The following is a 144,179-nucleotide window of genomic DNA, read 5'->3' on the forward strand; positions in this document are numbered from 1 at the left end:
TGCTTCCTGTGTAATCTTGGTCAATAAAAGGCAATAAACTTCCAGAAAGGTGGGCTTGCCTCTGTAATATTTATATTGAACAGAAATAGGATAAATATTGCACAGTTGTTTTAAATAAAAAAAATAACAGATACTAAGTCTTACAAATTATCTATAGAATTTTTTTGTCATCCAGAAGTATCATGCAATTCAAATATTTTGGAGATTAAGCAGTAAAATGTTTTTAAATAAATATTTTGTCAATATATAAATACATATGAAGGCATCATTGTGCTTATAAATATGCTAAATAATAATACGCAAGGATAATAATAGATTAAGAAAATAATACAGAATCCAACGAATTCTCCAGTAGGAAGCTTTTCAGATAATGACTTTGTATAAAATAAATCTATAACAAATATTGCATCATCCAAAAATTACTGTTTCGGTTATTTGGTCAAAATGAATGTTTTGAGAAACATTTTGTAAATTTAACTTGTAGATTTTCTAAGTAAATGTATTACTGTCCATCCATATATGCATAATATGAAGGCATACAAGTTGACTGGCAGATAATTTTTTCTAAAATATCCAGCAGTGCTCATTGAAGACTGAAATTGGGACTAAAAAGGAAAACTAATATTTTAGAAACAAACAAAAGGCAATGAAATTGTCTCATTTATTAAGTGAAGTATGACATATTAGAATTATTTGGCTCTTGATAACTCTTTTCATAATTTCTTTTTAAAAGCTCTTAAAGTTTAGAAGCCTTTCATCTTTTCAGCTATGATCTTCATCCATACCTAAAAGAACACAAAAAATATACTAAACAAACATATAACAGTGCAAGAAAATTAAAATATGTAGAGATTCATTTATAAGATACTAAATGAAACCAGTGCAAATAAATAAAACCAGTAAAATTTCAAAAAAGTATTTAAAAAAATCGAAATTAGAAATAAGACAGATTCGAACCTCTTGTCCAAAAATAGCAGCAAAATGGTATTTTTTTTCTTTGCTTTGTTTATCGATTTGTATTTTTTTTTAAAATTTCTTGGTTATATAGCAACTATAATTTACGCATTTATTTGATATTATTTTAACAGAGTAAATATAATCCAACAATGAAAATAATAAAAATATTGTCTTTAAATAATTTTTTAAAAATTATTAATATTATAAAAAATTGCACTAAAATTTTTCGAATTTTAAATTGGTGTAAAAATTCCTTTTACGAAAATAATATACTCTAAAATTATTAAAGGAACACATTAAAATTTCGATGAATTTTTTGTTAAAAAATCTGATTAAAATCCCGATAAAGAATTCTTAAATATTGATCACGTTTTGCCAAGAAGTACTACGAACTCTAAATCAAATGGTCTGAGATATGCGACATTTCTCACAAGTTTTTTCTTCATGCATGTTTCATTGCAGAATTTACAGATAATATGTCAGCCTGTGGACATTATCATGTTTAAAAAGTAAAATATCTGTAAAAGTAGCACCAAATACAACATTTAAAAAAAATTTAAAACATGATGCAATCAATAATTTTTACCGTTTTAATGTGATTTTTGGCTGAATTAATGAGTGTTTGTGCATTTAATTGAAATTAATGATACATCTCATTTTAAATCAAGAATTCGTTGGATTTTTTTTTCAAAATAGCCCTTTGTAACTAATACTAAAATACTCTGAACTAATATACTAACACTAAACTCTTAACTAATACTCTGAATCAATAGATTTTTATTTTATAATTATCAATTAAAAATAGTTTATGATTAAACAATGATATATGTTTTAATGAGGTTTAAATCTGTAGCAAACAAACTGAGCTTTTTATCTTCGCCACTTATTCAATAATAATGTTTTCAACGCTCAGTAATGTGCGTTTCGAACAGAGTTCAAAATGTAGCAGAGCTAATGTATCAGGGCTCCTAATTAATTCTTCCATAATAAGGATTTAACGTAGTGTTATGCATTTACAAATTTTCTAGATAGTATTATATTTGAACAAGTGTTATCGAAATGATGTTCTCTCACGAAAAAAAAACACACTTACATTTGGTTCGATATTTTCTGTCTGGCATACTTTTGAAAGCAATCATTTCTATCTTCAATTTCATTAAATACAAAATTAGAAGTCATTTTGACTTAAAGGTATTTATTTAACACAACCATTTTTAATTCGTATTCGATGATATTTTGAGTTTTTTTTTTTTTTTTCTAGATTTTTGAATTTCTTGTTTTGCACAATTCAAATATATCAAAAAAAGCAAAAGAAAAAAGATCTTGCTTTATCGTTGTATTCAGAATCATTTTCTTTTACTGTTCTCAGTTTTAGGCTAATGTTTTTTTTTATTAGAATGAATTATTTGAATGAATCGAACTTTTATTAAGGTCCTATCATTATTATTTCTTCTTCTTCACTGGTGCAACAGTCCGGACGGACCTTGACCTTCCTCAGAATTATATTCCATGCTATCCTGTCCTTGGCTAAGGTTTTCCGATTTGCCATTTTAATAGTTTTCAGCTCTTTTTACAGGCAGTCAACCCACCTAAGCATTGATCTCCTTTTTTCTTAGTTCTAACAAATAGTTTAACCAAAAAAAAATCTTCTTTTTGGTTCGATTATCATTGTCTTATAAAGTGTCATCAAGTCTTATCAATTTAATCCTCTGTAATTCTGCAATAAATTTAATAATGTCTTGTTCTTTATATAATATGTAAATTTTTGAGTTGGTTCCAATAGTTACTCACATTTACTGCTGTCAAATATTCCTCTTAAAATTCCTTTTTCAATGATCTCAACAGTCTCCTTATCTTTCATCATTATTATTAACTATCATAATTTTTATTGACATGGCTTCCTATTCGTCTAGTTCCAGTATATATATTTTTGTCTGCTGGATGATTTTAAAACTGCTTTGAGGAAAGTTCGTCTATCTTAAGTTTGAAAATACTTTCAAATACAAATACTTCACAGTATAATAATAAAAATATTCTTTATTATTTTGGAACGGATGATTTTTTTTTCCAAAGATCACCTTAGGTGATTTCCAACGAACACATGTCCAATTACTGCGAACCTAATCCATCCTCAAAGAGGCTAATAAGACCTTCTTATAGGGTTTGTGGTCGCTATCTGGGGAAAGAAAATAAGGACCTGCCTTATTAATGGGAAGTTGTTTGTGAAAAAAGGAAATTACAGGACGCTGGGGAAAGCAGATCGTTAAATTGAAGGTTGCAACAAGTAGGGGGCTGACCAAAAGCATCTATAAAGTGAATATCCGCTGGTAGCTGTGGATGTTACAAGCTGTAAACATGTTTTTAATCGTCTCAAGCAACAGAAGGGATCTTCAGGAGGAGTTTGCTTCTTCCATTTCTCAATTTCCGTTCTCTCCTATGTTCACATACTCTACACTGTGGTTTTTTCCTAAAAATGTTAATTATGCAGGATCTCAGAAAAATTTTAGGCTCTCTTTAAATTGAGCATAACTATATCAAGTTTTCACCCTACTGAAACTCATTAAAATCCATTTGATATAAAATTTAAGTAAAACTTTTGTGTTAGAATTTTTCTTTTGCAGAAAAGCAGTATTGATGAAATAATTCATTTTTATAATTTTTTATAGTATATTTATATCTTATAAAAATTGAAATTCCAAAAATAATATTTTTTTTTCTTTCAGTTCAATTCTCTCTCTCTCTCTCTCTCTCTCTCTATATATATATATATATATATATATATAGAATACTAATAGTAGGTAACATTTTGTTATTTTTAAGTTCTCATTTTTATTAGTCTATAAAACAGCATTTATTTTTTTTATTTTAATTAGTTTCCACTTTTTAATCTTGAAATAAAATATATCAAGCTCACTGCGAGAGGGCGCCACTGGTAAAATTAATTTCACCGGTACTTAATTCATAATAAAGTTCTGAAAATTTTTGAAAAGTGTATTTTTATTAAGAGAAGCGAATAAAATTTTAAAACTCTAGCTCATAGGAAATGAAAAGAACTGATTGTAAACTTCCAAAAAATTTTATCAAATACGAAGGGAATCAAGTTCAATAAAAATGTGCAAAATAAAACTAATTTAAACTCTAATTGCTGTTTACAATACCAAATTAAATTGAAAGAAAAGTCTATTTCAATTCATTTCAATGACTTGATAATCAAACTTTCTAGTATAGAATAAATAGAGAATTTAAAGCCAGAATAAAATAAAAAGAAATGTTTTAAAGCAAATTTAATATTTTGATATTGTTTCACTCTGGAAAAAATAAAAAGAAAAAGTAATAAAAGGAAACCAATCTAAAAGTGAATGAATAAATATGAGTTTTACTAAAGTCATATTAGTCCATATTATACCATACACACGTCCAAAATTCAAATGTCGTGTACGGAGAATAAAAATAATTAAAAAAATAAATTAATTTAAAAAATAGTAAAAAATATATTACACATAAACTAACACTGAATTAATATCCAAAGTGTCAATTCAATAAAAAAAAGGAAAATCAGTGTTTATTGCAATATAGTAGACTCTATCCAAACTGACACATATGGGACCATGGGTGTCAGATTATAGAAAGAATCCAAAATTGTAGAGAATCATATAAGCCTCACTAAATTATATGATGATTCTTTTTCTACGAGTGATGTCACATTAATAATTTGTTAAGATGATGAGTAATAGCACATTGAATAAACAAATCATATACTGAAAGAGAGAAGGTTTCAAGTTTTAATACATGTGCGACCGCACACCTGTTAGATTATAGAAAGTCCGAATTATAGAGAATCGTATAAACATCACTAACACTGAATTATGTAATAATAAATTTTTCTATGTGTAGAAAAAATGCTAACAATGTGTTAAGAAGAAAGATACTATATTAAGGCGATGAGTAGGAGCACATTAAATAAACAAATCAGGCTCTGAAAGGGGGAGGATTTCAGGTTTTAATAGGAAAAAATGACTCTTTACCAAATAGCATGTTCCAACAGGCGAGATAAACTAGTGAAAGTATCAGAATAATGAATGTTGGATTAGAAACAGCCTACTGTATTTAAAAAAATACCAGAAATTTAATGTATTGTAAAATTAAATGATATGACTATAAAAAAGAATAATATTAAAAGATCCCGTTAATTTCCCTTCATTTTGAAAATGGAAATTAGAATCATTTGAGAAAGATCAAAGCTGAAATTTAGGTATGAAATTTTTAACTTTCTTTTTTCAGCTGAGAAAAATTTTGCTTTTAGAACTTAAAACTAAAAAAACAAAAATTATTTATGTAATATAAATTAAAAATAGCGAATAAAAAAATCGAATAAAAAGCAAAAAAGTAGAAAAAAGTGCCAAAGAACATAACAAAATTTTAATCTTAAAGCTGATAAAGGCAGTGAAACAATAATTTTTATGGAACATTTAGAATGAATATTTAAAATGTGAAATGAACTTGATTGCATTTTTTTTTTTAAGGAAACGTTTTAAAACCAGATGTATTCATATCAGATTATCATGTTTAAGGGTTTAGAAATATCATAAATTATATTCCATATTTGAAAATGGAAGTCATTCTTACAAATCCAAAGTAACGATCAAGCGGTTAAAATACGTGCATTTGAATAAAAGAAATAAAATTAATTATCATTGCAAATTTTCGGAAAGATTAAATTCCCCATAAAAGATAAAAATAAGCATTTTGAATAATTAGTCATTATTCATTGTATAAATTTACTATTCTAATAATGCAATAAATGTAGAATTATTAGCAAAACTAAATTATTCCAAACATAAAATTTGGTTACATCTCTCCATTATAATCCCTTTTTATGAAAATTTAAAAACTTCGATCGAATTATTCGTTACTTTTTTTTCTTTGAGATAATTAATTTTAGTTCCTTATTTTGAGAGATAATGATTTCAAAAAAATATTTTTCAACTATTGACATTTTTATTAAATTCTTATTCTGATCGAAAATAAATTGAAGAATTCTAAAAATGCTGAAACGGATCTTTAAAACTTACTTTTTAAGTCTGGTTGGGACCACATAGTTAATTTTAATATAGAGTGAATAATTCAACATAATTTTGACCCATGTACGGAAACAAAGTTACAAAACCTCTTTAATTAGTAATTTTTTGTTATTTAGCAGATTTATCCTAATTAAATGGCTGCAATCTTAAATTATCCCCTACCTCATCATTACTAAATCCACAAGATGATAATTTCTTTTTTTTATATATGTACGCTAGGAAATAAGCCAGATAATGATAGGTTATTCAAATTTATTTCTACCCTTAAAGGCGATGATAATAAAATATAAAACAAAATCAGGTCGCAGCCCTAATCACAAAACAATATCAATAACAAAAGTGCTGGGAAAACCCATAAATCCAGACCTATAACGTAGAGGTGAAGTAAGTCGTTATCAATTAGACAACGGAAATGCTTAATGACTAACCATTAAAAATTAAACTTAATGCAGCGGAGTTTCACATTTTAAACAAATGCAGTCACAAGTGCCAATTAACTTAATTAAACAAAATCTTTACCTTCAAGTTTGCAAAGGGCAATAATTACAAGCATTTTGTTTCGTCCTCTGTTATTAAAGGACGCTAATTGGATAATGCGAAAGTTTTGTTGTTCATGATATCAAAGGGTGTATTTTCTTTAATATTTTCTGCTTTCACCAGAACATCCATTTTGAGAGTTGTGACATCCAAGCACAGGGTGAAGGTCGATGGTTTCTTGATGGAATTAGGACTGCAATTTTTCTGTAATCTTAAATGGAGTTCCTTTGTTATTTATTTATTTATTTTTAGTTGCTGAAGGGAATTAAATGATGCTAATGTGTGAAGGTATCTAAGAATTTGATTAATATGAAAATATTGTCTCCAATATAGAAATGATGATTTTATACTTCAGCTTTTAGAAAAACCTCGTCAATTTTACTGTTGTATTTTATTTGTTTCTTCGTAACAATATTACATACGTCCTTTTAGTACTCTAACTTTGATTTATATATTTGAGTTATTATTAAATATGCCTTATAAGTAAAACTTATTTTTATTTGTGATTATTTTTTATATTATTCAATTAGTAAATCTTTCCAAGTGAAAATATTTTTTTTAAATTATTGCGTGTGTTCTATTAGTAATATTTGTACATTCATGTCATTATTTTAAGAGTCTGCATAGAAGTTAAATGCATTTATTTTTTATTCGCGACAATTTTTAAAAAAAATTATGATTCATAACGTTGTTTTCTATTCGTGATAGTATTGTATCTTTTTCCTGCTGTTAATCAATGAATATTATCAAACTTAATTTCAATTCGTGATTTTTAGAAGCCCTGTTTTTGATTATTATCAATCATGGTTTTTTTTCATGATTGTACTAAAAATAGCATTGAGGCCTTAGGGAGAAATTCTCGTACCATTTTTCACACATTTTGAAGGGGGAAAAACGCAGATGAAATGCATCAATTGATGGATGATAATACTTTCTAAATTGAATTATTTTTTCTATAGTTTAAATGTGACTTCAGTACCTTGAGTAGAAACATTGTAGCAGAAATGACTGAAAGGAAACGTTCTGTATTCGTCTCATTACTTTATCCCTAGAAGTCTTTCTCGTGAAGATGATTTTTCAATAGGTTTTCAGTAGTCTCGAGCTGCAAAATTTGTTTTACAGTCGAAACTTTTTATATAAAATATTTTGATCGAAATTATACCATATCATTTACATGGATCAAAGAAGCATCGTTGGCGAATTTCTTTTATTTTCAAGAAAGGAAATTGAAAAAATAATTAATTCAAAAATGAATTATTTGATTGACTTCATCTAAAAGAAAAAAACTTTTTATGATCTTTAAAATCATTGCTCCAAGCGGAAAAAATATTTGCTGAAAGTAGATGATAAATTTAAAATATGCTACCAAAGTCATTTTTCTGTCTCACATTTACTTGAATAATCAATCAGTTCAGATTATTTGTCAGATTAAATCATATAAAAAATTTAAAAATAACAAACCAATTATCCTTTTAAGAGGTTTTTTTTTTCCTTCCAGAGATTCCAAATTTCAAAGATCATCATCAACAACTGTTTGTGGAATATTTTTGCTACGAAGAAAGTCAAAGAAACCATTAATCTAAAAAGCTTGTTTAAACTTCAGTTTTTGAAGTGAATAAACTCATTTCGAACAATTAAAAAAATTGTATCCGTTTATGACTAATTAAAAAAATTATGCAAAGACTAAAGATCTTATAACTTTGAAAGATTTAAGAAAATTCTAAATTAAAAAAAATATTGTTTTTTTTTATCTTTATGCAGTAATTGTTTAATTATAACTTTTTCATTTTCTCTTATATGAAACAAACAAGGATAATTTTTTATAATCATAAAAAAAGATGTTGAGAATTTTATGAACATAGTTGTATCTATGTTGTACATAGATATGTATCCGAGAGTGAGAAAAAGAATTTTTTTTAACTGTTTTTATCCGTTTTGTATGGATTTAGACAAACTCCAAAACATAATGAGCTAGATGAATGAAATACATTTTACGCTTTTATCACTTGAATACTTACATGAAATTTTGAGGCGAGTCCATCAGATGGCAAATTGTCTATTTACCTTTCAATTTATGTGTTTGTGAACATAATAAATCAAAAGATTTCAGCTGTTGCCAAAATTGACAAAAACTATCAAAAGATCACTATCAAATTTTGGTTTCTAATGACAAAAAAAAAGAATCAAAACCTTTTTAATTTGGGTTTTTTTTCTTCTCCCCTTCCTAATATACTATGAAATGCATTTCTCGCCAAATTGCTTAAACATACAAGAAAGCCAATGGGGGATCATCTGCACTTAACTTATTCTTCATTAATATCTATGTATCTATTATCTACGTATTACTTCATCTATGTGATTATAGTTTTAATTGTTCTTAATTCGAAGTTCAACATGATAAAGATAGAAATATTTTAGAATTTCATATTATTTCATCGAATAAATTTGTCATTCTTTATTTAGAAAACATACTACGCTGATTCATTTTTACTATTTCATAACTTATCCAACCCTTGTATAAGTAAAATCTCACAAAACTGGTATTTAAATACGAATGGTTACATGGTTTTTACAAGCGAAATCGCCATTGCTTTTAAAATCTGAACAAAAATTACCTTGTATGTGATCAAATTAAAAATTAATGAAGAATATGAAAAGCCTGTTATATGAAAGAATTTTAGGAAAAGGCATCTATAGATATTTGTGATCCATTTCAGATATTTTATTTCGAATCTTTAATTTATAACTTGTCGCTTGCCTTATGCATAACCCAGCGTTGACACTCAGGAAAAATTAACCATTTCGTTAATTGGAATTTTCTCATTTTATTTTCAACCCTAGGGACAAATAATGTGTTAGCACTAACCTCTCAAAATTGTCAAGAAGATGAATTTCAGTAGCGTGATTATGGTAACCATCAGGGTAACTTTGTCTGAATTTTTACATGCTAATTTCTTTCTCTGTTGCAACATATCTCAAATTTTAAAAAGATTTCTCCCATTTAAAAAAAAAAAAGTTCAGTCACATAATAATATTTCAAAATAGAAAAAAAAATCGCTAATAAAAAAAATTTAGCCCTAGATTTCGAGGTTTCTAACCCTTAAGATGAATTTTCTAAAAATGAAAAGGATGGCAAATATATCGGTTAGATAAAAAAAAAAATTATTTTTTTAAATACGAATGAGATTAAATAAAAAAAAAATTTGAATTTCCAATATATTCAAATTAAATCTTATTTAATTTCTTAATCTTTGAGGCAAAAGCTGGTTTGAAATATCTAACTTATTTTGCTGTAATTTAACTTTAAAAAAAATTATTCAGATGCTGTTATGCCTTAAAAGATAAAATTTGATAAAAATCTGAAATTAACATTCATTAATCATTTTTGTATTTTGATATAAAATATGGCATAGGCAATTTGAAGCATAACTTACATAAATGGTCAGTTAATTTTCTTTAATTTAATATGGAAGAGAAGAAATCTCATTCTGAAAATTATATATTATTATAATGTGCAAAAATATTTTTAAATAAATATAATGCTATAAAACATGTTTTTCTTTTACTAGTTATAATATATATATATATATATATATATATATAAATGTGTGTATGTGTGTGTGTGTAATCTGCAATAAATAAAGTATCAAATGTAGCATTTTTTCAAGATACGTGTTTTAAACTTAAAGCTTTAAAATCTCAACCTGAATACAAATGAAACAAAAATGTTAATTTCAGCTGTATTTCGTTATTTAAAATATTATAAATTGCAATAGAATGTTATAATATAAATTGAGTAAACTGTGTATTTCATGGGAATTTATAAATAATTAAACTGAATTCCAAATTATATTTGCAATTGAAATAAGTAAATGCACTGAAACTTTTGATTTTCATAGATCAGTTTAAAAGAATGATTAAAAAAGAACTTATTTTTCTATCGTCATTTACATAGCATTTGCAGATAGTTTATATATATATATATATATATATATATATATATATATATATATATATATATATATATATATATATATATATATATATACATGTATATATATATATATATATACATTATATATATACATAGCTAATTTCTTTAAAAAAAAGATTTCTCAAACTTTGTGTGGAATAGTAGTTGAATATTAGTTACATGTATTTAAAAATGACTGACTAAAAAAAATGCTACTCAAAATTCACTAAAGACCTTTTTTTAATTCTCTTAAATATCTCTAAAATTTTCAGTAAGTTATGGATGGCACTATAAATCAATTAACATCAAAAAAAATTTGGGGGAAAATGAAAAAATGCTTTTAATTACAATGTAAAAAGTTATTTATATTATAATAAATAAAGAAGGCTGTAAGCAAAATTTCACTAAATCTATTTTCTTTTATGTAAAACAAAAACAAAAGGCGAAATTTAATAACACAATTCAACGTTCATTGTTTTTTTTAAACTGCTTAATATTAACAAATACCTACTTAATGTTCTCAAAACTATAAAAAAGAACATTGTTTACATGCACTTTGTATAGATGTTACTGTTAAAGTATATAATGCAGTTATTTCATAGAATACCTAGTTATTCCATGAAATAACTGATCGCGTCCGTTAAAATGTGTAATATGTTATTAATTTGACACTTTAACTAGTTATTCTATGAAATAACTAGGTATTCTATAAATTAGCTAATGAGAGACAGTTAAAGTGTAAAATAAACAATTTATCTAATTTATGCAGCGTATAAATGGTATTTATGGAAGCGTACCATAAAATTATTTGTTAAACAAGGATTACTAAAATGACATTTGGAATTACAAAGAACATTATTTCTAAAACAAACAAACAAAAACATAAATGCATCAGGGGTGGAAGGTAAATGTCGTGCGAGATATATGATATAGATTATTTTACACTTAAACGTTCTGCAGATCGTTATTCTATGAAATAACTAGTTAAAGCATGAAATACAAGAGAGTTTTACACTTTAACAGACGCGATCAGTTATTTCATGGAATAACTAGGTATTCTATAAAATAACGGATTTCATACTTTAACGGTAACATAGATACATTTTGATTACGTAAAATATTTTTCATATTTTTCATTTATTGAAATAAATAACTCCAAAATACTTTTGTGATTTATCAGGTACATTTGTGAATGATTGTATTTCTTCATAATATATATATATATATATATATATATATATATATATATATAATGAAGAAATATCAAAAGTACATTGCTTACTCACATATACTCTTGATAAATTGCAAAAACATTTCAGGGTTATTTATTTCAATAAACATAAAAATATCAAAAACTTTTTTTGCGTAATCAAAATATTTGTTACTTTCAAATAAAATGGCATTAAATATTACGTAAATGTTTTTATTTCTTTCGATATTTTATCCTGTTGGTAAAATTTTCCTTTTTGTGTACCAATATTTCTGACCTCATTAATTTCATTTCAGCGAACAAAAGTCGGCTAAACCGCCGCAACCGCTCAACCATCGTCATCTTCGCTGAACGTAGCCGATCCGATTTAAACCGGACGCCGCTGCAAAGCAATAAACATTCGGAGTCGTTTCTTGCATATCTCCCGTCTCTCTCTCCGCTGTTTTTTATACGGATGTTGATTCTCTGAAACAGTAAGTCACACTATGTTATTCTAAAAAAATTGTTAAAAGTAAGCATTATCATAATAAAGAAATATTTAATTTGTTGCATAATACGTGAATAAAAAAAGTTTTAAAAATATTGACATTCTGTAATTTTTTTGAAAACGCCATGTATGAAATATTTTTTATTTTTTAAAAAAATAAGAATGCTACAGTGACATTTGCACATATCTTATAGGAATAAGCATTAGATTCATGACTAATATTAGGCTTAATAATGTTATAGATCAATGTAATGAAGATATCAATACAGAATGGACACATAATAATTAATTTTAATGCATAAATAATAATTAAAATATAATTTTCATTAATTTTATTAAGCAGTTGTTGATTCATTTAAAAATTCTTAAATCATAAGAATGTAATGGATTTTTCATAAGTCATTTTAAGAAATGAAATCATAAAATTATTTTGAAAGCATTCATTTCATTCATTCACAAATATATTTTCACCTACTATTTTTCAAATATGACGTATTTATGTTATACAAAAAAATATGTCACTGAACATGTGTATAAGAAATATCCTGATCATGAGTATAAGAAAAATTTAATCTTTAAGTAAGAAAATAAAGTTTAAGGAAAGTAAAATATTAATAACAGAAAACTAAGTATTGTATTTAACTTAATTATTGTATAAACTAAATATAACTGAAAATTGTATTTAAATCAGTATTATCGTAATAAATAGAAAAGCTCGCCAAGCAATCATAGTGATCTCTTTATTACATTTATATGAACTATTGCTTCGTTGAAGCAGCACACTTTTAGATAACATTTTAAATAAAAAAAAATTATTAAGTATTTGATTATTATTATGAACATGAAACATATTTTCAGTTTCAATTCCATCGATCTATATTTTGATATTAAAATCATTTAAAAAAAACCCATCAATGGAATAAATCTTTTTGAAATATTCCTCAGTATTATGCTTTTGTTATTATTTTCCTATGTTTGATATCAAATAATTCAGGTTATTATTTAGTTACATAGACATGAATATAAAGTGGGTTATCATAATAAAAAAAAATTGCGATTGTCTTTTAGATATAAAAAAACCCGCTAAAACAATTAATAATATTAATTTTTCTTTAAACTTTCACTTAAATTGCATTGCATGAATGGATGTCACCTTTTCCATTACTTATCATCCATTTTCATCAAAACATAATCGAATTTCTTTCTTTAGATTTCGAAATCCTCTTCCACCCAACTTATGCTTTATGTCTACTATGCTAAAACTACCAACGATAATAATAATAATAAAAAATATAAGAAACACAGATTAATATCTTCCTTTTTACAATCTCATTTAGAAGTTATTATTATGTAATAAAATGTTCGAGGAAAGAAAACTAATTTGTTTTGCACCGAAAGCGAGCGGCTACTTCACCGGTAGCTGTAGCTTTTTCTAATTTGCTCGGAAACCTTTCCATCTCCAGACGACGAGGGAGCGTCCGGAGTATTGTTTAAGGTGCGGTTTTTAGCAGTTGTTGAACAGTGGCGACAAAAACAGTAATTTCCGAGTGGGCTGACCGAGAAACATCAGGGGTGGAGACGACGTTTAATAGGTTTTTGCAGAAAAATCAAGAGGAAGGGAAACCAGGTAATAGAATGAATGAATTTTGTGCCCCACTTTACCGAAAAAGAAGCATATTGCGGTAAGTGAACAGTGGGAAAAGATGGAAAAGCGTTCGTATATAAGACATTTTTATCTTCGACTGGTTGAAGATGATTGATTGAATTTTATGATACGTGCGTACATAACGAACTATTTGCTATTAAAAATAATTGTATGTGTTCAATAATGTATAACATGGCAGTATTTTAAATGTAGTAACAATTATATTAAAAATTAAATTAATATTAATGATTAATAATAATAATTAAATTAATATTAATGATTAATAATAATAATTAAATTAATATTAATGATTAATAATAATAATTAAATTAATATTAATAATTAATTAAATAAATATTATAAAAAATGTAGAACAATTATATTAAAAATTTGAATTGGTGATATTTTTTTATTTAAAACACCAGTGTCCGGTGACACATTCTTGAATAAATGAGAAGTTAGATTCTTTCGAATATTTAAATGCATTGTTCAGAGTCAACTTTTTTTTCATTAATGAAATATAAAAAATTGGAAAATTGTCATTCTCCATAGTCATACTTCAGTATACTTGTCATAAAATACATTCTTTAGATTTAAAAAATGAGTTAGGCTGCCGATTATAATAAGTGAATTAATGACACCCTAAAAATCATGTAATGATTTCCTTATTTTATTTTATAAATTTGATTTTGCTCTTTTTTCTAAGGAATTCTAGATAATATAAAATATTATCTCAGTACGTATTTAAAAAAAGAAGAAAAAATGTGATAAAATGGTGCTTGAATTTATTATGATTTTAAACTTTCTGTGTCTTTCAAATATAGTCAAAATTCAAAGATAACAAACAATCTCTTTCTGCAAAACTGTGAATTTGCCCTACCTTATCAGTATATTTCAGCAGTAAAAATCAGAAGGGATGTGAAAATATGATGATGTTTTTGTTATTGGCAATTTATTGAGTGAAGACAGTTTAGTAAATGAAATTAGATTGCAGTGTGTACAAATAATATATAATAGATAAACAATAAAGGAAATAATAAATAATGCTAATAAAAGGGCATTTTCTATAAGCAATATAAGTAAGCATAAAAAACATAAAGACAAAAAATTCCTCAGAAAGCAAATAAAATATTCAGAACCATTAGCTTACATTATGCCACATAGTATAGAAATAAATAGCATATGCATTTATAGCATAGCATAGTATATGCATTAGTATATAACTATAGACCGTTATAACTCTTAAAATCTTCAAAATGCCAGAAAAATTCCTTAAGTTTTACAAAATGTTTTAAAAATTTCCTAGATTAAGACTTTTTTTTTCTTATACATTATTGTATTGTACACATTTTATCTTTTTATTATTTCTGTTTCTTTTTTTCTTTCATACACCTACATCATTGTTACCAAAAAAAAAAAATAACCAGATTATGTATATACATGAACAAAACCGATTTTAATCTTGTTATAAAAGTTGAGAAATAGCAAGTAAATAATGGTTAATGTAAAAAAGGATTTTTTTAAAAAAAGTTCAAAAAGAAAATTAGTAAAAGAAACTTCATGAAGAATTCGTAATTCTATATTACGTATTAGTACATAATGTAACATCATAGTTTTACATTATTTTTATTCCATTATATGCTTTTGATCTTTTGAATTCTTATTGTTAATTTATTAATAATTTAATTACAATTAAATAATATATTTATACTATTTACAGCCTTAAAGCTTCAATGAAGACATTCTAATTAAATGTTTTAAATGTTTATTATATGTTTAGGTATATTTAATTAAAATTCATTAATCATTCTTTTCTCTATTCTTTGTGTTAATTTATAGTGATTATTTTATAATAATAAAAACGACCCAACATTGAATCAAAAAGAAGTAACCATTGTCTAAAATGAAATAGATTTAAACAATTTGAAGATGTTTCTAAATCTTTTCACTGTTAAAAGTTAGGAGCTAACTTTTTTAAATGTAAAATAATTAACATTCTTGTTACAATTATCTAAGAAAAGCGTTCAATTTGCATCGATGATATCATCAGCAATTATAAGGAGTGTTTTAAATATTAATAACCAGTTTTATATTATGTGAATTACTTTTTGTTTCCGTCAAATCTACAACGCTTTTCACTCAAAAATATTTTATATTAGTATGTATTATTTTCATATGTATCGCTTTGTATTTTTATGCAACATTTTCATGGTTCCTTGATATATACTTGTATGAGAATCATAGAAAAAAAATAACTTTCTTCTCCAACTTTTTGAACAACTGAAAACTGTAAAGTCTTATCAAAAGGATAATTTTGTCATAAAGGATATTAATAAAATAATTTAATTTCTAGAGAAAAAAAAATTAATTCGTTTCTTGCAATATGATAAAATATAAATGAAAACCATTTGCAAACTAGTAATCTGAATGACTTGAAACAATAAATTTAATGTTACTATTCTCAAATAAAAATGATATTCTTATAACACATGAAAAATAAACACATTTAAAGTGAACTGCTTCAAAAAACGTAAATTTTTACTCTTTAATGTAAAAAGAATTCTGATAACATTAGTAAAAAGATATAATGATGACGATATTTTTTAAAAAGCATTGCTCGCATATACATCAACTTTGAAAGATTTTTTTAAAATTATTGTACTAAGATTCAGTTGGAGAAACAAATAATGAAATAATAATTCGGTAACAATTATACCTTTAAAAGAAGAATGATGAAATGTTCTTGCCTGCAAAGTAGAGTAAAGTAAGTGAGGAATTCCTTTTTTTTGTAATCTACAATTGTACAAACCGAAATAAGCAAAATTTCATCGGGAATAGTTTTATAATCAAGTCTCATTTCACATAAGTTTCATATTGATGCTGAATGATTTAAAACGATGATTTTCTATTTTAAATTGCATACATGTTTTTTCAAACCCAGTTATGCATCAAACATACTTTTTTCTTAATATATCTAGTTCTGGTAAAAAAAATTCTTATCAAAAACATTAAAAAGATAATAATAATTGCAAAAAAAAATTATTACATAAAAGCACAATAACAAACACAATTCATTTTAATATTACACTATTAGCACATAGCGGCAATTACTATTTATTATTTCTGGCAACCTGCAAGTAATGTTCTTGAAATTTATGAAATTTGTCAAAGATGTATTTTCTAAATTTTATTGAATGTTTTGATGAATTTCATATCGAAAATGGATATGTCTTCTTTCAAAGCTTCAAAAGATTCTTGTAATGTTTTGAATAATGATTGTTATAATTATTTTAGAAGAAAGCCTTATTTATTTATTTATATTTTTTGGCAATATTTTTGATAGATTTCTGCAGTGAAAGTATGATGGGTTTTAATATGAGGAAGTCATGCTTAAAGATTTTCAATTTTTTTCAAATTGAAATGGTGTAAATTATTTATAGATATGAAAATACGTACACTTATTGAAAGTTTCATTGCAAGATATTTTACATTCAGTCTTGGACGGATGGACAAAATAGCCAATTATCATAGGATGAGTGAATATGGAAATAATGCAAATGATAAACGATTTTTTTTTAATTTATAAGATTAAATATTTTAAAATATTCTATAAAAGATCAATTACTTTTATTTCCAACTTTCTTTAATTTGAAACTAAGTCTGAAACAGGTTATATGTATTGTTTTTTTTTAAACATTCTTGTTGGAGAGAAAAAAGTAAAATGATAACACGAAAATTTACATACACACATAATAAAGTTATCCATTTGTAAAAGGAGCAATTAATGCGTTATAGTTGAATTGAAAATGAACGAAATGCAATGTTGTAATGTAATGCTGAAACAACTAGAATTAATCATACACTTCTGTTACGATTAGTAATATAAAAAAGAAAAAAACACTGAATTTTAATTAATTATGAATTATAATCACAGCTATCAATTTCAATGCTGAATTACGTCTAAGCAACAAAAAAAAATATTTTGCATCGCATCTGAATTATTTGTTAAGCATTAATGAATCTTCTGATAATTATTGTTATATACTGGAACAAAAATTCATTTTCTTAAATTCCGTTTGAAATTTGAAATTCAAAAAGAGACATAAAATACACTTAAATTTGAAAATATTTTCGAAAAAATTTGAATTTCATATCTTCTTATTTTTTTTATAATTTTATAGAGAATTCCGTATTTATTTGACATTTTAAGAAATAAGTTTCTTTCTACATGAATTAATCCTCAAAAATATATTGTGCAAAATTAATATCGAATCCATTGATCTTAAAATTTTTAAAAATCTATAAAATATTATTTACCTTTAAAATATCAAATCTTTTATCTCTCTCTTGCAACAGTGTAATTAATAGATTTCTGAAAAAAGCTGCTTTCAAAATGAATACAAAATAGCAACATTATCAAAAATAATTCTTTTCGTTTTTTCAGGTGCCTAATTTGCAATTCTATATTTGTCGAAAGTACTGAAAATTTTGCATTTCTAAGACAAAATAACAGACAAAAATTATTAAAAAATATTGCTATAACAAACGAACTTTTGCCATATTTTTAAGAAATAAAGATAAGAAAAAAGAACAGAAATTGAAATTTTAAATAATTTTTTTTATGTATTAAAAACTTGATGTTATCGCATGCTCTGTTTTCTCATCCTTTTGACATTTTTTCGAATTTTAAAACTAATTTTTAGCATAATTTTTTTTTCGTTGACCATTAATATTTAGCTAAGCTATAATATAAATAGTTGAGAGACAATATGAAAATTAGAGACCGAAAAAAGGAACAGAAAATTAGGCAAAATTAATTATTAGATTCAAAATTAAAAAATGCATTTTAATTATATCAATATATCATACTCGCAAAAAGCTATATGCATACATAAAACCTAAAAATTTTTTCAATAATTCAATATAAAAGTATTGTTTTAACTCCAAAATTCAACGGAAAGGAGACAGGATCCATTAAAATTCCTATTAAGAAGATGTTCTATTGGAAATAATATGCAAAGGTAACCCGCCAAATATAAAGCACACAGACTATAATTTGAATATAATTATATCTTAATAAATTTAATTCAAATTATTTATAAAAATTTTTATAAGAATAATTGCAAAAATAGCGATTTTTTTAATTTTAATTACTTTTTGTTTTAAGTTTTTTTTATTTATAATTCACGGTTCTGAATATGAAATCAAGTTTTCTCATATTAATTAGCAGATGGCGCTACTGTTATGATATCAAAATTAAGCCATTTTGTTTTTAAACTGATAATTAACTTATTAGTGGATGATAATTACTCTATTTGTCTCTTTTCTCTATATATGTCTATTTCCTAATCAACCGTTAAAAAAAATTTTTTAATCTGATTTTTTTCAAGGCATTAAATATGTCTGTATCCAAACAATAATTTAAAAAAAACACTGATTTTTTTTTCAAGAAATGAATCAGATTTTTTTAAAATAATTCATTAGGATATAAACGTATTTAATTTTTGAAAAAAGTCAAATTTTTATTTATTTATTATTTTTTTAATGTTGATTAGGAAATAGAGAATAGAAATGATAGAGAACTGAGCCAAATAGAATAATTATCATCTACAAATAATTTAACATTTTTACCTTTTTTTTCTGCACATCCATAAAACATGAAATTTAAAAGAATATTTGATTTTTCTTATTTATAAATTATTATTTATACAGATTTGACGATCATTAGATTTTTAAGACCTTTTCTAATCATTAAGATTTACTTTTAGTTTCATTAAAAAAAAACTTCTTCATGTATATTTAAACACATTTCTTTAAAATGCTCACCTTACTTTAAAATCCAATGGAGAGGTTAGCAAAACGACGTCTGGTTTTTCGCCAGGAACTAAGCAACTGATCTATGGTACTAAAGTTCACCTGAGACTCTCAGAGAAAAAAAAATTGGGTTTATTTTCCTCAATATTCTCCCACGCTGTGGCATGTAAATTAGTATCAGCCAGCGTTGATGATAATTACCCTACTTGTGTAAGCCGTGCTGTTGTGAAGAAAATAGCCTGCAACACCTGTTTTAGGGCCTATTTTTTATTGTTATTATTTTCTTCTTCTTTTATTTTTTTCTCAAATTCTTTTTTTTAGCTCACTTTCTCCAAAAACTACAGGATGTAACTTGTGGTATCACACGCGCCGTAAAGATGATGGAATCTTTTTTTTTAATTTCTTTTTTATTTTGAGTTTTATGTTAAAAGATCAACCATTCCGTGTAAAAGAAGGTAAGAGGTTTGTAAACACTTGGAAAAAAATGGAATGATGAATATGGGAAAATCTGATAACAAAATCCGCGGTTTTTTTTTTTTTTTTGTACCACTATATGATTTAGTGAGTTATTTATTCATCATAAATGTTTTCGCCGTTTATTACAAAAAGACGTATTATAAGTTTATTATTTCGGCATGATAAAAACTGCTTCATTTTCTTTCTGCACTGTACTTTTAAAGTTTTTAAGAAGTTTCTAAAAAAGAGATACCATTTATCTCTGCTGCTTCATTTTGTAAAATTTCAATGAAAATCGAATTTTTAAAATCCATTTCAACTATCGCAACTAAAAAAAATAAATGCAAAAAAATATTTTGCAAGTTTTTTCAACTCCTTTTATTTAAAAGATATTAAAATCTATTTCTATGTATGTATATATTACGCTTTAATACGAAATAACTAGAATGATTCATTTTTAAACGAAAATAATCAATGTTCTTTTCCAATAAATCACTGAAAAATATAATCAATCGGTATTTAAAATAAATTAAAGATAATATATTTAACAATTGTTCTCAAAAATTTTAGTAAATTAAACAAAATAAATAATAAAACGATTGCTAAAAAATTACATCGAGTTAAAAATAAAATAAATTAATAAATTAAACAACAATAATCGATAGCCTTTTCTAATCAATCAAAAAAGATAACAAAAAATTTTAAATCAATGTGAAAAGTAAATCAAAATAAGAAAGCTTAGTCGTTGTTTATAAAAATTCAAAAAGATTAAGCAGCAATATATATATATATATATATATATATATATATATATATATATATATATATATATATATATATATATATATATATATATATATATATATATATATATATATATATATATATATATATATATATATATATATATAATAACAGTGGGATAACACTTTCACACATTTTATTACAGGAAAATATATGCCCTAGTTTCTATTTAAACAGAAAGAAATCTAAATTTTTTACAATTTATGCTTTATGCGCGATTATTTTCTTAAATAAGATATAATTAAATTCATTATTATAACTATTTAATATTCTTCTCAATATCCTGAAACACTATATTTTTTTAAAAAAAATATTAATAGTTCTTGAGGAACAATTTTTTTTTTTAACCTCTGTAGAGGAAAGTGCATATTCATGAGAAAACTTCCGTGAAATTGATAACTTATGATATTTTGATTCTGGTATCTCACACTTTTTAAATAATAATTTGTAATTAAAATTAAGTTAAGAGGGTTTGGCAAAATGGATAGTTAGAACACCTACAAAGCGTTTATTTTCAAACTAATAAATTTGAAAATTTCACGCGTCCTCTATCTGTATGCAAATTTACTACGAATTTTTTTTTTGACGAGTATTATTAAGAAATAAAAGTGAAATATTTATTTCCTCTTGTAATTAATGTTTTCTTAACGTGAAATGCTTAATCTATTCTGATTAGCTCAAAAATAAATTACTTTCAAATGTTTACAATTACATATTGTTTTTAATATTAATAATATTTCTTTAATTTTGCATAAGTTTTCAAATATTAAATGCATATATTAAATTAAAGAAAATTGATTGATATTTTTTTTCCACTTTTTTTTTTTTTTCCCATTCAGTTCATTTTAGTTGAGTTTCAATTCTAAATGTGAACATAAAATAATTCGCAGAGCGAAAATTGTGCTTATTGTATAAATTAATTGTTTAACAAAACATATTAGATTTTTAAAATATGTAGAAATGAAAAAAATCGTAAAAATAAGTGGTTATTTAAAGTTTGAAAATTTTCTTTTGGTTAATTCATGCTAACATTTAGTCATTTCTTTATATATATATATTTCTTCTTGAAATTGTTGTTCTCAACAAAGAAGTTTATGGAATATTTAATTCTAAGCCAATGAAAAAAGGATTTTTCTCAAATAAAAGCATGAAAAAGAATCCACTTATATGTAATTATAATTTGTATTTTCCTTTATTTGCATATATGTTTTCTCAGATGATATACTATTTCAATGTTTCCAGAGCTATATTATCAGTAAATTGTTAGTTTTAATTCAATTTTAATTCCATGAGAATGGTTTTCTATTTCGTTATGAATAAAAGAAAAATATTTTATTCATTGAAAAATTGATTTAAAAGTAAAAAAAAAAAAAAAATTATTAAAACTTTCTTGATTATTGATTTTAAGGCATTACTAAAAGAATGTTTCAAAAATTTTTTATTAAATTTATCGAATCATGATTGTATTACACTGTTAGAATTTTTTGAAATGATTTTGATATTATCAAAAATAGATTTTTAAAACAGTTTGAAAAAAGTGATGCAATCTACAATTTAACTCTATAATTTCTGAAAAATTTTTTAAGAATTTTAATCAATTTCGCCCTTTTTTTTTAATAATTTTTCTCTAATGCTCTTAATGAAATATGTTAATTTCTATAATATATGTTAGGAAAATAAATTTTAAAAAATTTCAAAGTAAGGTTTTGTTGAAAAACTTTGGATTAACAGAATGTTAAAAATTAAATAACTACAAACCCAATGTCAGATACTCCTAATCGAGTACAGTTCACAATAGTAAACCCTAAAATAGATCTAACTGAGTTTGATTTCTGATTTATAGCTGCATCTAAATGTTATTTTATTTAAAAAATAAAATGAAAAATATTTTTGTAAGTTGTAGAATTATAAAAAAGTAGAAATTCTTTAAAAATTTTCTTTTAATTATTTTCTACTTTTTAGTTCATGATTTATAATTTGTTAACATACATTTCGAAATTTTTTCAAAAATTCAGATGATGCTATTAGTAAAGAATTAAAATTAATTAATCTAATTCAATTTATACATTGATAATTATATAATAGTAACTGATAGTTGAGTTCAGAAAATAAAAACAGTGTATTGTCATTAAAAATGCAGGAGTGAAAAAATATGAATGCTCTAGCCCATAAAGTATTAAATTAAAAATCATTTATGGAAATCTATCCAAAGAAATATGAAAGAAATGTGGTAATAACTGAGTCACAAAAGAAGTAATCAAAATAAAAACCATCGGGAAAAACATTTATTATAATCATTGTTATTATCACTTAGAAGCTTCATTCTTTTTCTGCATTTCAGTTATTAAGTTTTTCTTTGGGCATTAAAAAAAATTCCGTCTTAAATAAAGACTTTAAACATGTTAAGTCTTAACATGAGATTTCGATTCGGAAGTTTAAGATCCTCTGAAAAAATATTCATCCATCAAAACATTCATTTCCAAATATTCATTCAATGGAAATGATTCATCATAGTTATCTCTACAAACAGATAACTATCAAAAAGCTCTTTTTTTCTCCACATTTGCTACATTGCTACTCAAACAGTTGCTACTCAAAAAGTTTAAGATCCATTGAAGTAAATTGGTGAAAACATATTTATCCATAACGCAATGGAAAATGAATCGTCGCAGTTGTCTCCACAGATAGATAACAACCAAAACACCCTTTTTTCTCCTCCCCGTTCGCCGCAGTGCTACCCAGGCAGTAAATGCAATCGTAGAGTTTCATCGATCTTTAGAAAATTGGGGAAGATAGCGGGCCCGACCACCCATCTGAAACCTGTGGACCGTATGAAAGTTTTGGACAGTACTGGTACAACAGAGTACACTTGACTTAAGCTGAAGAGAACCCAACAGATAACTCTAGGGCTTCTTTTGTTATAGGACTAAGTGGGTGGCGCTGAATTCGGAGCCTTAGCGGGGTTGCGTTTTTATCAGAAGTGCAGACCGACTCTGGGTTCTGTTTTCATCTGTGTTTACAATGTTGCAAATATTTTGGAGGGGGGCACTGTTTAGCAGGTGAATAGGAACCGGAATGTTGCTATTTTGGTGTGTAAAAGGGAGGCAATTTTGTGGAACGTGGGAAAATAATAATAAAAAAAAACATCAAAAATTTTTTAAAAAAAGTGTATATGTTTATTAGTATTATTATTTAGAATTCTATTAATTATTAAGTAGAATTCGAATTTTAATAATATTTTCAAAGAAAATGTTTGAAAAATAACGAAAGATTTAGAAAAAAATACTCTTTTATGCCCTTTTCGAAGAAATAAAAATCAAACAAATTTGAAGAATTTCTTTATACAAAGCTTTAAAATGTAGTTTTAAATGTTGAAAGTAGTTTCTTAAGAGGAAAGATTTCGATATTTTACCTAAAGAAATTATTTAAATAATTATAAATAAGCAAAAGTGATTTAATTATGTTCTTTCTAAAAAAGTAGTAAAAAGTTTCATTGATTTTTTTTTTCAACTGAACGCTGTATACGCATTTTCGTAAATTATTCAACACAAATAATTTATGTCAGTTGTAATGAAACAAAATACTTTATTTCTTTAAAAATGGATTATATTTTAAAATATTGGATATAAATAGGGCTTCTGCTATAAAAATATTCGAAATGAATCAGAAAAAAATATTTCCTGGAATTTCTGCAAAAAGTTTAAATTAGTTCTAATTTTTTTGTTGGCTTCAAACAAAAAATGTATAAACAAACATATATATATATATATATATATATATATATATATATATATATATATATATATATATATATATATATATATATATATATATATATATATATATATATATATATATATATATATATATATATATATATATATATATATATATATATATTGGTATCTGAACATAATTCAAAGAAAATTTTATGACAATTCTAGTTTTTCCTGATAGAAATAAAACAAATATAATTAGAATAATATAATAATGTTAATGGAATATAATATAATGGAAATGATTTTTGAAGCGATAGAAAAACTAAACAATATACAAAAAAATTGTTCTTACTTGCTATCGTTAAGTGACATGAATTATTAATTCAAAATAAATAACAAAATTAATGGCTTCGTTAAGAATGGTATCCATTAAGTCTCTTCACATTATAAAAAATATAATTATCCGAAAATCATTTTTAAATTACATATTCGTCAAATGCATGCAATGTCTGAAATATATCATTATAATTTTTAAAAATGTATTTAAAAAAACAAAAATGCGATTTATGGTTTCTTTGATTTGCAATAAAGAAGTATAAAAAAAAGTTTCACTATGATTTAACTATAGGAATTTTTAATCGTATGTAAGATAATTTCATGTCAGTTTCATGTCACCAAGTTCTCTAAAACATTAGACTATTATAATGGCAATTGTTAATTGGTGGTCTTAACTCTCATTTCGATTGCATGTGCCCCAAAATTGTTGCTGTACGTGTCCTATAAATTTGAAATGGATAAATCTCATACAACTTACACCATTTTCTGTTAAAAAATCGCATTGATCCAAAATTAGCAACATCAATGATATCTAATGCCATTCAGTATTCACTTCAATAATATATATATACACTACTTAAAATATATAAAAATATATATAAAAACAGAACGAATATACTTAACCATTTAACTATTTCGACCTCTTTGGAAAATGTTTATCTAAATTGTATCGCAAAAATTTAGCGAGGGCGAGTATACTCGTCAAACACAGAGTTTTTGTAATAAAAAATTATGTGGTAATGAAATGACTTTTTTTTTCAATAATAACATTTATTTATTTACTTAACTAACATAATTTTTTTTCATATAAAAGAAAAATATAAAAAATTAATTTATTATTTTAATTTGCTGTTAGAGAATAGTATAGAGCAAAGCATGGTACAACGCATAATAATCTTTTATCTGTTTCTTTGATTTCGATTTGGCCTCAAAATATTTTAAACGTCTTGAAATTTACGAATATGTTTTTATTAAAATTATAATTCAAACTGCAAATTGTCATTACTTATTATTCCTGAATAAACTCGTCATAAAGCAAAATGTACTTTTTCCATGAGGAGTATACTCATCAAAAACAGTTAACTGGTTAAGAATGATTCGAAAATGACATCAATGAGCAGTGCATTTTAATATTCACTTCACTTTTAAAAAAAAGGAATATACTGCAAAAGTTATAATTATTGAATTAAAAAAAAACTGTATCTTCCTCTTTTGTTCATTTTAATGACTTTTTAAAAGTGTAGCAATATTTTCCCCAACTCTACGTAATGAGTTCTAACGACTGGACGTGAATAATATTAAAGCAGCAAGATCAAGGCTGGAATTGCATTGAAGGACTTCTCACTCAAATCAAGAAATTCGTTTAAGCAGAGAATGAATTGGTATTGAGAGGTAGAGTGAATGTGCTTGTGAGATCAATCGAATCTTACCTTTCTGATGGGGGAGTTCAGGGGATAGCTGCCCGCTTTTTTTCATGCATAAAAGGGCCCCTGGGTCCCCCTCACCCAGATGTCTAGTGACTGACAAGAACCGACGAGGCGCTACGGTTCATGTCAATGCGATCACTGAGGTAGAAGATACAACCATTGATCGCGAACCAACAACCGAAAAAAATTGAAATTTTTACTATTTCACATAAAAAAAAAATCAGCGAGTTTTTTTACAACCAGTTCTATAGTAAAAGAGACTTCAACAAGTATGGAAAAAAAAGGGCTTGCCTTTCATCGAAGTGAAATGTTCGTGCTGTATTTTTTTGTGAGTGTTCTGTTCCATGCGGGTTGTTTCAATCGTTTTCGAACCCGATGAAAAAAAATAGGGAATAAATTCCGTTTTTTTTCCTTTCTTTTTCTATGTATCTATGTTTTATTCATAGGACGTGTGCACTGGGCCGAACGTCTACCAGATGGTGCGATAACTCTTCAACAAACTAAGACTTTCTATTTGTTCGGTGAAAATTTTGTAGTTGTGAAATATGCGTGCTTCAAGTGCGACCGGGTTGCCGAAAAAAACATCCCTTACGAAGCCGATTTGAATAGATAAGTGGGAGACGAAAAAAATATTTAGATGCATCCTTGAGTCGCAAAGGGATGTCTAAAACTAGTGACATTTGGAATAATTAGCATTACAGTTTCCTGGAGGGTGCTTTGACCGAATGGAAACTGCATTGTGCGGGGTGGGCGACACGAGGTTAGTGAGTATAACCTTGAAATTTCGAGTACCGGATTTATATTCCCAGAAAAAGTTACAGTTGTAGCAATGACCTAGAGCATTTAGGACTCTCAGTCACAGATGTTTAATCGCTATAACGAGTGAGTTTAAAGAAAAAGTGCAAAAGGTGTGAATAAAATGTAAGGTTTTTCAGATCTGGATTCAGGCTTGCCATATGCTGGGGAGAATTCTTGAAGGCAATGACTGCTACGTACAGTTAATAACCTTGCATTCATTTGAAAGATATCGATAATCGGAATAACTCACAATAGTGAAATGAGATTGATTTAGCAACAAAGAATCAAAATTGGGACTTCTAAAATTAAAAAGCAAGTTTTATTCAGGTTTGTTTTGATTTTTTAAAATTATTTTCTTGATCTACGAATTTAATTAACCTTCTTATTAGATGATGCATTCTATTTGGGTTATTTATTGCATTGCCATCTATATAAAATCATGAAGACATTTAAATTTTTCAGAGAATTTTGTTGTTATTACTGAATTACCTTAATAATTATTAAAACAATTTTATTAATTATAGATTTGTGATAAATATCGGTGTAATTCAATGTAAGAGACAGACATGGCTTTGTATAGAAAGTTGTTAATGAAATATTTTTCAGATTTTGGATTTTAAATAAGATCTCAAAATTTAAAAAGTAACAGCTATTTTCTTTCATTGCACTAATTGCATCAAAACATCGCAAATTAAAGTTAAAAAAAATAAGCAATAACAATGTCAAAATGCCAATCGAGTTTACAGTCAAAATAATAATTATATAAATTTCGCCTATATACAATATTGTTATAATCATTAAATACCATTAGAATATAAAAGGTTACACGAGAAATCAAGTACACCAGCCGTTGTAGTATGGAATCGTCTATTATTTCTTTAAGGTTAAAGGTGCCCAAATTTTAGATCAAGATTTAATTTTTGATGGATCGCGACAAGATATAAAATGTATATGTGTCTTTTCAAAATTTTAATGTAGGTTAAAATTTTCATCAAACCACATATTAGAAAACACATTTATAAAAATTTTATTTAATAATAAATGGATTTTCCCCCCTCATTCACAAAAGTTCCTTTTTAGCCTGTGAAACTTCTGCTTTTCGTCTGTGAAAGAATTCTGTATCTAGCAAAATGAGTCTTAATAGAATCGGTTTCTAAAGAGTGAGTCTCAGTATCTAAAAACTCAGAAAGTCCTGGTTAAAATATATTTGTCGTGATTTTATTTTCCACTTTTCCTTGTCCTTGTTGTAAATTCAACTCTCGTACAAGAAACATTCTTATGACACAGTGCAAAAACATATTCAGCCTTTCTACGACATGCCCATCTAATTCTTTTTCCATGGCATAATTACATACACAGAGTACGAATTAATAGTGCTTTAAGAAGCTCATATATGTAGTAAAAATTGGATGAATATTTAATATGAATGTCTTGTTGAATATGATCAATACGTTGACAATACTTTAAGCAGTTTCATAATAATAATATCCTGTCAATAAAATTTTTATATAAAGTAGGTTTCTTCATAAAAGAATTAAAGCAATGTCCGAAAGAATGATTGTCTGCCTATAAATAATAAAATTAATATATATACGAGACCCCTATTATCATTAGATATTAGTAATCAGTTTCTCATTTGAATACGAATACTAAAACTCGCATACGTATTCGTTCCTAAAAAAAGTTCACTCGATGATTGTAGGTGCGCCCATTTGATGACGTCACACTTGTCTTACCTGCCCGATGAAAGCTTGGTTGGAGTAATCATCATTTACTGATGCTCCGCCCATTAGGCCACACCCTAGGCCACGGTTACGGCGGGAAACTGGACTGTTTCGTGCAACTTTCTTAATAAGCGACCGCTCACTAAAATTATGTGGTTAAATAATAAAATCTACTGTGTTACGAAATTGGCCTTTTAAATCGTTGGTCTTTCAAGTATAAGCGAAAAGAAAAAGAAAAAAAAATCACCCCTTCCCCTTTTTTTCTTTCTCTTTTCGCCTACTTTGTTAATCTTCTTATTTAAGAAAACGCACATGAAAATATGATCCTTTTCTTGAAATATTGAGTAAAATAAAATTTGGATAGCTTACATTAATTTTACATTCGCAATTAACTTCCAATCAATGGTCAAATAAGAATTTTTTAAAAATATATTAATGCTTATAAGCTGACATACTATTAGTAAATTTTGGCTTGAACGATGCGAAAGGCATGATGAAAAAAACCCATTCAGGATGAATGTAGAGCAACCAAATTTGGTATGTAATTATTTTTGGATTGTAGTGAAAAATGCTTTTTAGAACTTTAATTAATCAAACTTTTAAAATCTTCTTTCAATTACTTCGGACCATATTGTTGTACAAAAGTCAATTTCACTCGTTAAAATTTAAAAAATAAAACTTCAGTGATACCAATTTTATTCCGGCAATTTCTTTCTTCAATTTTGATAATTTTTTCAAAATATTTTTTGAGGATGTTTTAAAATTAAGCTTTGCATTGTTTCATTTACTGAATTTATAATCACGCCGATTTCTGCAGAATTAAATAGATTTTTTTTATGCACACGTTGCATTTGCTGTATAATTAAAAGTAAATTTTAAAAACAGAATAGAGAAGAAAACAGCAAACATCGCGCCAGGATATTTCGAATTAGAGGTTCAAATCTCATTTTATGTACTTTAATTATTAATCACTTTTAAAATTACAAAAAAAAAAAAATCTATAAACAATGGAAATATAGTCATTTTACCGTGACAACTTATCAAAGCAGGGAAAAGAAGATAAAGCATTTATTTATCCTACTCTGTACAAAATTTTATTATTCAATGTTTTCCATAAATCTTTAGAAATGTGTAAGCAAATTTCTTAAAATAAGTTTGAAAATAACAATAAAGAATAAGTTTTAAAAAATAATTTTGAACTTTTTATTTTCTAATTAAAATTAATTATCTAAAATATAAGAAAATGTTGTTACAATTTCTCTCCTAAAAGTTTTCCCTTCATAAAATAAAAAAGTTGATAAGCAAGTAATTTTAATTAAAAATATTAAATCAATCAATTAATTAATTAAAGAATCTAAAACGGCCTTATACAGAATAATTATTAATATTTTCACATAACGTGATACTTCTCAAACAATAAAAAAAGACATTGTTTATTTATTTTAGTTTTGTTAATATTTCCTTTGAATTTACACGGAAACTAATTTTAGACGAATCACATGATTCGGAATAGTAGTCAAATGACAAGACACCTGAAATGGCAATTCTCCTCCATACAGACTTCCATACCACACCAACAGGTAGATACTTAATCTTCAATGTCAGATTTAACATGTATCCGCCCCACATTCTTGGTGGAATCGGGCTTCGATCTTAGCTCTCTCCCTCCCCCTTGTCAAGAGAAGTAAGGTCTGGAGATATAATCTCTCCCCCGAGAGATTAACGCGGCTTTATAAACTTTTCGAAAAGATCAAACTATAGATCTTAAGAATTTGTCACACGGATAAATTTTTCCATTATGAATTGTGTTTTTAAAAACCTTAATAGCAAATGTTTTTCCTAAATATTGCTAAGCAATATTAATGCAGAAAATTGGTTTGAAATATTTCACTAACATTTTGCACATAAATATCTTTAATTATTATTTTTAAAACTTATCATTAATCGATGCGTTATTTATTTATTTACGTTTCACAATTACGCCCACGTTTAGGAATACGGAAAAAGGTTTTATTTGTAGCAAAAAAAAAATAAATAAATAAATAAATAAAAATGAAGAATAATTTGATTGTCAAAATGGTGTTGTATGAGTAAAGTTAGGTAGCTTTGTCATAAATTAATATTTGAAGCCGACATAAAATTTTGTTTTTTTATGGCAGAGTTTTGGACCTCCAGACAGAGGGGAAGTGCAAGAATTTCTACAGTTCTGTTGTTAGGGAGAGAGGGGGGGATGACAGGTTTCAAGTACAGCTCTATTTCGAAGCATTCTGTAAAGAAATATTTCATGGCTGTCAAATAACAAAGCTTACGAATTTATTGCGCCCGGTCGTCAGAATCGTGATCCGAATAAACGGGCACTCCGTTAATTAGTAATTGCTAATCCGCATTTGCATATAAACGGAAATGTCATGATCTGATAAAATATGTACACCAGACATTAGAAATTTACAAAAAGTGAAAAATTAAATCTAATTTGTATTCTGAAAAGAAGGCAAGCGCTATATCAATCTGAAAATAGAAGAAGAGTTAAAAATGATCCGTTGCAGGTTATGAATACAATATCCTTAAAGTATCTTAACGCATAGAGATCTTAACTTTCCCATACAGAAATAAAATCCAAATGCAGTCATAAAACTAATAATTTTTTAGTTATTTGAATCTGTATTTAAGTTAAAGTTGCAATGTAAAAGGCAAGAAAACATTTGAACACGCTTAAATATCTTAGGCGTCTTTTCGTTCTTATTTGGGTGAAAAATAAACAATAGTTTTTTAAAAAATAAGCTGTGAAACCTGATTACGAGGTGATATAGATTCGTGGGATTATACTGACTACTTATGGGGTTAATCTATATCATATAGAAGATTTTGATTGGTACGATTAACATATCATTTTGAAGCTATGCTGTGGATTAATCTCTCAAAATTGGATGGACCCTCTTTAGTCATGTGGAAGTTTCATTACTTCGAGCTCTGAGACTCATGGGCCCGAGACTTGATTCGGCTAAATGTATGTACTCTAGGTGTAGGAATCAGATGTATCTGTCGAAGGTTAATTCTAGCATGAAAATTTGAGGAAGAGGAATTTCTGGCTCAAGTATTGGCCACGTCATCTGATAAAGTTTCAAAATTGTGAAATTCGTCACCGAATACTATAAACATATTGTTTCCAAATGGCATTAAAATAACTAAACTAACTAATGAATGATTCTGTTCAAATGCAGCATTCGCAAAAAGTTTAAATATTTTTAGAACGAATTAAACTATTATATATATATATATATATAAAGATGTAATAATGTAAAACAGTTAAATCAATGCTGTATATTAATTAACTTAATTTAAATCAACATATAACTACAAAGTCCACGAAATTGCATGGAATATAGCATTAATATCAATAATTTCATAATTTCAACGAAATTTCTGACTACCCGATGCAGGATGGAAGAAACCTCATAAGCCGATCGCTGCCAGAGAGATTTCAAAGCATTAATAATCAAGGAATAATACTCTAAGAGAAACTGCATCTATCTTCTCACATGGCGAATCTTTTATGGAATTGTGACCTAGAGATCAGAAAATATGATATATAACAGGGAATGACGTTCTCCTTCCACGTTGGATTCAAATACTATAGCATTTTTCAAAACGTTCGACAATCTTATGACGCTTTTCTTTCTTTCTTCAGCAATTTACATCTTTTGAATAACATAATTAGTTTTTCTAAAATTTTCCAAATATTTTCCCTTTTATTTTGATGATTTGTATTGATTTCTTGTAATGTACAGTCCAATTCAAGAATTAGAATATTTTGCAAGAAAATATATAATTTCTTTTAATTGTATTATATAAAAAGAATTTATCATATGCCTAAAAATTTATAATTATGAATAGAAGAATCATTTAAAAACTTTTTATCATCATCAGCGCTTTGCATCTTATGTAATAAGGAAGTATTTTTATGTGCAATATTTTTTGTCCAAAATTGATAATACCATCTGAATGTAAAGATCAGAGTTGTAAATATTGTCTATAAAATACTGCTATAAAAGCTTAAAAATGAAATGATAGTGAAATATTCAGCCTTCAAATATAAATTATTGCCAATTTGAATGCAAAATCAATCATAAATCAATGATCTTTCTTTTTTATTCAATCTTTTTCTAAAAAAATATATATATCCATGTTAATTATAGTTATGTTAATTGTAAGATATTTAATTCTCTCGCTTAATATGACAACTTCTAGCTCAAGGTTGTTTCTAATTTATTAACAACGATAAATATTTTTTGGAAAAATAAAAGAACGTTCTCCAATAATATATTCCAAGTTAAAACCCTTTTAGAAGAAAGAAAAAAAATACAATAAGCAATAATTTATTTATTCATAATGCGAACCTGTTTTACTTAACACAAGATTCCTTCGCATTAAGTGTTGATTTAGTTGCCGCTCGTTTTGACTTTTTTTTCCCCCTCCAACGAAAGCGAAAGAGAACTTCTTGTTTTACTACAGTTTGATTACGGCCACTAATGCGGGGACAATAAAATTCCGGGCGGCGGCCCTTCTAATAGGTAGTGCATATAAATATAATCGAATAGAAGGCTGAAAATCACCCCTAATGCATTTATGGACTGCATTTCGTATTAAAAGAGGCACCTCCTGTAGTAAGAATTCCACTCCCCGGGAGAGAAAGACATTCTAAGGAACCGTTCATTAGACGAAGTCTCTAATAATAATAACGAAGTTATTGTCCACCTACTTTACAGAACTCTCTCTCCCCCTTCCCCATAATAAGGCTCGACAATTTCATAAACGCGTAATCATATTTTCCGCGTCCACTGGTGATGAAGTTCATTACAAAAGAAAATACAAAATGGCTCTTTGCGCCCTCTGTGTACTACCACCACTGCTACAGACTGCTTGCTCAACTGAACCCCACCCTAGACCCCCTTCCCCTTTTCGTGGAAGGGCGACCAGCTGTTGCCATCCGAAGGAATGAAAGTATTAAGGGTAAAAGGGGTGGGGACCCGCTGAGAAACGGCGTCCAACTATTAGTACGACGGGTTTGTGTTAATTTCTAATGACCAGGATTGGAAGTCCACGGGCCTCTTTAATCTCTTCGAAATCACTTTCCAATTGTAGCAGCGGACTGCGAATGATTAATTCTTGGCACCGAAGACTGCACTTTGTTTGGGGAAAGGTGGTTCCGCCCGGTGTTCTAACTTGATTAATCCCTCCTTACGTAATCGGTTCGTATTACGGTACAGAAGACATGGACTAACATGATTTGTTATTCTCGTGCTCTTTTCGTCGCTCCATTTGGTGCGCTCCCGTTAATCTAATGTTTGCCTAATCCTTAAGGCACACGTTAAGGGGGGGTTGTTTTCCTCTGAAATATCGAGAAGAGAATCGGCCGAGAAATGCAAACGCGGGTGAAGGAGAGAGGAAGGGGGATTGGTAAGTCTTTTATTAGAAGGCAAAGGAGAAAGTGGTCGGCGATTATAAATTTCACATTGTTTTAACGTGAGAATTCGTTCCATTGTAGCTGGACGGTTATAATTGGATCTTAAACCCATGACGCTGGCCAGCGTTTTGGTGTTGACTCGAAGCGACATTTCGAGTTGACTCAGGATTCTCAGCTTTTGGATTTTGTGAAAGGTCGAAAGTGACCAGCAGACTAGGAAATAATAGTCTTGGCCTTTCAATGTGGGACAATAGGAGTGTTGTTTTAAAACGGGACGTTAATATAACTAAACTAAACTAAGCAAGACAATAGGAAAATTAGAATTTTCAGATTTTGAAAATATACACTAATTGTTAAAGAATAAAAGTTCCGATATTCTAGATGTATTGTATTATCATTTGTAGTAAATTGGGGAACTCATTTTAGGTGTATTGATTACTTAAACAAAATCATACAGAAAGAAATCCATAAAAAATTCTTTTAACGAGAGCATTCCATTAGAGTTAAAATGGCATTAGTGCTTGTAACAATCTGAAACTTATATAACACTGGACACTATTTTAATGTTATTCTCGAGTAGGCCTCGAATTACTACAGGGAAGCTGAACGAGTCCTTTCTTAAATAGGAAGATACGAGGAAAACATGCCTTCACTCTTTAAAAACAATGCATCACTTTCACAGCATGAAAGATTAGCTTCCTTAATTGGAAACTTTGTTTTCGCTTTGCAATTTTTCTACTTTCTGCATTTTTATCCACTTAATTTATTATAAACACGATCCTTTGGTTTTCGATGGTATTTATTAACTTATTGCACTAGTATTTAATAATTAACTATATGAAAAGGCTAAAAAATTATTCACTAATTTTTTTGCAAATTCCAATGAATTAATAATTACACAAGATTTAAATTTCGCAACAGATTATTTGAACAAATTAACTTTTTTATCTAGTCCTTCAGTTTTATTTTGCTAACAAATGCCTCGATTATAAATTAGTCAAAAATTATATATATATATATGGAGGGAGAGAGATCTAACATTACTACTATGTATTGTTATGTTTTTACTCTTTTTCATCATCTTTAAAAAAGATTCTATAAAGTGCTTTGACATTATACATAATAGCAAATACTTTTTACAAGAGCACACCTCATCATAATCATTACCGTTAATAATAGGCAATAATCACAGTCGTTACATCAAAGTAAATCGATTTCGCTCAGAAAGTTCACGGACACAGTGAAATAACGCAAAATCGTAAAATACAATGAATAAAATGCGTTGATACTTATAAGTTGAAATTTAGAAATGCATCACTGATGAAACTATGAAGACCATATTGCACATAATCCATATTTTCATAGACAAATAAAAAAATAAAGAAGATATATATATATATATATATATATATATATATACAAAAGTATTAGAATCAAGTTAATAGGAAAAACAAAATCAAATAAAAATTAAACCAAAAAAATTATTAAAAAATATTAAAAAAGAATCCGGAAGAATATATCTGTAGTTGTATGTAAGCATATGAAAACAAAGACCTCGACATGTTATTATTTATAATAAATTATACAGAAATCAGACTAATTTTTATCTATCATAGATATGCGCGCATTTAAGGATTTGCGTATAATAATTATGAAGTGTTAAAATGCATGCTAACGAGCCAAATCCTGCACTGCGGTTTGAGACTGCGTGTCAAGTCAGAGACACCTACAGAATGTTACACCAAAAGTCATTAATATCTGAATCATCAGTTAGGATATTAATTATCTTTAGATGAATGATATTCGATAATTATTCATAATTATCCATTAGAATTATGGTATTTTTACTTCCTCATATACAAAGTATCGAGAAAGTACTCTAAACGTGAAAAACTTCGATCTCGAGTTTCTGTCAAATCGCCACGTTTTAGATCTCCCTGAGTTCGGAAAACACATTTAAAAAAAAATGTGTGTCTGTCAGTAACAAAGATAATTAAAAATCACTTTGATTGGCCGATGAAATTTTGATATGTGGTCTTTACACCCTACTTGTAATCAAATTTTGAATAATATCTATTCAAAAGAAATTTGTATGTTCGGCTTTTCGAATATAATTTAACACGATCGCTACAAAGCAAAGAGAGCTAGCTAGATGAGATTCAGCGCACAGAGTTAACACGGATTTTCAATTGAAATAAATCCATTAACTGATAAATATTAGTTAATCGATTTATTTCATTTTTAAAAGTTTAATTGTATTGTCACCAAACGCGCATAATTAATGCATAACGTCGATTATCAATTCCTTTATTCTACTAGGGGATACCTCAGATATGGGGATGAAACGTTGTCATATAAATAAGAAGGTTCTCGCTTCCCCGTTGAGTATAATAATAATATAGGGATGAGTTGTTTCTATACCGATGCCAGGTCTTACCCCTTCATAAATAGTGGGCGTATGTATTGTAGATGGTTTCATTATTCATTTTTTTTCCGGATACTTTGGCAAGGTGGGAGCAGCTCTATTGTAGCAACCAAACTCCATTTTTAAGAACAGGTAGTAAGTCAAATCGAATGAAAATGTATATAAATTTATCCTGCACCAGATTATGAAAATTTCCGTCGACCATTTCAGTAATACGTAGCCACCAAATAGAAATTATATTAATATATTATGTAAATTTAAATTCGTTAAAAGATTATCGAAAAAGTTTCGATAAATTATTTAAAAGTGTTTTTTGCAACAAGATCTTCAAGAGTCAGTTTTTTTCCCTTTTAAATTTGTATTATTATCTGAAGAAAAGCTTCTGCAAAAAGAAGTCATTATCGTTTCTCATTTGTTTTTTGTTAACTTAAGCAAGAAAAAGAAAATTTAAATTCTGTATATTACAAAACAATATTTTTGATTAATTTAAAATAATATGGAATTCAAAAATTGGTTGCAGAATAAAATCTCTATTTTTCCTTTTATTTATTTATTTGTTACACATTTCCTTTCTGATTCGTCACTTCAGTTTTAGATTTTTAGGATAAAATTCATTAAGGTATTAGATCAACAAGTATACAACAGAACTTTGGAAACATTTGAAATCTACGCAGAAACACAAATGTAGTGCTTTCCTAGTAAATTCATGGTAAAAAATCTTTTACCAGACATTTGGGGCATTAAAAAGCAACTTAATTACATTTATTATTCTTATTTTAATTTTCAGTCATTTTAAAACTACTCTTTTTTTTTTTTTTTTTTGGAAAAAAATTCAGTCTTTCATTCAGTTTTCAGTCCTTCCCGCAAAGAAGCTTTCTTTCCTTGTCTAATCACGGATATTTTCTTCTAAATAATGTAAACAATTTTACGTAACATTCTTGTAAATGTATCATTAATTTAAATTGACATTACGATAAATATAAATATAATTATATAATCTACGATCATTCACACTTTGCTATCACATATAGCAGACCCATCTCAAAAGCTTCAATCTTTTATCTTGTCTTATTTAAGAATAAAAGTTTCCCTTTAATTTGAGAGTATAGTGGCGTGTTGTGGTTTTCTAAAGAACTGCCCGGTTTTAAATACAATATTTTAATTTCCACAAATACAGTTGCACTATAAAATTCACAAACACTTATCCACTACATACACGTAGAAAATTAGGTTAAAGAAAACAGTATGGTGGAGGGATTCCACCGTTTCCAGCAGAAAGCATTCGGTGTTAGCGCAAGGGTTGCGCATTGGGAAAACGTCGACCTCAGGATGCAGGTCTGCCATCCAACTGATTGTATTCTACAAAATGCCACAAGGGGGCGCTCTCTTCTCAAGGGAAAAAAGAGGTACTACAAGAGTAGATTTAATAAAAGCCTGTTTAAAACATACATTTACTAAGCAGTAATTTTTTTCCGATTATTTTATGCTCATTAATTTTTAATTTATATTTCATTATTACAAATATTATAGAATATTTGAAATCAATTTTTTTAAAATTCAACAACAGGTGATGTGGTTCGTAGGGCCACTCGAACTCTAATTAAATTATGCTGTTAAATAATGATTAATATTCTGGAAAAGATTAAAAAAAACTGTATTTTTTCTGAGGATACTTAATGGGCAAAATTTCAAAATTAATAATTTTGTGTAAAGTTCAAAGAATCAACTTCTATCTAGTTCAAAGAATTTGATTTATCGCGTTCATAAAATGTTTGGAAAAACTGCACATTTTTTTTTTTTACGTCAATATTAGTTATATAATCATTACATGTCAATATTAGTCATATAATCATTACATAGTAGTTATTTGATAAATAAAATATATTAATCAAAAAATTTTCAAATTATTCTTCACTACCAGAAATGCGCATTGGTCTTAAACAAAATTTCCAAAGTTATTGTATTTTCTATTATGAAGGGTCAGAATTCGTAGTTTAAGAATTCCTTGTTCAAACCGAAGGAAATAGTTCGGAATTTGGAACAATTCTAAAGTATTAAATGTATTCCAATAGTTCATAAACGAACACCTTTCTGCTTGTTTCGTATCAAACATTAAGTTGAAATTAAATTTACCTAGAAATTATTTCAAACCAGAATAATTTTCTAATCTTATCGCAGATCTGTTTCCGCTAAATTAATTTAACAGCATGTCAACAAGACGTGTGTACTTATCCATCATATCACTCAGGGGCTGATGCGAAATGCATAACAATCAAGTAATCACAGCTTGTAAACGTTTTATTACAAGAAACCTCATATAATAGACACCACTTTGTATTATGATCTTTGTCTTACGATTATCGATTTCTAAGTCACTGACTCTTCCATTTCTGAAACGAAATGCGAGATTTCAATTATGTAAAAATATAAATAAATATTTTAAACCACCTGAGATTTAAAATGCAAATTTTAAGTGTTCATTTTTATATCAAATAAATGAATACACTGTCCTCATATTACATTTATTTTATAAATGAAAAACAAATTCTGCTATTTTTATGAGTTTCATTTCTTGTTTCCGCTTTTGAGTTGAAACTCTTTGGGATATTAAATTAAGCAGTCTACTATTATTAACCTAACTTTAAAATCTTTTCATGAAACTGATTGGCAGTATTACCCACCAAATCTAAAAAATATTTTCACTCCAAAACTACATAAATGCACAAAGAGCAAGCAGTGTTAATGCTCTCCCCTCAGTATCTTCATAGACTTACGGAATAAAGCAATCTCCGCATTTCTGAGAAGAGAATGATTAATCATTTGCAATTGATCGTTGCCATTTGATCGATTGGATTCAAGTTTTGGTATAAATCTAAAATTTTGGTGGCAGTATTACCTACCAAATTTCTTTTGTTTGGCTTGTTGTGTTGACAATTTATTCTGTTCTGAAACACATGGACATACAAACAGTCAAAGAATCCTCTGATGGGTATAATCCAAAATTAGAGAACACGTATACAGTTTTGATGAAAAGATTAATAAATAAAACTTATCTACCAAGTTTATTTATTGAATTATCACATTCAGATATGCAAAAACAGATAAATCATAGATAGAATAGCCCTTTGATAGATATGGTCCAAAATTTGAAAAGATCTATAATACTGGAAATAAAATCAATTGCTTAATACCATTCGTGTAGCACAGTATGTTTTTGAGTTAGCTGGTTCAATGCTCAAGAACTTTCAGAAAACTTCCAGTTGACGAATTTAATCCAAAAATTAAAAGAAATCTGCAAATTTGAAAGAAAAGCCAAATACTAAATTTCATTTATTCAATTCATCCGTTTATGAGTTGTTAGATTCACAGACATAAAAAAAATATCACACTTTTTATTTTGTTGTTGTTGTTGGAGAGGTGGGCTTTCTGGGAGATCCAAGGCAGAGAAACCAGATCATCCAAATGGAATATGCTGGTTGATTACAAACAAAACGGGCGAAAGCCGGCATAGACAGAACCAATCTGTTAGGTACAACAGAGACTCATACTCGTCATATCTTATAATTTCAAACGATATCAATAAAATGTAATACAAAATTTACATATAATAATTGAAAATTTAGAAACTACGAAATCTACAAACCCTTAACAGAATTTTAAAGGATAAAGTATACGAAATAATGAAATGAAATGCAGTAAAACAAGCGTAAAACATGTCGATTATGCTAATTCTCGAGGTCGACTTTTTTGGCATTTACAATGCTTTTTCTCTTCGTATATTTAATGCAGGAAATAATAAAAATTAAAATGCATCCTTCTAATGCACAGACAAGCTTTAATTTGTTGTATTTGACACTTAAAAAGCCATAAATTGCAATTAATATTTTTTTTTTTTTTTTTTTTTTTTTTTTTTTTTTTTTACAATCAGTCATTTAAAAAACCCATTAATTTCTTTTCGCTTTAATCAAAACCAAAGTAAGATTTAGCTAATCAAGCTCTACACTCATGCAAAAAAGAAACATGCAACAATTTCCCCATCTTATCGCAGGTTCCACCAAATTAATTTAACACCATGTTAAACATCAGTCCTGTTAGCGTATCCGCCATCTCACTCACGGGCTAATTCGTATAGGCATTACAATAAACCCAAACACGGTTTGCAGTCAATTCACGTCCGACACTGGATAACAGCAGAGCCTGCTTAGTGCCGCGATCTAACCAGCCCACTCTTGCCGTAACATAACCACGTTTCCACTAGGAAAACTGGGCTCTACTATTAAGTTATCCTTCCCGCTCCTTCAAATTAAGTTAGGGCGGTCATGTTTTGATTTGCATAGCGCCACGCGCGTAAAGTGAATTGGCCAAGACGAGAATTGCCTTTAATGAAAGCGGCCACTAAAGGGGAGAGAGAGCCACCCTGACATCGATACACTTATCGCAAGGGTAAGGTTGTTGAAATTCCTGGAGCGATAGCTATCAACTCTCTAAGAGCACGCTCCCGTTTTGTAATAAACAGGCCTTCATCTGTTACGCTTGGCGGAGGATAACAACGGCATCGGGCAAAGGCGCCGGAATGAGGTTAGGAAAGAGAGAATTCTGCTGTTTAGGAAAACTGGTTAGGAGATATGTGTCTGTTCAGTGTTAGAGTGATTAAAATATTTCTTGAATCGTGCACGGTTGCCTAACATCGAACTTCTAATACGCATTTTCGCACTTATTCTTTTGATCGTAAGCGATTAAGCTAATAAATCATTGAGCCTTTTGATCAGATTTTAAAATTTTATTATAATTTAATTGTTGAAAACTTATTTGAATAGCAGTTTAACAAAACAGGAGTCATTTGATGAATTTTATAACTTTAAACGAGCAATTCTTGTATAAATATATATAAATTTATTTCGTTTATTTCGGAAACAGCTCTAACGATTTGGATCAAATTTTATATTTAGATAAGATTTTGCCTTTTATATAGGTATCTTTCCTGAAAAAAGCGTAATTTTACACACACACCTCCCTCTTTCTCACACACACACATAAAAAAAACATTTTTTATAACTAACCACTAGTCTTTTTTTATCTGCTCTCATGCTGAGAATGTCACATAGCGCCATCTCGTAAATTTTTGTGGTACTTGTATTGTTACCATAGGATGATAATCTATTGATACCTCAAAAATTTTGAGGGATGGAGCTATATGACATTTTACGATTACGAGTACGTTCGACTCGCATCCAATAGCAAAAATGCAATTATTGTGTTAATCAATTCAAGTAACATGTTAAACTAAATGCATTCATGATTTTTTTTTTCAGTTAAATGACCAGTTCATATGTAGATAAGATTGAAAAATATTCATATCTAATCAGTATGTGATACGTATCTAAATATTTTCTCTGAAAAAACACGATTTTGCAACAACAACAAAAAAATCTACCAAGTGAAGCTTGGTCTCCCTACTGCTAAAAGTATCAAATGAAATGTTCTTCTAATCTCTCTAATATTAAGCAAATTTAGTTTGACAAAACATTTTTTCTTTTAATGAATCTATTCGATATGATGTGACATCTCATTTAAATTTACACTTGAAGAAATGAGTACACCAACAACTTAGTCACGAGAAATGAAAAAATTCAGTGGGTAGTTCAGTTCAATTTGTTTAGCGTAACCTAAAAGCCACATGAGGGCTATTTTGTGACTAAATTTTCAACACCTTAGCTGATATACCCTTCATCAAACTTCCACACCACATCAACAAGAGTAGATATATTACTTTTTAAAGATTTAGAGTGTACTAGAATGAGAATTATATACAAAGAAGGTTTTGATGAAATATAACCATGACAATAATCCCCTAACTAACTGCATTTTATTATAATACAAAAAAAATTGTAATCTTTTCTAACAGCAGCAGCGCAAAATTTGAGTCTCGTGTACTGTTTGTATTAAATAAAATTCCAGCATCTCTAAAATAAAAAAATAAAAATTAAGTCAATGCAACTTTCTTCTTTCATTCAAACTCGCCATGGCAAGATTTTTCTCTTAAATTTCTGATGGCAAAAAATAAGTGCCCCAACAGTCTTGATATTGAGAAGTAATATAAAAAATTGCATAAAAATTTTTGCCTGTGGATTTGATGTCAAGAATGAAAAGGTGAATTTACAATATTCGTTTAGTATTTGTAAAATCGCTATGACAACGTAATTTCAACCACTTAATTACTTATATTTTTCTGTTGTCTGTTTAAATAAACTCTTCTGTTTTACGTATATCTAACGATTTTCATTCCTCTAAGCAATATTTTATGACTATATTACAGTAGGTAAAAATAACATTGATTTATTTTAACCTACGTTAAATATTACAGAAATTAAATTCACAGATATTACTAACAAATAAGATAAAAGATTTTCTACATATCTTTACAATATAAGTGACATTCCAAATATTGATCTTAATAATCCTTTGATAATATGATATTTTCATCATATTATCTTTTGACAATATGCCCATAAACAGAATAAATACACTGATATATCAAGTAATCAACATTCCCAGAAACAGTATTATATTAAGCTTATCGCCAAATAAAAATTTTCTATTCCTTTTTCTCTTTTGTTATAATATTTATTTTAATAAATATTTTAGTTAAATTGTCCTTTAAGAGAGCAGATTTATTTTTTCCCTGATATTCTTTTATGCCTCCGCGTAATGTTGCCACAATGTTTGTGGTTAAAAATAACTTTGTCTACGTGTTATGCAAACTAAAATTCTCAATTGCTATAAGCAAAAGATCATTAAAAAAAAATCCAAAATTACTTTTTCTACTCACGATTTGCTGGTGTCATTTCCTGGTTTCGTTACTTAGATATTTTCCAAGGATAATTTTTGTAAATTAATCAAAGAAGCTGATTGTTACGAGCATTTAAAGAGCTGTGCATTCAATGATTGGGATCGCTATATCCTTTTTCTTTGATCTCCAAAAATTTTTTCAAAATTGAATTTTAAGTTCTAGTCACCAAAAGTTATATATTTAATATTTTTATTTAACTTTAATATTTATTTTTAATTAATTTTGATATATTTAATTCTCTCTGGATGTAAGAAGAATGTTATTTTCACCAGATGTAAGAAGAACACAATAAGACTGAATCAAAGCTTATGTAAACAATGAAGCTAAATATAAATTTTTATTTTAAGTGGATGGTGGTTTTCATCATAAAAATCTTTATAAATAGGTCTAATTTTTACACACTTTCATGGTATACTGAAAAAATTAAATATTTATTAAGGAATAATATATATCTTCCAAATTATGAATTTAGTCAAAAATTTGTTGCAACTCTATTATTTTTGTACTACACTACATAACAAATTTCGTTCAATTAAACAACTGCCTTATTAAGTGTAATCACATTCAAATACTTAAGGATACAATTCCAAAAACATAATTTTTTTTATTCAGGACATAATTTTAAAAATCTAATTTGTGAATTCAGGGAGGTAAGAATATCAAAGTTCAGCAAAATCTCAATCTCTTTTTTTTTATAACTCTATATCCCAATGGCATTTAAAATAGTAGCTTTAATCAACCTTATACCTTTATCTTTCAGGACATGGCCATTTTTCTTGATAGTATTCACAAGAATACAAATAAGATAGTTCAGTAGTAGACAGTAAGTAGCAGATAACGGCTGAATGAGAACATAATATTTTAACTGCTAAATAAAGAAATTAATTAATTTTTAAAAATTGACTAACCTTTCCTTAAGTTACTCTCCAGTAAGATTTATTCAGTGATGCGAAAAATAAATTTTCAAATTGGATGGTTATTTTATTTGGATAGAGTTAAAATATGGAAAAAGTGAAAAACAATATCCTTTAAAAAAAAGAAAAGAAAAGAAAGATCTTCAGGTAACGATGATTAAAAAAAGTTAAACCTTAGTTCATTTCTTACAATTATTTTCAAGAAAAAAGAGAGCACTACAGATTTTGATGACCGCGTCTTTGGAACAATATTTGAAAGGAAAAACGTTATAAGGTAGACAAAGGTTTTCATAGAGCAAGAATTAAAATCTTTCTATCAATAGATATGGGGCGAAACTTCTAGAAACATTTATAAAATAATAGTTTTGCTATTCCCTTATTCACAGTCATAAAATTTAATGAATGTAAGTTTAACAACATCATACACATTTTACCTTCGAGGTTTACAGGAAAATACATATAAATCTTGATACTTTAATATTTTGTTTTGCTATTTCATATTCACTAATGACAATAGTTTTTTTTAGGGTAAAGATTTAAATAAGGATGTAAGTTTATTTAAAATGAAGAAGGGAAAACCACTCATTGATTTCCTTTTGAAAGTCTTTTATTTCAGATCTTTTAAGTTAAGGTAAAGGGGGAAAAAACTATTTTCTGTTAATGAAATTTAAAAGAAAAAACCAAAAAAAAAAGCGAAAATTATTTAAACCGCAAGGATTCAGCTCAAAACAAAGAAACAAATTAACGAGTTTCAGAAATAAAAAAATTATTAGTGTCGTTTATATTATTTGTTATTTAATGATACAAAAGGCGATACATTATTACTTCAACTAAATATTAAGCAATGCAAAGAAATTGACAAAATTTTTGTCTCAAATAACTAAACGTTTTATGTAGAATGACTTAAGACAAGGTTGTAAATAACTTCTTATTTATAATCGAATTTTGAATAAAAATTGTCCAATGTTAACTATTATGATAAAGATTTCTTTACGACAATATGTCTAGAAACTAAAACTGCATGATCATCTAATCCCCATTGTTACTTATTTCAATGAAAGTATTGTAAAAAAAAATGAGGGAAAAAAATTTGTGTTTCTAATTCAAAAATGGTGAAAAATCTAGAGCATTTTTTTCAATAAAAGGGGTTTTTTTGTAAACTCATCTTGTATTTAAATTTCTTTATAAAAAAACACCGACTACTAAAACAGTACAATTTTTCTTAAGACACTTAATTCTAAAATATCTCCTATCATTTTTAATGAGCAGAAGTAAATTAACCGATGAACCAATAAAATCCCCTCATCAGTAAAAACAGAAAAAAAAAAACTTTTTTTTTTAATTTAAAAGAATGAGGACTTTTTTTTTTTTCTCATTCACTTCAAAAACACACACCAACTAACGAGACAAAATTAGTTATCTCGGAGAACGCTTTCCAAATGATGAACACAAAATAAATAAATTAAGAAAAACGTATTATCGTTTATTTTAAAGCTACATATATTTATATTCGCATGCAGAGTCTTTTTTCTAAACAAAAGAAAGGAAAAAATTCAGCAATCGTCCCTGCAAGAAAATGATCCGATTCATTAAAAAATTAGGCATCCGTTTGACCACGTACCCTATCATTAGAGTTAAAATTATAATTGTAATGCAGCACTCGTATGTAATAGGTCAGCTATAAATGATTCATTTCTGAAAAAGCGATGGACGTTTTTTCCTTTATAATTAATGTTTGTAGCTCTGTAATGGTTCTCAGGGGAATTCTAAGCGTAATTACAAACCAGAGACAGAGCTACCGTCTGGAATTTATTTCGAAAAGCCGCAACACCCAATGAAAGGAGAGGGGCGGATCATAAATGGATTCATCTAAAATATAGTTTTGATTTCTTTTCCGATGCAAAACAATCGGACGATCTGCATATTGTTAAGACTGAAAACTACAAAGCATAAAAAATGTGGGTTTTTTTGAAAATTTGACTAATTTGATTTTTTTAATTAGCAAAAATTACAGTTATATTGACTATGTATTATTTTCAAAGGATTTTATAAACAAATATCAAAGTTATTATTTAGCAATCAAATCAATAAGGTTATCATATGATACCTCAAGTAATAGTACGGCGATGGCAATGTGCTGTATCATCACAACATGTAAAAGGGTGGAGTTTACTTGATCCAGTTGTATCTAAAAGTAATTAATATCGTAACGATAATTCAGACTTAAAATCCAGATATCGATATTATGAGCAGTAACACTTTATATCAAAAAATGGTAGTTTTATATATATATATATATATATATATATATATATATATATATATATATATATATATATATATATATATATATATTTCTAGACAGTACACATTATGAGAATAACGACACGACAATATGGTCAGTTTGATTTCTCATCTAAAAAAATATTAATGATTTATTTTAGGACTATCTTTTCTTTTATTAATTTTTTAAATATATATTTGTTTTTCCTTGTATCTATGTTTGGACACGATAATACTGAAGCAAATATTCGGTTTTATAAATATTCTAAGAGTTAAGTGAATGAAATATATGGGAATGTAATCATTTAATAAAATATTAACATCATCTTAATATTTTATCCTTCATGCAATAGAATTCGTGTTTTTTTGCAAACATATTTATTTGACAAATAAGATACTAAATTTTTTCATCAACCTACTTACGACCTTCCTCTCAGCCCAGTGGTGCTAGGCACCTCATCTACCTAGTTGAAAATCCGCCACTGATATTCTTTCTCCATTTTTAAGCCCCTAGAATAAAGCATGTCATTCATTCACTTTTTATTCAAATAGTCCGAGGTTTACTGTATATTAACTACCCAACTGCCATTGAATGTATCATTTCAGATTCAATATCAGAATTTTATTGAGGAGTTTATCATCAAAAAATAAAATCTTTCATTTTATTTACATATGCTTTCAAGATTGATGTTAACTTTCGATTAAAATATTTCTTTTTCTTCATAATTTCATGGAATTATAGAATAATTTCCATAATTCATGGAAAGAATTTTTTTTATGAATTATATATTTCTATGACTGTTTAACAACTTTTTAAAACCCTTCAATTTGCATGCAAGCCACTATATTGTTTTAAAAAAAAGTTTTATGGAAGATATCAGTGCATAAGAGTTATTGCACTTATGAGATTGAATTTCGCAATTATTAATTATCTTCCAATAGAAAAACTAACGAAGATTTATTAATAATACGAAATCTATCGTTGCCCTAAAAATATTTGAACATTTACTAACAACTTTGATTCATGAAATATCAATCTAATGAGTATGTTAATGAGCATATAAATTTTTTGGGGAAGGAAAGAAAGATCCTTCAAATGAAAAATTATTTATTCAATCCTTGCGTCCATTTAAACGATAGATTCGTTCCATTTTGATGCTACACATTGGTGCTGTTTTGGAACAAACTTTCTTATTTTAAGTTGTAGTCAGATTACATGAAAATGCCGGAATCGGCAACCCATACACCAAAAGGATGATGTTTCACTGAGACGTATTCTGTAGAAATCTGTAGATGGTTCATCTTTTGTAATTTCTGGTTTTGAAGATGAAATTCTGTCACCAATCTACAGCAGTTCATTTTAAAAATATGGTAATGTTTATAGGCTGGCATGCCATTAGTAAATTGCGACGATAACGCACATAATTCTAAAAGTATCTGTATTTAAGAACATACAAAATGCACTTAAAGACAGAGCATTGATTGTATAGCTACTAAATTCAAACATTATTTCTTCTAGAGTAGCAATCACTCGTTTAAAAAAAAAGTTATAAAAATTTTAGTTTTTTTTTTTTTTTTTTTTCCTTCAATATCTTCTCCAGAGCATATTATAGCATAAAAATCCTTTTCACTCCACTTTAAAATTCAAAAATAATTTACATACATAAAAATAATTACAATTATAAAATTTTTACAGATACCAATTTTATTTTGGACTATTTGTTTCCTCTAATTTTAATAATTTTTTTAAACATTTTTCAATTCGCTCAAAACATGTTTCAATTAATTCACCGCAATACTTTTCGATTTTATAGTTACTGGATTTATATTCATGTGTATTGCAACGATATTCAAGATATTTTTTGCACGTTGTCTTTATTTAATAATTAAAAGTAAATTTAAAAAATAAAATAAATATAAACAAATCAAGCATAAAACAATATCATACTACAAGGTTTCAGACAAGAAATTTGAATTTCCTTAAAAAATTTCAAGGAATCAAAATATGCTTTTCAAGCTAAGATTTCTACTCTTGTATTGGAGTCTTGCTAAAAAAAAAAAAAAAAAAAAAAAAAAAGTCTATTCGATTTGGAACGAGGTAAAGTATTTACACTTACAGTAACAAAAGAGCACAATGAAAAACGTTCACTTTTTAGCTAATGTAGAAATTGGCCTAAGGGTTTTAATTTGATCAAGATAACATGTTTTAAAACCACATCATGAAATCGACATTATCAGTTTTGTCATTATCATCTTTCGGTATTCCGTCGACATTATCATCGTTTCGGTAAGCCAAGTGCGATGATATCACTTGCTTCATTTGTTTAAGTTTTAGTGCCTCTTTTTATATAATCGATGATATGTTATTTGAGGATTAAGATTTTATAAAGAACAGGTGTAAATAGCTCTCTTCCGGTTTGACAGAGGATAATTGCCCTATGATGGCCATTGCGGTCAAATGTTGTAAGCTTTTTAGATTTTCTGATTTCTTCAAACAGGTTACTGACATTTTGCTAAGGTATTAGATATGGTACAAATTACAATACTTCTGCAATCTCAGAATTATCGACTTCTTTGTTTCAAATTCTATAATTCTGAGATTACTTCATCAAATGATTCGCTTCAAAGAAGTCGATTATTCAGATGAGAATATAAAGCGAAATAATGGAATTTGTTAGTGCTATCTCAAAGAAAATGCAATAATGAATTCTCAGAGCTATTGTTTTTGTTAAACAAAAATTTCCGCATTAGCGTGTCCAAAGGCATCACACAGCAATCATTTAACTGTCAAATGTTGATTTCACAAATTATATAAATAATTAATTGAATCTCGTCTTCAAACAAAATTAAATGATGCATATCATAGAGAAAATTTTGTATTAACTTGTATATATGGTCCATATGTAATTTTGGAATACATTTTTAAGAATTGTTTTACGCTTGAAATAATATCATTAAAATTCTACAAGTAAATAAATACATTTAGTTCCGAATTTTCTCATACCAAATTCAAAATAATCTAAAAGTAATCTACTTGGATGGATCCAACTCTAGAAATCTCAATACGTATAGCGAGAGGACTTCAAATGTAATTCCAAACATGCGCTGGATGAGTTTTTGATGAATTGTTCTTTCTATTTGAAATAGATGAAATATATTAAAACTGAATTTTTTTATTGCGAAACAAACTGAAAAACAAACGAAACATTTATTGTATTGACCGTGAATCGTCATATATAAAAAGAATTTATGTAACAATAAAAAAAGGGTTAAAAATGTCAAGTATCTTAAAATGGAAATCATGTCTATATATTCTATTCAGTCATTTCTAAAAGGAAAGAAAATATCATATCAGAATGTGTTTCATCATTAATAGTGACCACGTTTTATTGCATAGGAAATAGGAATTAAATCTGTCAGCTCTAATTTCTGAATTAAATTGCATAGAAAGGGTGAAAGTCTGAAATCAATTTTCTTTAATGTTAATGAATAGGACTATACGTCTTATGAAGAAAATTTTATTATTAAATTGTTCTGAAATCATACCATCTCTCAGAGTGAGTAATTGCAAATAAATCTAATGTATGGTTTTAATGGTTTGAGGTTGTACTCTCTCTACTTTCTCTCTTTCTCTCTCTTTCTCTCTTTCTACATATATAATATATATAATTTTCATTTTGGCAAGGAAAAAGTGTGATATAGATTAAGAATTGATTTCAAATTCTGGAATAATAATAACATTCAGAAATATAATATATATGAGAATTTGCAAATAAATATGAAGAATAAGTTATTAAACAACATTACTTCTTTTTCAGAAGAGAAAAACTAGCTATTTGGCAATCTGTAATATAATTCTTTATTTCTTATTAGAACATTTATCATGAAAGATTCCCTAAATTGCAACATATTAAAGTTAATAAAACTAGTTTTTGTTGTATATGAAATTCAACACCTTCAAAAAGAATAAAAGAACCTTTCGAATTATTATTTTTTTATTTTATAAAAATGATCTTTCATCAAAAAAAATCTTTGATGAGAATTATTTTTCCTTCACTTTCTAATTTCTGACTAAATTCCATTCATTTGCACAACTTACACATTATTTAATTGCCCTGAAGATCATAACCATTCTCATTCGAAAGAATAAACCATTTTTCATATCTGAACTTTCCCCAATGCAAAAATGCTGAAAAAATAAAGAATAAAAGGCAACAGATCAAAGTGACTGGTCAGCATTACTGTAAATGATGGCCCTTTTTTGTTATTAGGAGGAGGCACCGTAGAACAATTCTTCAAATCCATGAGCGGACAAATTATACGTGTTTTTTCCTCTCCATGATTGGCCAGCCAGCTGTTCGGATTTGACGACTGGCCAAGTTCGATGCGATCCGGGCAAGGTGAAAGCTGGGAGGAGAAAGTTCAGCAACCGGATGCGAATCGCAGCGAATAGTCGGCCTCCAAACCATCAAGATTAAAAGTTATTAGATATACATTCAATACAGACACTATAAAGAGTATTGAAGTGGAGGGACCGTCTCCAAATTGAGTTCCACTGGAATCTTTCCATTCTTACTTTCGTGTTTAATTGTCTTTACAGGTATTAATAACTTCAATTGACACCAAGAGAAAAGTTAGGCACTTTAATACTGCCTTAATTAATCTAATTACATCTGAATGATTAAGTTAGATCTAATTTGATAAATAGATGTAAATATTGTTCTGACATACAAAGTATTTGGAAATTAAGTTTCTTTATTTATAGAACTAGAGAAAGAAAAGAAAAGAAAAACAGTAGTCATCAAACGCCAAATCTCAGTGGTATGCATTTCAGAGTATGGGGAAATGAAAGACGCAAAAACACTCCAAAAACAAAAAATGACGATAGAGAAGGCAAAAAGATACTTCATCTCCCTATAACTATTAAAATTCCAGTGCAACTCGGCAGGTGTGAAATGTTTGAAAAGCAGACCAATTGTCATTAATGTTGTCCTGATGAATAACAATGAGGATTTATAAATGATATAGAATGCTAATATATAACTATATAATCAAAGAAATACATCATCCATAACAAATATCATATACACTCAAATAATGCATGTAGAATATACAATGCTAATATAATAGATACTAACAAATATCCTATAAACCTAAATAATGCATGCAGGTTAAAGGATGCTAATATAATAAATACTAACAAATATCAGATACAACTAAATAATGAATTCAAGGTAAGGAAAGCTAATGTAATATATATACTAACAAATATAGCATACATCCAAATAATTCATGCATGGGTATGGAATGCTAATATAAAAGGTACTAACAAATATTGTATACACCCAAATAATGCATATAGGGTATAGAATGCTAATATAATAGATATTAACAAAAATCGTATGCACCCAAATCATATATGTAGGATATAGAATGCTAATGTAATAGATAATATCAAATTTCATGGACACCCAAATAATTCGTGCAGGTTATGGAATGCTAATATAATAGATAAAAACAAATATCATTACACCCAAATAATGTATGTAGGATAAAATAAGGTAAGAAGAAATCAATGATAATTTTTAACTGAATTTTTAAAAATTTCTGAATTTAAACTGAAATTAACTGAATTTAAAAAATTTCTGAATTTAAACTGAAATTAACTGAATTTAAAAAATTTCTGAATTTAAACTGAAATTAACTGAATTTAAAAAATTTCTGAATTTAAAAAATTTCTGAATTTAAACTGAAATTAACTGAATTTAAAAAATTCTCCTTGCAATAAAATGCATATCATTAAGATTTGGCACTCTTGCGATCATCTATAAGATAGTTTTCTTTATGAGAAGACAATCTATTGTAAAAGTCATCATGAAATTACGAGAAAATTCGTCCCTGAAGAAGTAAGCTCGTATTAAGTAGGAAAATTTTTTTGTTAAAATCGTAAGTGGACCATACAACATAAAGAGGCTGAAAATGCTGGGATTTGAAGCCTTCATTTCCCTGTAACTTCCTTACCATTGAAAACTACCACTACCTTGTACTAACTTGTACAAGTGCATACTTATATTAAATTTTCTTCCATTAATCATTAATATGGCTTCGTCACATTGTTTTGCTGCTTACATATCTAATTAGGATTTGAGAAAATTTTTATAGCTTGTAGAAGCATGAATAATATTTTCAACTGAAAACGACTTTTAACTTCAGAACTCTTATTTTATATAATTTAAGTGTAAATGAAGCATAAACGATTTTATTCCTAAAATAATTAAATCTAAAACTTTGTTTTCTGTTTTTACTGTTGCCAATCCTATTTTTAAAAAATGATGCACAGGAAATTGTCAGGTACATGTCTCTCTCTTCCCAAGAATTTTCTTTTTAAAAATTTAAGTATTTAACGATTTATGGCTAAAAACTTAATAGTAAAAACAAAATTCAACAACATTTTTTTTGATGAAATATGCAAGATGTAATTTGTCAATTTGAAATAAAAAAACTTTCTTTAAAATGTCTCTATATTCGCAAATGAAGTAAAATGTTCAATATGAATTAAAAAACTAACTGTAATTTTTTTTCAAAGAATTTTCTCAATACCTAAGCAATGTGAAAACATAAAGACTGAAGATCAATAAAGTGTTTTCCCGATTTATTTTAAGATTTAAAGTAAGAAGCATAATATTAAAAACATGTGAAAACATATCAAATGATGAAAATCAACAGTGCATTGAAAAAGTATTACTGAGAATTTTATTTCTTAAACTAGTATTTAAAATACTTTCAATTAGTCCTTAAATTTAAAAGCATATATCATTAGAAAATTCTTTTTGAAAGCATTTACCTTTATTTACTAAATATTAACTCTAATTTTCTTTGCAAATTGTAGGACTATTACTCGGTTTAACATCAAAAGAATATTCATCTCAATATAAAAAATATCAAATTCCAAAATCGCAAATTCATATATATAAGAATCATGAATTATAATTTTTTTTTTTTTTGAACTACAAGACTTTCGTTTATCAATAAAAGTTGAACATTTTCTGAATTCCGAATTTGAGAAAAATCATTTATAAATTTAATAACTAAATCCTTACTACTGATACATTCATATCTAATTTTTTTTAAATAATTTTCTACCTAAAATATAGTATCAGTACTCCAAATCTGAGATTAAAAAAAATTCTGCTCTTATCTCAGAAAGTTATAAATCTAACATTGTGTTAGTAAAGATATACGCAGGCAAATTTTATTCTGGTTTCTACGGTTTTGACTTCAAATGGAAGAATTGTTAACGGATTTAAACTTTTCTTTGATTCTAAATAATTCATAATCCTGAAAGAATTACTATTTCTCATCATTACTATCATAAAAAAATTGTTGAAATGCTGAATTTTTCCAACACAGAATTTGCTACAATTATACATAATTTTTTAATCTTATCTAGGCTCTGTTTATTTCAGTTTTATCTGAGTTGATAATTGCTTCAACGAAAATTATTAATTTTTTAAGAGTTTATTATTTATATTATTTATCATTTTTGCTGTTAGAGAGATTCCAATTAATTCCAATATTTTTATATCCATCATTTAATACCATAGCTGTTTTAGATCTAAAAATATATTTAAAATTGCTTACTTAATGTAATTGATGAATTCTTTGTTTCGTATAATCAAATTTGAAGCTAAAAATTAAGTTTTGATTAAAAGTATTTCTTAAAATTAATTGAAATCACATGAAAATAAAAATAATTCCAATGTAGTTGTGATTTATCACAATACACATCCGAAATTTTACATTTTTTTTTTCCAATTCCAAGACAGCCACTGTTTCTCTGTTATTTATGAAAGGAAATTACCTTTCGAGGAAAAAATAATGTATAATTCATTATTGCGATATTTTTTTTCTCAAACTTCTTTTTCTTGAATTAATTTTAATTAATTTCATATTCAATAAATACATCGTTTATAAACGAACCCAAAAAAGAATTACTGGACTAACTTAATACAGCTACGAGATTTTCTTCTCACCTATTAATTTGTATTTTCATATCAAACAGGAATAATGATTAATTGCAATCTCAATATCTCACACATCTTCAAATGAAAATACAAGAAGGCCCTCAGTTGTAACCTTTCCCCAAAATGATAAAAAAATCGAACTCTGTCCTACATGCTCAGAAGTATTCTTCAGCCTACCTGGAAATTACAAGACAACCCCCCCCCCCGTTAACGCATTAATATCTCATACATCATCTTAATCTTGGCATCAAAACTTTGCGACAATTTCCCCAATAATAAATCAACCGAACCTCTTTTCAGTCCATATAATTTGCCTGCGCCCAAATATTACGACGATTTAAATGCAGAAAAAAAGCGATACATCGAAAACCATTAAAACAATTTATTCGGCATTTAGCTGCACGCCGTGCCTTGACCTGAAAAAATAAATGCACAGACGATAGCTCTATATATCATTCAACGTCGAAAGATAGAAATGACATTTTTACTACGCCCTTTGGGCAGAAGGCCCTCTGATTAGCAGCAATCAGATTGCCTACTGTTTTTCTCACCTTTCTTTTCCTCCCTCCACCAATGGATTGAGCCGTTTTTAATTGTCATGACGATCACGCAAACCTATTGGAGGATTGGCATCTGACTGTCACTAGACGCACGCAACTAATAGTGACATTGTCGTGTTTTCGGACCACTGGACCTCATCTTGTCTCACGGTTTTTATTGATGGCATCCGCGCAGACCTGCCACCCTGAAAGACCACTATCTTTCACGCAGAGTGTCCATTTTCACACCAGATAAAAGACCAGGGACCACTAGCTTGTCAAACAGGTGGACTGTATATCCCAACTGGTGGGCCGATTTCTCCAGATAAAAACAATAAGGCAGGTGAGAATCAACGTCCGTATTAACATAATGGTCGCGCCAGAGTTTTTATCTTGATAGAGCCGATGTTTAATAAGAAGAGACATTGGGCAAAACCCATCATCATCGGGCATCATTGTTTGGCTTGAAGTATTGTTTCGCAATTTTGCAACTCTATCTGTTTGGTGCGAATTTTCGTGATGAATAATTCATTTCAGTGACATTCTTATCATGTAGTGAATGGTTACATGCGAATGAAGTTGTGCTACAAAGTCGCCAAATAGAAATAAACAATGTTTCAGAAAAGAACTTCTTTTGCATTTTTATGAAGTTTCCTGCAGACTTCCGTGAGAAAGATCAATTTTGGTGAAATAATTGCCCCATTATAGGTCGCCTAGCTACATTTGTAGTCAAAATTTAATAAAAAGGATTAAACATTAATAAAACAAAAGGAAACATGTTCACAAAACTATTATAAATATTAATATAAAAAACTGCATAAATAAATTCCTGTTTGCTGGGGCAATGTCTCCGTATTTAATTCGAGTAATTTAAAATATTCGCAATTTTATTTTTATATTTCATATAAAAGCAGATATGCATATAAGCTGTAAAAATTTATTTCATTCGCTATTCATATTTTATTAATAGAAATTAATTGTTTTCTTAATTATTCTCTTGAAAAACTAAATTGTTTTTAAAAACATTTTTATTATTAGAAAATCTACATGATATTAATATTAAAAAGAAAAGAATTTCATATTTTTCGTATGAATATGGAATTATAATATTTTGGCTTGGAATTTAATTCCACAAAGATGTAGTTAAATTAAATTAATGAAAAAAAGCACAGAAAACGCTTTCATTGTAATTATAGCAATCAAAGTAATTGTTTGATAATCGTAAATTCTTTGTAAAAAAGTGCAGATTTTCTTAACTCAACAAAATAGATTTCCGTTTTTATATAAATATATATTTTGATTCCAACATTGTTCTTATTTACTAGATAAATATGAAATTCTTCAAATAATGAGAATCGCCAAAATTTTCTCCAAAAAAACGCACAAAAATGGTAAAAAATATATATAAAAGACTTCTTTTTTTGTTTTCGATGCCGTTTAAAGAAAAAACTTTAAAATTGTTTTAAGCTATTCTAAAATAAGAAGTTCAGTTGTATGATTATTTTGCACTCGATTATCGAATTACAAGGATAAATACATTTTCGCCAATCAAATTTAATTATTTATATTATATTGTAGTGCGAATGCATTTTAAACATAGCGAAATGTAATAAAAATAAAAACTTTCAGAGAAATATTTATAAATTAATAGTAAGTAACAGTATAATGAAGGGTATGAATGAATTTTAGGGAATTTGTGGAAAACTGTATTTTAGAGTCAAATAAATATTAGAACAGTTGCAATTCGATAAAATTAATTAGTTTCATTAATGTAAGTAAAATTAAATACTAGAAGTAAAATATATAAAACAGATACAAGTAAATAAAAGAAAAATAAACACAAGTAAATAAATATTAACTAACCTTTATTATAAAGGCATAAATATAATTTACCATAGAATTTAGTCCAACCTAGTTACAAAACTTAAAAGATTTTAGACATTTTTCTAAATTGTTTGATGTTTCGAATTCTTTTAGGATGTTTTCAATTCTTTCGTCCAATTTTACATATGGTTTGTTATTCCAGGGCCACCTAACTCTCTGGATTTCAAATTAAAAGACACTTTTTGTGTTTCTTCTTTTAGTATTTTAACTAATAAGTGGACATTAGGCTGGTTTCTGCAAGTGATTGCATTTAATTTGGAATTCCACCTTTCAACAGAATTATTTGTCCTATGACGCTGTCCATATACATTCCATACTTTAATGGGCATATTTGGAGAAAGGCCTTCTCTCTCAAAAATATCGGCTTATCGCTACAGCAGGTGCAAAGCTCGAAACTACACAATAGATGACATATGACTGATTAGGGAAACAACACAATAGGGGCAAAAATGTCCGCTCTGCCCACCCATCTCCTCTCACGTGTCCGCTGTAGCCACTGTCCGCTCTGACTACGTCCGCTCTGGCCACGTAACCGCGTTTTTTACCACCCGATTGAAACCAAATTTGACACAGAACTATAATTACAGTCACAAAATCGCATACCTATTTTAATATATTTTAAGTCATTGCGCTTTTAAGTTTTCGCGTTTACATACTTCTGAAAGTATAGAAAGACAGACGTTCAAGACTTTGTTGGATTTAGTTCAAAATTTGGTATGTGTCTACAGTATAGATATTAAATCTATGCACCGAATTTTATCTAATTAGTTCTCTTCATTTTATAGTCATCTTGTTAAATTTTATTCGAGCAGCTGGACATACTGACTTTATCTGAATAGATTTTGCTCAAAATTTAATAGAAATTTATAAATTTCATGTAAAGACCGTATACCAAATGTCATCAGTTTATCTCAATACTGAGTCATTGTTGCCACAGAGTATGTGGTGTAAGTATAAGACAAATATAAGTAAGAGTATAAAGTAAGTAAATATAAGTAAGTATAAGGCAAAGTAACAGAGAAATAAACATTTTTCAAAAATGTGTTTTTCGAGCGCGAGAAGATCTGAAACGTGGTGATTAGTCAAAATCTCGAGTTCAAATTTTCTGACAATTCCAATACTTTCTCTTCGTATATCTTTATCTTTACTTATAACTAGTCACCTTTGTTGAGCAGCTAGTTTACCAAGAGGAAAGCTCTTTAAAATTTCCAAACGATTTATATACTTTGTTCTCTTAACTACTCCATCAGTAAATTATTTTTAAGCTTTAAATTTCGGTAGTCATAACTTAAATTATTACTGCAAATTAAACCTAGAAAAGTATAATTTCTAGCATGAGCCTGTATGAAAGTCTATATGAATATGAATATGATATTTTCTAAAAAACTGAATGAAAGAAAAAGTTTTCTTTGAAAACTTTTTTTTTAGCAACATTATTAATTCAATAACTTAGCTTTATTTCAGACATATATAATCAGTTAATATATTCGGGATATCTGCTCTAACCAAAGCCGAATAGATAATTTCTAAAATTTTATAAATTGGCTTATATGTCTGATAAGCCTGTCAAAATTAAATAAAAAATAAATATAGTAAAATTGTTAATCTGTATTTTTGCATCCGCGTAAACGTATAATTCAAAACTTTAATAACTTAGGTAAGCAAAATTTGGTTCGCAGATTTAGCATGTAAATTATAGATTATAGCATATTTTGAAATCTGTCAAACATCTGTAGTTCCGTATTTGGGTAAATGACTTCAATAAATGAAATTTTGATACGTAATCTTCTGGTTACAGTTGCAGCTCCATGTCGTTTCGATTCCAATCGGCCGGAAAATAAGTTATCCCAAATACTCAGTTAATTTTTGGATACTGGAGTTTTTCACATGCCAGTGATTATTCGCCAAAAATTGCCTACAAGACTCACGCAAAGTATAGATATTTTATCAATATTGTTTACCAGCGCCATGCAATTGATAAACAGGGACTGATTTTCTTTTTTATACTATGGAGCATACAGTTCTAAAGAGTGGGACTCTGAAAAAAAAAAAACAACTGAGTACTCGTGGTATTTACGTCTTTGCCCAAGGTCCATAATTTTATGCCGGATAGTGGAAGAGAACGCCTTTACTTAAGAGTATGCCAGGAAGTTTTGGGAAGACTAATTTGAGGCTTGTGTACAGTCAACCACCCCGCTGTCACTGAACAAAAAAGTATCGACAATGACTACTTTCAGACTTTTGGGAGAAAGTTTTGGAGTATCCTGTTAAATCCTATTTTGATTATTTATTAACGGCAGAATCTCTAATTTCGCAATCGCAAGACAGTATCTGATCTACCAAAGTAAAGACAATATCTAGCACAAAATATTGCTGATCTATTCTGCGCAGTGAGGTATGCCGCTATGTAAACTTGAGTTGAAAGTCACTCAGATATACTAATCATTTGAAAAGAAATGAAATGGTGAAAATCAAATGTAAAAAAAGGAGATTGAATGAAAATTTAATTATATGAAATATAGTTTTAATCATAGGATTAAAAGAAATACATAAATCTGAACCACTATAAAATTCGCTTACAGAATTAATTTAATTTTATATTCAGTTAAAATTCTTATTCATTTGTATTAAAATATTAACCCGAACTCAAATGTAAACACACAAAGAGTACATACACAATATGTACAAAATGCAAAAGGATACTGAAAGTTAAAAGCAATTAATAAAAAAAAATATTCAAATAGAAAAATAATCATATATAAATAACTGAAATCTTAATAAAGTAATTGATTTTCTAATCAAGTTTGAAAAGTTGATTATTGCCGAGTACATAATAACACTGAAAAGGGGATGCGGGTCATCTTCTGGGTCCAAGTTAACGGAACGACGATTTTGGATTCCTTGTATGCCAAGAGGACGATAGAATGCATTCTTCTGTGTAGTGACTGTTAAATGTTGATCCTCCACAGCTACAATCTGACGCAATAAATTTTTGAAACTATTTTTTAGAAGACCCATTATTCAGCTAATGTGTGTGAAATACGCAACGGGACTAAATAAAACTATTTGGAAATTTATATAAATGAGCTTAAAATCTCTAGAATAATTCACATAAAATATTATGAATCGAAATCAGTATAACATGATAAATTTTCATATTCCGATGTCGAAATATCGATTATCCCGTATTCAGCAGATATTAAATTTTAATTCAATTCCAATTTTTTTTATATAGATAAGTAAATAGTAGTCCAGCTCCACCTGGATATAAAATTGTACCTAAATAATCAACTTAATTATAAGATTAAAAATAAAACATAAATATAAGCTTCTATAAAATTCATTTACAGAATTAATTTGAGCAAATGCCAGTTGACATTCATCAATAAACTTTGACACTGGACATTTTTAAATAAAAGATTTTATATATTGCTTTATCAAAATGACTTTCAATAGTCAAATCACAAAAGATGATCGATTTAATGGAAGTCAAATAATAATAATTTATTTTAACTAATAAAGCACCGGTGTCTTGTCTTACGGGTAGCGCGTCTTCCCCGGGATCTGGGCGTAGGGGGTTTGAGTCTTGGTTCGGGCCTGGTTGTTCCTTACCCTGTGTTTTATCTGTGAGGTGTGTGAAAGAGCCCCCCCCCCGGAAAAAGGGGTTCTGCAAGCTACTATGTGAGTGTCATCTTCGTATGAGCTGGAAGTAAGACTTCTGCCCTTGGGTGTTCAGGGGTCTTTACCCTCAGAAGCTACTGCTCCCCTCTTCCGCTGTAAAGCGGACACGACATCATCATCATCAACTAATAAAATTATAATTACATATTCAAGCTCCAATCGAGAAAAATTGAGAGCTATTATTAAAAAAAAAAAGAGTAGTTTAGATCACTGTTTCTCAACCCGAAGAGATCTAGGTGATAAGTCGACAAGATCGAAAGTTCTGTCGAAGACCCGTATTCACACACAAAAAAAAAAAAAATCCGTGCATCCTTGTGATTCCTTGCACGCTTCGAATCCCTATTCAATCAACCGTCTTTTTACTGAAGCAGTATGAAAATTTGCAGCGGTTGGTACTAATTCACATATCGTCCTTTTCCTCTGACTGAGATTCAAACTTTCAATGTTCGCCCCAATCTAATCTTCGTTAACTTCAAAACTATATATTAATCTAACAAAACTTACTAATCTATTCCTAGGGTACCCACAGAACACAAAAAGAAGATGAATATTTTTGTAAAACTTTTTATTAAATCTATACTAATAATAATGGATATATGTGTGTGTGATAGAGAGAGACAGAGAGAGTGTTGGCGCAAACCTATAGCTACCAAATTTACCTCACATATACTTTGGAGGTCAGGAATGCATCTCAGAATGATTTTTTAAAAATTTTAATAAGAATTTTAATTAATAAAAAATAAAGCTTGGTTTTGGAATTTTTCAGTGATAATTTCCTACAATATTAGTGAACAAGAATGAATTTTGTACCATTTTAAAATATAAAAAATTGTCTTTTTAATTATATAAATTTATTAATCGTGGGAATTTTTGCAGAATTTTGACAATTTTTTTAAAAAAATACTTCGTACCTAATTTACAACAATTGATTACACAGTTTCTCTGACGTCAAACCGTTATCACTTTTTTCTACACTAACTGAATGCGGAATTTTTTTTCCATTGTTGAAAACTAAAGAAGGAAGATTTTATTTAGTAATCATATAGTTTACGACATGGATAAAAAAAAAATCAAGGTACAATGCTGTAAAATTTAGAAAATCGATGAACCGGGCATTTATGTTTTTAATAATGCTAAAATTTCATGAATTGATATCTATTTAAAAAGTTCGTGTACACATACGTAAGATAATTAAAATAACACGGCTTTAATATCTGATAATTTTCCATAATCATGAACATGATGTTATGTCTATACGATTTATATAAATTTAAGCATAACCAATATTCCTGGCGAATCAGTTGGTCACCAAAGATGACTAGATCTCCTTCATCGGTAGGAAAAGAATTCAGAACGTTACATGATCTTACACTAACAAGAACGATTTAAAAGGCGATGAAAATTAAATGGTGCATCTTATAATACTTAAACTGAAATCTTTGAAAAGATGAGTGTTTACACTGTAAGATGGTATATAAAACAGTTTTTTTACAATAATTATTTCAGGATTAGCAAGATGAAATAAAGTTAAAGTCAAGCAAAAGTACTAAAGTTTGGCATGTAATTTTGTTATATGATTAAATATTTTAAGAAATAATGAATTAAAAATAATAAATAGCAGAAATATCAGAGTTACATAGAAATGGGCCAGAATTACATATTCAAATGTCATGTCATAAATGCTTTGTAACATAAAAGTATTTTATTGAGGAAATCCTTAGGACATAGTTTCACCATAATTTCACAAGCAACCATAACCATCTGGTCGCTATAGACAGCTAATACTAAATAAGATTGGTAAATAAATATAAATAAGTAAAAATAGGCAGATATACTAAGTAAAACAAAAATACTTTGAAATCAAATATGCAAAACTTCATTAATCATTGAAAGGGGCAAAACTTAATACATATCTTTCGAAAAGACTATAAGACGCAATATGGATAATAGCTACAGAATGCTTAAAACAAAACAAAAACAAATACCAAATGTTTGTGAATTTCTACTTTATATTAATGAGTTTTCGAACATTTAGAAAGAGTGGAAATCTTAGAAAATTATACTAAAAAAGGCAACATCAGTTTTTTATTATTAGTAGTAGTAGTATTTACGCGTACGAACTACAGATATACATTTAGGGAAAATATTGCTATTATAAAAAATTAAAAAAATGCGATGACTGAAACCTTGAGATTTTGATGAATTGCAAAAGTTCAGACTACCGTGAGTACAAATAAATAACTATAAACATTATAAAATAATGTATTTATTCGTTTATCTGCTTGTTCATATACGTATGAAATGATAAGTTAAAAAATGCAACGCCCAAATTGGATGAATTTTTCTTAATATATTTACGCTATAAACGTAGATCTACATCAAATTTTGGACAGAATTCGTGAACATATATATTTTCCTACACAAAATCTCTGTTTTCTTTACTCCGTTCTCTCTGAAACTATACAAAGAAATAATACATTTAACTAACGGAAGAGCCCCCCACCCCAAACTTTCTTGCATATTCTTTCATGAAGGTATCAGCCCCTCCTCCGTCACATATATTTGTAAACTTGGGCAAGACCGTGAATGCAGCAAGTGCTCATATTTTTATTTCCAGAGTCACACACTTCAAAATTGTGTGCTTCGTAATTTAGTAAAGAAAACCAGTACTTGTGTATTAATTTCATGGCATTGTGAAAATTAATAACGAAATATTGATCTTTACTCAGAATATAGTGGGAAATCTTAGACGATTAATCGCTGAGATGCAGAAAACACAAGTATCCAAAAATAGAATAAATATTTTGGACGTTTTTTTTTTCCCTGACCAATCAAAATTTGACATTGAGTCACAATTGTAGTTAGAAGATCTAATTTCATATTCCATTTATTTAAGTTATTGCTTTTAAACATGCAGAAATACAGATCTTTGACAAATGTACAAGGGGTGTTCAAATGAAAAAGTACGCAACATCGTAACAACATAACCGTTAACATATTTGGCTATGCCGCTATGGGAGAACGTAGCGAAACATCTAGGGATGCAATTGGAGTCTCCGGCGTAGATCGAAGCATGTGCTGGCGCCCGCATACAGGAGAGAGCAGAGGCTCTTATAAAGAGCGCCGTCCAATTGACGTGGCAGTGCATGTGAAGACTGGATGGCGTTCACATTGCAAAATTCGGCGATTGAGGAGCAACGAGGCGTTATCCGATTTCTGACATCGGAAGGTGTTACACCGGCCACTATTCATCGCCGGATGGTAACCATATACGGGGAAGACTGTGTGTCAGACAAGTCAGTGAGAAAATGGAGTGCCCGTTTTTGTGCAGGCCGTGAGAGTTTGGTTGATGATCCCAGACCAGGCCAGGTAAACACAGTCGTCACGATCTATTGGGAAGTGATCAGCGTGTCGCATTGCGAATGTTGGCGGTGAAGGTGGATGTCAACGTGGACAACTGTTCACGGCAGGTTGCGCTATCGGAAGGTGTGCACGCAAGAGGTTCCGAAGCAGCTGGCCGACCAGCACAAGGAACAGCATGTGGGGCTAGCACTTCAACATCTGTTCTGTTTCGCAATAATGAAGACTCCGCTTTCCTGGAGTGGATCGTCACAGGTGATAAGAGCTGGTGCCATCACTAAGAGCCAGAGTCAAAGCGAGACAGAATGCAGTGGAAGCATACATCATCACCTCCCCCTAAAAAGTTCAAAACCATGGCGTTAGCAGGCAAGGTGTTGTTCACCGTCTTTTATCGAACGTCTAAGTTCCGGTACTTGTTGAATTCCTCGAGCACAGAAGAACCATTAAATCCTATGCGTACTGTGAGACACTCCGAAGACTTCCATCAAGAACAAATAACCGGAGCTACTCACGGAGAGTGTGGTTCTGTTCCATGATAATGCGCGTCCACACGTCTCCAGGGTCACACACGTGGAACTGGTCAAGTTCAAGTGGAGCAGTTAGACCATCCATCCTACCACCCGGACATGTCACCTTGCGATTTTCATGTGTTTGGTCTCCTGAAAAAGCATCTGAAAGGGAAGCGCTTCAACTCGGATGATGAACTCAAGGACGCCGTGAAGGACTGGGTCTCGTAACGACCACAGGAATCCTGGGAATCCTTCGGCTCGTTAATCAATGGGATCGTTGTGCTCATGCCTATGGTGTATGAATAAAGTCTTCATTTATACCCACAGTGTCGTTTCGTGCCTTTTCATTTGAACACCCTTTGTAGGTCAGAATTTGAGAAGAATATACAATTTAGACATTAAAATTGTGAACCGAATTTTATTTACCTAAATGATAAGAATTTTGAATTATCATAAATATAGTACATATATATTTATATATATATATATATATAAATTATCTTAAATATATAAATATATAATTAAAGTACAAATAGACAGATGGTGAATTCCTTAATGGATTTCATTCCAAATTTATTATAAATGTACATTCTAATTGCAAAATCTATTGTTACGGATTTCCCTCTATCACTATCAATCCGTCGGGTTCGTTTACTTGTGTGTATTTAGTGGTTGTGTATGGTATGAAGATAACACAACACAATGATCAGTCCTTTCAGTAGACAAACACACAACACGTTTATTGACACTACGACACACAGGGCAGCACAAAGACGACAACTATATACAGCATAGAGAAGACAATTATCTTCAGCCGAGACGTGCGCACAACAAGATTCTACTGCAGACAGTAGCGCACAGCTTAGTTCAGCACTAGCTTGACTCTTTCGCTGCTCTGTTAATCTCTGGAAGACCCGTTGTTTATCGTCGATTCCGACTACCACACTGGCAGCTGCAGACTGCCTCCTTTTATAGGTTTCAGGAGGCGGGCCTAGAAGCCTCTCAACCAATCAGGAACTTTCGAGGCGTATCTCGGTTCCTAATGGACGGGTCGGGAAAATTCTCGATGTTTCGGGTATAATCTATTTTGGCGTCAAAGTCACCAAATTCGTCGCCAAGTCGCCAAGCTCTGAGTTCATTGACGCTTAGCACGCACAGGACAGATCGTACATCCTGTCTTTCTTACGATGACACTAGTCGTACTGAGAAGCAAAAGTACAGGTTTGTAATACTATGTACCAAATTTTATCGATTTAGCTCTTTATGTTTTGGAGTTTTCTTTTCTACTTCAAATCGAGCAACCGGGCAGACAGGCTTACTCTGAATGGATTTTGTCCAAAATTTGATAAAAAAAACAAACATACCCTTCCATATTCGGTTTTATGTTCATGTTCCAAATTTATTCCGTTTAATTTAAAGTGTTTTTGAGTTATTGAGCTCATCGACAGACAAAGTGACTATCATAATTGCAAAATGTGTCTTTCGAAGTTAAGATCTCAAACAGAAAAAAATTGTCAAAATCTCGAGTTCGAATTTTTTGAAAATTATCAAGTAATTTTGAACAATGCGTAGCAGTATTTTTTTATGTTGAATGAAGATTTATGCGCATTTTTAATAAATACATTTAATTATCTGTTCATTATTACAAACCTTTAAAGTAAATGTGTGCATTTTTAAGTGAATACAATTATGACGTCTATCATTAAGTTTTTTGTGCTGAAATTTTATCAGTACCTGATGTAGGATTTTTTTTTTTTTTTTGCATGACTTTTTCAAGTTCCTAAAATTCAATTCTTTTATTTAAGAATTTGTTACCGTTATTGCTATTATAAGAATTTATTATCGTCATAGATTAGTTCAAACTGAGGATTGTGTATTGAAAAATTTTTTGCAAATTGTTTTAATTTTTTTTAATTGGTTATATGTTCCAATTATTATGAGGATAATTTCATTGTTATTAATATTGGAATTTGTATGATTTAAGTTTTGAAATATTTTAGAGTTTAGAGGGATTTTACTCTTACTTTCCCAGTACTTGTCTTTTGTTATCTTAATATGGAATTTTAGTTTGCCTTTATATTTTTTAAATTGGATCAAATAGGAGATCGCTATGTTTCTCGTTGCTTTTTTCCCATATATATTTTTAGAAAGCTAAAATTATCTCAAATCGCGTCCACCATTTTGGATAATCTTTACTAAGCAAAATTTTGGGGTATGCTTAATTTTGATTTCTATTTATGAATTACATTTAATTTTTTCAATGATTAGATTCCAACAAATAGTTTGAAATATTTAAATGCGATTTTTAGTTTCAACCAAGAAACGACAGTAGGTAAAGGATCGCTTTCATATCAATAAAAAAATAACAATCAATTTCGTTAAAAAAAATAAAGGGAATGTAAAGCAAGGTCTAAAACTGAATGTATGTTAATACTTATCAAGCAAATTTATTGCATTTAGCATTTATCCACAAAATTTTTGCTATGAGTCAACTAATAATTTACGCCCCATAAAGAGGGATGACTATTAAAATTCTCCAAATTCTCCAACTTGAATGAGTTTATGTACTTAATATTACATATATCATGAAATATTTTGATTAGATTTTATATTAAAACCATAGAAAAGTAAATGTTTATAATTATTCACATTTATTTTATAAATAATGATATAAATGTTTATAATTATTTTCATTGAATGTATTACTACGGCAGTAACTTCTTTCGGATCATCTTTTTTTCTGTATAATTAATAATTATCAGTATAATAAATAATTTTATCAGACATACTTTCTTAGATTCTCTAAAGTATACCGACTGATTTTTTGTGTATGTGAGTTCGAAATTTTTTTTTCTTGTCTTTAGCGTAGAAATGGCCATGACATTTCAAGCAAAATACTTGAAACGCCCAAAAACGGGATTTTGAGAATGGGGGTTGATTTAACAAAATTTGTTTATTTTTAATGTTGCGACAACTCCACGGGAGAAATAATACTGTGAATGGAGAAATTATTTCAATTAGAAAAAAAATTAAAAATAATAATTTTTTTTTTTAAAAAAAAGTGCCCGTCAAAATAATAAGGTAAATTTTTGTGGTAACAAAGAAGGACAAAAAAATTTGAAAGCGAAGCAAATCAAAGGTGAGGGAGAAGGTGGGAGGAGGATTTCATAGCACTTGAAAAAAAAAGGTAAAAAGTCCAAAAACAAAAATCGGAGAAAGCAAAATGAGATATTTTGTTTAATGGTATAGTCTCATGTTCATTCTCTTTCTCTACATCCTGATGCATTGAAGTACTCGGCATTTGATTCAGATCTTGTAGAATCTGCGTTTTACGCTTGGGAAATGTATTGGCGAGACCCCTTTGTGCAATTACTTTGCGCATACATTTTGCAAGATGCATTCAAGAGATTTAAGAAACATGCTCGCGAAAATAACGGTTCATTTTCCGAGTCTTTCGTTTATCATTTCGAATCATTCTTCCGATGATTCGAAATTTTCATTAATGTTGTTTTCCAGTAGCTGTTGGAATGATTTTCATTGTCTGACATTGAAAAAAGTTTTCGAGCTTCACCAATCGTAATATAAATGCGTCATTTCAAGAATCTTTTTTTTTTTTTTAATAAACAACGGGCATGATCTGATTTTGACACATAGTATCTACTGCCAATATTCTTAAATGACATAATTAGTGACACAAACTTTGTTTGTAATATTTTTTATACATATTACAATTGTTATGTATTTACAAAAGTCATCAAGGGATGAAAAATTAGGATTTTGAAAACGCTTCAGAAAGAAACTTTATTTTGCTATTTCAGGTCCTTCTATTGTCAAGAGTTTCTGATTCAAATAGGAATTTATGTTTTCAAATTGAAGGTATTTCTCTCGCTGAAACATTTCTTCTCCTTCCTACATGTAAAAAAGTAAACCAGTAATGATGTGAGAAACCTTCTCAAAAAAAGACTGGTCAAGATATAAATAACCATTACATTTTAAAGTTGCGGTGATTAGTTTCGATTCCCCACAAATAGTAATAAGTGCGTAAAGTTCTTTACTGTGCATTTCAAACTTACAAATATATCTGGCAACACAAGCAAGAAAAATCGAAGCGTGCGTTTGTTTTCCTTTGGTTTCGGGTGTAGTACTTAAATTTACTGAATACATTCCTTAAAATGTGCAAAAAATTGTTAGATGGAAAGCTATCAGTTCATCAAACAAATTAGACAGTGTAATTATGGGGATGTATGGCTTGTGAAATGTTTCAAAACAAGAAAAAAAGTGAGAATAACAAAATTTGGCCATAAACTATTATATTTATGAAAATCGATATTTCTTATTATACAGTATTTCTTAGTCATTAATATTTGGAGTGTCTGCTAATAGCTTCAAAATATATGTAGCATTTTTTTAAAAAAAAATTGGTGCTAGAGATGTCAAGTTAATTCGAAAAAAAAAGTATTTGTATTTTAAATATGCAACTTATTTTAATGTTTTTTCTTGTATAGTTATTTCTCATTCTTTTTAATGATTTGTTGAAAAATAATCCTTGCTTTTTTAATATAAAAATGATTGACGATTATATTATTTGTTTATATTTTCTAACGTCAAATAATATTATTCTGCTTTATTATATCCCCTTTCCCAAAGTAACTTAATGCTTGGATAAATATTTGTAAAAGTGGTGATTTAAAAAAAAAATTAACTATTTTCATTGAAAATAATGTCAATTAATTATAGTCAGTTTCAGCAAACTGATAATTATTTCTTTTGTCAAATAGGAATCATTCATCTATGTAGGGGTTGCAGCTTTTTCTCTTTAAAATTTAAAGAAATCAATATTAAACCATAGTGCTAGAACTAAGTGTTAACAGTTCGATCTATTTATATCTTCATATGTTAATTATGAAATTTGTTTTATTTCAGTATGTTTTGAAACGCATTGACTTACATCGAGCCTCAAAGAGAGATCAACGAGCAGCATATTTAGAAGCCAAGTTTTTATCAACTTTGAAACATCCTAATATTGTGACCTATTTAGATTCATTTTATAATAGCAAAGGAAATCTCTTCATAGTTATGGGTTATTGTGAATGTGGAGATTTTCACTCATTCATCAAAAATAGAAATGGTGCCTATTTTGAGGAGAAGGAAATTGTGAATTGGTTTATTCAAATATGCATGGGTTTGAAGGTATTGTTTGATTAAATATTCCATAATACGGAATAATTGAATATGTTAAACTGAATAAAAGAGGTTATTTATTTCATCATATTTCAAATAAAATTAAGATTCATATTTATTAATATTTATTGCTATTTAGTATTTTTTTTCCTTAATGATATTATTTAAAAAAAATATGATATTGCAATATCTTTTATTAATAAAATTATTTGCCTTTTCAATTCAATTAACAGTGCTTATTATTTTCAAAATTATGCTATCATACAGTATATTATCAATTCTTGTTTTGAGATCATCAATTCTTGTTTTTATATAAATGCCATTATATTGTTTCTTATATTATAATTTATTAATGTATTATTAATGTATTATTAATAAATTATAATTAAGAATGTTATGACTAATTATCTTATTAATTAAGAAGGTTATCTAATTAAGAATGTTATGACTTAATCAAAATAGATAATGTTATAAAAAATGTAATATCTCAATATTTAATGTAGGGTTAGATAGATAGATAATAGATAATATTCTGTTTTTGTGTTGGAGTTATTTTAAATTCCATATTTTCTTTCTTACTTATTTATTTGTTTTCATTTGGCTTTTTCTTTTGCTACAGTTCTTCACATAACTATGGAACTGAGCTTTTTTTTTTTTTTTTTTTTAAATTTTTTTTAAAATTTTATTAAGTATATACTAAAAGATTTCATGTATTTTACTTAGACACTCATGAGATAACTGATATTTGGAATGTAAGCTTTATTTTATTAGCATTTAGATAAAGATAGATTAAAAAATTGTCACAGTTGTATCAAAATTACTCTGATCTTATTCTGTCTATTATACAGTATACTTGTATGATATATATTTTATTTCGTTTGCTAATGCATGAATGGTTAAAACCAAAAAACTCTTTGACCTAAAACTTCAGTATTATTTCTCATAAAAATCATCTCGTTTTTATAAATTGTTTGATTCACTCCTATGATTAGGTTAAATAGTATTTAATAGAAACTAAATTTAAAGTGACAAATTTTCTCTGATTAATTATATTTTAGTTGCATTTTATATTCTAAATGTTTGTGAATGAGTTCAGTCACTCAACTTATTGATTATTAATTAATTTACACCCCAAATGTTGTTATTTCAATGTATTTCCTATTAAGTGTGAAGCAAGCATTAGGCAATAATCAATTTAATAATTATTAATATATAGATCCTAGAGGTTTGGTAAATATTTAGTGCCTTGTATTTGAGCTCATATTGACTGGCACTTGTTCCACATGATGATGATTTTTACTTTGCATTTTTCATTTGCATATTTTTAATTATAAAATGTCATTAAAAATATAACCATTCAACAACAATTGTAGTTTTGCATAGCATTTTTTTTTTCTTTCTTCTGATAGTCCTATAGTTGAATTCTCTTTTCCTTTTGTCCAATTTTGTATGATATACTTCTAAATGGTTTTATCATATCTTTTGTAGATTGTTTCAGAGTTCCCGCACTCTGAAAATTCTTTGAATTTTATTTTGATGCCTTAGGGTCCTGGAAAAAAAACTTAACTTTTAATTGGATCCTTGAAAAATTGAAAGAGTTTACATCCATTATTATTTTAAATAGAAAAGAAAACCAATCAGTTATTTGATTTTGTCTTGAAAATTCCACCAATGGGAAGAAAAAAAAGTTGATATGGAAACTTTGTCAACCATGAAATATTTTTTTTCCGTGTATATTCAAAGGAATGGAAACAAACAAGATTTCCACCACTACTATCAAAAAGTCTTCCAACAGACTGAGTAGTTATATTTTTTGAATACTTAGAGTCTGAAGTGTGTTGAAAATTATTGTTCTGTAATTAATACAAAGAGATTTCAAACTTGCTGTTAGAAATATTCTTTGATAGCAGGTTTGTCAAAATATTTTTCTGTCTGATATTCAAATATATCAAATATTCTGTCAAAATTTTCATCTGTTGCTTGCTTTGTTTCAATGATCATTGCTCTTAGGAAGTGCTCTACTAAAATGTCTGGTTTATGTATGCAGTTTCATATTTGATGCTCAGCATTCAGTAAAAGTTTGCAGACAAAAAGTTACATAAATCCAAAAAACATGGATATATGCATTTTATTTTAGAATTAAAAAAACAAAAACAACAACAAGTAGGTTGAACCAGATATGTGACTTCATCTTTCATGCATCATTCCATGGTGGAAGATATTTTAAGAGACTTTCGTGTTTCTACAAACACTACAAAAAATTCTACTTGAAGGGTTTTTATCTATATGAATGATTCTTTATCAGTAAATTGAAAGGATCTTTTTAATATTATTCAACGAATCAGTATTAAAAGAATTTTCGTTATTGTTAATAAATGTGTGTAGTTGTAATCTGCATGCTGTTAACAATTCTTTTAGACATGACCAAATAATATCCATTTGGGGTACTGAACATCCTTTTATTTTAATTTAAAAAAAAGAAAATTTTGTCATAAGAAGAGAGTGTTGCATTAAAGTTTTAGAGTGGGAGATTTCTGAAAAATCTTGCATAACGAGGTATTTCAAATATGCAGCAAATTTGTTTCTATCAATTTATATCAAAATGTGGTAAAGATATAGTCATATCCACTAAACTGAGTTTTTTTTTTCTGTTCATTTACAAAACTGTTCTAATCATTTTTAATAGTCAAGTAAGACTATCAAATTTTACCATTTCTTGTGCAGAATATGAAAAAGATGGTCACTGGCTATTTGGAAACTTTCAATGTCATAAAAAAAATTATATTCTTGAAGGTTTAATAAGTCAAAATAGTATTTCCAAGTTTGATTTTTCAAAGATTTATAAGTCATCACCAGCAATGTTTCTTTCATGTTTCTTAAAATTTCTAAAAATGTTCTTGAATTTCCTGAAATTTTTTTTTCAATAATTTTTTTTTAGCTAACATTTAAAAAAAAATTCATAGTTTTGTGTAACATTTTCAAAATGCCATATATACTCATCAAAGTGTGATATAACTTTTCTATTAATTTTCAAGTATGTTCTGTTCTTAAATCCTTTTAACAATTATTGTAAATCACCAAAATATTGACATTATATTGCCCAAACAAGAAATATATTGAGCTAATTTATCATTTTATCTGTCATATTTCTTTATCTGAATATAAAAGTATGAACTTTTATAATTTTATTTTGATTTCAAGTAAAAATTTGAATGTGAAAGAATATTTTATTGTTGGTTATGTATTCATTTCTCACAGAATTCTTAAATATTGCTATTTTGTGGTAATTTTTGTATTTTAAATATTTTCTTTTATGATTTAATGCGTTTTTCTTTTTTAGTGTTATTTTTTTTATTTATTTTTTAGTATCTTCATGACAAAGGAATTCTTCACAGGGATTTGAAAACACAAAATATATTTGTGACAAAAAATAAGATAATTAAAATAGGCGACCTCGGTATTGCACAAGTTTTAAAAACAGCTGATGAGATGGCAACTAATTTCATCAGAGCACCTTATTACATGAATCCTGAAGTCTTTAATGGCAAAGATTATAACCAAAAGGTATTTGTGAAAATAAATTATTTGTTCATAAATTGTTTGTTTTTGCTCTTCTAAAATAATATTAGCATAATTTATTTTATTAACCATTGTAATAAAAATTTCTCTTATAGCATTATTATGGATGTCTTAAGTCATCATTCAAGTTGAAGTGAAATAAATAATGCCTAAGTCATTATAAATGTTTGTCTTGTGCATCTTCTTTCATATGTTTGTCTGTGATACTTCATATATACAAAAGTAATTTAGTTTTATGATATACTTCGAGATCGATACTTTGGTCCTGCTGTCCCTGATCCCTTCTCTTCTCTTCATTTCTGTTGTATTATATATATATATATAAGCTTTTTAACTGAAAAGAAAATTATATCCAAACTTATATTATATCATTCAGAGCAAAATCTGGAGCATATAAAATACAATTTAGGTAAAATGTGGACTCACAAATTATACAGTATCCTTTTTTTATATACAGTGTTCTTTTAGAACATTCAGTTGTATTATTCTGTCAAAACATGCTTATGAATATAACTTTATTTTCACTATATTTTCTAATGCTTTTCACCTAAGTATGCCTAATAAGTATCTGATAACAGGGTCGACATAATCTTAATAATCATCAATGCACTTATGGATATCATTCAATTACAAATACATTTTGCTACTAATTAAATAAATAATTTCTTATAGATAAACAAAATTATTAATATGTTGAGGAAATTAATTTTTCAATTTTTAAAATAAAATTTTTAATATATATATATAGTTTTGTTTTAGTCTAGTTGTTCCCTAGGCTTTATGAACTGGAGTACTGCTTCAGATATCCCAATGATAATTACAGGGCTGCAAAAATTGCTTCAAAACAGCCTAAGAAAATTGTGCTACATTTTTCTGGCTTTTAATCATATTTCTTAAGAGGTTAAAAAAATAACTATGTAATCTTTTGTTGCATTTCATCTCTCATTAAACTATTTTTCAATTAATATCTAATGTTCTGGCATTGCTTGAAGAATAAATGGTATTATAAACCATCAAATCTCAAAAATCCATTTTTCACTGAGTTTCAACAGTTTTCACCATTAATGTATTAATTCATATTGTTGTTTAATCATCAAATTCCCATTGATATTTCATTTATCAGATATAATAGAAGTTTTTTGATCATTTTGATATTAGTATATTTTGTGACATTTTATTCATAATAATTTTGTTTTAGACTGATGTTTGGGCTCTTGGATGTTGCATGTATGAAATTGCAGCACTGGAATCTGCATTCGTAGCTCAAGATATGCACACATTTATGAAGAAAGTTGTTAAAGGAAAGGTAAATTAAAATTTATTCAAAACATAAATTTCTTCAGTTATCTTATTCTTTTGAAAATTTGTGAATAGTTACTGTTAAGCTTTTTGTATTTTATGTGCTTGTTATTTTTATAAATTTGCTGGCATTCTTAAATCATAAGATATTTATTTCACATTTACTTGATGTTTTTTGCAATAAAATATATATTGACAAATATAATCATTATATCTATGATGAACTTTTTAATAACATGACAAAATAGAAAATTTTCTTTAAAGATGCATGTTTAACTATATAAATATATTCTGGCTTTCCTCATTATTTTTATAGATATTGTCTTTTGTAATATAAATATTACAAAATAATTATATATGAGAAATGAAATACTGATAACTATATCAAAGTGTTATTTTTTTCTCTTTGGTTGCATAACAAAGAGCAGTACTAGTTGATCTTTATAAGCTTTGTATATTACATTTTTATTACTGTTCATGGAAGAGAAATAATATGATATAACATTTCAATGAAAGGCTATGCATAATTTGTAATAATAATAATTTTTTTTCTATTATTTTCCTCAATTATTTTATTTTTATATAATATACTTTCGTAATTATTTGTTTACTACTCTTTCCCCACACATTTAATTCCAGTAAAAATTAATTTAGCTTTAGACAAAAAAAAAAAAAAAAAAAATCAATAGAATTTTAATGTAAATAAATTTTTTTAATCCACCAAGTAAAATTCAAATTCTGAGATATATTATTAGTTTATTAAATGTCAAACAAAGACCTTCTTTTTTCTAAATAAAAATCTTATTATGTGTATATCTTATATTTAATTACTGAAAAAGTTTGTTTTGAGCATTAAACTATTTAAAAATAAATCAGATCCCACATAATGATGATAATAAATAAAAATCCAAGCAAAATATTTCAGTAAAATCTTTTTCTACTTTGATTTATTATCTTATATACTTGTATGTTTATGAAACTTATACTATTATGTTTGGTATTTAATTTTCTTGATATTTTGATCAGACTGCAAAATTATTTAAACAAAAGATTAGAAAGCCATCCGACAATTATGACTGATTTAGAATTCATATCTTGGAGCCAATAGCATTTAAGAGTAAATTGTGCATTAGGCATAGTATTATTTTTTTCTCTTCATTACATTTTATATTAAAAGTAAAGTAAAAGCACTAATATTTGCTTTCATGGTGTGTCCTAAGAGTAGGCTACACTTTTCCTTTTTTCTTGATTTGAACTTTCATTCCTCTATTTTCACAACATGTAAAACCCCTCTCCTATCCCTCATATTTTCAATTTGAGCTCAACTTGTGCAGCAACATTCTTTGCGATTATTAAAAAAATATATATTTTTTAAAACTTTATCTGGCATTTTCTTTTTGTAATTTAAATATACATTTAAAATAAAACATTTGTTAATTACAGTCTATAACTTTGATTTGGGTCCTTTGATTCATTTAGAATCAAAATAGTAGTTAGTAAATTCTCAAAGCAGCACAAAATTTCTTCAAAAAATAGATTAATATTCTTGACCAAATGATATATTATTTGGGTAAAATAGCTCTATTGGCACTATAAAGCAAATCAGAGTATCCTTATAGATAGGGAAATTCTAAAATTAACACATTTCCAATCTTTTCTAGTCTCCTAGTTTTCTTTGGTTTTATTTTGTAACCATTTTCTCCCTGCTGAGTATTATTTAAGCATTTTTATTTAATATATTCTAAATTAAGTATTCAATTTACACAATTATTCTCTAAATTGAGATATTATAATTATTTTGAATGCTTTTTACTCTCACGTATATGAAGTATAGAGAAAGTATTGTATCATCAAAAAATCTGAACTTGAGATTTTGACGAATCTCCAAGTTCCTAAGTTTTTCCATCCTAAGTTCAAAAAATGCATTTTTGGAATTATCTTTGTCACAGACAGATAGATATAACTCAAAAATGCTTTGAGCTGGACAGATGAAATTTTATATATGTGTTTCACCAAATTTATAGTTTTTTATCAATTTTGGAGCAAAATTTTTTCAGAGGGATGTCTATTTGTGTGAATGTAAGTACTAAACTAAAGTACTTACCAGTCAACCTAGTGAGTACTAAACAATCAAACATAAGTAAATAAAATTTGACACACTATTTAATATCTGTCAAATTTAAAACAAAATCTGTCGAGGGATTGACATCCTATTGATCCCTTTTACAAGCTTGTAAATGCTTAACTAAAAATGCAATGATTTAAATATATGAAATTTGATGATTTTGTGAATCTGATCAAATTTTGATTTCAATTGGTTAAAAGAAGGTAATTAAAATATAAATTATATTTTCAAGTACTATTAACAGCATGCCAGGAATTAATCATCAAGAATCACACACCTTTAGGCAGGGATCATAGTTTTAGAAAAAATAATAAATTCACAGCAAAGATCAATGTTTTATAATTTTTGTTTGACATTTTCACGCGAGGCATTCCCAGCTGTACCTATGGTTCACAATTTTATGCAGGGTAACGAGGGAAATGCATTTAGAATATACAATACAGTTTGTGGGAAACATCTTCTACTGATTTCAACCAGTACTTTTATAATAAGTGGAATGTAATAAATTACACTGATATTAAAAACCTTATTTAATTCTAAAATGCTAAAAAATTAACATCTAAAGGGCAATTAAAAATAATTTTGCAACACTCTCATTTCTAAATCAACCACCCATCTTCGAATTTCTAGAACTTAGGAGTAAAATATAAGCATGTTTTTTTATTAGTGCATTATAAAAATCTGCATGCAAAAATTTATCTCTAAATATTTTTTTAATATTTTCTTTCTTATCGTATTTTTAGATACCTTCAATTCCAGCCATTTACTCCTCAGAGTTTTTCAAAATCATTTCATCTATGCTCAATCCAGATCCTGATAAAAGGCCAAGCATCACAGAACTGTTGTTAAATGAATTTGTAAGGAAATTCATCATACTTTCTCTCAATGAATTACCGCCTACGTAAGTCAGTTCTCTATTTAATTGTTTTATGTACTTTAACTTTTTAGAATTGATTTTTTTTTAAATGGAAGAATGGTAATTTTCTTAGTATGAACATTTGAGTTTTCAGTTGAAAAACTCCAGCTTCACAGTAAGGTAATTTGGAAGCTCACCACAAGCATTTCGGGAATTGCCCCCTATTTTCTTATTTCAGAAAGCAGATCCTAGAATCTTAAACCTGGTGTGCATGCTTGCTTTTCAGTATTAGATTTCATAGAAGAATTTGTGCAAATAGGTGTGTGTGTGTTTAAATTTAAAAATGTTATTTTTTTAGGTCATAAATAATTTTTATTTTTAGTAATATAATTTTTTGTGCTATGAATAAATAATAGTTTCAAATATTTCATTTTTTCAATTTTAAAATAGAATAATTCCTAAATCTTTTAAACTTCATGCGTCATGTATTTTTAAATGTGAAATTTATGTGAAAGCAGTTTTGTATTTAATGTATTGTACTTTTATACAATTGATATTTTCTGTAGCATAAATGTAATTTTCTTTTCTTTCTAATAAGAAAAAATTCCTCTGAGCCTTCAAAGCTCTAAATGTGCACTCAAATAAGATAAGGAATGCACAGCTTCATGAGCTAAAGTTGTGTAAAATTTTATATATAATTACATAGTTTTATTATATTCTTCTGTTTAGATATAGCCCATTTTAACAATCAAACAGCAATTTTTGTTTTATGAAGAGCATGAATGAAATATGAAAATATGCTGGCTCAGTCATTTGATAAAATACGTTAATTTAGTTTTGCTTTGTGTAAAACTTAAATTACTATTTGGTCATAAAACAATATCTATATTGACATAAATTCACCTGTCTCAGTACATTCCTCATTCCTATATCTTATAATAGCAGTTATTCAGTGATGGCATTAGAAAAAATTATTGTTGACTTTTCAGATATTGTTTTCAAAATTAATCTCAATATCATCTTTGTAATCTATTTTTGTATTGCTTTTTCATATTTCTAAACAGATATGAAAAGTTTTTGTAATGTTGTATTTTAAATGTTATCCTTTAGAAACATTATAAGATAAAGCAAGAAACTTAATAAATTATCATTTTATACACAATGTAATTATAGTAAGCAACTTATTATTTTCAAAGGTGCTGTTTTTATATCATTAAAAAAAAATCGCAGTTGCAAATAGAATTGATATGCAAATCATAGAAGGAATTTAATTGAAGACCTTGGCAAAAAGGCCTTTAATAACTGAAGTGAAATTAATTATCTGTATTATTTCGAAGGCACTATATTCAGCATAATAAATAAGTATATTTTAAGGTTCAATTATCTTATAAGAAATAAACAAGTAATAAATATATAGGACCATCTAGTTTTTAAAACACTTTCTATATTTTGATGTACATATTTTAAATATATGCCAACTTTGACTGTATAAAGAATATAGTGTGAGCTTCACATGTTTAAGTTCAGAGAGTCGTTCTGTTTAAAATGGTGGATGGTAATGATAATAAAAAAAGTTTCTACCCAGGGAGTATGATAATGCACACAGCTCTCCCCTCCCATATTCCAGTTTAATAATTCAGCATATAACATATATCAGCATAAACTTAAATTTCCTTAATTATTTCAGCACCTACAAGAATTGTCTCGTTCAGACATTTTCCTAAGTGCTTAATCAGCAAATTAGATTCACTGATGTATTTGACATAAATGAAAATATTCTTTTTACTAGGTGCAAGAATTTATTTTTCTACTACATCAATCAATTGTAGATCTTCAAACTAATTTTATTCAATATAAAGAAAAAAAATTATAAATATTTTGTGATTGATGAGATTCCAAAAAGAGATAATTGTGACTGTTTATTATCAATAAGTATAATTAATTCTGTCTTAAATTTCATTTTTTGATTTCAAAATGCACTCATCAAGCAGAATGGTGACAGAACCAAGCAATCAGGGAATTTTATCAATTTGAAAAAATTAGAAGAAATACCAATGACGGAATTTCGTACTAAGCGTGCACGGGATCAGCAATCATTGGATCATTTTTTTTACCTGCATTTTTATTTTACATTAAATATCTGGCTACTATTAACTGAAATTTGTTTTCAATTTTAGGCTCAATTCTTCAAGTAGAGCCTGTAGTAGAAGTACTCCAAGTTTAGCAGATGGACATAGACCCTTAAGTAGACTATTTGATGCAGGAAACAATAATTCAACACAAAAAGTTTGCAAAATAAAAGGAAACTTAACAAATGCAGCCACAATCAGAACTGTTCCTGATTCAAATGGAAATGGTGATGGAAATGATAACAGTCAGTATCATGCAAATCATATACCAGTGTTGAATGCTAACAAAAATTCTGAAAGCAAAATATCTATTTCTAATTCAAACATTAAAGGTGCAAATGGCAATGTTGTAGTTAAGAAACAAATTGCTGATCATCATTGCGATTTAAAAGAGAACAATCAATCAGAAATCATTTCTGTTACTTCATCTAATAGTTCTAGAAGCACTCCAAATAGCAACATTCAGAAACTACGTAATGAAAAATCATTTACTCTGCTCAATAATCTTTGTTATACTATCAGACAATCAAGGCTTCAAAACTGGCAAGACACAAGAAATGAATTTTTTCCTGCCCTACCAAAAGTCAAACATTCATATGGTGATAGTCCACCTAAGTCTGCTGAAGAATTGTATTTTCATTCTAATAGAAATGAATTATTAAAAAGATGTTCTCTAAGTGCATTTGAAATTCACTCACATAAAAGATTTGAGAATACTGACAAACTACCTCAGATTACAGCTGATGAACTTCAGATGTCTTCATTGTCTGCTGTTGTAGTAGATAAAATAAATCTTCCTATCCTAGAAAATTCTAATCTGCCATCTCATAATAATAATAATGATGATGATGGTGAAACCATACCATGGGAATGCACCACTAAGGATGATCATTTTGATAGATTATTGATACAGAATATCATGGAATGTAATGATGCAAAACAGGTATCTTTTCTTTATTTATTTTAAAACTTTATAGATACTTCAATTTTAGAATAGAATGTCTTTGTTTCATAGTGAATATAATTTTAAGATGAGATTTGAATCATATATCAATTAAATGGATTAAGTTAAGAAAAATTGATAGTTATTCAGATGATATTTTAAGTTTACCTTGAATGAAAAACAAATGTCTGTCAATCATAAGAGAACAATATTTTTTAAATCTATTCATAAAAAAATTCAGAAAATATTTTATGACACATTTCCTAGTTTCTATGATAAAAATTTTTATATATAATAAAAGAATTTAAAGCATTTTTTTTTTTTTTTGAAATGCCATAATTTCTTTAGATTTTAAGTGTTCATTTTTTTTCTCTCCCGAATTAAAAAAAAAGAACTGATTTACTGTTTTTGCTTCTGTTGTAGTACCACATCAAATTATTCACCAAATTGTAATTTCTTTTCAAAAGGAAATAAGACTGTTAACTTTTCTATCTCTTTTTACGTAAAAAAATGAAGAGAGGAAGAGAAAAGTGATAAAAGAAAGAATGTTGATTTCAATCAAATGCAATGCAATTCCTTTATATGTACAACAGTTTTTCTTTTTTTTTTGGGGGGGGGAGGGAATTTATTAAATATAATATTTAAAGCAACAGATAATATTTCTAAAACTTAAATTGTTTTCACATACTTATACATTTTAAACATATGTGCTATTTCTGATAGACATTTTAGTTTTTTATGCATTGAACATGAGATTAATTTTAAGAAGCATTATTTCTTCACTATTTTAAATTCTGGATATATATATTTAATTTTTAGGATGGTTTTGCAAAGTCTACAGGACATCAGCTCAGAAGAGAGATATTAAAGTTGAATGAAATTTCAAATTCAACATCTATAGTATGAGATTTCACAATCTGAGAGTCAGAGATTGTCATCATAGCAATATTTATAGTCCAGGTCATCAAGTAAATTTCATTGTTTATTTTCTTTCTAGTCATTATAAATGTACAAATTTATTCAGAAGGAATACTTTTTTCTTTGTATACAATTTTTAAGATCATGTTGATGTGTATTTTCTCATGTTTAAAAATTGTTTCTTCATCATTAGAATTTTTTTTTAAATACCTTTCTTTCTGTGATATTTTAGATTATTTATTTGAATTTGCACAATCTTCCATTATTTAGACTTTAGTGTTATATTTGAAATTGCTAGAATAAATTTAAAATTGAATCTGCAGTTGCGAATTTTTTTTCATGTAACTGACTCACTTTGCATTTGGAAAAAAAAGGTATAATTAATAATTTTTGCTTAGAAAATAGTTTAACAACATCAGTTTGAAATCTTAAATGTCATGTTTATCAAATAAATTACTTTGACCAAGAAATATTGCATTATAACAAAATCAACGATTTGAAGTTGGGATTAGCTTTTTTAAAAACTATTTTTGATAAAGATTTTTATAAGATTTATTTTGTGCCTGCATTACTCTTAAACAAATATTGCTTGTGTTCTAAGATGCAATAATAATTAATAAAGTATAAATTGAAAGCAATTTATAATAAATTGTGGTAAATTTCTTATCAGAGTTAATACAAACACAGCTATCAATAATTTTTAAACTTACTAAGATTTCCTTAATATAAAGCTAACTTTAAAAAGTATTCATTTTAGCTGTACTTCTATTGTGTATATTTATCAGCTTCAAAAGTTTTCATCCTGGAACCATATAAATGGAATTTGAATTGTACTTTTACATAATACTAAGTCGTGTAATTTTTCATATTACAGTTTTCCAAGTCAAAAAGAAAATTGGTAGTATATTTGATTCTAGTTCATAAATGAAAATAATTATAATAGGTATCATATTTTAGAATGAACTTTTATCTCTCCATATTCATGTTCTTACATCAAATTGTATGTGTCTTAATCTTGGATGAAATCTGCCGAAAGTAGCAATTACTTTCTGAACTAGTGACTAAATTTGATTCATTGTATTATCCAATTACAAAAAAAGTACTATATATATATAATGAAGATAACAATGTATTAAGCTTATAAGGAACTTATGTTGAAGTCTCTCTTTAACTCTTCATAATTAAAGAAGTATTTAATTTTCTTTATTATTATCATTTTTAATTCAAATATTTTTTTCTTGTGTTGGAATGATTTAAACTATATCAAGAAGCAGTTAATCAGATATTTTATACATATTATGCCAAAATTTAAAACACTTAAAAGTTCATGCCTTTGATTTAGAAATATATATTGTTTATACATAAAAAATTTAATTACAATCCAAATATTTTTTTTTATTTATTCAAAAAATATGTCTTTGAATGAAAATAAAAATCCTAGATGATTAATGGAAATTAACAAAAATGATTTGAAATTAAAATATCAATTAAAACTACGTTAAGAAAGGAAGTTTTATCTGCTGAAGGGAAGGAATAAAATCAAGAGCATTAGGATTCTTCCACAAAATGCCTGCCATTGCAACAGAAATAGCAGTCACTCCAACAGAAATTAATATCATTTGTTTCTTCCTGCTACATGTTGGTATGGTTTCTACTATTACATCAGCTGGAATATAATGTCCTTGATCTTGAACCTAAATTATAAAGAACAGAATAAGAAATTAATTAAAAAAACTGTTTCATAAATATTATGCCTTTTCTTTTACTAAGAAATATTATATCTACATAATTAACACTATATAACAATGTTACATATAACCTTTTTAGACTTTAACCTTCTTTTTGTCTTGATCTAAATTCATTTCTATTCTTTTTAATGTTTACAAATATTCTAATGCTGACAATACATCAATTGAAATCACTGTAATAATTTTTTCTTGGTTATAAATTAAATTCATAGTGGCATAATTAAAATCAAACATCACATTATCTAGAATTTTTCTTGAAAAAAAAAAAAGGCCAAAGATTAATGAAAATTACATTTTTTTTAATGTTTTGAAATCAAAATTTTAAAAAAGAAGAGTATTTATTATAGTAACGAAAAGGTTTACCTGATTTTATAACCATAATAAAATGGCTACTAAATGTCATCAAAACATAGATCTCTATTTAAAGTAGTTTATTAAGATTTAACATGCCAATTTAGAGCAATTCTTTGATGATGTACTTAAAAGTTTTATTGTATTTGGATTTAACTACAATTCAATTTATTTTTAATGTATAACTGTTACTCTGATAATAGATACAATATTAAAAGAAACTGAATGAAAAATTTCCATTTAAAATTATTACTAGAAGTTATGAAATGCTCTTACACACATTAAATATAAAAATATTTTACATAAACAAGAAATGGTTTAAAAACAGCATATAAAAACAACAAAAAATTTAGTTTTTCATTTGTTTGTATGAAAAATATTTAATGAATATGTCAAATAAGCGACATCAGTTTTTAGTAAAAATTAGAAATACCTGTAATTAAATTTCTTACCTTTTCTAAATGCATCTTTAAAAACCGCAGTTCTTCTATTAATTGTTGCTGAGCATTGACTAAACTAACATCAGTTTCTTGTATCAAATCATAAACATTTCCAGCATCCTAAAAATTAATATTGGTCCTAGATAAATTACCAGCTATATCAATATTTTCCTTTATTACTATGAATTCATAATATTATCATTTTTAAATTTTATCCTTTCTCTCTATAGATAGTGTTATTTGAGACACAATCACTTCTACCATTTTTTTCAGTTTTGTGTAATTTAATAACTGATCAATAAATTATTTTACTGATTACTTAAAAAAAATACTGTCAATTTTCTTTTCTTACAATTTGTTCAATTCCTGTATATAGCCTCTGATGAGGTGGGGGAGGAGTGAAGTTGACTTTTTACACTGCTTTTAAAAGAATAAAAATCTCGTAAGTACATTTTATTAAATAAACATGAGGATTAACAAAGCACTCTTATGGCAATCTTTTTCTTGAGTGCTTTAATTACTAATTTTTAAATTATTTTTCCTAACAATAGTATGATTGTCAGTGAAGTTTTTGAAGATAATTGCATTATTTTAAAACTGTTCTTTATGGAAATCTTTATTTATTGTAAAAGGAAATACTATGGACATACATATAAAAAAAGGTATATTTCTTTTTGTGGCCAAAATTTTATCAGAAAATTCTGATCCATGATAAACACACCTGAAGTTAAAAGTCTGAATCACACTCAAAGCAATTTTATTTGTCTAATACTGCCTCCAAGTATTCAAAAATGACAAATATCCCTTGAAATTAATTTTGTAGTTTCTGCAAAAACAGATTTTTGATAGACAGATTCTAATCAGTACTAAATTAAAAATATAAGAGTCGATTTAATGAATGTTTATAACATTGTTTGAAAAATACTATATTCAAGAAGAAAATGGCATTAAATATTTACAAACTTGGCTGTAAATAAAGAAATACTGCAGCTTAACAATGCATTCAACATGGTTTTTCACTGCTACAAAAGCTCTTTAAAAAATATATATATATATTTACCTTTTTTTTTATTCTGATTTTAAAATTCTTAGTAAAATATATTTTGCAAAAGAACATGACTAAATAAGTGATATTTCCTTAGAAAATAAGAGCATCATTGCCTTAAATTTCCTTCACTTTTAAATCTAAGTTTTATAAAGCAAATGCAATTTTTTGTTTCTCTTTCAGCATTACAAAATTAAAATAAATTATGCAACATAGTCAAAGTCAAGTAAATAATTTCAAGTATTTTTAATTAAACCTCAAATATTTCTATATAATTAGAACCTTTAATTGTGCTAGGAAACAAGATCATGTTTGATTGCATAAAACTAAAGGAAATCAGTTTTATAATTTTTTTCAACAAAAACATTTAACATTTACATACAGCATTTTAATTAATACAAACTAATCACTGATTATTAAGAATTATAATAAAATATACTGACTTGTGAAAGCTCAAGAATTCTGGGTTGGGCTTGAATTTGTAAACGTATATATTTAACAGATGTAGAAATATATTTAAGATGTTTTGCTATATTTGCCATCATTCCTACAGCATCTGGACAACTATAAAAAAAAACCCAACCAAATGTTAAATTTCAGAAGCAATAAACAAAAAGAAATATTTAAATTGTTCATTCTACATACCTAATGTATTGTTTTTCTTTTAAATTAGGCAAACTAGATTGTTTCCATTCTGCTTTATGAACAGATTTACAAGCTTCTAATAATTTATTTCGTACTCCAACTTGAGTGATACCAATCTGAAGTGAGAAAATATGAAAGTAATGAATACTATTTATGCAAAGATATAAATTAGCCACAAAAAAAATAGTAAATAATGAATATCATCATAACAATAATATATATATATATATACTACTAAATAATGTACTGGTCTTATATATATCTATTTTACAATTTGTATTGCTTTGTAGTTTATTTTTATTTTATATGATTAACTTTAAAGACTTTATTACACAGCCGGCGTACTAATATAGAAACATAACTTCATAAATGGGTTTGACCAGCTAAATGCAGAATCAGATTTTCAACTGAAAGACAAATATGTGAATTGTGGCATGTATAAATTTCTGTATCGCAATAAGGATCAAGCATCCTTTTACTAGTGGAATACTACTACAAACATTCTTGTTTTTTTGGCAACATTCATCCTACAACATCAAATTCTAACAGCCCTCATGTGGCTTTGAAAAAAAGCCATTAATCCAAAAAATAAATGAAACCATTTGTAATACAAATTTATACTGGAAAGTTGCAAATAAGCTAAAAAAATTCCATTTATATCTATTGTGATACATGTAAAGCATTTAGGGTCAATTCAAATTAGGATTCCTTAGTAAAATTTTTTGCTGCTTGTCATATCAAGAACATTTTTTTGTTTCAAGCAATTGTTTTGTTACAAATTTGAATAATATTAATAAAGAAATATTACATTAGAGCTTAATTTTTTAATTCATTCTTAAGCACTAAATGAATAAATCATTAATATATAAAATATTACAGAGATATTATTTTCTGTTAACCTTAACAAACAATTTTGCTTGTATTACTATGACAAGTCTAACCTTAATTTCTTAAAAATAATTACTATTAAATTGTTTTTAAATAAAATATTTGGTTAATTTTACATTAATCGCATATAAGAGATATATTGAAACCTAATATGTGCCATAGTATACAGGAAAGACCTTAATGCCTAAAAAAAACACTATGATAGTTTTCAAATTTCCATTAAGAATTTTTACAGTCAATGCTTTAAATAATATAGAATTGGTATGTCAAATTTTAAAAAAGCATTTTCATACAATTTTTTTCCCCTTTTCATTTTAAGAATTAAAAGTCAAATATATTATAAAATTTTTCTGTAAAGAAAGTGTACACGAAAAGTAAACACAACAAAGCAAGTAAAGTTACAGGTGCATGCACATTGTATCATACAGTGCAACGTTTAGTTATACACTAATGTATGTCATTGAGTTAGTTCTGCAATAATTATGTCACATGAATAGACCATACTACAACTAGAGAGGATTCAAATTAATCAACTTTTCTATGTGTTAAAGTGCCATTTTATTCAAATTAGGCCATAAAAGAGCTTTCTATAATGTTGAAAAAAATAGGAAGTAAAATCAAAATATTTTGCATTCTTGATCACACGTAATGACTTAAACAGTGTTAAGAGTATGCTGCGAACCCAGAAATCTGCTCAATTGTAATATTTCACTAATCAATGAAGATTTACAAATATTAAGTTAAAAGTATCCTAGTTAAATAATTATTGATGAAACCAGATATGAAAATATAACTTTACTGATATAATCTACTGATTTCTTTTTATACAATCTTAATATTACTAAATTTTTGTGTCTAATTGAAAAAAATCAAGTCTACATGTTTAAAAAAATAACTAAATCCCTAGACTTTGTAAAAACAACAACAAGAGAAGTTGTTAATTGAGAATTAAAGAAAAACAGTTTAAAACACATAAAAAATTACAATGTGCAGCAAATTTACACAATCACATTTTCAACAAATTCTAATTCATTTTCATAAACTCATTACATTAAAAAAGTTATATATAATTTTAGGTTTAGAAATTATTTTAAACTTTTTTTTTTATCTTATCCTATACATAAAAATTTAAATTGTCATCTTGTTTGTCATAAATGATTTTAACAATCATTAATCATTTAGCAATTATACTTATTGGAAAAATATATTTAATATAACGCAGTTACCTTTTCAAGTTCAGTATCATCCATAATAAGAAGGTCATCAAAACTTAATTGATGCTCTAAAAATATAGGAATAAGTTCTCCACAGCCTACACCATTTAAAAATAATTCTAACCTTCCAACTGTTGCAAATTTCTTTGAATCTGCTTCTCTATGAATAAAGATAAATGCATATTATATATATATATATCTTTATTTTGTAAAATTTGAAAGTATATCATATTCAACAATGCTCAATTTTCTAATCAAATATAAAAACAAATTAATGCCTTACTTTGATATATCAAGTGCAGAAAGTCCCTTTTTTACTATTAAATCTTTACAGCTTTCTGTGGATGAATCTTCTTTTATAAAATGTCCGTTCTGAAGTAATGACACTATCTGAAACATGCATATTAGAGACTTACTTAAAAAGGAAAAACAATATACTGAAGACATAAAACATCATAATCATCTATCCAAAATCTTGATTTAACTTTACCTCATTCAACTTCAATATCTGTAGGCACTATCAGTTTCTGGCATAGACATTCCTAAAGACAAAAGTCCCCACACAAGTCTGACAATATCTACAAATTACATCTCAGTCAATTACGAATTTGAAGGAACTACCCCATAAATATTTGATTTTGGTAGCCAGCACAGTAGTTAGAGCTCTTAAATCATATTCCTGAAAACCTGTGCACACAATTTTGGTTTTTTTGGGGAAAAGCAGATTTCCATAAAACTGGTTCAGAGTAGCATTCAAGTAGTCAGCAGTTCTCATAGTGCTGCTCACAACTACATTATTCTAGGGCTGACTAAATGAATATCTTCTACAGAATAACTGCACCTTCACAGCCTAAACTGGTTTGTGGTTGGTCAATTAATCCAAGAACTGTTTCCTTCCTATTGATAAATTCTGACTCTTGTCACTAATGTGAAGTAAGAAAAATACCATCCACTGATATGAGAAATAATTTGACTAGGAAATAGTTTTTCCATGTACAAGACTTCAATGACAATGCTCACAATCACTGAATAAATAATGGTAATGCCAAGTAACTAGGAGGCTATTTTCTCAAAACATTCTAAAGTTCTCTCAAATAAAAGTGTTATTCCTCTCTTCCATAAAAAATTGTGGATCTTGGGTAAGTGCCATTCAAAGGAAAGAAATGCCTTGCATGGCATTTGTGCACAATAATTACAAAATATTGATCTTTGGCATGAATTTAACATTTTTATTGAATCTATCAAGCAATCCTTGGCGAGATTTTTGGTGAAAGATCCCTAGCTTGCGGTTATTAGAACCTGAAAATTGAATTTGTTTTTTAGACGCATTTTTCCAATCGACAGAAACCAAAATTTGAGACAGAACTACAATTGTAGTTAAAAAAAAAAAAAATAAGTCTTTGCATTTTGAATTATTGCATTTACAAGCTTTTGAAAGTACTGATTGATAGATTATCAAATCCATTGACAGATTTATTTCAAAATTTGATACAAATCTATATTTTTGGTGATAAATTATATTAAATTTTATACATCTAGCTCTCTATGTATTTGTTGTGTTATTTCATAATCAAAGAAGCAGATAGGCAGATTCTCTCTGAATGGATTTTGTTCAAAATCTGACAGAAATTTACAGATTTGGTGTAAAGAATATATAATGAATTTCTTCCTCACTCAACGCAATTTTTAAACACCTTCATCACAGATAGACAGACATTTTCCAAACTCATGGAAATGTGGAAACTTATCAAAATCTCAAATTTCGATTTTTTGAGTATTACAAACTTTTTTTGTACTTGCCATACAAGAAAATAAAAGTGGATTCTTAGAACATGTGCAGTCTCATATCCAATATTGTCTGCAAAAACTATGCCAAGTTCTAATTTCAAGACCACATATGACAGCAATAGGATTTGGAATAAAATCACAATTATGGTTGACTAATTCTATCAGGAAATATTAGAATTGCAATTACAATTAAATTGGTAAAAAAAATCACGAAAATCATGTACAGAACTCAGTTATGCCAGCAGAAAACAAACAGGCTTGAATAAATATATACTTAAGAATTCCAGACTAAAGTACCTCTAATCAACCATGAAGATAAGGAGAAAGGAACTAAGTTTTGAGTTTTTTACTTAACTATAGTCAAAGGCAGTGCTTCAATTGTGAGTGATTTTGAAGAACTAATCTTTACTATCAAAAGTTAGGAAAACTGTACTTATATGATATAGGAACCACAGAATATATGCAAAATAAAAACCAAGTTCTACAAAAATTCTTCAGGCTTTTTAAAGTACTGCAAATTTTATAATTAGCTCCTCCCCCCTTTTTTCCCTGCACTCTTCATGATCGGCTTGGATTATGATGAAAAGCAAGTTGACTAAAATTAGTCACAGGTTTCTTTTTGTTTTTTTATAATAATAATCCCTTTTTATTTCAATAAACTTATACTATTTTTTTTCCTAATCCTTAGTGTTTTTCTAACAAATAGTAAATTTTGCATGTCAAATATATTACATGTATCATGTCATAAACCTTTAATTATAGCTCACAACTGTAAACGAAAGACCATCGAGTTTAAATGTGTTCCAAGACTCCCATCCTCATTGATTTTCACAAGATAGTGAGTTGAAATGAACTTATTCACATACCACAGTACGAGAATAAGTTGACTATCTTTGATGTTTTCAAAATGTTAATTTTCTGTCATTAATGCCATGACAATCTGCTTTTTGGTACACACTTAAATCACAATCATTTACCATGATAAGAGTAAAAACAAACATTCTGATGAAGCTGATTATCATCCTAAAATTATTTATATTTCTATGATTGGCACATGTATTTTTGGACTACCAGATTTCTAATGATAAGGAAGATTTCTCCCATGGAAAAGGATCATAAGGTATTGTTCTCTTCAATGTAAATTTTAATGTGAATAATGAATACTTAACTAAAGACTAAACTATTATAATGAGTATACATAAAGTATGTAAAATTAAATTAGCTTTTTTCTTCTTCCCAGTATTGAATCCTGTGCACTCCACAAAAGGAAATTCAGATTTTTGAAGCATTAAATTAAGCATCTATGTTTTAAAATGAATAGCTTGTAATTTTTTGAACTAAAATAAATTTTTATATTCGATTTTCACCAAAAATTTAAATTAGCAGTACACAGAACTAATGCATTTTAATAGAGTTTTTACTTTTTAAATGATGTTGAAAGTTTGAAAATTATTAAAACATTTTTATGCTATTGAACTGATTTAAAATTATGTAAATTCTATCACAACTATTTGAAAATTTCTATTACTCTAAAACTATTATAATGAATGATAATCCAGAATCAATCAACCAAGAATGACAATCAATCAATCAATCAAAATGCAAAAAATCCTAATTACTTAAAAAGAAAAACTTGAATGATTAACTTATTCTTTTTTTCACAGCAGTCAAATTTTGCAAAATACAACACTAACCAAAATTAAAATGTTCAAATTCAAAAACAAAACAAAATCTTCAAAATTATTTTAAATAAGCTGCTATATATACATTTCAACAGAATTTATATTTCTTTCTCTCTTTTTTTCAGTAACTACTTAAAATTTTCTCTCTCATTCTCAATCCAAAACCAAATTTCGAACAAAAAATGTTTTTTAAAAACAATGCAAAAAAAAGGGGGGGGGGGAGAAATAGTACTGAATGCCATTTTAATGGAGACATTCTTTTTAAGCAGATCAATAGTACAGGCATCAGATACTCAAAGATAACAAAATTTAAGGTAAATACAATAAAAAAAAAGTGCCAAACTGACCTCATTGTGACCGTTTTCATAAGCTAGATCAACAGGTGATTGTCCCATATTATTACATATATTTACATCAGCACCTTTCTCAACTAAAAGTCTTGCTATTTGGCCATATCCACTAGATGCTGCCCAAGCTAAAGCCTATAAAAATGACAGGAATACTAAATAATTAAATAATTCCTTAACTAACTTGGAGTATCATTATAATTTTAATTGCAAATTTCTGACTAATATAAAAAAAAATATTACTGTAAAAACTAGCCTCAAGTTTACATAATTTACAAAAATAGAACAATTTAGACAATTATATATAAAAAAACATTTAATTTCTTGTCATTTAAAAATTACAGTTCATAATATTTTTGTTAATTCTTAATTAATTAATTAATAATTTTATAATGTAATGTAAAAATATTTAGTAAAAGACATTTAGTATACATTTAAATAAAGTTTTAAATATACCAGAATTCAGGTAAAATGCAATAAAACAAAAAAAATATTAGTTCAAAATCAAATTTTAAAATTAATTAATCAAATCTTGAAACTTCATGTTTTAAATACTCTAGAAGACAATGCAATATTTTATTTTACACCTAAGAGCAATTAATTAATTAATTCTTTCATATCAATACAAATATTTGTAAATATTTTTAGAGAGTGAAACAAAATTTAAAACATTAATATATATATTTTTTTTATTTCAAGAGGCAATACAGTAAACAGATCAAAATCTTTTTATTGGAATGAAGTTTTCCCTATTTCAATACATTCTGAGAATTTCCTTACATTCTGAGAATTAGAATATGATGTATGTTAAAACATCATATCCTAATCCATCATGATTTGAATGAAAAAGTAAAATGCAATAATTTACTCACAGTATTTCCACGACTATCTCGCAAATTTGGATCTGCATTTTGATTAAGAAGCTCTTTGACAAGAAATGAATGCCCTTCTCTTACAGCAAACATTAATGGTGTTGTTAAATGTCTGAAAAACAGTGACACAGCTATATCAACTATACAGTATAATAAAAGAAAAAGTTATTAATTTACTAATAAAATTCATATTAAGGAATAAAAAATCTGCCTCATACAGAGTGGAGGCCTGATTTGAGTATGCCTCATAGGTAGTGACATACTCAAATTATGAAAATATTCATGAAGAAAATATTTTTTATTTAAATTTTAACATTGTATTAAACCAAAACAACACAGGCAATATTTTAACATCATATTAACAAAAAAGGGGACAAAATTTTAATTTAATTTTTGAATAAGCCAAATCATACAGTATACAATAAAAAATATTAAAACAGAATATGATTATCCGAAATCTAAAGGTAGGTTTGAAATTGAGCTTCCGATTAATTAACAACTAAAGCAGAAAATTCAAAAAATAGTTTATGCATTTTTAACAATACAAATAGTATTGCTTTCAAAACTTAATTCCAAAACAAAATTTCTCAATTATTATTAATACTTTCATATTTTCAATAATTTTATTTTACTAGAATGATTGAATATATATTATCAAAGTTATATTAGCTACTATGAAGAAAGTGGCATAATTTTATGTCACAACTACAATGAAATTATTGTGGAAATGAGGCTTGTTGCGTTTATCTCCCCCCCCCTCCTACTAAATGGCAATTAAAATTCTATCTTGATGATATATGATTCTGCACATTTTTAAAGAAATACTTTTTTTTAACTTATTTTATTCTAAAGGAAGCAATTAATAAAATCTTTTCTTTTTGGATGGCTTTTATGAACATAATATCAATGTAACAAAAGAACAAAATGTTAGTTTTTACATTGCCAATAATTACCGTTCATGTGCATTAACTTTGGCTCCATGCTGCAAAAGTATAGAACAACACTTCACTAAATCTTCTTCAGGTTTCTTTGCTGCACATACAGCCATTAAAGGAGTAAACATATCTATGAATATCATAAAAGAATTATTTACATAAATTATCACCAGCAGACTAAAACAAGATAATCACCAACGAGATCTTAATAAAAAAATCTCTATTTAAAATTTTTTAACCCACAGCAGTAATATATACTAGCTTACTAAAAAGAAATGGTTATTTGTTTCTCAGTTGAAAAATCTATCTCAGTTAAAGTATCTCTATTTCACAATGAAAAATTATCATAGTTCACTAAGTAACAGATAAAATAATAAGCCCATTTAAACTGTTTCAAATATCTGTTTCTCATTTGAGCTGGACAATTACCAGATTTCAGCATTAAAATGTTTTAGAAAAATTAAATTAACTTTCATCAATGTGTTGCAATTTCATTTTTTATTGATTTTTAACAGTAAATTTACTTTTCAAACACTGATGATATGAAATTGATTCAATTCACTGATGATTAGAAATTGATTTCAATGAAAAACTAATCCAAGGATTAAATAGCTTAATTTGAATTTAATACATTAAAAATATTTCATTCTTTTTCCACTGTTTAAAAAGAATTTTTTAAAAAGTGTTAATTATCTCTTCAATAAAGAGAGAAGCAATGTCAAATTTGGAATGGTATTTCATTTAAGAAAAACAACATTACACAATACATCTTAATATTCAAATACTTTAATCATTCCTTCACAAAAGTTTTTTTTTATTTTATTTATTTATTTAAAGATGTAACTCGAACTTTTGCAGAGTTAGATTAGTTGATTACAATCAAAAAGGCTTGAATATTAAAAGCCATAGACCTGAAAGGAGATTGAAAAACAGCAACTGAGGAATATGTAAATAATTAAGACCAATTCAGATTTTAATGTATAATAAAGTCCCCAAAGAGATGCCAATAATAGCTCTTCAGGATTCCGGTGTAACATTTCCCTTTCATTAGTTTTCAGTTTTTACTTTTTTTTTTTTTTAAACTTAAGATTTTACCTGTTGATTTCTTAAAATAACTTATGAACAGTAAAATCTTGATACAAAATAAGTAATACATCTGGTATACCAATGTTGTAATGCACCTTTAAATGACTTGAAGTTAATTTTTTTACTAGCAATTAAACATTTCTCCCTCATTAAGAAAATGAAAAAATTTGATTTAGAATTCATCAATTCAAATCACAGTAATTCATATAAATATTCCCAAAAATATATTTTAGAAATTTGATGGAAGAAGTTATACAGTATTATGTGATTTTTTTTTTCTTTAAAGATTATTAAAATACCTTTATGATAATTAGGATCAGCCTTATTTTCTAGAAGGTAAGCAACAACTTCTGCTTGACCAGAACTACAGGCATACATAAGACTAGTCCATCCAGCCTTGAGAATAGTATCGACACAAATTCCTAATTGGGAAGAAAGTCAAACAATTGTGCATTTATCACAAAATATTAAAAACACTAATAAATACTGCACTTTAATAAAAAAATTAATTTCATTATAAATATAAGAATACATAAAGAAACAAATATTCAGAATTTATCAAATGTTTCCATTGATTTTTGGTAACAAAAATATACCTATGATTTAATTAGTTATCATTAACTTTTTTTAAAAAAATTAAAAATAATAGTGACATTTTTAGGGACTATAATGAAAAATATAATGTTTAGACCAATAAAAATTTTATATTTAAAAACAAATTAGATGAACATTACAATTATTTTATTATATATTAATGAAATGCACACAAAAATCAATCAAATTAAACTGACTTTAAAAGAAAAGAGACAAAGTGTACATTCAACTTTTATTATAAAGTGTATTATATAAGTCAAACAACAATCAAAAATATTGCAATTTTGTGGGTCAATGTGTCCCCCTCCTAGTACAGCAAATATCTAAGTTACAAATACAAATGAAAATAGCATTAAGTAGAAAATTACAAGTAACTAAATCACAAGAGAAGAATGAAACAGAAAGTTTCTGAAATGAAACAACTTTTATTTTAAACAGTTTCAATGCATAGAATATTGAAGTTAAATTTCAATCAATTATTTCACTTTTTAAATATGTTAGGATCATATGTGAATTATTTATACAGAATGATATATCCAATAACTTTGAATATACTGCCAATTAGAATTCCCACAGTCTATAGAATTCTATATTAAGTTATAACTTAGATTTAAAAAAGCAGGAAATCACAGTTACTGTAGACATTTTCTTAAGTACCTAAATTTATGAAATAAAAAATTAAATAAAAATAACTGAAATTAAATTAAAGAAAGAAAAAATGTTAGTAAAAAATTATTCACTGAATGTTTCATAAGCAAAATAAAATGTTTTACTCCAAACAACATTGTTTTATGTCTACATGCATTTTATGAATCCTATTATTCAGTTAAGGAATTTTAAAGATCAAAATAAACTGAAAACTTATAATATTATTAAATAAAAAATAGCAAAATAAAGATAATATACAAACCAACTATTAAAACTCTCAGAACCATAGTTTAAAATATCCTTTTTTTAAATAAAAATAATAAATATGAAGTTAAAAAGATATTTGAAGAAAAGTGTTTATAATTTTTTAAACAAGGAAGACAAATACAAATAATTGAAAAAAAAAAAAAAAGAATGAATCAATAAGTACCAAAACTTAATTTTTTTTAAATTATAGAATATCGATAAATATATAACACAGTAAAGCAAAGTCTGCTTTAGCATAAGCCATATGGTAAAAGCCCAAAACTATATGGTATCCCACTAAAGATGTTGATAAATATAAAAAGATACTAATCACTTAAAAGACTTAAGCATCATACAGTTTATATGTTTAGACTTTCTTCAAAATAAAATTATAAAAACTGAGAAGCATGATGAAAATTTGATTTAAATTGGAGTTTATTAGGAAAACAGTTTTTTCATAATTTATATAATTTTATAATTAAATGTACTTAATTTATAATAAATTGAAATCAACAATTTTTAGAAACATTGAAAAACTAAGGAATTTGTAAACGACCAAATATTGAAAGTTCAAGAGAAATTTATGGTAAATTCATAGAATTAAGTCAAAAGATACGTTTAAACTAGAGAATAAAGTTCTATGGATTATAAAAACAGAAAAAGGTAGGAGCATAGTGCAATTTAATAAACAAAAACCTTTTAAAATATCAATTTATACCAAACAATAACAAAAAAAAAATACACTATAAGAAGATAAAGAAATAATTACAGTTTTCAGATTAATCACTGAATTACTGTCAGTATGAACCAAATAAGACATAATTAAAGAAAAACTTCTTTTATCTAGATTGAAATTCATTTCTGAAGAAGCTGAGAAAGATGTCATTAAAAGAAAATGATTTCATCAGAAAACAGACCTTTAGATAAGATATTTTTTATAGTATCCAAGTTTCCTTGCATTACAGCATAGCGTAAATCATCTAATATTTGAGAGGTTTCATAATCAAGGCACTGTCGTCGAGTTTGTTGATATCTGTTTCTATAATGTGGACGAAATTTAGAGGATCCTCTGTAGTTATTGTTGTTGTACCTGTTTTCATATTTACCAAAGTTATTACTATTGTGGTTCTTCTGAAAAAAAAATAGAAAATTATAATTTTAATATAAAAATACATAAAATAAACCAAAATAATTAGAATAAATTTAAAAAACAAAATTGAATTAGAATTACAACAAAATCAATACAAGACTAATGTACATTTATTATCCCACTATTAACTAACTCCATTATTTCTCTTTTAACTATCAAAGGCATTTGAAAAATTATACAGAATAATTACATGTTTCAATTCTAACAGCATATAAATATCAACATCCAAAGCTGATTCATCAATAATTTAAATATATATCATCAATAAACATTTGCAAAGATTTTGTACCTTCACATAGCATACATACTCATTCATATCATCATTAAAACTCAAGTGTTTGAGTGACTCATTTAAAAAGCATAAGATTTCATAAAATAAACACAAAGAAACATTCACAAAAATTGAAGTGAGAGGAAGATAAAGAGGTAAGGGATGTTAGAGAGAGGAAAGAGTTTTGATTTAACTAGAATAGATAATAAACATAGCATAAATCAAAATTATATCAAAAATATTGTATGAAACTTTTAACTGCTCAATGTACATTATAATTTCGGAGTTTGAAAAACAAGGTGTCTAATGAAGCCCTTTCTCATGTCCTTAATTTTTGAACACTAGCAGCTATAACTGTAAAAATGATGTGCAGGTAACTGGCTTTATTAAGTCATAAGTATGGTAAAGCCTTTTTTATTACAGTGATCTACTTTGGATATAACATTTTCAAGTAGTTACAGACAGATCTGAGAGAAAATTTAAAAGACAAATACTTTTTGACAGTTTCTTGGAACAATGATTTTAACATTTTTAATTCTTATATAGAACTACAGAATTACTATATTACTACAGAAGCTACATAATACTACTATATTACTACAGAAGCTATCAGTGACATAGGTAGGGTGAATAATGGCTGCTCGAAGTGCATCAAATTAAAATTAAGATTATAAACTAAAAATATTAGCCCCCATTCAGTGATATTTTTATTTTTTAAAAAGGTGGAATTTATTATTATAAATTTGCATTAATCCTTTTTGCTATAACTCTGAAAAAAAATGAACAAATTAAACTATTTCATCTTTGTTCATTGTTATGTTATACAATACAAAATTCAAACAAAATGATGCTATAACAAAAGTAAAAAGAAATTGTCTGCTCACTGATCTCAATAGCTTCTCCTCTCTTGTAAAAAAAAGTCCTCCTTCCAAGTCTCATAAATAAACAAATAAAATATTTTAGGCACGCACTACTTAAAGAGACCAGTTATTAAAAGAGCTGTCACCAGGTGTTTTTCTTCCAATTTTTTTTTTTTTTTTTTTTTTCACAGTAGCAACCTTTTCTTTACTGATCTCTAATGGAAACAAAAAATAATAAGAGCGTTGGGAGTTCTATATTAAGAGCTCTCATAGGGTAGGAGAGCACCTATGTATTGACGCGTGACTTCGAAAAGAATAGGCCGCATAACGAAACGTCTAGTGTGACGAGTATTAAATATAGCTGTATTTCTTGTCGTTTAGAATACATTCCAAGTCCATTTACAGTCCAGCGGGGAGCTTTAGACAACAAGCTTTATTTCCGCATTGTATATCAATAAAATATCATTCGAAAGCGATCAACATACTCTTGTTGATTTTTGAGTAAAAATGTCATGTAGGATCATCCGTATATTGAAATAAAAACAAACTTCAAAATTTCCACTGTAAAAGCCCAATTTTTCTTACGAAATTTGAAAATTATATCACAAACTATGCTGGAAAACCAAATTTCATTACTTTAGATTATTCGTTTCGAAACTATGAACTAAAAAAACTTGCAATTCTAATGATAAAATAAAAATTTGGATTTTTATCCATACTTTGAACAATAATATAGTTATTGATCTGAAATATTTTGTAATAGAAATGTGATATATTCTACAAACAAAAATGTTTATAACTGAAAAGTAATTTTTAACGTACAATACAATATTTCAAAATTAAAAAGTAAAAATTTTTGAATGGCAACACACCAACATTTTAGGCATAAATCAATGAACAGGCCATTTTATGTGGAATGCAAAAGTTCAGTTCATTTCTATAAGTAGTTCGTCCGTTAGATTAAGTTTTCAGTATTGTCTATAAAATGATGCCTCTAGAAGCGCATTCAAAAATTTTAAATTGTTAACAACTTTTTATTTGGCATTCAAATGCATTTCGTAATCAAGTATTTTTTTTTTTTTTGTATCAATTATTATTTTCCATTTTGTAATGTCACCAAAAATATGAAATAAAAAAAATATTTTCCTACGCCATAATATCTTGTTATTAGTCATATATAATTTTTTTGATAAGCAAAAATATTTTTTTTATAAAATAATACACAAAATTTCTAATAAAAATTATTATTTTTTTAAATATGAGAAGACTATGTTATAAATGACTTTTAGAATATTTGCGGTAATTCTTTATTTCCATTATATTTTAAATCGTGATTTATTAAATAGTTATGTTCAAGCGAATTAAAACACTGTTTTTGTATGCTATTGAAAAAAATTTTAGACTTTTAAGAATAAATGCAAAAATAAAATTTATATTTCTTCTCAAACTTCTAAAAATAATTATGTATGTTAATATTGATAAACGGTGTTTAGATGTATTATCACACTTTATAACTTTTTTTATTACTTCATTTAATATATTTTGACCGATAAACGATATAATTATTTTATGCCAATTTAAATGAATTCATTTTGTTGCTTTGAATCAAAAAAGACTAACACAAATTTTTGATTAATAAGTTGGGTACTTCTTCAAGAATCCTACAGAATAATTATTCTCAAGATTATACTTAATGATTATTCATTATAATGATATAATTCAATAAAATTGCTTGACATGACAAAATTAATGGTATTAATATACGGAGCGAAACGCTGGTTCGCTGAAGGCAGCTAGTTCAATAACTTTAAAATAAGAAATATTTAAAGAAACAATAACATGTTATTTTTACAGAGGGGATATGGTTCGTGTAAGCCATTTTTTTTAGTAATTGTGATAAAATGAAAATATAATGCAGGAGGAGATTGTTCACCTTATAAATATGAATTTCGCAAAAACTGAATAAACAAAATTAGTAAACTCAAATCGGATTTTCAAAAAAAAAAAAAAAAAAAAAAAGTATACATACTTTGAATAACTATTAAATAAATAATTTGTATCAAAATTTTATGAGTCACAATAATTTATACAACAGTACAATCTTATCGTTTATTTATTGGAAATGTTCTAATTGCCGAACGATATTACCGCTTCTGATAAAACAGTTCGACAACATGACAAAGAAATGCTAACTGACATTTGCTGACAAGTATGCTAAATGGCATTTGGACGCATTCTGCTTAGAAAGTTATTTTAATGCTCATGTTTCATATCTTATATTTCCTTTCTAGAAAGAAATAAATAAAAAATTATTAATAGGGCGAAATCCGGCGAGTTTATAACAGAGTACAATGCTGCCTCTTCATCTTAATCATTAGTTTGTCAGAACTTCATCAATTTACATCTTCATGTCTGGACGATAACGACGAGGTGGCCAATTTCGTAGAAAATATTATTCCATATTCCCAAACATCTATTGAATGCTATATATTCCTTTCCTTCTACTTCTAATCATGTACTTTTTAACAACTAACACTGATTTAACGGGTTAAAGCAAAATGTCATAAAATCAGTGACAGTACTTTCACTTCAAACTATTTTACATAGTTAAAATAAAGAAGCAATAAAGATTAATCATTTTTCATTCTTATAATTAAAATGGCTCAATAAAACCAACTGCACAACTAAAAAAAAATTTTTTTTAAGGGAATCGTACGTAATCTAATATCGTACATAATCTAATACATCGTACAAAGCATCGTAGCATAAAAATGTATTAGATTGGATTCGACTGTCTTTATGTTACTTTAGAAAAATATATTCTAAATTATAAAAAAGTATTTTAATATTGAAGAAATGTGCATAGGTTTATATATAGTTACAAAAACAATGAAAAGTATGATAGTAAACTGTAGCTGGAACATTAAAAAAAATTTATTAAAAAAATATTTGGAAGTAAAATTTATATCATTGAAAAGCTCACTTTTTTGCATTTTCAAGAGATGTAAAAATGTTCTTTTTCGTGCAATAAATTCCTAAATTATCAAAGAGAAACGATAATATTCCGATTTTATTTGAAAATCTATTTTGAAAAACCGTATCTTAGTCAACATCTCTTACTCAAAAAATAACAATGCATCAAATTTGATATTTTCATGTCCAATAGTCTGATCTGTAGGGCGTTTTGAACATTCGAAATGTATCATGCATGTATCAATTTACAGAGATAATGCCAACCTGTAACTATCACTATGTTAGAAATTTGTTCTCTTAATCTAATGTTAATACTCTAGGTATACAGTTTAAAAATGGTCATGTAAAAATGGCCCCCCCCCCCCAATTTTCTCGCATACTCATTAATAAATGTGTTATCCTCCACCCCTTCAAGACGTTCGCTTTAAATTTCAGTTATGTTTCGAAGCTCTTGGGCTAATATGCTCACAAATTTCTATTACATATCTACTCCCCAGCTAAAAATAAGGTAATAATTTAATTCTGAATTGATTTTTTTTATATAAATAATATAAATAAAAGATAAAACCTTAAGAGTCAAATGCAAAGTAAACAAGCGATTTATTGCAGGACAAGAATAAAAATCATCAGAGATATGGAATCTACGAAATAACACATATATATGCCTTACAAATAAACTTTTTTTATCTGAACAAACTGTCGTTAAAATCAGAAGAAAGAAAACTGAATAAATAAATAAAACAGGTGTATTTTGATCAAACAAGTGAAATTTCAAGACACAAAGTTGAAACTACTCATCGTGGCACTTGGATAATTCCCAACTTTTACTCAAAATATCCTCCACTAGATACACAGTAGATTGTGCCACTGAAGAATCAATTATAAAAAATATGACCTGAATATAAATAAGATGAAAAATAGAAGAATACATTTTATATAATTCATTGTATATTTATGTGGCTTAGAAATTACTAACTGAATAAAAACAATCATAGCATTTAGAAAGATCAACCTGATGATAATTAAGTTATAGAGTGAATGGCCTGTATGTTTAAAAACGCTCATTAATCATTAAAAAAAAACATGAATTTAGAAAACTTAAAAATTGTACAGGTATTTAGAATTGCTTGAGTATCTTTTCAAAGGTATAGAGATTAAACAGAACCGCCCAAAGAATTTTACAAAAAAAAAAAAAAAAAAAAGTTAGGATACACAGCCATGTTTTAAACAGGTCATCCTCTCCTTCGTCCTTCCCTTCTGAAAAATTTGATCTGGCATTTTTATTTCGATATAAATATATTTATTTATATGCATGAATTTTAAAATTTATACTCAAAAATCAAGTACACTGTTGTTTTTTTAATATCAACTTTTGATATTAGGTCAACATTTTTCATCACCAGATCTAAGATTTCTATTTCATTTTCTTCGACTATGATCAGTAAAAAGTTTTTATAAAAAAAATGAGTTAATGGGGATTATATCAAACTATTTGTAGCAATATTTGTTTTTAAAGAGGTTTTTTTTTATTTTTTTACATAATCAATTTGTTCTATAGTCATTTCGTTTCTAGAAAAGATATCACTATTCTTAATACCATTGTTTTAAGCAGTTCTTCAATTAATTTAATTTTTTTTCTCTTTCTCTCTCTCTCTCGTTTAATTTTTACGGATTAACATTATTTTTCCATTCTGATCTGACAACTATGATTTTGAGATCTTTAGATGAGTGTTTCATGAAATTAAAAATGGGATAGGAACCTTCTATAGGACATGGATTCCCAAAATATAGATCGCGACCCACTGGTGAGTAGATAATCAATTTTTAATGGTTCGCTACAAGAGTTTGAATGTATAATGTATCTTTCCACAATTTCCAAAAATATTCAGCAAGCCACACAACAGAAATATTGCTTCTATGACTGAAATTATATTTAATAAATTTTTTTTTCTTTTTTCTTTTGCCCATAAAGTCGCTATAGATTCAGTTTTTAATACGCGGATCACAATCTTTAGAAGTTTGGAAATCCCTGCTCTAAACATTGAAGAGGCCCCTCCCTCCTTTTTTTAAAGGATTAAATTTTTTATTCTTTCAAAAAAGATCATATAACTTGACTTAATAAGTTATTATGACCTATAATGATTTGAAACGAAACTTATGGAGAAAACAGGATTTCTATAAATTGTCAACGCTGCATCCTGCATTAAGAATCTTTTGGAGAGATTTTATTGGCACTGTATCTATTTACTGATAACTGCGATACATTATTTGTATAGATGTCATGTAAGTTTATATTTGAAGTTACAGATATAGAAATAACGAAAGAAACATAAAAAAATAGTCGCAAAAAATAGAAAGAAATTTATTTCCATTTTTTCATATCAAAACAGATATGTTAGATAATTTTAAAATAAGTCTTATAATTACGAATATTATTACTTCTAAATTCCTTATCATACCTGAACAAACATTATTATAAATAATTTAGATGTGATATTTTTATTAGGATGTTTATTATTTCGTTATCAAGCGCTTTTAACATCATTATAACTGCAGTAACATCTGAGCAAATGTATAGAAAAGAATAGAAAAGTAAAATAGCACACAGAAATAAATAATCTGCACACGTCATTTCTTTGAAGGATAATGTAAAAGCACAAGCGCAATTACAATAAAAGTTAAAAGAAAAGAAAAAGAAACAGCGGCAACAACAAAAGCATACCTTACGACTGTCGCTCTACCTGGAGAGATCTTGTTATTTTTAAAGAACATTAGAGAGGAATTATAGGGATACGCGATTTCATTCATGCCTCAACACGATTTAGACGAAGCCCAACGAGTTGTTGGCAAAAGGAAACATCACCCTTGCCAACAATTGCCGTCAGGATTTTGTTTCTTTAAAAAATACGACACGTGTATAACCATACCCAACACTGAGACAAAAGCAATAAAAGAAACAATTCTTTAGAATAATAATAATAAAAAAAAAATTAAAAAAAAACGTTAATAGTAAGAGGCGAAATATTTGCTCTTTAATTTACTAATCCGATAAGATAAAACTTCAAACAAAAATGAGTCAGGCGACAATCTAATCAGGAATTTTGAAAAATATGTAAACCAATTCGGAAAACTGAAAAAGAAGCATGGAGTTGAATATAAATGCATGCAATTTTTTTTCTCGTTTAATGCAGGGTTGCTTAACCCCTTAACTGCGGTTCCGAGTCCAGTTCGTGCATCCAATAGCCATATTTTTCAAGTTAAATTGAGTCATTCATAGGCGTTTTAATCCGATACATAAATTACATGGAATGCACAAGCATCCCACGAAACTATTAGTTGAAATAATACAATAAAACCTACCCAAAACTGAAGGCGTCTCCTAATAGCACAGAATTGAGTTGCGGATTAGTTTTACTTACATTTCGTTTCAAAACAACAATAAAGCTATATTGGAAAGAACCTCGCAGTGTAAATAAAAAAAAGTTAAATATATGATCAGTGTACCAATTCAATTCACTCTTATATTAAATACGGATCCAAGAGATGATGATAATATAACAACATATTTGATGCCGAATAAAACAGTGACTTTTGCGAAATGTTAATTTCTGGAAAGCAAACAAAATGTAATTTACATCAGTGTAACTTATCCTGATCATAAAAGAAAAAGAATCATGAATTGATGATAAATGGAATGAAATTTAAAACAATTAATCGCAGAATACATTTCAATGAAATAGTTTACATCAATAGAATTTTCTTAATTGGTTTTCAAATATTAAATATTCTTGACGAAAGATTCCTCTATTACAAGTTTAAAAGCCCTTCTTTAAACCAACATTTAATAATTTCAAGCCCAAAGAAATTTTTCAGTGTAAATAAAATTTGACACTTTAATTAGGTAGATTATCTTCTTGTCGCCTATTGCATATCCAGGAAGTTAATAGAGTTTAATACATGGATTTTTTTTTTTTTTTTTAAATCTACAAACGAATTTATCTTATCTTTTAACGTGTATAAAATAAAGCTTCGACTGAACCGCACTCAGTATTCATATTTTCAATATAAGATAGTCACACTAATAATAACAATCTGTACGTTTTCTTTTGGTAATTATTTTTGTCGTAACAGAAAGAGAATATACATCTGTCTTTATTACTTGACATTAAATTACTATAATGAGCCGTGAAATAAATTACCTGAATCTGAAACGTGATTTGTATTACAGTTTGACTTAAAAATAATAATAAAACATTTTCTACCTTCCATTAGTTGTAACGCTGATGTAAGAATTTTATCTGTTCGTTTGCAAATAATTAAATGTTTAAGTAATAATTATTTTTCAAAGATCCAATCACTACAACAATCCACACAATGGGTTTTAAAATTTTTAAATCAATTTATTAAAAAATTATATAGAAAGGAAAAATTGAAGAAATATCATCAGAAATAGAAATGCCAATATAACGTAACATTTTTTTTTTTAATAAAATGATTCTATACTGTACTTTAATGAACAGTAAATAATAAAGGAATTGAAAACTATAACGCCGCATATATATATATTTTCGCTCATTGATTTCGTTTTTTTTTTTTTTTTTTTTTTTTTTTTCCCTTTTCCTATATTCTACCAGCGTCTTAAAAGTTCTTGAAACGTTAGGGCATTTTGAGAAAATTTTTGAAATTTGAAATAAATAAAAATAGCTTAGAAAGAATATATCGCGAGAAGAAAAGCTCAAAATGACTCACAAAGGTCTGAAAGAAACGAAAAATTCTAATTGGAAAATTTTCTTTATCTTGTACGCCCAGTAATTAAATAATTTAGCAAAAGAAACTTTAAAAAGTAACGAAATTAGCTTCAAATTTGTTAAAAGACAAAAACTGTGTTAATAATACGTAAGTTTAAATGCCAAAAATCTTATTCGTCGATTTAAAAATATTTCGAAGTTTCCGAAATTATAACTATATTGCCCCACACACTACATACTTACTTGAACGGCAAAACAGGCACCCATGAAATTTGAGGTCCAAAACTTTACCAAAGGAAATTTTAAAATACTCTTTTTTAGTCGTTTCGAAAAATTCGCCGGAAAAATCTTTTTCTTCATCTGATAAAATTATTTTTTTTAAACTAATAAGTATTAAATATATCGAAAATTCAAATCAAAACCCAACAGACTGCTGAAAAGCGTATCGCCACCAGGCATAGAAAGCCAGTATCGAATGACAATGAAATTCGATTCCAAAGATATGATTTGCTTATTAACTGAAATATATAACGGAGCTGAAGTTTTTTGTTTATAATTTTGTCCTTCTCCTCCTTGACCTTTATTAAAAATAGCATTCATTCATAATCCAACAAGGAGCCGCCAGACATGATTTGTAGCTGGCAGGGGAACAAGAGCGTCGAGCCAAGTGTTACTGCGTAACGACGACAAGCGTTCTCAGGGAGACAGAGGAAGCCGGAAGAGACCCAAAACAAATGAGGATATGAAATATATCTTTAATCTTCAATTATATTAATTAAGGAATTAGCACTGTGACTGTAACAATATTAGCTCAAAATTTTGTTAGAAAAAAGAGAAAACAAATTCAAAAGCTAGCAGATTTTATAGACATCAATTGCACTGCAGATTATCAATAACAATATAAAAATATCCGAATGAAAAATACTCCATAAATCTTCCCGTTCAATTATTTTAATTGACAAGTTTATTTGATTATATAAAGATCTGTTGTTAATAATAGAAAAACAAAGTTAGGATTTGGAAATGTTTTTCAAAAATAAAGATTAAAGGATTCCTGATGAGTCTTTTTCTCAATTATTATTCTAATTTAAAATGTGTTTTTTGAATTCGGAGACGTTTGAAATGTGGAGACTCGTCAAACTTTCGAGTTCGAATTTTTTTTCGATTACTATACTTTCTCTGTATTACGTATACGAGAAAGTAAAAATTGAAAAGTTATTGTTTAATATAACAAAATGTAAACTTTGTTGAATTCCTTTTCACTTAATTAGCTTAAAAAGAATAGCATTTTAATAAGAACAGTCTTATTCCTAAAATGAAAATTAACACTTTACCGACCGGCCGTCGATTAATCGACCTTTTGTTCTCAGCGCTTACCAACCGGCCGTCGATTAATCGACGTTTTGTTCTCAGCGCTTACCAACCGGCCGTCGATTAATCGACGTTTTGTTCTCAGCGCTTACCAACCGGTCGTCGATTATTCGACGTTTGCTCCCCAGCGCTTACCGACCGGTCGTCGATTAATCGACTTTTGACCGATCTGTGGTGACTACGTTTTCCACCAATTCAGCATGCCCTGAAAAAAATTCAGCTGTCGTTTTCAAAAATTCAGCTGAGCGGGCGGTGAAATGGCATAGTATGTTCGAACCGCTACCGGTCGGTAAAGTGTTAAATAAACATGCAAAGCATCTGGTTTTACGAATTAATTTCCAAAGCCTTAAGGACAACATTTTTTTTTCGAACACTTTTGTTTTTATGCAGATTGGCAATAAGTAAGAGATTCTTCCGACTAGGCAACACCGAATTTTTCAACAACAATCATTTTAATTCCAAATGCCATATAAGCCGTAAGTACAGGAGCCATAATTCCAAATGCCATAAGTACAGGAATTTTAATTCCAAATGCAATAAGTACAGGAGAATTCCTGTACTTATATAATTTTTGACAATTGATTTGACAAGTGATTTGCAAAAAATGTTTCATTGCCAAGAATCAGCTTAACATTTTTCTTGTTTGTAAAACAAGCAGGTTATATCACAAAAACTAAAAGCGAGATAAAGTGTTATTTTTTTTTTCTTTCTTTTTTCCAAGTATGAGAATATTTGAAATTGAAAGTAGAGAATTCCAGTGAGTTTCCTTTTCATGATTTCAGGGAAAGGGGAAAAAAAAAAAAAATGTCTGCAAGTGGTGAAGCCGATGCTGTTACTATGTTGAGATAGATGTCTTCTTTTAGTGCAGTGCATTATGGTCTACTGCAATAATTGTACAGGTAAAAGTCAATCGATATTGTAATGTCTTGATCTAGACTGATCAAATAACGAAGCAGAATTTCCAGACAATTCTTTATTTTACAGCCCTATATATACAAAGAACAAATTTTCTAATCTTGGTTAAATAAATAGTTATTTACACCTGTAGTAGGAGATACAACAGTCAAAGTCGAACGGTTTCTTGAAACTCAGTTGTTTCACGGACTCCGAACTCATGGGCGTAGCCAAACAGTCTCCTACAATTCGTTTCTTCCCTCCCCTCTAAAAAAAATCTCCGCACTTTCCTCTTAATTTACATTGGTCATTTGAGCTCTCTTTCGGCCAATCGGGGTTCAGCAATATGCTCTCTCAGCGGCGCCAGTGGGTCTTGGGAAGGTCCTTTCACAAAGAGAAACCTCTAGCATCCAGATGTTTGGACACCCCTTTCTCTTTGAAGGTACTATCAATACCTCTTGGACGAGGAATTCCAAATGTGGTCTTTCATTGTAGTCGCTAATGAACAGATGCGATACCACCCAGGTGAAAAGATCCACCATCTGGATATCTCGAGGAGTTTAGTAAGTAACAGCGACGACACAGCTGGCTGTAAATGTCTTATCAGTATTGGGAAAGGGGAATGTTACAATATCCTTCTTAATTAAATAGCTCCCGTTTATAAGTTCAACACTCGTCATAATTATAAAACAAATATCCTCCATTGTTACACATGTTCGCGAGGAATTGCGCTACAAATATAATCATTATCCTCAACTTATTGAACATAAATCTGGTATTGAGCACTTCCAGTGTACTGTCTCTTCGCAAGTCTAAGCTTTGCATCTGACTTATTAAGGTGCAGGAAGAATCCACTAAATATAAGTGCAATAAGTAATGCATTTTGTCAATTACTGAAGGTGAATAAGTCGCGAAAAATATATTTAGAATTTTTTTTTCTCGTGGCACATTTATTGAAGAATAATAAAGGATAAGATGCTAGTTGGTACGCAAAGAAACCATGCAATTCAATATCTAATTTCTCCAGGAGGACGACTCTGCGGGGAAAAAAAAAAAAAATCTAGATTAAGAAGAATTATGCATTTTCAATTTCAGTCTTTGGTGTGACGACATTCGTTTGTTATCTTAAGTTTTTCGTACGTATGCTAACTTATTTTGTACATATTCAATATGCAATTATAATTCGTAAATGCAAAATTTCATGCACTGCAACTCTTTGTTTCATTCTTTCTTTTATTTTACTGTTCAAATGGAAAAGCGGTATCAAATTTGATAAGTTTATTTCACTAGTTTATTGTAATTAATATGCAGTTTAAAAACTATATTGTAACTATTCTGGTACTCACCTCATAGTTTTGAACAGTAATTAAACAAATACGTCAAATAATTAGCAAAAACTTTCTTTAAAATTTTTCAACCACACTAATTTCTCGTATTGGTGCATCAATTTCCAAAAATCATATATTCTTAATAATTCAGAATAAATATTTTTGCGTATTATCTTTATTTAGCCATTTTTTTTGCCGCTTCTTGAAAAAAAAATTGTAAAATTCGGAATTTTAATAAAAGCTAGTATTCGAACTTTTGAAGCAAAATACACAATTTTGGTATTCATTTTACGCAGTTTTCATGCTGAAAGTTTTTATTGTAACCATTCATTCACCTCACTTTTTTTTTTTTTTTTTTTTTTTTCATTTTGTCGAAGGAGGGATAGTTTGAACGCAACAGAACGACTAGATCCAGGAAGATAAGATACAATTTCAACCCCCCCCCCTTCAAAACAATGTAATGTCAGATTTTCATTCAGATTTACAATGGTTTAAATAAAGTGGCGACATGGGGGGGGGAAATGGCTTACAATTATTCGGATGAAACAACCATTTTTTGACTAAAGTTTCGCTCGACTAATAATCACAGCACAGAATCATCCTACTGAAAAGGCGAAAATAAAGTTCAGGTTAAAGTTTCCAGGAAGGCTTATTACTTATTGAGAACACACACATAAGTTCCATTTAAAAATGTAGCTATATCTTACTTGGGCTGAGAAGGAATCGAGAATTTAACATATTAAAAAAGAATATACAGCAACTGAAGAAATGAAATGTTATTAAGTTTAACATTTATTAACATAAAATTTTCGAAAGGGTATAAAAAATATTAATCTAGATATTTATAATTATCTCAGGCTTCCAAGTTGTATGTGCTTCAGTGTAAATAATAAACAGCACTTAGTGATTTTAATTCTGAGCACTAAATTGAGTAATTACTCACGTACATTTCAGTATTATATATAATTATTCTGTGTAAATTACAATTTTACTTGTTTTCCCGATTTATTTCTTTATCTTCTTACATACAGCAGATTCGTACTTCAGAAACATACGGATTGTGATTTTTAAAACATTCACCAAGTACCAACATCACGAGGTTTCAAATGTTTAATAAATACAATAGCAATAATGCTATGATTCAAGAAGAAAATTGGTCACTTCAAAACTTTCTCCTATGTTTTCTATAAAGGCTCCATCTCCCACAAGAAATTACGAACCTTGGGTAAGGCATAAAATGATTGCTTGGCATGGCACTGGGGTACAATAAATAATTACGAAATATTAACCTTTGACATGAATTTACTGAATCTATTGTGTCATCCTAGGCAAGGTGTGTGCGTGCAAGTAATCTCTGACAGAGGTTATTAGTACACGAAATTCGAGTCTGCGTTTTAGATGCGTTTTTCCCATCCGATCGAAACCGAACTTTGACACATAACTAACTACAACTGTAGTCACTAAGTCACATGCCAAATTTCATATATTTAAGTCATTGCGTTTTCGAGTTATCGCGTTTAAATGCTTGTGAAAGTACAAACCGACAAGTTTTCAACCTTTGGTTGGATTTAGCTTAAAATTTGAGAGGTATCTACACTGTAGATGTTAAATCTATGAACTGAATGTTATCCATTTAGCTCACTTCATTTCGTAGTGATCTTGTTAGCTTATATTCGTTAGCTTGTTAGCTTATTTTCAAGGTTGAATTTCTTCTTTTAAAATATATAACCGGATCATTAAATGATTTCTTTTTTTAAAATTCTTATCAGCATCTAATAGTACACCTATGTCTTACTTATGCAATCACAATATCTCAGAATATTACGATACATTCAATAAATTAATAGCATTGACTTTGCATTAAAATTTTTCCAAAATAAAAATTGTCAGAATTAGGTAGTTTAAATTATCACTGTCAATAATTTTGACATAACAAAATGAAAATGCCAAAGCCATTTCAAGGTTGAATGAAGTTTAAACAGTCAAAAGAAGCGGAAACGTTTTGTCTTCGTATCATGGCATATTTCCTAGGGCAATTACGGCATTTAATCTGGATTCAACAAGGATTTAACTACGCTTCAACAGTCAGATGACTTACTCGCTTTGTCACAGAACATTCCAATCGAAATTCAAAAATAAAGGAAAAGTTACTGATAAATGACTTGTTTTCTATTCAGTAAAACAATTTTTGAAATATACCAGCTCTAAAATAAAATCTGAAAACTGTAATCAAAATTGTAAAATTTTATATTCTGCAAATATGTGACTATTTAAATTATATGTTCTATTTTTATTTATATAATCAGTAATAATCCACATTTTAGAATTCATTATCTCAAAGTATTTTCTTGTTAGAAAAAAAAAAAAAAACAATTTATGTTCTGGGAAATGATCACGTATATTTTGCTAAATGATGCAATAAATTCACACATTTTTTAAAAATAATTTTTCCCCAATTTCGTCTGATGTATATGCATAATTCTATGTATTTGGCCTGAAATAATTTAATACGGAAGAATATCTAGATTTCAAATTATTTGGCTTTCCGTTTTATAGTTGACATCGTTTCTGAATTAATCAAAACTCATAAATCAAAGAAATTATTCCGCAATTTTTACTATTATATTGTTTGTCTATTGATCTATGGCTACTACCTTTGGAAATGAATAAAGATGTTAATGCATTTAATGACTCAATTTATTCTGGTGGAACTAAAAATTGTTGCAGGTGAGAAAACTTCGTAAATTTAATTTTGTAATTTTAAACCCCTTAATAATATTCGCTATTTCAATACTTTGCTCTTCATTTTATTAAATATACGAATTTTAGATAAAACAGGATTAGTATTTACATTTAAGTTTATAAAGTTCATAAGAAACAGTACTTTTATTCCTTATTCATAAAATTTCAGTTTAAAGCCAACATTCGCGGAATTCTTACACTTAGTGCGCAGAATTAATCGCCATAAGGGATAAAACAAATATACTATTTAGAGAAATGATCTTTTTTAAGTAAATTGGTTGGACATAAAAAAAAACTGATCGAACTTAATACTTAATGAATACTGAAAATTAGTTATTTTCTATCACAAAACTCTCATAGATGCGATGCATTCCCTACTCCCCTCTATTTTTTTTTTTTTTTCACCCTTCTGTCATCTGATATCGGTGATCTCCTATAACTGAGACTCCATTGTGCTTTAATAATGATTCATTAAAATTTCTTTATTTTAAAAGATGTCCATAAAACATTAAATGAATTCCAAATGCTTAATATGTTTATTATTAAGGCAATCATAATACATTTCCATTGTACCTAAAAACATCTCAAGTGAAAGCAGTTAAATGTTTGTGCTATAAATACGCATTGATATTTATTTCTATATTTTTGTAATATAAATTACACAAATATAGAATTTATATTAAGAAATTTAAGATATAGATTCAAAATAACATCTATAAGAATCATTAATAAAAGTCATATCAATCATGATTTTAAAATAAATCAAACCAAATAATTTTGATGATCCCTTACATTTATTAAGATTACTTCTATCTACTTTTCTATGTATATATACAATTACAGTCAAGGGAAAAGAAGTTTGGATGAGAATATCATAATAAAAGAGGACAGGTTGAGAGTTGTGAGATTAAAAAAAAAATGATTTTTCTATCTAAACTATAATATATAAAATGAGCACACTTTTGAAATTTAAAAAGTAAAGTAGGTTTCATTTTACATCTTCAAAGGTTTCACTCAGTATCTTATTTTATTTTAAATACAACAAGAAAAGCATATAAATGAAATATGATTAGTTTCTCATAAAAGTAACATATGTAATGTTAAATATAATAAATACTGAATAACATTTTCATACAATTAAAATGCTATGAAAGCAAGAAGGAAAGCTATTCAGCATACTTATAAATACAAATTTATATTTTTATTGCATAAGAGGAATATGATATTAATATCTAAATAGTTATCTAGTAATACTCACAAATTTACTTTTGATCTACTCAATGTTATAGAATATCATACAAATTTTGGAACTGTTAGTTAATATTTTCCAACTCTATATTACATATGAGGGATAAGTAAAATAAATAAATAAATAAAATTATTAATTTGTTGTTAGAAAAAAAAATCAAGACATAATCTAACAATAAAAAATTATTTTTGTATTTTAATGAATAAAAAATTATATTACAGCAAAATGTCTTTAAAAAAATTATATTACAAATATATTTATGTTGATTTTAAGCTTCCAGTAACTTGCCATTTGAAGAAAGGATCTAAAGAAAATTTATTCATAATGTACGTTATCGTTAGGTATTATTCCATATATAAATAAAGTCGCAATTACATAATTGTGTCCACCTTTATAATTTGCAAAAAGATTTTTTTTAAAAAGTGCATATTCTAATCTGTGCATTAAAGAAGCTAAATCTCCCAACCTAGTTCAACTGTTTAACACTAATTTTAAGAAATAATTAATGATCATAAATACTAACATAATTACAGACTATCATAATAAATATTACAGATTAATTAAATAAAATAATTTAATAAAAATAATACAAATAAAGGCATTCTAAAGGTTATAATAAGATTATTAAAGGTGTATCAGGGGATTGCTTTTTGCTCCTCTGTCCATATAGCAGTGAAGAGAAGTCAAAGTAACACGATCATCAGAATATGATCCAGTCTCAAGCATACATAAGCTCGCAGCTCAGAAAAGGAACATACAATTTTAATAAAAGAAAGGAAGTGAAAATTCACATTGATTTCCAGCAATAATATACAGCTGATGATAGCATTGTTTCAAACATTCCAAAAATTATCATGGTGAAATATAAATATACATATTTTCAAAAAATAGTATTAGAAAAGCAAAAAATTCATTGTTTATTCAATTTATTGTTTTATTCATAATTTAAAGAATTACAATAATTATAACACTATGTTTGACCTTTGACCACAACATTTCACAATTTTACAGTTTATCCCGAGCTTTTAAAAGATAATTGCTAATTTAAGTTTGTTTTTCTTGAAAGATAAGAGAGGAATTCAAATTTTAAGTATTGGAGTACTTGTTATTAATTCTGCTAGGAAGTAAAAATTCAATGTTACTACCCAGACACTTTAAAATAAACACTCTTCATTTAACCCTTCAAATATTTTGTTAGAAAGTGAAGTATACATATTAACAGGTATGAAGCTGCCAAGGAAAAATACAGCTTTCAGAATATAAAAAAATTCAGTAAGCTACTTATTCAATAAATTGTCACTCAATCTCTAATTTTAGGAGGGGTTTTCTGACCCAAACTATTACATATATTTTTGATCAAAGTAAATATTTCACAGTTTGCACAAAATTATACTACAGATATCCTTTTTATAGGAAATCTATCTAATTAATTAATCAAGATTTAATAAATTTAATTTCAGTACAAAGTATTTCTGTTTTCCATTCTTTTGCCTGAATACTTATCTCAAATGTTCACGATATGGTCCTTTTATGTTTTTATATGTATATTTATATATATATTTTATGTTTTTATAGATAAATGGCTGCTAATTTTTTTATGGCTTATGGCCCCATAATTTAACAAAAAAATTCTACATGTTCAAAAGATCATCATGCAGAGTATCATTCAATCTCATCAATTCAATAAAAATAATTGTAGTATATTGTAATATATAAAAGGGTATATTACATATACCCTTTTATATGATTCAACTTCATTAAGACACATTTTTAGGTATAAACACCACAATTAATATATGCCTATTTCAATATATATATATATATATATATTAGCAAATGCGTGGCCAAATGGAAGAAACTTTAGAATTTTAGAACTTCGATTTATTTTAGCACAAGATGCATAACTTATATTCAAAGAATAAGTGGTAAGAAATATGTTCAATCTATATTGTGACACAAGAGCAAAAAATGAAATGTTCCCTCCAGTGGTTTTTACAGTGAGATTTTGATAGGGATTTCTTTGACATGTGTAGATTTAGGATAGGGAAATTCAGATATCTTTAAAAGAATGTGGTAAACATTCAGGATTTTCCTCCTTCACTCAGAGTGTGAGAACCTGCATAGATTTGCAGTTTTATAGAGCATGTAAAGAGTTAATTAAATAAAAAAATGGAATTGGATCAGAAAATAAGAAAACATTTTAGAATGAAATTAATATGGATTAAATTAAGATAAAAATTAGGAAATTAATTAAGATTTAAATTAGATTTAGAGATATTACACACACACACACACAAGTGCTTACATATTGTATACACCTTCTTGCTTTATGTGTGTGTGTGTGTAAATATATAGTACAAAAAAATTATGTAATTTTTAATTTTTGCCTCATAAATTTACTAAGAAATAAAATTTAGAAACACACTAAGTCTACATTTTACAAATATAAAAATTCCAAATTTAAGAATGGGAGGGGGGTCCTTGCAATACAGATTATAATCTCTTCTGGCATTAAATAATAATAGTATTAAATATAAAAAATAATATTGAACTAAAAACTATAATTTTTTTAAAAATGCATTTGAATAATCAATCAATATTTATTTTCTTTATAATTTCAAGCAAACATTTCTCTTACTTTCACAGTATAAATATTATCTTACAAGAATCATAAAGTAGGAATAAAAAGTCACTGGTAAAATATTTCAGCATCTCAAGATTGATGATACTTTTTTAGATAAAAGTACGTTATTTTGATATTAGCATTTGCTAAAGAAATGACATTTAAATGTGGATGTTAACTTCAGGATGTATATGATTTTCAAAGTAGTCTTATTATAAATTATTTATTCATGCAATAATGCACAAGGAAATAAAATGGGGAAAAATGCTTATTGAAGTAATAAAAAACAGCTGAAAATATTCAAAGACACAAATACTTCTAATAAATATATACATTAATTTTAAAAAAATTAAAGTAAAATAAGTTCGGAAAATAGAATTTGGAATTTTTATATACAATACTGAAATGCAAAAAGTTCCTTACATCAAAAATAAAACTATACTAAAATGCACATAAATTTTATAATTTTCATTACTTATAAAATATAAGCTAAGCTAAACATTTTTAAGTTCAATGAACAACAATTCTAATTGTATCTCATAACCATTAGATACTATAAACACATATATTTTCATTTTTTTTATAATTAATTATCTCACAACTGTGTTTTATTCATTTGTTACATAGAACAACACAGCTGCTGATTTTTCTAAATGTTTAAACATTCTAAAATATTCTAGAACTACAAATTGCAACTCATAAACAACCATGAAATTATGATTCCATATTTCTAATTCTTTTTCTACCACACAAAATAAATAAATAGTAATGTAAAGTTTAACATATTCCATTTACGGATAAAAGCACCTTCGAATTGCAAAGTTAATTGGGAATTAATTATATAAATAATACCATTTTTCTCTAATTTATTGCATCTATGTATCAGCACACTTGGCGAGAAAAAAGAAATGCATACTTTAAAGTATTAAAAATATCAAAAGAATATCTTAAGTGTTAGAAATAATTAGTTACAAATATCGGAAATGAAATTCTCCTTATCATAATATTTTATGTTTGTAAATGTAAAACATTAAGTAAAAAAATCAGCATGATGACATAGATTTGTGTCCAAATTTTCTAGCAAGTCATCCCGGTTTCAAACATATAAACTCTTAAACAAATAAAAAGGCAACCTCATAATTTAAAGGATTACTTATACTTACATAATAACCATTTGGTGTAAATTTTTTCTCTGGTTGAGCAGATGAAATTCTGTTTTTTGGCTTAGAATCTACATGACTAGAATATATAATTTCACTCTCTGAATCTGAGGAATCAGATTCCATTCCTCCAGGTACAGCCGACATTATGCTACTTGAAAACTAATAAGACTTAATAATTTCTTTTTCGGTCGTAATAAGACAACGTTCGAACTACAATGTTATTCGCTTTTTCACATTTAATACAACCACTTGTCTAAATCTCCACCACATTCACTACACACGCTCTGTAGCGTAAAAATAGAGCATAAACAAAACAAACTGGAGGTTGTAATGGTTACAGTTTACAATCACAAGAAACAATTTTTCTTTCTTCACTTGATTTCAAATAATTTTTGAGATCCTTATTATCAAAATTAAAAATATATATATACTGATTTCACAAAGATACAGATGAACACACAAAGTAGTTAACAAAACAGTACTTTACAAATTCTTCCCCAAAATTTTATTTTCTGTTCCAAAAATATTTTAATATAACCTCTATTAGTTTTATCCAAGGCATGATTCTAGCTATTCAAAGAATTTAGCTTGAATCAAAAGTTCTATTTTGTTCGCTAATTTGGAATCATTATTTCACAAAAACAACGGATTCAATTCTACGCTCAATCTCATTCGAAATATCTAAAAACGTTTGAGTGATAATTCATTGAAAAAAAAAAAAAAAAAAAAAAACCTCTTATTTTTGCACATTTTTTTAATCCGGTTCACAAACAAACTTTCAACATGAATCATGAATGTCATTTCTCTCTTCCATCTCAATAAAATCCATTCTCAGAATATTTTTAATTTGTAAAAACGTTTATGCCTTTCGTATCAAAATTAATAATTTTGCTTTTCTCTAGGTTTTAAAAGTTGGTATTCTTTATGACGTTGAAAATAAATAAAAACGTAGAAAAAATCGAAACTCGAACATAAATCAAACATTTTCTAAAGATATCAACCACTTCGCTACTCAATGACTGTCATTCCCTCAATGGCAGCAAGTAATGTGCTAAATATAGAATATTAGTCTAGCAAAGCTTTGAAATTTATTCCCAATTCGTTTTCTTGGTCTTCTTTATGAAACTTGTAATAAATCAGCATTAATCGTTCATTGCTTAAATCATAATTTTATTTTAAATTATAATTTTATTTTTTAAACAAAGTAAGGGCAAGTTTTTAAACAAATTTTTTGGAAAATGTTTTACATGTATTTAATTTTTTAAAAAAAATCCAAAGTACATTTTGTTATTTGTTAAATTTTCTGAACAATAATTTTTATGAATGTTGCATAAAGATTTACTACATAATTTATACAAAAATTCACATTTTTTTCCATATGGATTTTTTTTTTGATTTACATACATGTAGTGCTATAACTTTAAATCTCAACAGATGAAATGTTGCTTCTTTTGTGTGTGGGAAGTATAAAATGAAATAAAATTTTTCATATAGAAAGTGGGTGATTTTTACATTTTTAATATCAATCTGAATTTTAAAAAAATCATTATCAGAATCGTATGCTTTCTATATGAAAAACATAATAAGCCACAGATAAGCCATATGAATGAAATTTGATGTAAAATATTCGCATCAAAATTGTGAATTTCCTTCAATCTTTGAGCGAAAGAAACATTTGGAAAAATGAAAAAGTGATTTCTATTTCAGAATTCTGTTACTGTTCTTGGTTTGTTAAAATAATTCACCTGTTTATTAAATTTATCAGTTTAAAACTGTTTGTTTTCTTTATAAGCATTATTACTTTATTTACTGAAACTACTCGTTGCTTATTTATTAATTTTACATTATTTATTAAAACATATTTATCATTAAAAATATTTATGTATTGTAGTTTTTTTATTCTAAAAAATTATCACTTTCTGCTACTCGTTTATAAAACCAATTGCCAATTTTCTGAAATTTTGAATAAAAAGAATTTAATTGAGTTTCTGTCAACTTCATATTAAGCAAGTTTATTATATTTTCACATTTATTTATATTCAAAAAGCAGTTCTCGTAACGATGGTTTAAATCCAACATTTGAAATCTATCAAGGGTATATAATACGGCACCATATTCTGAATGCTAGGAAATATCTTGAAGTTATCGTAACGGTATTGTAAATAAGAGTTTCTTAACCTTTCAATATTCGTGGCACAGTTTTCAATTAAAATTTTCATCGCGCCCCCCGCTTACAATAAAATGTATACAACAATAATGTATATTGAATATTTTGGATTCTGTTTTTAAATTATTTTTAACTGCCAAAACAAGAGTAAAAGCGCACCAACGTTGGAGAGAAATAACATCTGGCATTTTGTCAAGCGGGCGGTAAACATATGAAGCGAATAAAAGCGGGAAAAATTTAAATATTATATTTGAAATGAAAGCCAAACAGGGAGCTAACGTTAAAAGAATATGAAAGTAGAAAAATTCGTTAATGAAAGTTAACCTAGATGGGGTGAGCTAAATTTAGAAACTGGGAATACATTTTTTCGAATAATAAAAGAAGTAAAACAGAAGCATGACTAAACAAAAGAGAAAAAAATAAGTAATGTTTGTGGAATGGAATCCACACGACCGATGCCATCTCCAGAATGCTCAGAGCAAATGCTTTCTCATAGGAACAATGAAAATGTTCGATAACGCAAGCTTCAATTCTAGCCAATCTCATTCAAGTCGATCCTTCTATCGCTATCGAATCTATCGTGACTGTGTAGGTTATATATGTTTTCGTGTTAATTGCAATTCACCATATTAAATATTCACGGCAGCAGATTTATGCAGACTCATGGATAAATTTTTAAGCGAAAGTAAGATAGCTATAGACGATATTCAAGCATCAACAAATATACTGCGGGGCATGGTTCCGAAAATAAAATCAAGAAAATATTCCCAAAAATACTTAAATTTTGGGTTTACAGTACTGAAGTAAATGAAGAAGAAAGGCCCCTGTGTATCATTTGCTCAAAAATGTTGGACGCAGACAGCATGAAACTTAATAAATTTAAAAGACATTTGGAAACGCTTCATAGTGAGTACGTCAACAAACCCAGAGAATTCTTAGAATTAAAATTAAAATCATATAAAAACAAAAATCCTTTTTTAAAGAAACTTTGTGAATAAAAAAACTTTAACAAAGTTTCAAGCTCTTACAAAGTTTCATATAAAATAACCAGGTGTAAAAAACCTCACACCATTGGTGAAGAGCTTATTTTGCCAGCAGCAATAGAGATTGTAGAAACTATGTTTGGAGATAATTTTTCAAAACAATTACAGTCCATACCTCTCTCAAATGATACTGTTGCTCGTCGAATTGGTGATATAGCTAAAGATATAGAGTGTCAGCTTTTCTCGAAGTTGCGTGACAAATTGTTTTCAATACAGCTTGATGAAGCAGACAGTAATAAAGATGCTCATTTAATTATCTATGTTCGATTTTGTGATAATATGTCAGTAGTAGAAGAACTACTTTTCTGCACACCAATAAAACTAAAAACAACAGCGTTCGCATTATTTGCTAATTTAAATCATTTTATGAACGAGGCAAACATAGAATGGAAAAATTGCGTCGGAATATGCATCGATGGTGCTCTTTCAATGTCCGGAATATTTCAAGGTATACAAGCATTTGTAAAACAAAAATCGCCCCAGTGTGTCTGGACATATTGCAAGATCCGCAGAGAAGTTTTGGCTTCGAAAGAAATGAGCCCTGGTCTAAATACTGTGTTAACTACGGTTGTAACCGTAGTAAATTATATAAAAATGAGACCCCTGAAATCGAGAATCTTTTCCGCACTTGGTAAAAACATGGTTTCAGTACATTCAGCGTTACTATTTTATTGCGAGGCAAGATGGTTATCACGTGGGAAATTTTTGCAACGTGTTTATGAATTAAAAGAAGAAATCTCCATTTTCCTAGAAGAAGAAAACAGATCGGCCGAAAATTTTCGCGATGGTTTATTTGTGATGAAATTGAGCTACTTGATGGGCATATTCGAGAAATTAAATAACTTGAACTTGACTTGAAATTAATAACTTGAATAACTTTAATAACTTCAGCCCGAGGGAGCAAATACACTTATGTTGGATACGAATTATAAAGTTAATGCTTTTTGTAAAAAATAGAAATTTTAGGAATTGTAGAGCAAAAATTTAAAGCAGAAAAACCTAAACTTTTTGCAAATGTGGATGATTGTATTAAAACTTACAAGGCTGATCAAGAACATGTAAAAGTTATTTTTGCAACCATTGAAAATCATTTAGCCATGCTGGCAAAGAATTTTAAAAAGTATTTTCTTGCTGACGACGAACTGATAGCAAGTAGCCAGTCAGTTAGGGATCTATTTCATAAGACTTCCGAAGAACTCTCAATTGATGAGGAAGAAAAATTCATAGACTTCACGGCAAGTGGAGAAACTAAAAGACAATTTAGTAATAAATCACTATTTGAATTTTGGACAGGAGTAGAGGAGGATTTTTCTGCATTAAAAACAAATGCATTTCGCATTCTCAGTATTCCCGCCTGTCAGAAAGCGCGAAGGAATACATGCAAAGTAGTTCCCAACGACGAAGGTGCATGTTGTTGTTGTGAGTGGAATAAAAATATATTTTTGATATAAAATGGAGAGTGATTACTTCCAAACCCTTATATGGTGTCAGATCGTGACCAATAATATTATGGATTAGTCAATGCTCTTCAAAAGTCTGAATCTTGAGTTCGAATTTTTTGAAGAATTACAATACATTCTCATTCTCTTCGTATATGAAAGAATAATAATAAAAAATAACATTTTTAAAATCAAAACTATTAAAATCGAAAAAAAAAACACCTCATGCAATATGGTGCTTAAATACGAATCAGAGAAGTGAGAACTCGTTTACTCACTTCTTTGCCCAGATTTATGCGTATGGCTTAGCTCTTTGTCACATCGTTTTAGAAAGGTAAAGCTGTTGAAGGACTTAGCAGCGTTACATTTCTGTGGGTAATAGGGAAATATGTTATTGCATGAAATTGCTTTTAATCGTGTTCAAAAATTTTTTCCCTCTTTCATATTTAGGTGTAATAAATTGGGAGGGGGGGGGAGGAAAACTCTCTTTGTTTTTAACTAGACAAAAGACAAAGAATAAAATATTTCCACTTTCTAGGAAGAAGAGTGCATTTTAAAAGAGGCGAATAAAGAATAAGAGGTCGTCTCATAATGATATTACATCTTATGGAAGATCATTTAGTGAACTGAAATTGGTTTTCTCCCATCTTCGAATAAAAAGAGAAATGATCATTCAGATGAATGAATATTATTCTTTTCCTCAGAAAAAAAGTTATTTACAAAAACAAATAGCATTTTATCGAATCTTTTATATTTATTTTTATGCATGAATCTTATTTTACATTATTAATTTTTCTAAACATTCTTCAACTTTTTCGTTTATTGATACTCTCGTTAGCTTCTATGCTCTTTGCTAATATATATTGCAGTAACATTTCTTATGTGTAAGAAAATCTGCATGTTTTTTTAACAGAAAATAAATTTAATCGAAAATATTATATTTAACGTCATAAATTAAAATCAATCAATTCAATCAAAATCAATTTTTTTTAAGGCAAGAAAGCCTATCAAAAGACTCTACAATGTTAGTATCTCACTCCACATCTTGTCTATGTACCCAACACGCGCACACACACACACACACACACACACGCACGCACGCACGCACGCACGCACGCACGCACGCGCGCGCGCGCAAATCTGTATGCTGATAAAAAGTTTTTGTTTCCATTCCATTTGCAAAATTTCTATTTAAATGCAATAGATGGCGCCACCTCCATACGATAAAAAATATGAAACGGTGTGGAATTTACCTTAACTAGAATTTGTTCATTCCTTTAAAAATAAATATAAAAACATTCCAGGCTTTATTGGTTTGAATGATAATCCGATTTCAGACAAAGAAAAATCAAAACAGTACTTGAAAAATTTGAGACCCAATTTCACTTAAAAATGATCCTGAAATAGAAAAAATAGTTCTTAACATTGTTTTCACTACCCTTTATCGAGATGATTATAGTTAGCTGAGCGATTTATAGTTAATACCTATCCTTTCCAAAATTGAAAACTTTATTTAAAAAAAAAAAACTAAAAATTTGTAAAACCTCTGGAACAGCTGATATTTTGATTAATTACGCGGATATAAGAATGCGTCCATTATCGTTCTACAGATATACTATTTGATTCAGATTTGACTTTGGGGGTTAGAAATGTGCATATCAGAACGAAATATTAAAATCTTTATTTAATATTTAAATAATTAAATATTAAACTGGATTTTTGAGTTTCCCCTCGGAGACTTCCAAAAATATTATTTCACAAAAATAATTTTTGCATTTCTTCAAAATTTTTAAAAATTTGTTCCTTTAATGATGCTAATTTAATTGCCTGGCTGTTTTGTTTTGAATTTTGATCATTTTACACAAATATTTTGTACTTGATATTTTAATAATAGGTTGTAATTTCGCTCCGAAATTCAAATTGTTTTCATGTTCAGTGCTAAAGAAATTCTGACTGACGACAACATAACCCATACATGATCTAATTGGCTCTATTCAAGGAACATAGTCTTCCAGATGAAATTATCGCGCTTTACAAAGTGGTGTAGCACGGTTTAACCCTTCCAACAGACCAAATAACTATTTTAATCGACAACCAAGCAAGCATCCAATCCAAAAAAAAACCACAATAATATTGCAGGGAAAATCTTACTATATCTCTCCCCTGACATCGAAACTTCGTGGATCAAAGCCAATATTCACTTCACAGGAAGTGAAGAAGAAGACAGACTGGCGAAAGAGAGGACAGAAAATAAAAAAAATACCTGTAGCGTTACTCCATTTACGAAAATCCTTCATCAAAATACTCATGAGACAACACATGACGGCCATTTGGAAAATCTCCAGGAATGATGGAGATACTGGAAAGGTAACGTGCAACTAATCAACTGAACATAAAAGGAAATGTTATTATTAACAGGGCATGGATCTTTTCCATCGTATCTCCATAGATTCAACCCTACCAAAAGTACATATTATCTTCTAGAGGGAAGAGACAACAGTATCCATAAAACAAGGAATATCTGCTCTTAGATCACTATCATGTAGTAAATAAAGCGAACACTTGTCTCGTTGTACAAGATAGCCATTAATACAAGATCAACAGAGATTTATTTCTTAAAATTTCGATTAAATATACAAATATTTTAAAATTAAATTTTATTATTGAAGTATATGATTTGGAATATTTAATAGTAACTATGAGAAAAATGGAGAAAAATAGCTAAAATAAATGTTTTAAAAATTAAGAAAAATGAAAAATATATAAAAAATATCCCAGGTTCGATCCCCGAACTGAAAACCTGCAAAACTCAGCAACACGACCTGCCGATCTAAATAACAACATTCGTATCCCGACAGCGCCTAAACAGTCCAAGATTCTCATTCTGACTATCAGATAAAAGTTTTAAATACTGTGTCAATCTGGTCCAAAAGGACAATGATAAAAATAGGAATGAATTCTGCGCATGTGCTTGAATTGGATTATTAAAATTTCGATTTAATATAGAAAAATTTTGAAATTAAATTTTTGACCGCGAACTGAAGACATACAAAAATGAGTAAAAGACCCTGCCGATCTAGCCAACAAGCCTGGTATTGTGCGAGCATCTGAAGGGTCTAAGATTGTCATTACGACTCTCAGATAAAAGTTTTAAGCAAGGTGTCAATCTGGTGCAAAGGCACAATAATAAAAATAGGAATAAATTTTGCGCTTGTGCGTGAACTTGATTCTTAAAATGACGATTAAATATAGAAATAATTTCATATTAAATTTTAATTTTGATTGATATGATTTGAAATAATTCATAGTAACTGTAGGAATAGTGTTGGAAAATAGCTAAAATAAATTGAAAAAAAAAATGATTTCCCGGTTTCGAACTGCGAACTGAAGACCTACAAAAATGAGTAACAGACCCTTCCGATCTAGCCAACAAGGCTGGTATCATGAGAGCATCTGAAGGGTCTAAGATTGTCATTACGACTCTCAGATAAAAGTTTTAAACAAGGTGTGAATCTGGTCCAAAGGCACAATGATAAAAATAGGAATGAATTCTGCGCATGTGCGTGAAATTGATTCTTAAAATTTCGATTAAATATAGAAATAATTTCATATTAAATTTTAATTTTGATTGATATGATTTGAAATAATTCATAGTAACTGCAGGAATAGTGTTGGAAAATAGCTAAAATAAATTGAAAAAAAAAATGATTTCCCGGTTTCGAACCGCGAACTGAAGACCTACAAAAATTAGTGACAGACCCTGCCGATCTAGCCAACAAGCCTGGTATTATGCGAGCATCTGAATGGTCTAAGATTGTCATTACGACTCTCAGATAAAAGTTTTAAACAAGGAGTCAATCTGGTCCAAAGGCACAATGATAAATATCGGAATGAATTCTGCGCATGTGCGTGAACTTGATTCTTAAAATGTCGATTAAATATAGAAATATTTTGAAATTAAATTTTATTTTTGAATGATATGATTTGAAATAATTCATAGTAACTGTAGGAATAGTGTTGGAAAATAGCTAAAATAAATTGAAAAAATAATGATTTCCCGGTTTCGAACAGCGAACTAAAGACCTACAAAAATGAGTGACAGACCCTTCCGATCTAGCCAACAAGCCTGGTATCATGAGAGCATCTGAGGGGTCTAAGATTGTCGTTACGACTCTTAGATAAAAGTTTTAAGCAAGGTGTCAATCTGGTCCAAAGGCAGAATGATAAATATCGGAATGAATTCTGCGCATGTGCGTGAACTTGATTCCTAAAATGTCGATTAAATATAGAAATATTTTGAAATTAAATTTTATTTTTGAATGATATGATTTGAAATAATTCATATTAACTACAGGAATAGTGGTGGAAAATAGCTAAAATAAATTGAAAAAAAAAATAAAGTAAAAAAATTTCCCTTTTTCAAACCGGGAACTGAAGACCTGAAAAAATGAGTGACAGACCCTTCCGATCTAGCCAACAAGCCTGGTATCATGAGAGCATCTGAAGGGTCTAAGATTGTCATTACGACTCTCAGAGAAAAGTTTAAAACAAGGTGTGAATCTGGTCCAAAGGCACAATGACAAAAATAGGAATGAATTCTGCGCATGTGCGTGAAATTTATTCTTAAAATTTCGATTAAATATAGAAATAATTTCATATTAAATTTTAATTTTGATTGATATGATTTGAAATAATTCATAGTAACTGCAGGAATAGTGTTGGAAAATAGCTAAAATAAATTGAAAAAAAAAAAGATTTCCCGGTTTCGAACCGCGAACTGAAGACCTACAAAAATGAGTGACAGACCCTGCCGATCTAGCCAACAAGCCTGGCATCAGGAGAGCATCTGAAGGGTCTAAGATTGTCATTACGACTCTCAGATAAAAGTTTTAAACAAGGTGTGAATCTGGTCCAAAGGCACAATGATAAAAATAGGAATGAATTCTGCGCAATGTGCGTGAAATTAATTCTTAAAATTTCGATTAAATATAGAAATAATTTCATATTAAATTTTAATTTTGATTGATATGATTTGAAATAATTCATAGTAACTGTAGGAATAGTGTTGGAAAATAGCTAAAATAAATTGAAAAAATAAATGATTTCCCGGTTTCGAACCGCGAACTGAAGACCTACAAAAATTAGTGACGGACACTGCCGATCTAGACAACAAGCCTGGTATTGTGCGAGCATCTGAAGGGTCTAAGATTGTCATTACGACTCTCAGATAAAAGTTTTAAACAAGGTGTCAATCTGGTCCAAAGGCACAATAATAAATATCGGAATGAATTCTGCGCATGTGCGTGAACTTGATTCTTAAAATGTCGATTAAATAAAGAAATATTTTGAAATTAAATTTTATTTTTGAATGATATGATTTGAAATAATTCATAGTAACTGTAGGAATAGTGTTGGAAAATAGCTAAAATAAATTGAAAAAAAAATGATTTCCCGGTTTCGAACCGCGAATTAAAGACCTACAAAAATGAGTGACAGACCCTTCCGATCTAGCCAACAAGCCTGGTATCATGAGAGCATCTGAAGGGTCTAAGATTGTCATTACGACTCTCAGATAAAAGTTTAAAACAAGGTGTGAATCTGGTCCAAAGGCACAATGACAAAAATAGGAATGAATTCTGCGCATGTGCGTGAAATTTATTCTTAAAATTTCGATTAAATATAGAAATAATTTCATATTAAATTTTAATTTTGATTGATATGATTTGAAATAATTCATAGTAACTGCAGGAATAGTGTTGGAAAATAGCTAAAATAAATTGAAAAAAAAATGATTTCTCCGTTTCGAACCGCGAACTGAAGACCTACAAAAATGAGTGACAGACCCTTCCGATCTAGCCAACAAGCCTGGTATCATGAGAGCGTCTGAAGGGTCTAAGATTGTCATTACGGCTCTCAGATAAAAGTTTTAAACAAGGTGTGAATCTGGTCCAAAGGCACAATGATAAAAATAATAATGAATTCTGCGCATGTGCGTGAAATTGATTCTTAAAATTTCGATTAAATATAGAAATAATTTCATATTAAATTTTAATTTTGATTGATATGATTTGAAATAATTCATAGTAACTGCAGGAATAGTGATGGAAAATAGCTAAAATAAAGTGAAAAAAAAATGATTTCCCGGTTTCGAACCGCGAACTGAAGACCTACAAAAATTAGTGACAGACCCTGCCGATCTAGCCAACAAGCCTGATATAGTGCGAGCATCTGAAGGGTCTAAGATTGTCATTACGACTCTCAGATAAAAGTTTTAAACAAGGTGTCAATCTGGTCCAAAGGCACAATGATAAATATCGGAATGAATTCTGCGAATGTGCGTGAACTTGATTCTTAAAATGTCAATTAAATATAGAAATATTTTGAAATTAAATTTTATTTTTGAATGATATGATTTGAAATAATTCATTGTAACTGTAGGAATAGTGTTGGAAAATAGCTAAAATAAATTGAAAAAAAAAAAAAATGATTTCCCGGTTTCGAACCGCGAACTGAAGACCTACAAAAATGAGTGACAGACCCTTCCGATCTAGCCAACACGCCTGGTATCATGAGAGCATCTGAAGGGTCTAAGATTGTCATTACGACTCTCAGATAAAAGTTTTAAACAAGGTGTGAATCTGGTCCAAAGGCACAATGATAAAAATAGGAATGAATTCTGCGCATGTGCGTGAAATTGATTCTTAAAATTTCGATTAAATATAGAAATAATTTCGTATTAAATTTTAATTTTGATTGATATGATTTGAAATAATTCATAGTAACTGTAGGAATAGTGTTGGAAAATAGCTAAAATAAATTGAAAAAAAAATGATTTCCCGGTTTCGAACCGCGAATTAAAGACCTACAAAAATGAGTGACAGACCCTTCCGATCTAGCCAACAAGCCTGGTATCATGAGAGCATCTGAAGGGTCTAAGATTGTCATTACGACTCTCAGATAAAAGTTTAAAACAAGGTGTGAATCTGGTCCAAAGGCACAATGACAAAAATAGGAATGAATTCTGCGCATGTGCGTGAAATTTATTCTTAAAATTTCGATTAAATATAGAAATAATTTCATATTAAATTTTAATTTTGATTGATATGATTTGAAATAATTCATAGTAACTGCAGGAATAGTGATGGAAAATAGCTAAAATAAATTGAAAAAAAAAATGATTTCCCGGTTTCGAACCGCGAACTGAAGACCTACAAAAATTAGTGACAGACCCTGCCGATCTAGCCAACAAGCCTGATATAGTGCGAGCATCTGAAGGGTCTAAGATTGTCATTACGACTCTCAGATAAAAGTTTTAAACAAGGTGTCAATCTGGTCCAAAGGCACAATGATAAATATCGGAATGAATTCTGCGAATGTGCGTGAACTTGATTCTTAAAATGTCAATTAAATATAGAAATATTTTGAAATTAAATTTTATTTTTGAATGATATGATTTGAAATAATTCATTGTAACTGTAGGAATAGTGTTGGAAAATAGCTAAAATAAATTGAAAAAAAAAAAATGATTTCCCGGTTTCGAACCGCGAACTGAAGACCTACAAAAATGAGTGACAGACCCTTCCGATCTAGCCAACAAGCCTGGTATCATGAGAGCATCTGAAGGGTCTAAGATTGTCATTACGACTCTCAGATAAAAGTTTTAAACAAGGTGTGAATCTGGTCCAAAGGCACAATGATAAAAATAGGAATGAATTCTGCGCATGTGCGTGAAATTGATTCTTAAAATTTCGATTAAATATAGAAATAATTTCGTATTAAATTTTAATTTTGATTGATATGATTTGAAATAATTCATAGTAACTGTAGGAATAGTGTTGGAAAATAGCTAAAATAAACTGAAAAAAAAATGATTTCCCGGTTTCGAACCGCGAATTAAAGACCTACAAAAATGAGTGACAGACCCTTCCGATCTAGCCAACAAGCCTGGTATCATGAGAGCATCTGAAGGGTCTAAGATTGTCATTACGACTCTCAGATAAAAGTTTAAAACAAGGTGTGAATCTGGTCCAAAGGCACAATGACAAAAATAGGAATGAATTCTGCGCATGTGCCTGAAATTTATTCTTAAAATTTCGATTAAATATAGAAATAATTTCATATTAAATTTTAATTTTGATTGATATGATTTGAAATAATTCATAGTAACTGCAGGAATAGTGTTGGAAAATAGCTAAAATAAATTGAAAAAAAAAATGATTTCTCGGTTTCGAACCGCGAACTGAAGACCTACAAAAATGAGTGACAGACCCTTCCGATCTAGCCAACAAGCCTGGTATCATGAGAGCGTCTGAAGGGTCTAAGATTGTCATTACGACTCTCAGATAAAAGTTTTAAACAAGGTGTGAATCTGGTCCAAAGGCACAATGATAAAAATAATAATGAATTCTGCGCATGTGCGTGAAATTGATTCTTAAAATTTCGATTAAATATAGAAATAATTTCATATTAAATTTTAATTTTGATTGATATGATTTGAAATAATTCATAGTAACTGCAGGAATAGTGATGGAAAATAGCTAAAATAAATTGAAAAAAAAAAATGATTTCCCGGTTTCGAACCGCGAACTGAAGACCTACAAAAATTAGTGACAGACCCTGCCGATCTAGCCAACAAGCCTGATATAGTGCGAGCATCTGAAGGGTCTAAGATTGTCATTACGACTCTCAGATAAAAGTTTTAAACAAGGTGTGAATCTGGTCCAAAGGCACAATGACAAAAATAGGAATGAATTCTGCGCATGTGCGTGAAATTTATTCTTAAAATTTCGATTAAATATAGAAATAATTTCATATTAAATTTTAATTTTGATTGATATGATTTGAAATAATTCATAGTAACTGCAGGAATAGTGTTGGAAAATAGCTAAAATAAATTGAAAAAAAAATGATTTCTCGGTATCGAACCGCGAACTGAAGACCTACAAAAATGAGTGACAGACCCTTCCGATCTAGCCAACAAGCCTGGTATCATGAGAGCGTCTGAAGGGTCTAAGATTGTCATTACGACTCTCAGATAAAAGTTTTAAACAAGGTGTGAATCTGGTCCAAAGGCACAATGATAAAAATAATAATGAATTCTGCGCATGTGCGTGAAATTGATTCTTAAAATTTCGATTAAATATAGAAATAATTTCATATTAAATTTTAATTTTGATTGATATGATTTGAAATAATTCATAGTAACTGCAGGAATAGTGATGGAAAATAGCTAAAATAAATTGAAAAAAAAAATGATTTCCCGGTTTCGAACCGCGAACTGAAGACCTACAAAAATTAGTGACAGACCCTGCCGATCTAGCCAACAAGCCTGATATAGTGCGAGCATCTGAAGGGTCTAAGATTGTCATTACGACTCTCAGATAAAAGTTTTAAACAAGGTGTCAATCTGGTCCAAAGGCACAATGATAAATATCGGAATGAATTCTGCGCATGTGCGTGAACTTGATTCTTAAAATGTCAATTAAATATAGAAATATTTTGAAATTAAATTTTATTTTTGAATGATATGATTTGAAATAATTCATTGTAACTGTAGGAATAGTGTTGGAAAATAGCTAAAATAAATTGAAAAAAAAAAAAATGATTTCCCGGTTTCGAACCGCGAACTGAAGACCTACAAAAATGAGTGACAGACCCTTCCGATCTAGCCAACAAGCCTGGTATCATGAGAGCATCTGAAGGGTCTAAGATTGTCATTACGACTCTCAGATAAAAGTTTTAAACAAGGTGTGAATCTGGTCCAAAGGCACAATGATAAAAATAGGAATGAATTCTGCGCATGTGCGTGAAATTGATTCTTAAAATTTCGATTAAATATAGAATTAATTTCGTATTAAATTTTAATTTTGATTGATATGATTTGAAATAATTCATAGTAACTGTAGGAATAGTGTTGGAAAATAGCTAAAATAAATTGAAAAAAAAATGATTTCCCGGTTTCGAACCGCGAATTAAAGACCTACAAAAATGAGTGACAGACCCTTCCGATCTAGCCAACAAGCCTGGTATCATGAGAGCATCTGAAGGGTCTAAGATTGTCATTACGACTCTCAGATAAAAGTTTAAAACAAGGTGTGAATCTGGTCCAAAGGCACAATGACAAAAATAGGAATGAATTCTGCGCATGTGCGTGAAATTTATTCTTAAAATTTCGATTAAATATAGAAATAATTTCATATTAAATTTTAATTTTGATTGATATGATTTGAAATAATTCATAGTAACTGCAGGAATAGTGATGGAAAATAGCTAAAATAAATTGAAAAAAAAAATGATTTCCCGGTTTCGAACCGCGAACTGAAGACCTACAAAAATTAGTGACAGACCCTGCCGATCTAGCCAACAAGCCTGATATAGTGCGAGCATCTGAAGGGTCTAAGATTGTCATTACGACTCTCAGATAAAAGTTTTAAACAAGGTGTCAATCTGGTCCAAAGGCACAATGATAAATATCGGAATGAATTCTGCGAATGTGCGTGAACTTGATTCTTAAAATGTCAATTAAATATAGAAATATTTTGAAATTAAATTTTATTTTTGAATGATATGATTTGAAATAATTCATTGTAACTGTAGGAATAGTGTTGGAAAATAGCTAAAATAAATTAAAAAAAAAAAAATGATTTCCCGGTTTCGAACCGCGAACTGAAGACCTACAAAAATGAGTGACAGACCCTTCCGATCTAGCCAACAAGCCTGGTATCATGAGAGCATCTGAAGGGTCTAAGATTGTCATTACGACTCTCAGATAAAAGTTTTAAACAAGGTGTGAATCTGGTCCAAAGGCACAATGATAAAAATAGGAATGAATTCTGCGCATGTGCGTGAAATTGATTCTTAAAATTTCGATTAAATACAGAAATAATTTCGTATTAAATTTTAATTTTGATTGATATGATTTGAAATAATTCATAGTAACTGTAGGAATAGTGTTGGAAAATAGCTAAAATAAATTGAAAAAAAAAATGATTTCCCGGTTTCGAACCGCGAATTAAAGACCTACAAAAATGAGTGACAGACCCTTCCGATCTAGCCAACAAGCCTGGTATCATGAGAGCATCTGAAGGGTCTAAGATTGTCATTACGACTCTCAGATAAAAGTTTAAAACAAGGTGTGAATCTGGTCCAAAGGCACAATGACAAAAATAGGAATGAATTCTGCGCATGTGCGTGAAATTTATTCTTAAAATTTCGATTAAATATAGAAATAATTTCATATTAAATTTTAATTTTGATTGATATGATTTGAAATAATTCATAGTAACTGCAGGAATAGTGTTGGAAAATAGCTAAAATAAATTGAAAAAAAAATGATTTCTCGGTTTCGAACCGCGAACTGAAGACCTACAAAAATGAGTGACAGACCCTTCCGATCTAGCCAACAAGCCTGGTATCATGAGAGCGTCTGAAGGGTCTAAGATTGTCATTACGACTCTCAGATAAAAGTTTTAAACAAGGTGTGAATCTGGTCCAAAGGCACAATGATAAAAATAATAATGAATTCTGCGCATGTGCGTGAAATTGATTCTTAAAATTTCGATTAAATATAGAAATAATTTCATATTAAATTTTAATTTTGATTGATATGATTTGAAATAATTCATAGTAACTGCAGGAATAGTGTTGGAAAATAGCTAAAATAAATTGAAAAAAAAAATGATTTCCCGGTTTCGAACCGCGAACTGAAGACCTACAAAAATGAGTGACAGACCCTTCCGATCTAGCCAACAAGCCTGGTATCATGAGAGCATCTGAAGGGTCTAAGATTGTCATTACGACTCTCAGATAAAAGTTTTAAACAAGGTGTGAATCTGGTCCAAAGGCACAATGATAAAAATAGGAATGAATTCTGCGCATGTGCGTGAAATTGATTCTTAAAATTTCGATTAAATATAGAAATAATTTCGTATTAAATTTTAATTTTGATTGATATGATTTGAAATAATTCATAGTAACTGTAGGAATAGTGTTGGAAAATAGCTAAAATAAATTGAAAAAAAAATGATTTCCCGGTTTCGAACCGCGAATTAAAGACCTACAAAAATGAGTGACAGACCCTTCCGATCTAGCCAACAAGCCTGGTATCATGAGAGCATCTGAAGGGTCTAAGATTGTCATTACGACTCTCAGATAAAAGTTTAAAACAAGGTGTGAATCTGGTCCAAAGGCACAATGACAAAAATAGGAATGAATTCTGCGCATGTGCGTGAAATTTATTCTTAAAATTTCGATTAAATATAGAAATAATTTCATATTAAATTTTAATTTTGATTGATAATATTTGAAATAATTCATAGTAACTGCAGGAATAGTGTTGGAAAATAGCTAAAATAAATTGAAAAAAAAATGATTTCTCGGTTTCGAACCGCGAACTGAAGACCTACAAAAATGAGTGACAGACCCTTCCGATCTAGCCAACAAGCCTGGTATCATGAGAGCGTCTGAAGGGTCTAAGATTGTCATTACGACTCTCAGATAAAAGTTTTAAACAAGGTGTGTATCTGGTCCAAAGGCACAATGATAAAAATAATAATGAATTCTGCGCATGTGCGTGAAATTGATTCTTAAAATTTCGATTAAATATAGAAATAATTTCATATTAAATTTTAATTTTGATTGATATGATTTGAAATAATTCATAGTAACTGCAGGAATAGTGATGGAAAATAGCTAAAATAAATTGAAAAAAAAAATGATTTCCCGGTTTCGAACCGCGAACTGAAGACCTACAAAAATTAGTGACAGACCCTGCCGATCTAGCCAACAAGCCTGATATAGTGCGAGCATCTGAAGGGTCTAAGATTGTCATTACGACTCTCAGATAAAAGTTTTAAACAAGGTGTCAATCTGGTCCAAAGGCACAATGATAAATATCGGAATGAATTCTGCGCATGTGCGTGAACTTGATTCTTAAAATGTCAATTAAATATAGAAATATTTTGAAATTAAATTTTATTTTTGAATGATATGATTTGAAATAATTCATAGTAACTGTAGGAATAGTGTTGGAAAATAGCTAAAATAAATTGAAAAAAAAAATGATTTCCCGGTATCGAACCGCGAACTGAAGACCTACAAAAATTAGTGACAGACCCTGCCGATCTAGCCAACAAGCCTGGTATCATGAGAGCATCTGAAGGGTCTAAGATTGTCATTACGACTCTCAGATAAAAGTTTTAAACAAGGTGTGAATCTGGTCCAAAGGCACAATGATAAAAATAGGAATGAATTCTGCGCATGTGCGTGAAATTGATTCTTAAAATTTCGATTAAATATAGAAATAATTTCATATCTTAATTTTAATTTTGATTGATATGATTTGAAATAATTCATAGTAACTGTAGGAATAGTGTTGGAAAATAGCTAAAATAAATTGAAAAAAAAAATGATTTCCCGGTTTCGAACCGCAAACTGAAGACCTACAAAAATTAGTGACAGACCCTTCCGATCTAGCCAATAAGCCTGGTATCATGAGAGCATCTGAAGGGTCTAAGATTGTCATTACGACTCTCAGATAAAAGTTTTAAACAAGGTGTGAATCTGGTCCAAAGGCACAATGATAAAAATAGGAATGAATTCTGCGCATGTGCTTGAAATTGATTCTTAAAATTTCGATTAAATATAGAAATAATTTCGTATTAAATTTTAATTTTGATTGATATGATTTGAAATAATTCATAGTAACTGTAAGAATAGTGTTGGAAAATAGCTAAAATAAATTGAAAAAAAAAAAATGATTTCCCGGTTTCGAACCGCGAACTAAAGACCTACAAAAATGAGTGACAGACCCTTCCGATCTAGCCAACAAGCCTGGTATCATGAGAGCATCTGAAGGGTCTAAGATTGTTATTACGACTCTCAGATAAAAGTTTAAAACAAGGTGTGAATCTGGTCCAAAGGCACAATGACAAAAATAGGAATGAATTCTGCGCATGTGCGTGAAATTTATTCTTAAAATTTCGATTAAATATAGAAATAATTTCATATTAAATTTTAATTTTGATTGATATGATTTGAAATAATTCATAGTAACTGCAGGAATAGTGTTGGAAAATAGCTAAAATAAATTGAAAAAAAAAAAAAGATTTCCCGGTTTCGAACCGCGAACTGAAGACCTACAAAATTGAGTGACAGACCCTGCCGATCTAGCCAACAAGCCTGGCATCAGGAGAGCATCTGAAGGGTCTAAGATTGTCATTACGACTCTCAGATAAAAGTTTTAAACAAGGTGTGAATCTGGTCCAAAGGCACAATGATAAAAATAGGAATGAATTCTGCGCATGTGCGTGAACTTGATTCTTAAAATTTCGATTAAATATAGAAATAATTTCATATTAAATTTTAATTTTGATTGATATGATTTGAAATAATTCATAGTAACTGCAGGAATAGTGTTGGAAAATAGCTAAAATAAATTGAAAAAAAAAATGATTTCTCGGTTTCGAACCGCGAACTGAAGACCTACAAAAATGAGTGACAGACCCTTCCGATCTAGCCAACAAGCCTGGTATCATGAGAGCGTCTGAAGGGTCTAAGATTGTCATTACGACTCTCAGATAAAAGTTTTAAACAAGGTGTGAATCTGGTCCAAAGGCACAATGATAAAAATAATAATGAATTCTGCGCATGTGCGTGAAATTGATTCTTAAAATTTCGATTAAATATAGAAATAATTTCATATTAAATTTTAATTTTGATTGATATGATTTGAAATAATTCATAGTAACTGCAGGAATAGTGTTGGAAAATAGCTAAAATAAATTGAAAAAAAAAATGATTTCCCGGTTTCGAACCGCGAACTGAAGACCTACAAAAATGAGTGACAGACCCTTCCGATCTAGCCAACAAGCCTGGTATCATGAGAGCATCTGAAGGGTCTAAGATTGTCATTACGACTCTCAGATAAAAGTTTTAAACAAGGTGTGAATCTGGTCCAAAGGCACAATGATAAAAATAGGAATGAATTCTGCGCATGTGCGTGAAATTGATTCTTAAAATTTCGATTAAATATAGAAATAATTTCGTATTAAATTTTAATTTTGATTGATATGATTTGAAATAATTCATAGTAACTGTAGGAATAGTGTTGGAAAATACCTAAAATAAATTGAAAAAAAAATGATTTCCCGGTTTCGAACCGCGAATTAAAGACCTACAAAAATGAGTGACAGACCCTTCCGATCTAGCCAACAAGCCTGGTATCATGAGAGCATCTGAAGGGTCTAAGATTGTCATTACGACTCTCAGTTAAAAGTTTAAAACAAGGTGTGAATCTGGTCCAAAGGCACAATGACAAAAATAGGAATGAATTCTGCGCATGTGCGTGAAATTTATTCTTAAAATTTCGATTAAATATAGAAATAATTTCATATTAAATTTTAATTTTGATTGATAATATTTGAAATAATTCATAGTAACTGCAGGAATAGTGTTGGAAAATAGCTAAAATAAATTGAAAAAAAAATGATTTCTCGGTTTCGAACCGCGAACTGAAGACCTACAAAAATGAGTGACAGACCCTTCCGATCTAGCCAACAAGCCTGGTATCATGAGAGCGTCTGAAGGGTCTAAGATTGTCATTACGACTCTCAGATAAAAGTTTTAAACAAGGTGTGAATCTGGTCCAAAGGCACAATGATAAAAATAATAATGAATTCTGCGCATGTGCGTGAAATTGATTCTTAAAATTTCGATTAAATATAGAAATAATTTCATATTAAATTTTAATTTTGATTGATATGATTTGAAATAATTCATAGTAACTGCAGGAATAGTGATGGAAAATAGCTAAAATAAATTGAAAAAAAAAATGATTTCCCGGTTTCGAACCGCGAACTGAAGACCTACAAAAATTAGTGACAGACCCTGCCGATCTAGCCAACAAGCCTGATATAGTGCGAGCATCTGAAGGGTCTAAGATTGTCATTACGACTCTCAGATAAAAGTTTTAAACAAGGTGTCAATCTGGTCCAAAGGCACAATGATAAATATCGGAATGAATTCTGCGCATGTGCGTGAACTTGATTCTTAAAATGTCAATTAAATATAGAAATATTTTGAAATTAAATTTTATTTTTGAATGATATGATTTGAAATAATTCATAGTAACTGTAGGAATAGTGTTGGAAAATAGCTAAAATAAATTGAAAAAAAAAATGATTTCCCGGTATCGAACCGCGAACTGAAGACCTACAAAAATTAGTGACAGACCCTGCCGATCTAGCCAACAAGCCTGGTATCATGAGAGCATCTGAAGGGTCTAAGATTGTCATTACGACTCTCAGATAAAAGTTTTAAACAAGGTGTGAATCTGGTCCAAAGGCACAATGATAAAAATAGGAATGAATTCTGCGCATGTGCGTGAAATTGATTCTTAAAATTTCGATTAAATATAGAAATAATTTCATATCTTAATTTTAATTTTGATTGATATGATTTGAAATAATTCATAGTAACTGTAGGAATAGTGTTGGAAAATAGCTAAAATAAATTGAAAAAAAAAAATGATTTCCCGGTTTCGAACCGCAAACTGAAGACCTACAAAAATTAGTGACAGACCCTTCCGATCTAGCCAACAAGCCTGGTATCATGAGAGCATCTGAAGGGTCTAAGATTGTCATTACGACTCTCAGATAAAAGTTTTAAACAAGGTGTGAATCTGGTCCAAAGGCACAATGATAAAAATAGGAATGAATTCTGCGCATGTGCTTGAAATTGATTCTTAAAATTTCGATTAAATATAGAAATAATTTCGTATTAAATTTTAATTTTGATTGATATGATTTGAAATAATTCATAGTAACTGTAAGAATAGTGTTGGAAAATAGCTAAAATAAATTGAAAAAAAAAATGATTTCCCGGTTTCGAACCGCGAACTAAAGACCTACAAAAATGAGTGACAGACCCTTCCGATCTAGCCAACAAGCCTGGTATCATGAGAGCATCTGAAGGGTCTAAGATTGTTATTACGACTCTCAGATAAAAGTTTAAAACAAGGTGTGAATCTGGTCCAAAGGCACAATGACAAAAATAGGAATGAATTCTGCGCATGTGCGTGAAATTTATTCTTAAAATTTCGATTAAATATAGAAATAATTTCATATTAAATTTTAATTTTGATTGATATGATTTGAAATAATTCATAGTAACTGCAGGAATAGTGTTGGAAAATAGCTAAAATAAATTGAAAAAAAAAAAAAAGATTTCCCGGTTTCGAACCGCGAACTGAAGACCTACAAAATTGAGTGACAGACCCTGCCGATCTAGCCAACAAGCCTGGCATCAGGAGAGCATCTGAAGGGTCTAAGATTGTCATTACGACTCTCAGATAAAAGTTTTAAACAAGGTGTGAATCTGGTCCAAAGGCACAATGATAAAAATAGGAATGAATTCTGCGCATGTGCTTGAAATTGATTCTTAAAATTTCGATTAAATATAGAAATAATTTCGTATTAAATTTTAATTTTGATTGATATGATTTGAAATAATTCATAGTAACTGTAAGAATAGTGTTGGAAAATAGCTAAAATAAATTGAAAAAAAAAATGATTTCCCGGTTTCGAACCGCGAACTAAAGACCTACAAAAATGAGTGACAGACCCTTCCGATCTAGCCAACAAGCCTGGTATGATGAGAGCATCTGAAGGGTCTAAGATTGTTATTACGACTCTCAGATAAAAGTTTAAAACAAGGTGTGAATCTGGTCCAAAGGCACAATGACAAAAATAGGAATGAATTCTGCGCATGTGCGTGAAATTTATTCTTAAAATTTCGATTAAATATAGAAATAATTTCATATTAAATTTTAATTTTGATTGATATGATTTGAAATAATTCATAGTAACTGCAGGAATAGTGTTGGAAAATAGCTAAAATAAATTGAAAAAAAAAAAAAGATTTCCCGGTTTCGAACCGCGAACTGAAGACCTACAAAATTGAGTGACAGACCCTGCCGATCTAGCCAACAAGCCTGGCATCAGGAGAGCATCTGAAGGGTCTAAGATTGTCATTACGACTCTCAGATAAAAGTTTTAAACAAGGTGTGAATCTGGTCCAAAGGCACAATGATAAAAATAGGAATGAATTCTGCGCATGTGCGTGAACTTGATTCTTAAAATGTCGATTAAATATAGAAATATTTTGAAATTAAATTTTATTTTTGAATGATATGATTTGAAATAATTCATAGTAACTGTAGGAATAGTGTTGGAAAATAGCTAAAATAAATTGAAAAAAAAAATGATTTCCCGGTTTCGAACCGCGAACTGAAGACCTACAAAAATGAGTGACAGACCCTTCCGATCTAGCCAACAAGCCTGGTATCATGAGAGCATCTGAAGGGTCTAAGATTGTCATTACGACTCTCAGATAAAAGTTTTAAACAAGGTGTGAATCTGGTCCAAAGGCACAATGACAAAAATAGGAATGAATTCTGCGCATGTGCGTGAAATTTATTCTTAAAATTTCGATTAAATATAGAAATAATTTCATATTAAATTTTAATTTTGATTGATATGATTTGAAATAATTCATAGTAACTGCAGGAATAGTGTTGGAAAATAGCTAAAATAAATTGAAAAAAAAAAAAATGATTTCTCGGTTTCGAACCGCGAACTGAAGACCTACAAAAATGAGTGACAGACCCTTCCGATCTAGCCAACAACCCTGGTATCATGAGAGCGTCTGAAGGGTCTAAGATTGTCATTACGACTCTCAGATAAAAGTTTTAAACAAGGTGTGAATTTGGTCCAAAGGCAAAATGATAAAAATAATAATGAATTCTGCGCATGTGCGTGAAATTGATTCTTAAAATTTCGATTAAATATAGAAATAATTTCATATTAAATTTTAATTTTGATTGATATGATTTGAAATAATTCATAGTAACTGCAGGAATAGTGATGGAAAATAGTTAAAATAAATTGAAAAAAAAAATGATTTCCCGGTTTCGAACCGCGAACTAAAGACCTACAAAAATGAGTGACAGACCCTTCCGATCTAGCCAACAAGCCTGGCATCAGGAGAGCATCTGAAGGGTCTAAGATTGTCATTACGACTCTCAGATAAAAGTTTTAAACAAGGTGTGAATCTGGTCCAAAGGCACAATGATAAAAATAGGAATGAATTCTGCGCAATGTGCGTGAAATTAATTCTTAAAATTTCGATTAAATATAGAAATAATTTCATATTAAATTTTAATTTTGATTGATATGATTTGAAATAATTCATAGTAACTGTAGGAATAGTGTTGGAAAATAGCTAAAATAAATTGAAAAAAAAAAATGATTTCCCGGTTTCGAACCGCGAACTGAAGACCTACAAAAATGAGTGACGGACACTGCCGATCTAGACAACAAGCCTGGTATTGTGCGAGCATCTGAAGGGTCTAAGATTGTCATTACGACTCTCAGATAAAAGTTTTAAACAAGGTGTCAATCTGGTCCAAAGGCACAATAATAAATATCGGAATGAATCCTGCGCATGTGCGTGAACTTGATTCTTAAAATGTCGATTAAATATAGAAATATTTTGAAATTAAATTTTATTTTTGAATGATATGATTTGAAATAATTCATAGTAACTGTAGGAATAGTGTTGGAAAATAGCTAAAATAAATTGAAAAAAAAAAATGATTTCCCGGTTTCGAACCGCGAACTGAAGACCTACAAAAATGAGTGACAGACCCTTCCGATCTAGCCAACAAGCCTGGTATCATGAGAGCATCTGAAGGGTCTAAGATTGTCATTACGACTCTCAGATAAAAGTTTTAAACAAGGTGTGAATCTGGTCCAAAGGCACAATGACAAAAATAGGAATGAATTCTGCGCATGTGCGTGAAATTTATTCTTAAAATTTCGATTAAATATAGAAATAATTTCATATTAAATTTTAATTTTGATTGATATGATTTGAAATAATTCATAGTAACTGCAGGAATAGTGTTGGAAAATAGCTAAAATAAATTGAAAAAAAAAAAAATGATTTCCCGGTTTCGAACCGCGAACTGAAGACCTACAAAAATGAGTGACAGACCCTTCCGATCTAGCCAACAAGCCTGGTATCATGAGAGCATCTGAAGGGTCTAAGATTGTCATTACGACTCTCAGATAAAAGTTTTAAACAAGGTGTGAATCTGGTCCAAAGGCACAATGACAAAAATAGGAATGAATTCTGCGCATGTGCGTGAAATTTATTCTTAAAATTTCGATTAAATATAGAAATAATTTCATATTAAATTTTAATTTTGATTGATATGATTTGAAATAATTCATAGTAACTGCAGGAATAGTGTTGGAAAATAGCTAAAATAAATTGAAAAAAAAAAAATGATTTCTCGGTTTCGAACCGCGAACTGAAGACCTACAAAAATGAGTGACAGACCCTTCCGATCTAGCCAACAACCCTGGTATCATGAGAGCGTCTGAAGGGTCTAAGATTGTCATTACGACTCTCAGATAAAAGTTTTAAACAAGGTGTGAATCTGGTCCAAAGGCAAAATGATAAAAATAATAATGAATTCTGCGCATGTGCGTGAAATTGATTCTTAAAATTTCGATTAAATATAGAAATAATTTCATATTAAATTTTAATTTTGATTGATATGATTTGAAATAATTCATAGTAACTGCAGGAATAGTGATGGAAAATAGCTAAAATAAATTAAAAAAAAATGATTTCCCGGTTTCGAACCGCGAACTAAAGACCTACAAAAATGAGTGACAGACCCTTCCGATCTAGCCAACAAGCCTGGCATCAGGAGAGCATCTGAAGGGTCTAAGATTGTCATTACGACTCTCAGATAAAAGTTTTAAACAAGGTGTGAATCTGGTCCAAAGGCACAATGATAAAAATAGGAATGAATTCAGCGCAATGTGTGTGAAATTAATTCTTAAAATTTCGATTAAATATAGAAATAATTTCATATTAAATTTTAATTTTGATTGATATGATTTGAAATAATTCATAGTAACTGTAGGAATAGTGTTGGAAAATAGCTAAAATAAATTGAAAAAAAAAATGATTTCCCGGTTTCGAACCGCGAACTGAAGACCTACAAAAATGAGTGACTCACACTGCCGATCTAGACAACAAGCCTGGTATTGTGCGAGCATCTGAAGGGTCTAAGATTGTCATTACGACTCTCAGATAAAAGTTTTAAACAAGGTGTCAATCTGGTCCAAAGGCACAATAATAAATATCGGAATGAATTCTGCGCATGTGCGTGAAATTGATTCTTAAAATTTCGATTAAATATAGAAATAATTTCATATTAAATTTTAATTTTGATTGATATGATTTGAAATAATTCATAGTAACTGCAGGAATAGTGATGGAAAATAGCTAAAATAAATTGAAAAAAAAAATGATTTCTCGGTTTCGAACCGCGAACTGAAGACCTACAAAAATTAGTGACAGACCCTGCCGATCTAGCCAACAAGCCTGATATAGTGCGAGCATCTGAAGGGTCTAAGATTGTCATTACGACTCTCAGATAAAAGTTTTAAACAAGGTGTCAATCTGGTCCAAAGGCACAATGATAAATATCGGAATGAATTCTGCGCATGTGCGTGAACTTGATTCTTAAAATGTCAATTAAATATAGAAATATTTTGAAATTAAATTTTATTTTTGAATGATATGATTTGAAATAATTCATAGTAACTGTAGGAATAGTGTTG

General features: G+C 28.2%; 2 protein-coding genes and 1 long non-coding RNA gene across 8 annotated transcripts; 1 reads left to right on the top strand and 2 right to left on the bottom strand.

Annotated features, from left to right (window-relative positions):
* Positions 1-664: 664 nt before the first annotated feature.
* Positions 665-19,850, bottom strand: LOC129964091 (uncharacterized). Its single transcript, XR_008784065.1, has 3 exons — positions 19,717-19,850; positions 12,036-12,223; positions 665-785 (listed from the first exon to the last, which is right to left on the bottom strand). It is a non-coding gene; the product is annotated as an uncharacterized LOC129964091 (long non-coding RNA).
* Positions 19,851-27,373: 7,523 nt separating this feature from the next.
* Positions 27,374-82,189, top strand: LOC129964147 (serine/threonine-protein kinase Nek1-like). 2 transcript variants are annotated; one of them, XM_056078855.1, is made up of 7 exons: positions 27,374-27,571; positions 69,825-70,091; positions 73,449-73,646; positions 74,860-74,967; positions 77,829-77,986; positions 80,119-81,013; positions 81,833-82,189. In XM_056078855.1, the coding sequence occupies exons 2-7, from the start codon at positions 69,978-69,980 to the stop codon at positions 81,917-81,919; spliced, it is 1,560 nt and encodes a 519-aa protein (XP_055934830.1). In that variant the 5' UTR covers positions 27,374-27,571; positions 69,825-69,977; the 3' UTR covers positions 81,920-82,189. The 2 variants fall into 2 exon arrangements, with proteins under 2 accessions (XP_055934830.1, XP_055934829.1); XM_056078854.1 differs by lacking the exon at positions 27,374-27,571 and adding an exon at positions 69,005-69,179.
* Positions 82,190-83,326: 1,137 nt separating this feature from the next.
* On the bottom strand, positions 83,327-118,145 carry LOC129964298 (ankyrin repeat, SAM and basic leucine zipper domain-containing protein 1-like). Of its 5 annotated transcripts, none has more exons than XM_056079074.1 (12): positions 106,706-106,934; positions 97,378-97,588; positions 95,272-95,394; positions 93,905-94,016; positions 92,952-93,063; positions 92,080-92,214; positions 88,546-88,652; positions 88,275-88,422; positions 86,161-86,276; positions 85,959-86,079; positions 84,483-84,590; positions 83,327-83,625 (listed from the first exon to the last, which is right to left on the bottom strand). In XM_056079074.1, the coding sequence occupies exons 1-12, from the start codon at positions 106,820-106,822 to the stop codon at positions 83,425-83,427; spliced, it is 1,611 nt and encodes a 536-aa protein (XP_055935049.1). In that variant the 5' UTR covers positions 106,823-106,934; the 3' UTR covers positions 83,327-83,424. The 5 variants fall into 5 exon arrangements, with proteins under 5 accessions (XP_055935049.1, XP_055935048.1, XP_055935047.1 ...); XM_056079073.1 differs by having other exon boundaries at positions 83,328-83,625; positions 97,378-97,591; XM_056079072.1 differs by lacking the exon at positions 106,706-106,934 and adding an exon at positions 117,833-118,145 and having other exon boundaries at positions 83,329-83,625; positions 97,378-97,591.
* Positions 118,146-144,179: the final 26,034 nt, after the last annotated feature.

Source organism: Argiope bruennichi, chromosome 3, assembly GCF_947563725.1.
Source record: "Argiope bruennichi chromosome 3, qqArgBrue1.1, whole genome shotgun sequence".
In the NCBI taxonomy this organism is placed as follows: Eukaryota; Metazoa; Arthropoda; class Arachnida; order Araneae; family Araneidae; genus Argiope; species Argiope bruennichi.

Coding starts and splice junctions, on each gene's coding strand:
- LOC129964147 (XM_056078854.1), top strand. CDS start 69,093: ATGGAAAGCTATCAGTTCATCAAACAAATTAGACAGTGTAATTATGGG. Junction 69,180..69,824: donor GTTTCAAAACAAGAAAAAAA/GTGAGAATAACA, acceptor GTTTTATTTCAG/TATGTTTTGAAACGCATTGA. Junction 81,014..81,832: donor AATGTAATGATGCAAAACAG/GTATCTTTTCTT, acceptor TTTAATTTTTAG/GATGGTTTTGCAAAGTCTAC.
- LOC129964298 (XM_056079072.1), bottom strand. CDS start 117,976: ATGTCGGCTGTACCTGGAGGAATGGAATCTGATTCCTCAGATTCAGAG. Junction 97,592..117,832: donor TTACACCAAATGGTTATTAT/GTAAGTATAAGT, acceptor TTTTTTTTTCAG/AAGAACCACAATAGTAATAA. Junction 83,626..84,482: donor TAAAGATGCATTTAGAAAAG/GTAAGAAATTTA, acceptor TTTATAATTTAG/GTTCAAGATCAAGGACATTA.